The following is a 144,179-nucleotide window of genomic DNA, read 5'->3' on the forward strand; positions in this document are numbered from 1 at the left end:
GAGGAGGGAGCAAATGTTTCAGACAATTCAGGTTGGGATGGTTTCACAAATACATGACTTCACAGAATCTAAAAGGTCCTCAGGCATTCCAATGCCAAGCCTCACATAATGCAAGGTTCCCCTGCCCCCAAGACCTTTGAACATTCTTCAGTATCCTTTTTGTAAAGCTATGATGAGGAGTAGGAAATTATCTAGATTGCCCTCTTAGATCTTCTCTAATTCTCTGAGTCTCTAATTTTCAGTGAATTCCAATCCCATTCTTGGTTCATTTTTTGAATAGTAGGAAAATTAGGTGAACTATCCCTTTTGCTTTTTGCTTTTCTCCCTCCCCATCCCCCTACCCCACTTTGCCATGATGGTAAGATGTTAACTGTCACTATAACTTCATGGGGACTGTCTGAGATCCCTAGACTCATGTAGCATTTAACCCTCACTTATGAGATTGAGGACAGAGAGGAAGGTCCAAGGGAAGAGCCATCTGCTCTAGACCAGTGGCCTTCTTCAGGGTGATTCCCTTAAGACAACTACAGACTGTTGTTTAGTCTGCCCAGTGCCCCTCCCCCATCTCTACTGGTAAACAGACTCTGTTGTCCTGACTAGAGAGGGGGGGGGTCCTCAGGACCCAGGAGAGTCCATTGTATAGCTTAATACTTAATCATAGTTAAAGGGCCAACTAGCATCTTGGTCAGGGATTCTTTTAATGGGATGGAGCTGGGGGTGGGGAGATGCCCTCTCCACTCAGGTCATAAGCTATGAGAACATGAGCTTTACAGATGATCCCTTCCCTAGCTCATGACGGAGTGACTCTGAGAAAATGACAGCAAGCAGGATAAGAAAGAACGAGAGATTCCTAAAAGTGTTCTAATGTTCCTTATTCCTTTTATGAACAGATACATTTTCCTTTTGGGTTTAAGTTGGTTTAAGATGGAATTGCTGAGTCATTTAGATCATTTGTCCTAAATTAAATTTTTTTTTTCTAGACAGAAAAACAAAGATCAGAAATGATTAGTTTGAGTCCAACCTATCTGCCATGGCTTGGTTAAGAAACAGTAGACAGATAGGGTAGGAAATTACCCAGGTGAGAATTGGTGTCTGTTACTTTTGTTCCTTTTCTCATAAATCATAACCCTCCAACTCATATAGATTCAGGCCAACTCTTGAGGTCCCAGAGTGAGGACTTCTCTGTTTTGTGCACTAGCTATTCCAGACTGGCTGCTTTGACAGCCATAGGATAAGAATGAAAGAAAGAAGAAGGGAGGAGGAGGGAGCTAGAGAAGCCTGTCACAGTGCATGCCTGGTCATCCCAGCTACTCCTGGGAGGATGAAGTAAGGAGAATCACAGTTTGAGGACAGCTTAGGCAAAAAGTTATTAAGACTTCATCTCAACAAATAACCTGGATGTGGTGGTATGCACCTGTGATCCTGGTTATCCAAGAAGGATGGCTCAGGCAATAAAATTAAGACTCTATCTGAAAAATAAAAGAAAAAAGGCTGGATGTAAGGTTCAAGTGGTAGAATACCTGCTTGGAAAGCATAGGGTCCTGAGTTCAAGCTTCATTATTGCCAAACAAAAAAAAAACCAAAATAAAGAAAAGAAAAAGAAAAAAAATGTAAGGAGAAAGTAAGGAGAGTGGGAGAGGTATGACTTCATCAATAAACTGCTATTGAGTATTACCTATGTATAAGATGATGTTAGTTTCAACTTGTCATCCCAAAGCAGCAAGTAAAAACCTTATTTGTGATGGCAGACACTGAGATTAGGTGTGTCTGGCTTAAGACAAATGCACCCCCAGATAAGCAAGAAGAAAAGTCAATGGACAATTACTCTGGAAGCCTGTCAAAGAAGGAACAAGAATGAATGGCCCACATTTAAACTAGAAGTTAAGCTAAAACATCTGGAAGATTTTTTTTTATATGTTCATTTAAAGCTTGGAACCCTCACCACAAACAGGCCATGGCGTCTCTCTCAGAGCATGGCTGTTGAGAACAGTTTAGACTGCCTTCTGGTGACTTGGCTGAGCTTGATTATAAGCCTTTGCAACTCTGCCCGTCACATCTGCTTTTCAGTAACACATGGCGGGAGGCAAGTGTCTCCCTGGACCTTTCAGCTTAATCGGTCTATGGCTTTTGCATTTTTTCCTGGCAGAGTTTTTTCATGTTTGTTTCAAAAAGAAGACTCAGTCCCTCCTCCTCCTCCACTTCCTCCTATTCCTCCTCCTCCTCTCTCTCTCTCTCTCTGTGTCTGTGTCTGTCTCTCTGTCTCTTTGCAATAGGCTCTTGAAGAAAATGTACACAATTTCACTCCAACTTTTGGACACAGTGTTTATTTGTGCAGTTTTTAGCGAGTCAGGATGTATCTGAAAGGTCAGAAGACTGTCTGAACTTTTGACCATACTCTTGAGCTCATACTGTCGAGTTTGCATTGTTCTATCTTAAAATATGGAAAACCAGGAGCTATTCTTTAATCCTATCTTGCTCACAGAGCTTTTTCCCCTGCTCTTGTAGACTGTGCTACCACTTGAGAGCTTGCAAACACCCCCAGGAAACCACCTCATCACTGGGACAGAACTAATCGCCACTCACCACTTGGATTTCCTTCCTGGACGTCATGGACCAAAGCCCTGAGGTTCCCACGTTGTTTCTGCCATTGTCCCAAGGGGAGAGTAGTTCTTGATGTGAGCCTGGCCAGGACAGCTAGTCTCAGCACGAGCTCTTATGTAAGTGGTTGTGGGGAGAGTTGGCAATAAACAAACATTTTTTCCCCCAGCTTTTGTTTTTTCTGCAGCCTTGAAAAAAATATTTCTTTGGAGCTGCTGCTGAGCTCCAGCAACAGGATAGCAAATTCCCAGCTTTGAAATGCTTTGCACTGCGATTCTAGATTCTAAAATCAGAACAAAGTCTACTGAAATGCTCAAAGATGGGGAATTCTGCAGGGTTGTGTAGGTAGGTCTCTCTCCAAGAGGTTCTGCAACAGCCTTTCCAAAAGGTTTATGCATCCATGCTCTGGGTAACCACTGAAGAATTACAGTAACGGCTGGCCATGGATAAGAGGATCAGCAGATGACAAGATCTAACCTGAAATGAAGATCTCCTTGCACCAAAGGCAGACTCACAAATCACATAAACACAATGGGACCATTCATTTGTAGAATCTATTTTTGCCTTGGATTTCTCCATCTTGGAATTGCAAAGGAGGAACGATTTATAGGAGCAGCCTCGAAGCATTCTGCCCCTAACTCTCATGATTGGGTTTAGTAGAAATCCAACCACACTTCTTCCCATGTGGGCAAATAGTTCCTGGGGGAAGGGGGTCTCACAGAGATGCTAAGACAGAGTAGTCTCCTAGTTTAATAAGGGGTGAAAGGGGTGGGGGAGCTCCTGGGAGTCAAGCTGTCACTCCCATGGCAGCTGCCTGGGGGAGCCATCTGGCAGCCGCAGCAGCTTTTTCTGAAGCAGATGTCCCCTCTCCCTTCCTCTGTGAGACCCCACCAGAAAGGCCTTCAGCTCTCAGGACTCCTTCAGTGGCTGCAGTTCTGGGGGGTTCCCTGGGCTGAAGGCCACACTGAGTTCTCTACGCCTAAATAATACAAGTCAAGGAACTACTAAGTGAGCTTGTTATGGTAGAGGTGGGGACAGGAAGTACGTGCAGAGTTTCTTTTGATTGTCCATGAGTCCACCAAAACCCCCTAGAAGAAAATGATTGCCTATACCCTGGAAATACTGCTATATGCCCAAGAAGCCACCACTCTGCCTCTTGGCAAATCTGGGGGCTATGGCTCTATGAATCCTACCTTTTCTGCTCAGCTTTCAAAGGGCTTACTTCTTGTCACTGCACTGTGGAAATTCAACTTGAAATAAAACTACAGTCAGCATTGCGAGTTCATGGCCAGTACAGTTGCACTGGGCCTACACTGGTTTAATGTCTCCAAGTAATGGAATGAGGAGAGAGGAAGTAGTTGTCTGGGTTTACTTGGCTAGTCCTCTTGTTACATGTATCTAGGACTGCCTACATAATCTATGTGTCTGTATTAGTCAGCTTTCTGTTACTGTAGAAATAAAACAAAACAACAACAAAAAACAACCCTATGATGAGTGCTGTGGCTCACACTTGTGATCCTAGCTACTCAGGAAACTGATATCTTGGGATCATAGTTTGAAACCAGCCCAAGCAGCCAAATTCAAGAGTCTTTTATCTCCATTTAACCACCAAAAAGCTTTGAGTGGAGATGTGGCCCCGGTAGTAGAGTACTAGTCTTTGGCAAAGAAGCTCAAGGACAGCACCCAGGTCCTGAGTGCAAGTCCAAGCACTAAATAAATAAACAGATGGATAAATAACACTATGGATAAGCAGTTTAAAGAGAGGAAAGTTTTATTTTGGTTCACAGATTTAGAGGTTTCAGTGTGTAGTTCGTTGGTTCTGAGGCTTTAGACCTGTGACATCATATTGCAACAAGCAGCTCATGGCGTAGCAAGCTACTCACCTTGTGGTGGCTGGCCAAAAAGAAAGGAAAGTCCAGCCTCCCACAATCCTCTTTGAGGGTACAAAAGGCTCAGTGACTTAAAACTTCCTCTGAATCTCCATTTCCTAAAGGCTCACCACAGGCTGGGACCGTATATTTTAACACATGGGACTTTTATGGGAGGTGACAATGTAGAAAGAATCCAGTTTAAAGTAAAGATGAGGGACTTGTTGAAATATTAAGAATTCCCAGACAACAGCAGGTGGGTATGAAAGCAGTGTAAGACTCATGCCACTGTAAAGGTCACAGGCTTGTGATGTCTCCCAGACTGTAGCTTGTATTTAATGACAAGTTTTCAGAGTGGAGAGGTCAGAAGAGGTAAGTATTTGGAGATACCAGCTAATGACTGCTAGCAGGACATTCTTTGTAAGGAAGCAGCTCCTCCTGCATCACCGAACAACAGCTAACTATATAACAGCTAAGTATTTGCTATAGGTTGAATTGTTTCATATACTAGGTAAATAATTGGCATCCATTAAGTCATTAGTCTCACAGCAATCATACTAAATAAGGAAACTGAAGCACCACAAATCGCAGGGGGATAATTGACTTAGAGTTTGATTCTCAGCTGCTCTATTTTTCCAGTCTACTTGGAGCTTGTTAGATATTCAGAGTCTGAATCATGTTAAACTTACAGATAGTTGATGTATTGGCTATTAAAACAAATATATTCCTAGACCAGATAGGCACTACCATTCCAGTAACTGAGATGCTTAACTTCCAGTAATTTAGAGCATCTCTTTGGGGTATTGCAGTGTCTGCAATGACTAAAATAAGATTCAGGAGGTTGCTCAGTGAGCAGAGAATCAAAACAAAACTAATTGCAAAATCTCCAGGGAGATGTCGACTCCATTCAGGCAGACCCTGGGAATTCATGCCTCTGCTTCAGGCTCATCTTGCAGGTGGTCACTGAAGTCCTGGCTGCTGCACACAGGGTCTTTCTCCCATGCACAATCCTCCTTTGCAGATCTCCTCTGGCCACCTCATGTCAGCTAGTTACAGGACAACCGAGTAGGCTGTCCCTTTTCTTTATGTTGTTGCATCTTAGACTGGAATGCAATTCCAGACAACATCCAGACAACATCCTAGCAGTATCTTCTTTACAAAGCAGTTCTGAAAATGCTGCATCATCCATACCAGGATAGTTGATCTCCACTTGTTTCTACATCAGAACATAAACTGGATCCAGGCCCCTCCATACCCCCCAAATTTAGGCTTTACGGAGCTCCAAAAAGGAGCAGGGTGTTAATATCTTTAGAGGAAAGACACCAGGCTGGCCCCTTGGAGGTAAATTAATAGCCTATCTGGATGACGTTAAATCATTAAGCCAAGAGACTACACTGGAATAAGTGAGACTGAAGAAGCAGGAATCACATACATCTCCAGGGAATTGGTGCTTTGTTTTGTTTGTTAACCCTCCACTTGAAAGTTGTCATCTTGAAAGTTTGTCCAATTGATTCATAAAACCATCTTCTATTCATGATACACAGAGAAGCTGCCTGGGGAGATCCCAAAAGGCATCTTTTAGGAACCACTGTAGAGGTCAGCACAAAAGGATTACATGATAATGATGATAGCTAACACTAAATGTTTTTGCTAGGTAATTGGCAGGCATTATGCTAATTGGTTTAAAGTATTGTTTTTCACAACCCTACGAGATTATTTTCATTTTAGAAAGAGGAAATGGATTTGGACCTGCCCTGGTTGTACAAGTAAAAACAGTGATCATTAAACTCTTGGCTTCAGTCATGGAGAATTGGTTTACATTCACAAACATCTGATCCTGGTAATCCCAGCCACACACATACCCCTTTATATACTGTGGAAGACAGTAGTCTACCACTCATCCTCTAAGCACATGGAGTCTTCTTCCTTGGGAGGTGGTTTAATCATATCTATCTGTAAAAGGAGAAATGATGGCTCAGAGATATTTGGTAATTTTCACAGCTTGATGATACACAAGGACAGAATTCAGATCTCCCTGTCTCTTTCTGTGGTGTGGAATGTCTACCACTGGGACTCTAGGCAAACAGCAGGCCCACTGACAAGACAAACTCAGTCCTATTTTCAGTGAGCCTCTCACTGCCCTGCCAGAAACAACAGCTCTCCACCAGGGTCTAAGTCTCAGCTACACTGTCTCTTCTTGCTTATCTCCTTTCCTACTTAGAAAAGCAAGGATATGGTCTATAATTTATTTGTTTGTTTTGTTTTGTTTTGATTGTCTGTAGTACCAGGGCTTAAATTCAGTGCTTTGAACTGGCTAGGCAGGCATTCTACTACTCCAGCCACACCCTTAGTCTTTTTTTTTTTTTTGCTTTCATATAGAGTCTCATGCCCAGGGCTGGTCTTGTTCAATGATCTTACCACTTACCCCAGGGCTGGTCTCGTTCAGTGATCTTCCCACTTCCATCTCCTGTGTAACTGGAATTACAAGCATGCCATACCATGTCTGTCCCCCAACTATATTCACTTCCTTCACTCCCTGTTTTTGAGTAAGGATTCCACTAACAATTTTGCTGCAGCTGGCCAAAAAACTATGATCCTCTTATCTCTATCTCCTGTATAGCTGGGATTACAGGAATGTGAAACCTAACTTAGCCCCATTTGTCTACTTTTCATATTAAAATAAGCTACTTGAAAACATTAAAGGTCTTGGCATGGTGGCACATACCTGTAATCCTAGTTATGCTGCAGGTATAGGTAGGAAGATCATGATCCAGGCCAGCATTGAAAAAAAGAAGAGATCTGATCCAGAAAAATAACTAAGACAAAGAACAGCTTGTTGTGTGGCTCAAGTGGTAGAGCACCTGTCTAGAGCTCAAGTCACTGCGTTCAAACACCAGCTTCACGTACACAACAAGAAAAGTTCCAGGTGATAGTAGTAATTTTTTAAAATTCACTTCTCGTTGAGAATCAACTAGTGCTTCTATATAGCATCTGCTCTGTGTCAGAAACCATTTTAAATATGTGATGTTAATTTAGTTTATCCTGTATCTCCTTAAAGCAAAGGATGAAATATATGAGACAAAAGATGCTAGAATCTCAGTTTTCTGTTGTTACAATCTTTGAACTTTCCTAAATGAATTTTCATAAGGCCTGACCTAAATAGCATTTGAATCTTATAGGTAACTCCAAAAACAACTCCACTCTCAGGTCTGCAGGGAGAAAAGAATCAAGGGTCTGAGGCCCAAATTGGGTCCACTCAAACCTAGTCTCTTGGGTCTCTCTGAATCTGTGGCTCCTCTCCTGGATTCTCCCAGTTACTGTAACATCTTTTTTGTTTTTGTAATAGTGAAGACCAACATGCTAATTACTTTCTGAAGCCACACTCCTACCTCCCTTTGTTCTCTGGGGTGCAGGCCCCCATCTCCTGGGATCCTTATTCTCCATCACACATCCTGGAAGGGTGGAGGCCAGCTGCTTCGTGGTGCTAGCAGAGTGATGAGAGACACATGGGTGGGGGGGGGGGATTTGGCTCCCAGGAGCCAAAAACATGACCAAAATCCAAACTCTCCTTGGCAGATCTCCTCTGAAATCTCAGGTTTAACCACACATTATTTAGACTATCCAGTTTCACTTCCTTCTCCTCTCCCACCAGAGTCAAAGGCCTGTAGACTTAGGAGAGACATTGAGTCTGAATTAAACACTGTCATGAACCTGGTCATCTTTAAGTCTCTGGTTTCCCATGGGAAGCAGAAGTGGGGCTGGAGGGAGGCAAGGGAGGGATGAAAAGATACCTACAGGCAGGACGGATTTGCAGAGCAAACATGCCAAAACAGGAAAATCCCAATGAAAAACAACAAAACAAGGGCAGACCACTGCATGGTGATGGTGACATTATTGTCCATAATCATTTCTCTGAGTGGTACACTTACAGAAGTGCCGATAGGAAACACTTCGAGGGTTCCAGTAAAGAAAATAATGATAATAATAATGACAGCCTCAGAGAGTAGCTGCAGCAGCCCTCTGGGATTCGGCTCTGTCCCTCCCCTTGGCCTTGGCCATGAGTTTAAGGTGTTATTTGATCCCTTCAAATTTCCTTCCACCCAGTTCAATCAAGTACCTGCCTGTCTGTGGCCTTCTACAGACCCAGCACACAAACAAGCTTACACTGACAAAAGCAAACCCTGGTGTACTGTTCCCTGAGGCAGGGATTTCCTGGGAGTTGGGTTTGTTATGGTAGACAACCTGTTCTCCCCACCAAGGTGAGAGGAGCCAGGAAGGAGGTGGAAAAGCCATGAGTCAAGCCTGGAGAATTTCAGTTTCAACACCCTCTCTGCAAGGGGCTATTTAATAATGCCTTTTACCTACAATGAAAAAAGGTAACAACTCTGCAGTAAAGGATTCTTTGCTGGCTGCTTCACTTACTGTTCTGATTCTGATTCTTTTACATTTTTAAAAATTCCTAGGGAAACTGTGGTATGCTTTGTTTGTGCTTTATAAAATGGTCAACAGAGTCAATGGTCAATTGCTGGCTTCAGTGGGAAGGTATGTAAACAGTGTGGAAGACAAGACTCACTGGGCAGTAGAGAAACAATTTGTAGCTCAAATTCTGGCATAGGTGATTATCTACGTCAAAGGCTCATGGAATGAATGCGAATCAATGGAATAATCACTGTGGCCCGAGTGGGGTAGGAAGAAAAGAGGTCAGCACTGTGGCTCTAAAGAGAACATCTTGATCTGCTCAACGCTGTGACGATGTTCATGCCCTTCCAGCTTCCAGTTTGAGCCCTCAAACAGACTGACTCAGGAAGGTCATGTGGAACCTACTTAGGAGCTGCTTCCTGAGGACCTACCTTAGCTAAGAGACCTTCTCAGTCCCACCATACTTGTTGGCTATCTTCCTTTAGTGTTATGGCAAATGACTAAGAAGAGTTTGTCAAAATTGGTCTGCAACTCACCATAACTCAACCTCTTCATTATCCTGAAGAGAATAAAATATAAGAGATCAATTTGTGTGAGATTGTTTTGAGGAAGAATGGGAGGTCTGGAATACCAGTAGATAGAAGTGTCAAATGCATTCTGATAATTTCTTTTTTTTTTTTTTTTTTTTTTTAATTTTTTTTATTGTAGAGATACTATACAGAGGGTTACAGTTACATGAGTGAGGTAATGAGTACACTTCCACTTCCTCTTGAACATTGTTACCCCCTCCATTGTTTTCCCCCTACCATCCCCTCCCTCCCTCCCTTCCCCAAGGTTCTTTTTTTTTTTTTTTTTTTTTTTTGATCGTGATTAAGTGATTACTTAATTTCCGGAAATTCACAGTATTGTGGAATAATGATGCTCATTTAAAGTCACAAGTTCATTCTAACTTTCCTGGAGCAAATTGTCTATCACAGTCTGTAATATATAACGGTGCTCATATGTTATATACCATATATGTGATCAGCAGCATGGGGATATTTAGTAGTGGTTCAACCAGATGAGTGGGAGTTCTTTGTTTCTTAAGTCCTGTTAGTTTTGTCATATCACCTAACATTTTGGATTCATCATCCACTTATCAGGGAGACCATGTACTGTTTGTCTCTTCGTTCTTGGCTTACCTCGCTCAACATGATTCCTTCTAGCTCCATCCATTTCCCTGCAAATGCCATTATTTTGTCATTTCTAATGGCTGCATAATATTCCATTGTGTATAGATACCACAATTTTTGGATCCATTCATCTGTGGTGGGGCATCTAGGTTGTTTCCATATCCTAGCTATTGCGAACAGTGCTGCAATAAACATGGAGGTGCACGTGTCCTTGTATATTGGTTCCTGTTGTTCAGGGTAGATGCCTAGAAGTGGTATGACTGGGTCGTAAGGGAGGTCAATCTTTAGCTTTCTAAGGACCCTCCAGACTGCTTTCCAAAGTGGTTGTATGAGTGTACATTCCCACCAGCAGTGTAATAGCGTTCCTCGTTCTCCACATCCCCTCCAGCATTTGTCGTTGGCTGATTTGTGGATGTGGGACATTCTGACTGGGGTAAGGTGGTATCTCAGGGTTGTCTTTATTTGCATTTCCTTCACCACCAGGGATGATGAACATTTCCTCATGTGTTTCTTTGCCATTTTTATTTCTTCATTTGAGAAGTCCCTCTTTAGTTCCCTTGCCCATTTAGTAATTGGTGTGTTGGGTTTGGGAGGGATTAGTTTCTTGAGTTCCCTGTATATACAGGATGTTAACCCCTTGTCTGATATATTGCTGGTAAATATTTTTTCCCAATTAGTTGGTTGTCTTTCTAGCTTGGTTGCGATAGCTTTATCTGTGCAGAAGCTTTTTATTTTAAGGTAGTCCCATTTGTCGAGTCTCTCTCCAATTTGTTGTGACCCTGGGACTCTGTTCAGGAAGTTCCTTCCTGTGCCTATTAGTTCAAGTGTCTCTCCTACTCTGTCCTGCAGTAGTTTCAGAGATTCAGGTTTAATGTTAAGGTCTTTAATCCATTTTGAGTTGATGTTGGTGCATGGTGATAGGCTGGGGTCCACTTTTAGTTTTCTGCATGTGGCTGCCCAGTTTTCCCAGCACCAACGGTTGAAGAGGCTGTGTTTCTTCCATTGTATGTCTTTGGCTCCTTTGTCGAATATCAGCTGGCTGTAGGCCTGTGGATTTATTTCTGGATCTTCTATTCTGTTCCATTGGTCTTCGGGTCTGTTTTTGTGCCAGTACCATGCTGTCTTTGTTATTATAGCTCTGTAGTAGAGTTTGAAGTTCGGCATGGATAGCCCTCCCATATTGTCTTTATCCCCTAGAATTGTTTTGGCTATTCTAGGTCTTTTGTTGTTCCATATGAATTTTTGGACTGTTTTCTGTATTTCAGTGATGTACGTCATTGGGATTTTAATAGGAATTGCGTTGAATTTGTATATTAGTTTTGGAAGTATTACCATCTTTACTATATTAAGTCGGCCTATCCAGGAGCATGGGAGGTCTTTCCATTTCCTAGTGTCTTCTGCAATTTCTTTCTTTAACTTTTTATAGTTCTCATTAAATAGTTCTTTTACATCTTTGGTTAGGTTAATTCCTAAATATTTTATTTTTCGGGAGGTTATTGTGAATGGGGTTGCTCCCTTTATTTCCCTCTCTTCCTGTACATTATCAGTGTATAGGAAGGCAACTGATTTTTGTGGGTTTATTTTGTATCCTGCTATTTTGCCAAAGTGATTTATGATTTCTAAGAGTTTGGGGATGGAGTTTTTGGGATCGTGGAGGTATAGTATCATGTCGTCTGCAAAAAGGGATAGTTTAACTTCTTCTTTTCCTATGAGGATCCCTTTAATGTCTTTTTCTTGCCTTATTGCCCTGGCTAAGGGTTCTAGGACTATATTGAAGAGGAGTGGAGACAGTGGGCATCCTTGCCTTGTTCCTGATTTTAGGAGAATTGGTTGTAGCTTTTCCCCATTAAGTATAATATTGGCTATTGGTCTGTCATAAATGGCTTTTATTGTTTTTAGAAATGTTCCTTCTATTCCTATTTTCTCCAGAGCTTTTAGCATGAATGAATGTTGAATTTTGTCAAAGGCCTTTTCTGCATCTGTAGCGATAATCATGTGATTCTTGACCTTGGCTCTGTTGATATGTTGGATTACATTTATTGACTTACGTATGTTAAACCATCCCTGTGTCTCTGGGATGAAGCCTACCTGGTCATAGTGAATTATTTTTTTTATGTGTTTCTGGATTCTGTTAGCTAGAATCTTGTTAAGGATCTTTGCATCTGTGTTCATCAAGGAGATTGGCCTGTAATTCTCCTTTTTGGTTGGGTCTTTGCCTGGTTTGGGGATGAGTGTGATATTGGCTTCGTAGAATGAGTTTGGGATAGCTCCTTCCTTCTCTGTTTCTCTGAAGAGCTTGAGGAGTATGGGTATTAGTTCTTGTTTAAAGGTCTTATAGAATTCTGCTGTGAATCCATCTGGTCCTGGGCTTTTTTTTGTTGGAAGACTTTTGATAGCTTCCTGTATCTCATTATAGGATATTGGCTTATTTAATTGGTTAACTTCTTCTTTGCTCAGTTTGGGCAACTTGTATTTCTCTAAAAATGCATCCATTTCTGCCCGATTTTCTTCCTTTAGAGAGTATAGCTTTTGAAAGTAGTCTGTTAGAATTGTTTGGATATCTTGGGTACGTGTGGTGATGTTTCCCGTGGCATCCCTAATCTTATTAATATGGGTTTCCTCTCTTCTTTTTTTAATTAATCTAGCCAATGGGCCATCAATTTTGTTTATTTTTTCAAAGAACCAGCTTTTTGTTTGGTTTATTTTGGTTATGGTTTTCTGATTTTCTAATTGGTTAATCTCTGCTTTTAATTTGGTTATCTGGCTTCTTCTAGTAGCTTTAGGTTCCATTTTTTCCTGTTTTTCTAGCTGTTTTAATTGCAACATGAGATTATTTACTTGGTCTGTCTCCATTCTCTTGATGTGGGCACTGAGGGTAATAAATTTGCCCCTCAGGACTGCTTTTGCTGTGTCCCACAAGTTTCTTTGTGAGGTGTTTTCATTTTCATTGAGTTGTAGGAAATGCTTTATTTCTTCTCTGATCTCTTCTGTTATCCAGGCATTGTTAAGGAGTGTGCTGTTCAATTTCCATGTATTGGAGAAATTTCTGCTGTATGCTTTGTTATTGAGAGCTCATTCTGATAATTTCTTCATCTGCTTCTTAAGCATTTCTTTCTGTATGCAAGTCATTTAATAGCTAGTATAACACCTTTTATAGCCAGAAACAGCTCTCCATCAATAGAATGAAATACTCAAGACAGGAAAAAGAGGAAAAAGGAGCTAGGCACTTGTAGCTCACACCTGTACTGTAATCCTAGCTACTCAAGAGGCTGACATCTGAGGATCATAGTGCAAAGCCAGCCTGGGCAAGAAAGTCTGTGAGATTTAATTTCCAATTAATCACAGAAAAAGCTGCAAATGATAGAGTGGTAGTCTTGAGCAAAAGGAGCCTTAGGGACAGCATCCAGGTCCAGAGTTCAAACCTCAGGACCAGAAGAAAGAAAGGAAGGAAGAAAGGAAGAAAGGAAGGAAGAAAGGAAGAAAGGAAGGAAGAAAGAAAGAAAAAAGAAAAAAGAAAGGAAGAAAGAAAGGAAGAACAAAAGAAAGAAAGAAAGAAAGAAAGAAAGAAAGAAAGAAAGAAAGAAAGAGAGAAAGAAAAAAAGGAGAAAGAGAAAGAAAAAGAAGGAAAGAAAGAAATATTGTTTTGGCTCACTGATTTGGAGATTCTAGTCCATGATCAAGTGGCCCAGTTGCTCTGGGCCTGTAGCAAAGCAGCATATTATAGTGGAAACACATGTAGAGCAAAACTATGACCAAGAAGCAAAAGCTAATGAGAAGAAGGCAAAGCCACATCTCCAATAACCTAAAGAATTCCCATTAGATTCCACATCCTCAAGCTTTGACCATACTCTAATACCACCACCCTGGAGTAAAGATTCCAATTTAGGAGGCTTTGAGAGACATTGAAGATCCAAACTGTAGCAACACATCACCAGTACCTATATCCAGAATCCAACCTAGTCTCCTGGGGCCTGAAGCATACAAGTGTGGAAGCCTTATTTAGGAAAATTAAATATTTTTTAAAATGCCAACAAACGAAGATGGCGACGGGGCAGTAGGGAAACGCCACAGCTCTCTCCAACCAAAAAGAGAGTTCGAGTTCCAACGCTTAATCTCCCCAAGAGACCGACAACAACAAAAAGACGAACACTCAGAGAAAAACCAGAGGCGGAGAATAACAAAAAAGAAAGAGGAAAAGAATTTCAAAACAGAGAAAAGCGAAGACCCCTCCCCCAACCTTTACTGGCCGCGCGGCAGCGCGCCAAGCCGCCGGCCAGCCGGCCCGGCGCGGGGGCTGTGGGAGCCCCAGAGAAACAGCAGAGACACAGGGGGCCACTTTCAGAACATCAGGTACTGGTTTGCAGAACAGCAGATCGCCAGGAACAGAGAAACCTACCAGCCGGGAGTCTCCACGAGGATCCCACCCCCACCCCTCACTCTCCACCCGAGCAGAGAGGCTCCATCCCGCCAAATCCGCTCGGCATCAGCAGAGTGACAAAAGGACCTGCGGCAGACCACCCGGCCCGCCTGATCGCGATCGCAACGATCCAGCACTCTCCACCCGAGCAGAGAGGTTCCATCCCGCCAAAGCGGCTCGGCGCGACAAAGGGTCCTGTCTGCAGACCACCCGCCCGCCCGATCACGATCGCAACAACCCGGCGGGGTCACTTGGGCCCCAGAGGTACCGAGAAGAAGCTGCCTGAGCGTGGACACTCTTGACCCAACAGCTTCGACAGAGGCAGAGACAGAAAAGAATCACACAGAGCCACCACCGCCCAACCCAGCCCGGATTGCAACAACAACTGACGACCTACACCACACAGAAACAACCAGCTCCAGGGTGAGTACCCCATAGGGGAAGTGTATCCCTCAAGGGAGACCAGAGCTGGAGGGAATCCCCAGACCCTGACCTAGACTCCCTACCCCAGCACCCGGACCACAGGACCCACTAAAACTGGGAACTGTTTGAGAGCTCCACCAGCCCGTGGAGCACACTCAGCTGGCCAGGCTAGAGCAAGAGCACCCCTGGAAGGGAGCTTAAATGCCCAAGCCAGGAACAGCGCCCCTGGGTCAAGACTACCAACAATAGAAGAAATTTGAACTGTGTCCCCCAGGCTGTATAACCTAGGGGGTATACACATCAGCACAGGCCTAACAAGCGCGCTCCAGGCTGGGGCCGGAACCAAGCCCGGGGATCCGGCGCCTGAACAACACAACCAACTCCTCCCAATTGAAGTAAAAAGCTGAGCATACGCCTCAACAGAGGGGAGAAAACCAGGAAACAACACTCCCCCGGGAAGCACGCCTGTGACAACAAAAGACCTGGAGGCCCAGGACAAGAGAAGCCCAAACCCCACCAAAACTCCACCCATATACCCTAGATTGGGAATTGGGCAACACAGGCTGCCAGCACCTGATAGTAAGCAGGAGCTCAGACTGTTAAGGCGGCTCAGCAATAGAGTGATAGTCTTGGATGTATGAGGCCCTGCATCTGATTCCTCAGCATCACAAAAGCAAAAAGGGTCAGAAGTGGTGCTGTGGCTCAAACGGTAGGGTGCCAGCCTTGAGCTGAAAAAGCTGAGGGACAGCACCCAAACCTAGAGTTCAAGCCCACAACCAGCCCAAAACAAATAAACAAAAACACATCAGGAGCCCATAGCAGACTCCAGCATTTGGGAGAGTGCATCCAGAGCATCTGTTCTTCACAAGAGCACCCGTAGGAGCAAACACAAGCAGTCTAGGCTGCTCAACCCTTCCAAAGGCGGGAACTGTCAGCAATCTACAGCAGAGAGCTGAGAATCCTAAGTAAGTCAGAATAGCAGCTGGAAATAGGCTCCCAACAGAACCCAGATCAGGCACAGACTCTCTCTACCAATACAGAATCAGCAACCAAGCAAAGACAGACACACCAAAACAAAATTGAAGAGCAGTCTCCTGAACCTCCATGAGAAAATCACAGAGAAAAATCACAAGGTTTACTACCACCCAGGACAGCAAGCTCACCCCAAAAGCCAGCAGCCACACAGGGGAGAGCCCCAGTGGGAGCAAAGCAGGAATGGAAGACAAAGGCTACTTCCAAGGGTTGCTGGAGGCAATGACTCAAGAAATAAAGCGAGAAATTTATCAGAAATTGAAAGAGCACAAGGATGATCTATCCAAAGAGATACAGGGTATCAAACAAGAGATGCATGCAAAAATAGAAGCTGCACAAACCTCAATAAGAAGTGAGATAAACGCCAAATTAGAGGTAATGCATACCTCATTGAGAGGTGAGATCAGTACTCTGAGAACCAACATTGAATCCATAAAGGGATCCATTTCCTCCATGCAAACCACAATAGAAGCCACTGTCAACAGAGTGAATGAAATGGAAGGTCGAGTGTCAGATACAGAAGACAGAATACACCAACTGGACCAAAAAGTGACAGATATGGAAAAATTACTCAAATTAAACCAAAGGGATATTCAAGAGCAAGCAGATAATGCTAAAAAATTTAACCTTCGCATAATTGGAGTGGACGAAGGTGAGGAATTCCAGAGCAAGGGAATGCAACACCTATTTAACAAGATAATCAATGAAAATTTTCCCCACCTCAAAAACGACCATCTTAACTACATCACAAAAGCTTATCGAACACCCAACAAGCAAGACCCCAGGAGAAACACTTCTAGACACATTATAGTAAAAATGATAGATCTGAATAATAAGGAAACAATCCTGCATGCAGCAAAAATGAAGAAGGAGCTATACTACAATGGGAAAAAAATAAGAATTACTGCAGATCTCTCCACACAAACAATGAATGCAAGAAAAGCCTGGGAAAGCACCATACGAGCCCTGAGAGCCAATAACTGCCAACCCAGACTGATCTACCCGGCAAAGCTAGCATTCACATTTGATGGAGAACTGAAAACTTTTAATAGCAAAGAAAAACTAAATGAATTCATAAACATTAAGCCAGCATTACAAAGAATTCTAAGAGGGGGGACACAACCTGAAGAAAGCAGCCAGGAACTGGGGCCTGCCCCAAACAGGCATTACTCAAAGTCTAACTGAGCAAGCACAGGAGGAAAGGAAAAAAGAAAAACTTAGGAAAACGGAATGGCAGAGACAACAATGCATCTCTCTATACTTTCTCTTAATATAAATGGGCTGAATTCGCCAATTAAAAGAAAACGAACTGAGGACTGGATAAGAAAACAAGACCCATCCATCTGTTGCCTTCAGGAGACCCACCTCTCAGCCAAACATACAAACAAACTCAGAGTGAAGGGGTGGAAAAGGATCTACCAATCAAATGCCCCCAGTAAGAAAGCAGGTGTAGCTATCCTGATATCTGACAAAATAAACTTTTCATTAAAATCAGTACAGAAAGACAAGGACGGACACTACATATTAATAAAGGGAACAATCCAAGAGGAGGATATAACCATCATCAACTTATATGCCCCAAATATTGGTGCACCCAGATATGTCAAACAAATGCTCTCAAACTTACAGAATAAAATAGATCCCAATACGATAATACTAGGAGACTTTAACACACCACTCTCACCAAAGGACAGGTCTACCAACCAGAGGATTGGCAAAGAAGCTACCGAATTAAGAGAGGCCATACTGCAAGCGGAATTAACTGACATCTACCGAGTATTTCACCCTAAAACAACACAGTACACATTCTTCTCAGCAGCTCATGGAACTTTCTCCAAAATAGACCATATCATAGTTCATGCAAGGAACTTAAGCAAATACAAAGGGATCGACATAATCCCCTGTATCCTATCTGACCACAGTGGAATCAAGCTAGCTCTCAATAACAAAGCATACAGCAGAAATTTCTCCAATACATGGAAATTGAACAGCACACTCCTTAACAATGCCTGGATAACAGAAGAGATCAGAGAAGAAATAAAGCATTTCCTACAACTCAATGAAAATGAAAACACCTCACAAAGAAACTTGTGGGACACAGCAAAAGCAGTCCTGAGGGGCAAATTTATTGCCCTCAGTGCCCACATCAAGAGAATGGAGACAGACCAAGTAAATAATCTCATGTTGCAATTAAAACAGCTAGAAAAACAGGAAAAAATGGAACCTAAAGCTACTAGAAGAAGCCAGATAACCAAATTAAAAGCAGAGATTAACCAATTAGAAAATCAGAAAACCATAACCAAAATAAACCAAACAAAAAGCTGGTTCTTTGAAAAAATAAACAAAATTGATGGCCCATTGGCTAGATTAATTAAAAAAAGAAGAGAGGAAACCCATATTAATAGGATTAGGGATGCCACGGGAAACATCACCACACGTACCCAAGATATCCAAACAATTCTAACAGACTACTTTCAAAAGCTATACTCTCTAAAGGAAGAAAATCGGGCAGAAATGGATGCATTTTTAGAGAAATACAAGTTGCCCAAACTGAGCAAAGAAGAAGTTAACCAATTAAATAAGCCAATATCCTATAATGAGATACAGGAAGCTATCAAAAGTCTTCCAACAAAAAAAAGCCCAGGACCAGATGGATTCACAGCAGAATTCTATAAGACCTTTAAACAAGAACTAATACCCATACTCCTCAAGCTCTTCAGAAAATGCCAACAAACATCACAAGCATCACACACAAAATGTAAGAAAAGTAGGGGGACGGAAGGGATGGTAGGGGAAAACCAAAGGAGGGGGTAACAATGCTCGATAGGAAATGTACTCATTACCTTACTCATGTAACTGTAACCCCTCTGTACAGCATCTTTACAATAAAAAATATATTAAATGAAAAAAGAAAAGTAGCATATTCTTTTTGGTAACTATCTACCATACTTACAATACTGTTTTTCCCCCATACGTTTTTGACTACATACTCTTTGTGGCCTCTTTCTATGACAATAATTGTTCAGGAAAAGCAACAGAAAGATAATGCAGTCTTTCATCAACATGACAGACCCAATTTGTAAAAAAGTTTTGATGCATAAACTTTGTCTCATGGCAGGACATATTTTGCCTCTTATAAATTTAAAGAGACAAGTAGAATTTCCTTTCTCACTCGATGGCCAGAGGGATTGACATTTTCATTTAGAATTTTGCATAATGATGATTTCCACAGCCCACCCGACTGCCTTTATGTTCTCAAATCTTGATGATCTTCTATCTCCCACACATTTCCAGACTCAGATTCTGCACTGTACTTTTGCATCGTGGTAGACTTCTCTTTCTGTGCCTTCACGTCAGATGCTTCATATGTTGGCACTTGAATTGTAAGAGTATTTCTAGATGCAATTTCTACCCCATGACAAATAGTACTAACTTAATTATGCATAGCAGTAACTGTAAATCAATTACACTTATATCCATTAAACCCATTATACTAAATGTATATCCAACTCAAGTGCACCTCTGCCAAGTCCCCAAAATAATGTGGCAACTCCCAGCACAAGGTGATCACACATGCAGTGAAGGGGAAGTGAGAGTAGAAGAGAGTCTTTCTTCACCACAGTTGCTTTTGCAAAGTTTGCAAAGTTATGTGACCAGGGGCTTGGAGCTTGTACTTCATTAACTTCATAGCATATTTGCTCTCTTGCAGTGGTTCCTTGGAATCCTCCAGGGCATTGGTCCTAGGACTTTTTGTGAATATCCAAATCTAAGAATGCTCAACTCCTTTATATAAAATGCATTGCATAGACTTAAATTATCTCTAGATAACCTACTGAAGTAGGTAAGTAAGAGCCTATTGACGGGTCTAAGTAATATCATCTTGTTTTCACAAAGCCATCTTGGTGCCTAGTTGGGTGATGGGGGCTTTCCACCCAGCTTCAAAGGCCTAGAGGTGAGACAAGCCATCCTTTGAATTGCAGATGCTTAGTGCAAGGAGAATATGCAGATACATCATGCTGCTCTACCCCAGCAAAAGCCCTGCTCCTTTTGCTGTGTTTATGGTCTGCTTTTATTAACACTTAATCTAACCCTAAACATGTGGTTTTTGTCATTAAAAGCTTGGTTCACGCTCTGTACTGGGCTGCTGGTCTTTGAGACAGGAGTCTACCAATAGCCACTGGCTCTCCAATAAAGACTCCCAATCTGGCCTCTCAAAATATAGCGGCTTTGTTTTTTCATGTCTGAGATTTTCCTTGCAATACTATAATACTTATAATACCTAATACACTGCTTAGACATCACAAAAATTTTGGTATCCCAAAGATGAGTTGTTGCTAGAAGCAGCCACTTTCTTGAGGAAGACTCATTTCTCAGCCTCACTTGCATTTAAATGGAAGTCTTCTAACAAATGTCACTTCCAGGCCAAGACCTCAGTGGCGTGATTATATCTTATCAATACCCTCTCTTCCTTGTTTGGCTGCCTAGATGTGGATGATAATAAATTCTTTTGGCAATGTTTCTCAATCTTTGTACTATTAACACATTGGACGCTATTGACCATTGTCTCTATTGTTTTACAGAATGTCTAGCAACATCCCTAGCCTCAACCTAATAGATGGTTAAAGTACTTCTCAGTCTCAATCATCAAGAGCATCTTCAGTCAATGCCAAATGTCCTCCAGAAAGATAAAGTACTCCTAGGATGATGAAGCTATAAAACAGAAAAAAATGGGTTCCTGAAACACTGCAAGGAAGGCAGCCATCATTGGCTTCCTACGGAAACCCATTGTATACCTCATAAGTGATAAATCAGTGCTTGTTCTATTATGTTACTGACCTTTAGGGACTTATTTGTTACAGCAACTATGTTATTCTAAGTAGTCCAACACTATGAAAATTTCAAAGCTCAGCAAAACCTTAAAATTACAACCTTCTGGCCTCTTCAGTGCCACTAATTAGTTGTGTAATTCTAGGTAAAGCATTCTCTGAGCCTTCATGTTTTCTACTCTGAAACAAAGGCAATGTGTGGCCCCAGACTTTTAAGATTGCAAAGCACAGGAAGAAATGCATTGTGACTAAGGACATGTATTCACTTTACAGAACAATGACTAGTATTATTATAAGCATGTGAATCTGATGTCCACAGGATACAACACCTCCACTATACTTAAGGGTGTAAAGAATGGGAAAGAAAAATGGGAGAGCGATGAATTTTATTGTGTTGAAAAGCGAGAAATCTTAACTGAATTCTTTCTCATGGTAGTTACTTCGAACACTGTGCATGAAACTTCATTTTTGCTTAGAAATGTTTTCCTAATAAAAAGGAAACCTAATACTGCATTTTGAATCCAAAGAAAACTCAGGTCTGGCTTCCACAATGCATCTGACAGACTGTATAATCTATAAAAAGGAGTGAGAAGAAAATACATTGTTTCCATCAGGAATTCTATGGGGAAGAAAAGAATATTATTTGCAGCACTTTCCAAGGGCCCGTTCTTTATAAATATAGAGTATTATGCTACTTACCTTTCCAAATTAGAAAGAAAATATATTATGACACTTTTTTTTTAATAGGACTTTCAATCTGAGTGACTGGCTCCCATAGTATTCACCAGAACACACAGGACAAATTCTAAAAGTAATGTTTCCTGTCCCAAACTCATTTCTTTCCTGGGTAAAAGCCCATCCTAAATTTACAGGAGAGAAGGACTCTTGGCAGAGGTGCTAGAAGTGAAGGAACCTGTTAAAATGTCCTTGTTTCTGGAAACTTCAGTGGAAAGTTTCATGAAAAGTAAGATATAATAGAGCAAATAAGAAGGTAGAAGTGTACTCTTTGTGAAGACTCATTTTTTTTTCCTCCAGCTCTTCACAATTGCTTTCTTTCTGATAAAGTCTGATGGGGTTATATATTACTTTGCCATTTGGTGCCAGATATTGGTGAACAGTTTTGATATCGCTCCGAGGAGTTGTATTTTGTTGTTCACAGCATACACACCTCCCGAAGATAGCAATTTTCTGGATTTCAATTGCCTGTGAAATCTCTTTTGCAAAGGCTAAACCAAGTGTCAAGGGTACCATTACATTGCTTTTTTCTATTCAGGTACATTAGTGACTCACACCTTAGTGAGAAGAAAGAGAATTATGGGAAGCAAGAGAGGGAGAAGGGAGATCTGAAACTGATCTAAGGGGAAAGAAAGGGCTGCCTAGCAAAGGTGATGTGCAATAGGGTATTACTTGTTCCAGAAAGATAATGGAATGGAGCATCATCATTATCACCCTTCCTAGAATTCTCTTGCTGGTGATGATATTACAATAACAATAGCTGTAGTGAATATCTAATTATCTTTAAGTGCTCAACACCAAAGCAAGCACTTTGAGTATTATTTCATTTAATCTTCATAATAATCTAAGAGAAAAATGTTACTTATTATATTCATTTTGTAAAATAACTAAATAAATACGTAAGTAAGTTTAAAGAAGGCAAGTAACGGGGCTGGGAAGGTGGCTCAGTGGTAGAACGCTTGCCTTGCATGAATGAGGCCCTGGGTTCGATTCCTCAGTACCACATAAGCAGGAAAAAAAGCCAGAAGTGGCACTGTGGCTCAAGTGGTAGAGCGCTAGCCTTGAGCTGAAGAGCTGAGGGACAGCGCCCAGGCCCAGAGTTCAGACCCACGACTGGACCGCTCCTCCCACCTCCCCCCCCCCCAAAAAAAGAAGGTAAGTAACTTGTCTAAATGCTAGAGTAGAGAACTTGAACTTGTGTCAGAACCATATTCTAAGTCATTCTGGGCTGTCTGCTTGATGGCCACAAAGGGTTCTCACAGAAGTACCTGTGACATTCTAGAACAGGTAATGGGTAATGATGTTAATGTGCCAATGAATGGTGATGGGATCCACTTTGGCTGAAACCTTGGATTTTGAGAAATAATGCCTTTTTTCCACGTAAAATCTTACAGGGAAGGCTCTGTTACACTGTGAAGACATTTCTTTTTGCTTCCCTAAAATTTATTAGTTTATAATGTGTCTTAATGAACCATCTCTGGAAGTAAATCCACTTTGCTTGATCATAAATCATCTATGATGTGACCTAGATCTAGTCACAGTGCCAATTCTCAGACTTAAGCACCAAATCTGGCTGAGCCTATCAGAATTTAGTCACCTCTCCACCTGGAGGGAAAAGTGAATTAGATGAGCCAATAAATTATTTTGTTATTGTTTGTTGTTTGGGGTTGGCTTCAGTTACTTCAGGTTGTTCTTTTGAAAAAACAATACTGGGTAATGTAAATTGATCACTAATTCTTCTCCATTTTTCTTTTATTATAGATGCTAGAAATATACTTTAACTAGAGGAGAACTTTTGTTAGGTCTGCCTGGGAGAACAGCCCCCTCCCCCCACTTCTTCTTCAAGAAGGACAGCACATAGCCTTACCAGAAATAATTTGTAACTGTCAATCACCTGACTGGGAGTCAGCAAAGGACCACAGGCTCTGAGATCACTTCTGCATCCACTGTGGTCACACCTCCTCCCACCTTTCCTTATACAACCTCTCTGCCATTAGTTCTCACTCTCTGCCTGCCTCCGTTGCCCCTCCCCCCAATAAACTCTTCTGCCTGAACCATGTGACTGTCTCCTTTTGGCAAACCTTACAGTTTGGTACCGACAAATACCAAGATGTTTGTTTGAGAGTAAACTAAAATTGCAGTGAAGATGGACATGGTATGACTAAGAAACATCTTCAGTGTAACTGCTAGAGGACACTAGTTCAAAGGGAAACTCTAATCTTTCTTCTTAAAGTATTTGTTTAAATACAGGAAGAAACCTTCTCAAGTGGAGATGCTATAAAAGATGATGCCCTGCTTAAGTGGAGGAGAATCCTGAGGAATTTCTGCATCTCATCTCTACTGTCTTATGTGAAGTTTGAGGACTTAGGATACTTTGGGTTTTCTAAACTATTTCTCCTCTGGGCATTCCTGTTTGCATAAATTTTCTATATTGGGTATGCATGTTTTTTTTTTCCAGTGGATACTTTCTTCACTGTGTACATCTTTTTCCTCCCAGGGGACCTAGAAGGGGAAAAAAATCAACTTTTATTTTAATAAATGAAAGTTTGTGCTAAACACAAAAATCTAGCGACAAGTAAATTATGCTCTGATCTTGAGGGATAAAATAAACACAAAGCAATGCAGAGTTATGTTTTGCCCAAGCCAAATAGAACATGACGTTCAGAAGTTTCCAATTGAGTTCCAAAATTGGAATAAATCTTGGCAAAATGCATACTCACATCCCATTAGGAATCTTATCATTTGAACTATATTCTGACTATTTCCATGCCTTACTGATTCCAGTAGCTCCCAGGAGGCCTGAGGACCTTTCTCCATGTGTTTTTGGAGCTGTCCCAAGACTGCTGAGTTTTCCTTTGCTATTGGCAAGACTGTGCCCCAGTTAGGATGGAAATAGGACATCAAAACCTCAGTCAGTGATCTAAGGTTTAAAGGCCCATTTCCAGCCCTGTTTCTTCTAAGAAGCCCAGATGTTGCTGCTCTATTTGGGCATTGATAGTAATCATGGTAGTTTGATGTTACCTGTAACCCTTTTAGTAGCATTTGGGGTTAGTTGCTATGTCTAATCTCTTTTTGGTTAGTCTGGATTGAAGTCTGGATTACTGTGAAAGACAACCTGTACTATATATTCTTTAAACATCATTCATTTCCAGATTAGAAACCTTTTGGGATAGGTACTCTAGTTCCAGTGTAAATAAAGAAATGTCTATCAGGAAAGTTTTGTTTTGTTTTTTTCTTATGTGATACTAGGCAAGCACTCGACCGACCACTAAGCCACATTCCTAGTCCCAGAAAGTTTTTAAGAGCAGTTCTTTTACTGATTGCTAATTAGTCTGAAGCAAGAATAGGTAAAAAAAAAATTGCTGTGTTACCCATTTCAGGTACCAGGATATCAAACTGTATTAACAATAGGGACTTGAAGTGCATAGGGCTTCATTTTACCACATTTTACCTACATTTTCTCTATTCATGAATCAGAATGGAGACACTAAAGTCAATGTCTTAGTTGAACATTGTCTTAGTTCCTTAACATGTTCTATTCACTTTAGCTTCAAAGTTTTGGCTCCCTCATTTTACTTTTTCCTCTTGGAATGTTTCCCTTCCCTCTCTAAATTTTAGAGTATCCATGTCCACAGTTTGTTTTTCTTTTTTCCCAGTCTCTCCATTACAAAAATGACTACTTCATTAATATTAAAGCTCTTGAAGTTAGATCATATATTCCAGACTTTCTTGAGAGGTAGGCACTTGGCATTTATTTCAAGTTTAGTGTAACTTAACAAACCATGTACAAAATCTGTTTACTCAAATTTGGAGAAGTTTATTGAGATAAATTGAAGAGAACCTAAGTGGATCTTAAGTATTCTCATCTCACACATGTGCATACAACACATACACACATGCATACATACTCACACACATACCCATACATGCACAAGGGAACCATGTAAGGTTACAGATACATTCATTAACCTGATTGTGGCAGTAATTTTACAATGTATACACATGTCCAGATATCACATTGTTTATCCTGAGTATATAATATTTTTATTTGTCAACTGGGGAAAAAAGACAAAAGTATACTGCTAAATGCTATACTACAAAGGGTATCTTAGTAAGAGTGGGAAGAACAAAGAGTTTATAAAATGTATTAGACGTTATAAGGATTAATGTTGATTATCAACTTGATTGGATTGAAAAGTGCCTAGAATATTGGTAAAGTACACTTCTGGGTGCTGGTGTGAGGACTGTTCCCACAAGGAATTAAATGGGGAAGACCTGTCCTGAATATGGACAGCTCCACTCTATAGACTAGGGCTCCAGACAGGACACAAGGGAAGAAGGAGGAAGCCAGCTAGTATCAACACACATATTCTCCCTTTGCTTCCTGGAGACCCTAAAGTGAGAACTTGGTTCTACCATACTCTTCCACAATGACGTTTTGCCTCATCACATGTTCTGAAACCATGAGCAAGAATAAATTCTTCCTCCTTTCAGTTATTTTCCTCGGATGTTTCTCACAGCAAGAAGCAACTAACAAAAACACCTAGCCTAGAAGTTTGAACACCTAGCCACCAGAATGGCTAAGAGGAGAAAAGCATTCACTATCAAGTATCAAGTGTTGAGGAGGATTTAGACTATTTGGAACTCCTATTTACAAGGATATGCTAAATCTACCTAATAGGACCTACTAAAGCAGACCAGAGGTATGGCATCTGCATTGGGAAGGGCAAAGAGTTTATAAAATGTATTAGACGTTAGGACTAATGTTGATTGTCAACTTGATTGTATTCCCAGTGGAATATGTGAATACACACATTTACCAAAAGACATGGAGAAAGAAAATTCAAGGTACACTATGAATAATAACCAAAAGCAAAAGCAATCTCAATGTCCAACAACTGGGAAAATAAAAGAAATAGGTCTATACAATGAAATCCTTTCAGGGAAAGAATGAGTGTGGAATTGTTCCATGCAGCCATGTAGATGGATCTCTCAGACACATTGTTTCTTGAACAAAGAATGTCAGACACAAAGAGTACATTCTGTATCACTGCTTTTCTTTATAATCCCAAAAGAAGTACTCTCTGGTAACCTGAAAAGGGACATAGAAACTAAGAGGATCACCAGGAGGGTTTGAGTGGTGAAGACTGTCCTTCCTCTGGGTAGTGATTACAGCGTTTTTGGGTTTTATTTGTACAACCATATTGAATTTCATGTGAATGGTTAATGATTTTTTTCTGTATATAGGAAGTTTTATGTTTGAAAGGAAAATGTTGTGTCCCAGGAGGATGAACTGCACCCAGCAGGGACTTTTTCCTCTGCTTCACTCCTGCCGATAAGTTCAGCAGTGGAAAATGAGCGAAGCATGATTGACAAACAGACTAATAAATCAGATTTCAAACCTCATCTTGACCTTGAAAAGGCTTAAGCACTGGTCTGAGCTCCTCAGCACTTCCTGCTTCAATAAACTGACTCATAAAACCATTTTATAGATGTCACTTAGTTTTGCTTTCAACAAGAAAAGCATTTTTATTAATGACATTCCTGTCCTCATTTTCTCCCCATGGTAGCACTTCTCCTGGCTTAGCATTTCATAAATCTCGGGACTATAATCTTATTGAAATTTGCATCATAATTGGGTACATCTTCTTTTTATCCCAATATCTGCGCCTTCAAGACAACCCTGTGCTTCTTAGCTGAGAACACGAAAGAAGCTCAAGGCTAGATTTTAAAAGTTTAATTGGATCAATTTCAAGACTCAGACTGCCAAGCTAAGTGGGTATCTCTAGTTTTGAACAAAGTGACACTTGGTCTTTCCTTGGATTCTCCCCTCTGTGAGTGGGGATAGCAGCCCGCCCACCATTCCTACCATCACAGCGTTGAGGTGTTTTTGTGTAAAGCTGCAGCATCACAAGCTTGATTTACTAGATTTGTTTCTGGATAAGGGTATTCCAGCCAGAACATCCTAGAATGTTGAGGGCAAATCAATCTCCCTCCCCCCATATATATATATATATATATATATATATATATATATATATATATATATATATATATATATATATATATATATATATATATATATGAATATATAGTATATATTCTTTTTATATCTATTGTATGTATTTTACTAAAATAATGTTAGGATTGGACTTGTAGCTTACAAATCTTGAATTTAAAACACTTCTACTTGAGCACTTAATAATTTTGGCACTTTGATGGTATTAGGGGTGGGTAGGAACTGACCACTTTCCCTTTTCTCCTCCAGTGAGATATGGTACTGTCTCCTCTCAGGAGTGTTGGGAGGACTCACATGTGCATGCACTCATTCAGCTTTCAACATTTAATGTGTCTTTAGCATTTTGTTTGAATAGACCCTCGATCAGCTAAAGGAACTAACAAAAGCTCTACATAAAATTGGTAAGGAAAATCCACTCAGTATTTCTCAATCTTGGTTTTTTGTTTTTTTTACTATTGGCTCTTAGGGAGTTATTTTCTCTCTCCATAATTTTCCTCCCCACCCATGAAATTTTAATACTAAAGCCACACTGTATTTGCTTGTGTATTGATGCATATCTGTTCCTTATACCAAAGAGAACAAAAACAATTTTTCCGGTTTCCTTTTGCCAAGAGTCACTCCTGGCTCCTGTGGAGGAGATCTCTCCCACAGAGAGGGAGCAAAGTCAATGCTTACAGAGGAGGGCAGCCAGGTCAATAGGAAAAAGGTACAAAGTGCTAAGTTTGTTTCACCATGGGTGTAATACCTACAATGGCAAAGTTAGGAAAGACTTGGAGAGAAAAGCAGGATACAGATGGTCACAAGGGGTTGGTAGGAAGCATCTACCCCTTGTGGTGCAGCCACACAAGATCAAAAAGGTGTGATCTGAGAAGTAAACCTTAACCATAAAGCACAGGAATCAACGTTTTAAGAAAGGGACTGACTTGCTCAGATTGGTATATTTGCAAGTTCATTCAGGCCTCTCTGTGGGTGAGCAGGGAAATCTTGTCAGAGGTCCAGGCAGAAAGCATGACTTGAACAAGCACAGTTGACCTCTGAGGATGAGAAATGGAGAGAGTTTTTGGAATTGGATTAAGCAAAATGATGTATGGTCAACACCTGGCCTACAGTAGGCAATAGATGGCAATGCTTCTTATTAAGATTTGGGCATTGACAATGATTGATGCATTTTGCAAAGGCCACAGACTCTCTCAGGAACTGTCGTGACCTTTTGATATTTGTTCAATGCATATTTGTCTTTGAGATGAGGCTAAGCAGAACAGAGCAAAGCTGTCCAGTGAGTTCCAGGCCCCTCCACAGGCTGCTCCTTGGCTGCACCCAATCAATGTCGACTGACTCCACTGGTGATGCAGAAATTCAACAACAGGACAGAACAGGCTGTGGGCACTGTAAGACCTGTGCAGGGTCTTACTCTTGCCTCAGCTTCAGCCCAACATGTACCCCGATTCTATCAGTTATTGAACTTGTCATCTCTTCTACCCACTCTTCCAGCAGGACCACACTCTCCTGTTTACTGTAAATGAGATGCTCCCAACACCAGGTTATCCATTTCCTGTTTGCTGGAGGCTTTGAAGCTTCTGAAAAGACCCAGGAAAGCAGCAGTGATGTAATAGGCAGGGGAAAGAAGAAAGCTGGTTTCTATGCTGTGGATGGGAGGAGTCATCTTACCTTGTGGCAATAGGAGGATTGTTATCACTCCACTCCTGGAAGCTGGGAATGCAGGAGGTGTAGCTCCAGGGTTGGATGCTGCTGGTGCCTCTTCTCATGACGTTGGAGCTGGCAGCAGCCACTCCCTCATTCCCCAAGGCTTGGGAGTGTGCTGGGAGGCATCTGTCCATGGCCTGAGATCCTGTGATATAGGCTGACTCCTTTCCCTTTAGCATCTTCACTGGGTTTGGTTAAATGGCTTTGAAGTCAGGATGAAAACCTCTTGTGCCTATTGTGAATCAAATCCACCCACAGGTGGCCAATTTCTCAACTCTCATCAGCAGCATTTCCCTTTTGAGCTTCCAGAGCCCACCTTCATGGCAGAGGGGACCAAGAACTGGCAAAGCCTCCCTCTTGACTAACCCCATTTGAACTCCCTTCTCTGGCTTCCCCAGCTCCCTGTAGCTTCCCACAGGGGCTACCAGCTTTGCCTAATCTCAATTGGACCAGCAACTGGCTTAGACTGTTGACCTTGGCTCCACAATGGAGTGACTTTTAGTCCACTGATTTTGAAACTGCCTTTGAAGGATTTGCAATGAGACTTGGACATAGGCTCCTAGCCCTATGCCAGCCAGACTCAGTTGGATCCACAGAGCCTTCCAGAGTCTACTTACCTGTTAGATTTAGCAGATTAGCTCTATGTCCATAGGATTCTATCCAGCTAAAATGCTAGAGCTTAAGATCATTAACAAGCTTACAAGGGAGCCTCAAATGTTGCAGTGAAATTAGAACTCTGATTAATCTGAGTTTCATCCGAGTGAAAAATGTATTTAACTACAAGGGCATACCCAGAGACTACTGACTTCTACATTTCTATGTCGGGATAACGAGCTCAGTGCTGTGCCACCATGCCTAACATAGCCAATGTTTAAAAATTAACTGAGTTAAGGCTTTGGGATTATGGTAAATGACTTCAGAGAGGATACAGAGTAGATACCAGTGCAAACTCAGGATTTAGAGCAACTTCTAGAGGTGGAGCAATGACATAAGTAACCTCCAGGGAAGAGGGAGAAGAGTGAATGTTTCTCTGTTTTTTGTTTTTTAAACCATTAACTGTATCTGAGGAGAGGAGATGTGGATGCCATCAGCAGTCAGGACACACTTCAAGACTTAAGTTGAGACAAAACTCAAGATGTGATGCCTTATCTTTCACATATCTCAAAATGAGCATGGCAAAATTGTACTTTCCCACTGGTCCCAATTTCTGTTGGTTATAGAGGTGATCATCCATTGAGATTATGCTTTATATGGTCACTCCAAGATTATGTTTTATATGATCACTATCTGAGAATGTGTTCATCCTTGCAAGGATTTGTTTAGTAAATAAGAGCCACAGTGGTAGGGGAAAATCAAAGGAGGGGGTAACAATGCTTGATAGGAAATGTACTCATTACCTTACTCATGTAACTGTAACCCCTCTGTATAGTATCTTTACAATAAAAAACTATATATTAAAAAAATAAGAGTCACATCTTGTGCTAGATGCTGGAAACAGTAGGAATGGAGATTGACGTATGCCCGTCTTACCAGAGCTCATTCTATCAGGAGCGGTAGATATTAAATTAGTCAATGGAAAATTATTCCTCCATAGTCTCCACAGCATAATGACTGTATAAGATTCTAGACTGCACAGTGCAGGAAAGGCAGGCCTGGTGTGAGGAGAATTCCGGGGAAATTACTTAAAGCAGTGAATTTTGAGTTCATAAAAGTTTATATAGCTATTTTTTTCTGATGTGGTAACCACTAACCACAAAGCAGGTATTTAAATTTGAATTCGTTAAAATGGAAATGAAAAGTTGAGTTTCTCAGGTGCACTAGCCACATCCAAGTGCTCAAAGCCACCTGCATCAAGTGGCTACCATGTTACATCTCAGCATCCACCACTGCTGGCTGCACCACTACATAGTACTGTTAGGGAGGCTTCTGTCAGCTGTAAAGAAGCTCTTGTGAGGGAAGGAAGCTCCTTGAGCAAAAACAAAGCAAAAAGATGTTGCTTACTTTAGAAAAATAAAGTTGTTTGCCTGACAGTTGATGGTGACACTGGATGAAGGAATTTGGTGAAGTTCAAGAGGAAATGGAGAACATCCCCTGCTCCTGTTTTCTGGCTCAAGCTCTGGGCAGTTAACACTTAGACATTTGTTCAGAAATTATTCCCAGATGGACCCCTGATCTGAACTTCTGCTTAGGTTCCCAAGTATAGTTAGAGACTGAGACAGCATAACACAGAACAATGACGTCCAGCAAAATATAAAACGAGGGACAGAGAATAGAACAATTAACAATAAGTTTCTAATTATATGGTGAAAAAAATCATACATAGCTAAATATAGTCATCCCTCTGTATCCATGGGATTCTATCAAACACAGACAAAAAAAATTCAGAAAAAAAATATACTGACCATGTGTAGATATTGTATTTTGACATTAGTACTCAGTATAACACAGTATAACAACTACGTAGCAGCTGGGCTCCTATGGCTCAAGCTTATAGTCCTAGGTAGCTACTCAAAAGTCTGAGATCTGAGGAACTCAATTTGAAGGTAGCCCGGGCAGGAAAGTCTGAGTCTGGCCTGCCCCAGACTATTCCTTGAATGCCAACCATATAATCCTCCTAAATCTGATAATGTTCTTTTAATTCTTAATGCCCTTCAATACCTCCCCATGTTAGAGGGTCCAAGATGTTTGCAGATTTTTTTTTAAATTTGGCCCTTTTAATAACTCTACCCACTTCTCTTACTGTGGGATTCTTAGTTGGAAAAGGTGCTGAAAGACATAATTAGGATGTTGAGATTAAATCATTTTGGATCACCCAGTGGGTCCTAAATAAAAAGATAAGTGTCTGTATAAGAGTCATACAGAAAGTGGATGGACAAAAGGTGAAAGGATAAATGGAACCAATCAAGATAAATAATCTCTCACAGAAAGTCAAGAGATGCCAAGTGATGTCAGAAGCTGCAAGAGGTAAAGCATGACTCTTCCTATAAGGCAAAAGGAATGTGGTCCTACTGAGTCTTTGATTTTGGACTGCTATTTTTCAGAACTGTGAGACAATAAATTTCTGATGTTATGAGCCACCAAGCTTGTGGTAATTTACTTTACTTCTGTGATAACTCTGATCATACTTCATTAAAAATCTTTGTAAGGACAGGTACATGCATGTGTTACTTATAATTATGTCCCAATACTGGCTCAGTACCTACTACTGATTAAGCAATCATCAACTGTTTGACTTAAGAATGAAATACTATTGACTGATAAGCATAAGGTAAGTTTTATGGAGAAGGTGGACTTAAGCTAGTCTGATAAAATGGTAGCACTTGGGTAATATTAAGAAGAGTAACTATTTTCAACAACTGGAGGTTATATTAATGAGGACCTGGAAATGACAATGGGTATGATATGTAAACTCAAAAATATTAGCCTGATTACAGAAGGTCTGGAGTAATGTTGATTAGTACTAAAGTGAACTAAAGGTACTTTTTCCTGCAAGGCAGAATTTTTCTTACAGCTGTCCTGAGCAACATTTTTGTGAGGTCCTTATTTGTCATGACTTTTTTTTTCTTTCACATACCTAGCCCAGAATTGGAGCTTTACAGCCTCCCACTGTCACATACAAATATTACATATTCTTTATGTGTCATCGTTCAGAAAATACTACTGAGGTCAGGGGTCATGGAAGCTTCTTGAATTGAAAGGTGAATAGGAACAGCTATGTACTTATTGGTCCCACTACAAAATAAAAAGGTAGCTGGTAGTTAAAAACACATTAGGAATGTCGAAATGGAGTAATAGAGCATTAAGCCAAGCGAGGGGCCCTTCTAAGCAGGGATTCTGGGTGACTTCACAGGCCTCACACCCTGACCATGAACAAATATTTGCTAAAGATAGATATGACTTTGCCAAGTGTTGAATGGTTAGCATGAGGACAGGGTGGGAGGTGACTGCAAGAATCCATGGAGGAGGAAGAATCCAAGTGCAGAGTCTGGGATGAGATAGCTCTACGGGAGTGCCGTACAAAGGGAGGCTGAAGGACCCTAACTGGCCATATGTGCTTAGACTCGAGGATGCTGCTGACGCCTCCCAGACTCCTCAGCTGGGGAGGCATGTGGTAAGGAAGGCCCTGGAGGAATCCAGGCACACCAAGGTGTCATGGACATTTATCCACACCAGGCAGGAATGACTAGAATTCACCAGAGATGGGAGTGAGCACAGGCAGTTTGCTTCCCAAAGGCCCTCATGCCTAACAACTTTATGGGGTTGATGAGGGACACGGATGAACGGCAATGGAAAGAGCTCAGACCCTGGTAGCATGGGAATGTGTGAGGATGAAGACCACGACCAGCCCCTCTACCCCACCGAAGATGTCAACCATCACACAGCCTTAGCTTACCACAGCCGCGTGAGAATGCAAGTGCAGGGTGACCAAGGTCAGCTTTTAAGAAAGAAACTTCAGACCCAGAACTGTGAGATTGTTCCCAAATTTTTAGTGCTGAAAACTACATTAAAATAAAGAATTAAAAATAAATAAATACTCTGAGCCAAAGCAAACATGCTCATGGGCCAGTTCTGGCTTATGGCATCAGCTTGTAGATGGCATATACAGCATGCAGTGGATAGAGTTTGAGTTGGATTCAAATCCTGCCTCTGTCTCTTCCAGTTATGGTCCTGAGGCAGACCATCTTTCCAACCCTTATCTTTCTTCTAGTAGGAATAATAGTATCTACATGCCATGAAGAAGGTAGGGAATTTGATGGTGATCTTTAGATGGAATATGGATGCCAACTTTTGTCATATAAAAGCAAAGTGAATGTTGGCTAATTCTGTTCTTAAGCAGCTACTACTCACCAAGCTCTTCATAGTGTACTTCTTTTTCTATTCTATTTTATGTTCATAGCCACCCTGTCAGGTAGGCTTTATTACCATTTATAAGCCAGTTCCCAAAGGTAGCATAAAGTTCAAATCAGCCAAGAGTGTGTAAAAAATCATCCAGGCACTAGTGACTCATGCCTGTAATCCTAGCTACTCAGGAGACTGCAATTTGAGCGATTTGAGCATGGAAATTCAAAGCCAGCCTCAGCAGAAAAGGCTTTATGATTCTTATCTACAATTAACCACCCAAATGCTAGAAGTGAAGGTGTGGCATGTGTGGTGAAAGTACCAGTCTTGAGAAGAAAGCCAAGGCCCTGAGTTCAAGACCCAGTAAATGCCTTCTACCTCTTTCCCCAACAATTCAGTCTCATTCTGCCTCCAAAGACATTGTTTTAGAAACTTCTCTTACTTTGTACTGATCCAAGAATTTTCTTTAGGCTGTTTCTAGAAAGAATGTTCTAGTAAAGGGATATTTCCAGAGAAAACTTTAATAAAAATACCAACTTTAAATGAAAAATAAAAAGATTCCTCCCCCTCACATAGTCAAGATGCACACAGGTATACATGCAAATATCTGCTCAAAACCAATGTAATAAATGCACCAGTGTTATTTCGCCAACCAGTGAACTGTCAGACCATATTGTTTACACATATTATTCTTTTTGTTTTCCCCATTCCATGTGACAATTATTGTATTCCCATTCTACCTCCAAGGTGAAGAAGTTGGCAGTTTACTGACTGAGGGACTAAAGCAAGAGATTAACAGGGAGAACCCGAATGCTTTTTTCTTTTTGATCAGTTCCCTTGGATCCACTCAAGAACTGTGACAGGTGTCACAGCCAAGCATGGGGCCCCAGGGCCTCTGCGTCCTGAGAGACAATTAGGTATTTGCTCAGTAGTCGACACTTTGTGTGTATTCTGCAGTCTTGCAAATTGATCATTCCATCTCCCTCTTCTCCTGGGGGCTTTGGATAGGAGAGGTGTCTGCTGAACTTCCAGCAACCAGAATTTCCTTTCATTAACAAAAAGAAAAGGATACCGGATCCCCATAGCCCACACCTAAGTCTCAGGAAGCTGAGCTCTGAGGATCAAGGTTCAAAGCCAGCCTAGACAGGAAGGTCCGTGAGACTTTTCATCAAGTAACCAGCGAAAATCCAGAAGTGGAGGTATGGCTTAAGTAGTAGAGTGCCAATGTTGAGTAAAAAATTGCTAAGGGATCATGGCCAGACCCTGAATTTGAGCCCTAAGACTGGCACAAAAGAAAAGATCTGCAGTGCTGCTAAATTTGAAATTAGCAGGAATCTTAACTGTTCCTGGAACAAATTCTAGGGTATTTGAATTGTGAGTGGGATTAGAATGAGGGTTGGGGGAGGACCCAGCTGGGCAAGCCAGAATGATGGATTCATGGCAAACAGCTTTGTCTGAGTCTTTTGATATTGCCAAGCCAGTAGGGCTAAGAGCACGATGTTCTCAGTCACAGCCCTGACAATGACATGATTTGTTTCTCTCTTGAAGCTGAAAATGGCAACTCTGCCTGTCAAGAGACTGAGCAGGAACCTATGGGAGGGGAGGGTGATTTAGTCGTTCAGCCTAGAAACTGAAAGCATTAAGCAGAGCAGACTCCAATGGAAATGCCATCTGGCAATGACATTTGCCTAAACAATGCAAATTTTATTTTATTTTGGAGGAAATTTTCCTCTGTGTTGCTATGGGTTGGATTTCAGGTTCTGATGGTCCTCTTTACTAACTACCAGGTTGTAAGTAAATGAGCATCTCTTAAGTCCAAGGGCCACTAATATCTAAGCTGAAATAGGTCCTGAAGCTTGACCATACCTGCTAGATTTTAGGCCCTGGTCTTGTACCTGCCTACATAATTGATGGTAGTTTTTTGTTTTCACATTTTTCTGAATTCTCTCAGAGAATTAGGAGATATAAAGTCTCAGCTTCTCAATGGGAAAAGCTGAATGCTAATAAGACATTTAAACAATATATATGTTAATAGTGATCACAGGTGATTGCAAATCTCTGGCACTGCAAAAAAAATTGCTACAGACAGATGTGAGCATTCTATTGCTTTCTTGATTGATGTCAAGCATGGATGAAGCTCAGTTCTGGCTGAATCAGTACTGTAATGCTGTAGGGAAACAGAGTCACCAAAAAAGCATTATTCCTCCCTCTACTGTATTTGCAGTCTAGAGTAAGAGTAAAATGTCCAAAGGTGTATTCCTGTGCTCACAGCAAAAGACAGGCAGTCTCCAAGGTGTGCACATTCATTTATGCACATTCATTTCCATGACAAGGTTTCACATCTATGGTCCCCAAGATGTCCCCAATGATCCTTGCCTCTTGATATCCATACCTCTGTGTTATCCCCTCCCATATGAGGCCATAATTGGCTGGTGTGACCATCAACCATTCTATAGAAATGGAATGATACATCACTGAGTTACAAAAGACACTGAGGCCTCCATCTTAACACGTGCTATTTCTTTCTTTTTTAGATCACTTGCTTTGGAGGAAGCCATTTTCCATGTTGAGCAGCTGCTCTGTTGGCTGCCACACAGGACCAAGAGTTAGGAGAAGGCTTGACACCATAAAGAGAAAACTATAAAAGAAAAAAAAATCATCAATTACAAATATAAAAACTTGTTCTGTAGAGATTCTTTTAAGAGAAAGGAAAGAGAAGCCACACAATGGAAGAATGTATTTTCAAACCACATATCTGACAAAGGAATACTATCTGAATGGACAAACAGTTCTCAAAAAAGGAACAGTACAAAATCTAAACAGGCTAGTCAAAATGGACAAAAGATATAAAGAGGTGTTTCATCAAGGAAAATACAGAAATCACAATAACCCCTTGAACAAATGTGCACTATCTGTAGCCAGTAAGGATATATGGAAATTAAAGCCATACTAAGATAACAACTATGCACCTATCTGAATGACTGACATAATATTGTGATGAGAGCTTGGCACTGGTGGCTCAGGCTTCTAATCCTAGCCACTTAGAAGGCTGAGACTTGTGCCTCTAGACCCTGTTGCCTAGTCTGACCAGAACTTCCCAGTACTATCCTAAGAATACCATGATAGATGTTGTAGCTCCAGTCTTTCAAGCACATTCTACTAGCTGGACAGCTGGACAAGCAGGTAAGGGGTCTCCTCTAGAACTGCTATGCAAGTCAATGACTATTTTGTGCATTCTTGCCAGTGTAGGTCTATATGTCTGACAATGTACTAGGGTTTAGTTGAATATTTTTGAGGTCACAGGGGAGGGACTTAATAGAAGCTATTAAGAGTCACCTAAAGAATCTGATATTTTCTAGCAGACCAAATTTTTCCAAAATCACAAAGTAGTTTTTTCCATTTCTCCTTCAGACTATAATAAACTCCTTTAGCCAGCTGCTAGTGGCTCATACCTGTAATCCTAGCTACTCAGGAGGCTAAAGTCTGAGGATCACCGTTGAAAGCCAGCCAGGACAGGAAAATCCGTGAGACTCTTTTTGTTGATTTTTTGTGTGTGTGTTTTTTTGCTGGTCATGAGACCTGAACTCTGGGCCTGAGCCACTGTCTCTCAGCTCTTCAGCTCAAGGCTAGCACTCTACCACTCGAGCCAGAGTGACACTTCTAGCTTTTTCTGCTTATGTGGTGCTGAGGCAAGCACTCTACCACTGAGCCACCTTCCCGGCCCCCCGTGAGACTCTTAACTCCAATGAACCACCAGAAAACCAGAAGTGTAGCTATGGCTCAAAGCGATAGAGTACTAGACTTGAACAAAAGAAGCTCAGGGGTAGCACCAAGGCTTCAAGTTCAAGCCCCCCAACTGACAAAAAAATAAATACATGAATGAATAAATCAATAAATAAAATACATTTGAAAAGTAAGGACCAGGACATTTTGTTTAGCCTTTTTCAACTGACCAGTATAGAGTGTAATACTAAGTATAAGAAACATCAGTAAATAGAGGAAATAGATATGTTTAGTGAATGAGAATATGGGATTTGGTGTAAAACTTCTTGTGTTCAAATTCTGGATCTTCCATTCAGTGAAAGACCTCAGGGAAGCTGAATACATCAGTTTCCTCCTCTGTAAAATAGAGATAACACACTACCTTCTTCATAGGGTTCTTGTAGAAATTAAGTTATAGATATGAGGAAGTACTTGATCTAAGTAGGGACAAAACATTTGTTACATAAAATAATAATAAGTGTAGCTTGTGTAATAACACAAGAACTCTTTTCAGGCCAGATATTATTGTGCAATCACTTACCATAAATCTGCTGTAACTTCCAAGAAATATATTTCTGTCAACAAATTGTCCTGCACCTCATACTCAGCCATGCTTGGCAAGGGCAGAGGCCAGCCATACAACCAGACTATTTCTAGTCTCTGCTTCTGGGCACAAGACCTTTCCTAAGGGTATACCTGGGATCTAGTTTCAACTCATAGCTTCTACATTTTTCATACTGAGTGGACCCTTGTCAGGATATTAGTTATGATCTCCGATAGACATTCTTCTTTGTTCCTGTCCATCTCATTCATTATCTTACCTTCCTCCTTCTTTCCAACTTTGCTAAGTGATTTCTGGAAGGTAAGTTGGAATGAGAAGAGGGTACTTGTCAATTCTTGGGAAATAGGGGGCTTTTCCCTTCAGAGTTGAGTTTGGCGAGTGTTCTGTGGTTAGGCTGACATGTGTAGTGCTTTGGCTGTTTACAGTCTTATATGGATTTCCACATGCATGCCCAGAGGCACCAGCACATGCATACAGATCTACAGAAGGTGGTACATGCATTCCATTTGTGAGTGCATGCACTCATACACACATTCATGAGCACCTCCTCCTTTCTACAGGATTTCAAACTTAACCTGAAAACATCTGGCCTAAAGGAGGAGGTGAAGGAGGTGAAGAGTGGGGGAAGCAATTGCTTACATTCTCTCATCATGTTTGCCTCATACTTGCCTTGAAAGGTTGGGGTCCCTGCCCTGCTTTTCATTTTCTTCCTCTCACCCCATTTGGCTTCCACCCTATCCTTCTCCACTCCTGGGAAAGCTCTATTGTGAGGGCTCAGGTATGCCTTCCAAGTGATGATTTGCTTGGGCAGGCTTGCAACTCCACTGACACTCATAGCCCGTCCCACCAGCCTGAGGCTGCGGCAGTGACAAGAGTCACAGGAAAAGGATCATTCCAGGTTGAGGGCTGAGATTCTCTCTCCCTGGGACTTAACCTTTTACTTACTGTTTATCTCAGGAGACTCTACCCTTGAAATCTGAAAGAATTTAGAGGCTGCTGCTTCCCATTATCTTTGAGATGGTCCAATTCCCTGGGTTCAGTTCACACCAAACACTAACTGATAGGACATATCATGACACACAGAGCAAACAGGAAGAAGGGCCCATCTTTGCCCTTACATACAAAGGAAGTTATTTATAGTTAGTGTCTATTGTCACTTAGGTGTGTCTCTATAAATAGAACTTTCCAGCAAAACCTTCCTAGCAAATTTTGCTATCAGTCTGCTTCATGATGCTGACTGAGAAAGGTAAGGCTGTTTTAGCTTTCTACCAGGAAGTCAGAATTCTGGCTGAAAAGACAAGAGGTTTCTGAGGTTGAGAGGCAAACTCTCCACCAGAGAGCCACGAGGGGGTAAGATCTGTTTAAGACATGTGGACTCTTTCACCTGGCACCTGCATTTTCTCCCCACTAATTATTCACTGGCTTTCACAAAGAGAGTGGATAATGCCAGGAAGACATGTTTGTATTGTGGTTGCCCTGGAGACGGGGGATCTGTTTGCTTAAGCTCAAAGCACAGGCAAACTTAGTAAGCATATCCATCCTTTAAATTTCAGGATCTTTGCCAAACCAACGCTGAGTTCATTGATTTGTGGCATGTTTTCTTTTCTCTCTGTTTTTGTTATCTCAATCCCCTTCTTCACCTGTGAAACTGATCACATAAAATGAAATCCCAGTTTAAGGTCATGGAAGACCTTGCCCAATGTAGGCCTGTCCCAAGAATGACAGGCAAGAACCACTACGACCAGGCCCCCAGCACCTGCTTCTTGGAGTTGTAAGGAAAGCAGAGATTTCCTCAGCCCAGAGCATTGGCTGGGGGACCTGCGTGGGCAAATGTGGCCTGGGAAGGCTAGTAAACATTTTGGAACACAAGAGGCACACGCTTGACCTGAGGGCAACAAAGCAGAAGAATAGCTGTTGATCCTACCAGAATCCCATTGGAAAGTGTTGTTTGAATCTAAAGGTGACAAGTGTAGAATTCAGGCAAGGGAGGGGAGAAGACAAAATGAGGAAACATGTCAACAAGGTTTTAGAGCCAAACTCTGGCAGGATGGAAGGAAGTTACAGGACCAGTTGGGTGAATTCTGACAGCTGTTCTGATTTTCTTTTGAGGAGCCTATTTCCCTATAGGCAGTTGGTAAATCCTCACAGAACTACAATTGGACTGTGTGAGAATGTTCTCCACATTTCTTTAACCTGAGGCAAATGAGAGTGATAACACAGGACTGGATTTTGCTTGCTCACCTGTGTCTCTCCATAGCACCTCCATTCTTCTTCCACAGTCTGGACCCCATTTCTGATCTCTGAGAGCTCCAGGGCTGCGGCTCCTGATGCCCTGTGCTCAGTTCAGCAGGATGTAGAGAGCATCCAATTTCAGAAATATGCTCTTTTTGGGGTCCTAAAGATGTTCAGAAGAGAGAAGCTTAAGAGAGTTAAGTTTAAATTATATGTAACCTTTTCTCTTTAGGACATACCCCTCTACCTCCAAAATGGCTAGTCTGAGAGGAGTCCTACAAATGCCAGGCTTTCCCCTCCCTTTGTCTTTCTTCTCTAGATTGTAATCTTCCCGAGGAGATACAACTTTCCTTTCTGTCTGCTTGCTTTTAACCTATCCTCCATTATCGTTCACTAGGTAAGGAGGCAAAGGTCAAGGAAATACTATTTTGCAGATGCAGGGATCAATAAATACAGGTAAAGGTAGAGCAATCTGTATCAATTCAAAGGAGCAGATGAAGCATTAGATACAGAAATCTCCTGGGGCAGGTGAGTCAAGCTGGCCTAAGAGAGAGAGAGCCCAGGGGTAAGGACTGTAGGATTGGTAGAGGTGGGGAAACCAGTGTGTCTCCATAGCAACCCAGCCTCTCTCTCTCTCTCTCTCTCTCTCTCTCTCTCTCTCTCTCTCTCTCTCTCTCTCTCTCTCTCTCTCTCTCTCTCTCTCTCTAATTTGTGAGCTTCAGAGTTGGAAGCTTTAATCTGTATTCCCAGAACCCAGCTCAGTTCCAGGTGTTCAAAACACAGAAGAATGGCCTGGGGTGGAGGGAGGGGGGAATCTGGAAGCCACACAGGTCAATTGGGAGCCTGGAGCAGTAAACAAAATTGCTTGGTTTAAAGTGATATTCATGTGGAGGGAGACATCTTTGGCAACCGAGGGTGATAACCTGACAGCACTGGGTGTTTAGATTTGACTGCACTGTGAATCTGAAGTCCCAATCAGTCCTTCAGTGTAGGTCCAACCACAGTATTTGAGAATTTGTTCTGAGAAATTCTGTGTAGGCAAGGAGTGGGAGGGAGGAAAGAGGCCTTGGGCTGAGGGATTTACTAAGATGCTACAGTCATTCAGCCTCCCTGGAGTAGGAAGGGGCTGAAGGAACACTTGGGGTTGAAATAAAGGGGTGTTAAGGAAGTGAGCAAATAAGCAGAAATGAAGGCTGGAGTCTATGACAATGTTTTATTAGAGTGGATTCATTCATTTGTTTTTCTGTCTTTTTAATTCTTAAACTCATGTTTGCTTTAGAGGCAACACTGGGCAGAGCCTATGCACACATTAAGTGCTCTTCTCTATCATCTGCCAGATGGAAACTATATGAGACACCACTATCAGAGAGTGAGCATGCAGGAAATGTGGGCTCTAGATTTCTAGATTCCTTCAGTACTGGATTGTGGTGTGTGTGTGTGTGTGTGTGTGTGTGTGTGTGTGTGTGTGTGTGTGTGTGTGTGTGTGTGTGTGTAATACTGGCGCTTGAACTTAGGGTCTAGATGCTATCTCTTAAGCTTTTTCACTTTAGACTGGTCCTCTACCATTTGAGCCATACCTCTACTTTCAGCTTTTTGCTGATTAATTTCCTAGGTTGGCTTTGAACTACAATCCTCAGATCTGAGCCTCCTGAGTAGCTAGGGTTACAAGCTTGAGCCCTAGGCACCTGGCTTTGGGTCACGTGTTTTTGTTTTTGTTAAAACCTCACTGTTCTCATTGATAGTTATCTACCTGCTTGGTATATTTTGAGGACTGCATGAGATAACACAATATTATGATATTATATTAGGTATTATATAATAAGATATGTATCTAATAAGATTAGCCATTCTAGATAATATGATATAAATATTGAATTATCTATATGACCTATATTATCCAGTCCTCAAAATATACCAAGAAGGTGGATAATAATGTCTAAGCACAGTGCATCAAGCACTGTGATGGAGAATCAAGACAGTCAAGACCTCATTCAATCTTCTAGTACTCCAAAGACAATCTGGGAGCCAGGAGCAGGGGAGTTTGTAAACTAGGAGGTATAATCCAATGTGGTCAAAGATCTAATAGAAGGTTGATGTTAGCACCATGGAATTCAGATAAAAGAATTAAAAGGATTTGGGGAGTTCAGGGAAATGTCACAAAAGAAATGGTAATTGAACTGAGCTTTGAAATGAAGTAGAAATTTGGAAGGTAGAAAAGGAAGGAAAAATGACTTCAGACAAAAGGAAAGCACGCACACAGGATGAAGAGCTGTAACACAGCTCTCTCACAGTGTTCGGCTGGGGATGAACTGAGGCTCACAGACTGTTCCAGGAGTCAGCAAACGAGCATTCTCTCTCTCTTGGCTTCCAGTGATACCTTCCTTAGACCACAAGTAGTCAAATCAAGAAAATGGAAGAGAGCCTCATAAAAGATAAGGCAAGAGAAGAAGCAGGGCTTCTAAGACCCAGGTTTTCATAACCATGGGTTAATGAGTGAATGGAGAGAGAAAAGACAGCATCTGTAGAGGAGAAGGCTGGTGGAGGTCACTAAGGGCCACAAGGGCAGAGACAAGAGTTTTGGGGTTACATATAGTGAGGAAGAGAAGGTTTCCATATTAGTTGAACATCAGTGGCTCATGCCTGTAATCTTAAGTACCCAAGAGGCTGAGATCTGAGGATTGTGGTATAAAGCCAGCTCAAGAAGGAAAGTCTGTGAGGCTCTTATCTCCAACGAACCACCGAAAAAGCCAGAAGTAGAGGTATGGCTCAGGTGGTAGAGTACCAGCCTTGAGCAAAATAGCTCAAGGACAGTGCACAGGCCCTAAGTTCAAACCCCAGTACTGGCACACAAGTGAAAAAAAAAAACAATGTCTCAAGAATGAGTTTGGTCAGTCAAGTCAAATGTAATGAGATCACAAATAGAACATTGTTAGGGCTGCTTCCAGTGGCCTTGGCATTCTTCTCAGAGGTGTCCATGGTAACAGCAGTGGCTGTGGGGCAAGGTCTGGCTTCCCAATGACTACAGCAGCTCAGGCAGCATTTCTTCATCCCCTGGCATCTCATTTGTTCTTTGTGTCCCAGACAGCCAGCATCATGGTGATGGAAGGTCCCTGAGGTAGGGGGAAGGGGGCATGCAGCTCTACCCTTGAGCCATCTTTATAGATCTACAGACTCCTCTGGTCACACACACACACACACACACACACACACACACACACACACACACACACACACACACACACACACACACGAAGCTATTGATGGGTTGTAGCTTCAGCAGGTAGATTCCACTGTCATGCTGCTCACACTCAGCGTTTGGCCTCATAAAGGAATTTGGTAAGACACAAATAAAGCAAAAACAAAGTCTGGAGCTGGGATTGCCATTGTCACTACAATATCAGAACTGTGGTACAATTCTCCCAGGAAATGACCTTAAAGGACTCAGACCTCAAATATTTAATGACAAACACACTCAGTTGTTAGACTAAAGTCCTTCAAGATTAGGTCATTTCCAAATGCACAGGGAATTAGTGAGAACATATAAAGCCCTACGTTTTCTGTCTATTGTAGCCTCTGGTGAGATCCCCCAGGAGCATACAGTTTATATGTGCTCCAGTGCAACTAGACATGGGTTCTCTCTAATAGTTGTTTTATTTTTTTATTTTTTTGTTGGTACTGGGGATGGAACTTAGGGCCTCTTGGCTTGCTAGGCAGGCCCCTTACCAATTAGCCCTTTATGTACTGGTTATTTTTGAAGTAGTCTCACTTCATGGCTGGCTTAGCCTAGGCCATGGTTCTTCTGCATGTACATCCCCAGATGTACCTGCAGGTGACAGACAGGTGTTACTGTACCCAGCCATTGGGCTTCCTCCATAGCTGGGATAAGAGGTGTCTTACCACCCCACCCAAGACGTTGTCTTGAAAACTTTTATGCCTGGCTTGGTCTCTAACCATGATTCCTCCTCACCCCACCATGATCGCTTCTTCTCAAGTAACTAGGATTAGCTTGAAAGACTGTGCTCATTTCTCTCTACTGTATTAATTATAAATTGTGAAGATAAAAAAGATCTACCTGAAAGAACAGAAGACAAACATGGCAGGACATTGCTTTCTTTCTTTTTCCTTTTTAATAACAGTATTGAGGCGGTCACTCACCCTTCACTTTTTTTTGCTGAAGGTTAACAGGTTACCACTTAGGCCACAGCTCCACTTCTAGATTTTTGGTGGCTAATTGGAGATGAGTTTCACAGACTTTGCTGCCCAGCTGGCTTCAAATCTTGATCCTCAGATCTCAGCCTCCAGTGTAGCTAAGATTATAGGTATGAGCCAGAACCACTGGTGCTGGCTCTCCCCCCACTTTTTTTTTCATCTTTGCTTCCAAATTGCCTCATATTTTCTAAAGATGAAACAGTGCATCAAATCTGAAGAGCTATCCTAGACAGTGACCACATAAAGTAAGATGTTGATGCTCAATTCAGTTTTTGGTTTATGAGTATTTGAACATTTTGAATAAAATAGACTAAAACATACAACATGGATAGAGATCTTTATATTATTTTGATGAGGGGAAATATAGACAAAAGCAAGTAATTAAGGTAGAAGTAAGGTGTAAGAAAGACAAGATTTAGCTAAACTAACAAAAAGTAAAAAAAGGCTGAAAGCTGAGTGCCCATGAGAGAAAAATCTTGCTTTTTGTAGGGGTCTTGGTTATATTTTTCATTCTGGTTCTGAAAGCTTCCTCACTCCAAACTCAATAAAACTTACTAGTTGATCATTAAATACCAATTTGTCTATTGCAAACAGAACATTTAGCATTTAACGGTGTTATGTAGAATGCCACTGTATAAACTCTTTTCATCTTCACCTACCTCAGATACCCTTTCCTCACACCCGCACTCGGTGAGGGCACCACCAGAGCTTGTGTGACATCCCATGTGTCTCTATCAAAATGGTCATCAAGCTCTTGTGTTTACTCAGTTAATATCTAACTCCCCATAAAATTGCAGTGACCTTATGACTTGTACCTGGAATGTCTTGTACTGAACTCAGCTACAGAAGAGTAGCACAGAGAGAAAATTGTTTGGAACTTAAATGAGTGAAAGAAGGAAATGAATGAAAGAGCAACCAATGAGAGAAATCACACCCACTCCAGGCCACTGAGATGATGAATACATCTCACTTCCAGAACAGCAGTAAAAAGCAGGTGATTCAAATACCAACACACACTCCTCTCTCTCATTCCTTTTATCTTTTGCTTTAAAAAATATTTTCACATGCTTCACCCCTCTTACCGGTCCTTCATATTAAAACAACATCTTCAACAACACAGAAATACACGCTGAAGTTCTGCACCTTGGAGGAGTCGGAGGTGCCTGGGCCGGACTCAGAAACAAAGCCAGGTCCTCTGCTGTGTGGCATGAAGATTTTATGTAATAGGAACGTGCCAACTGGCCTAATCTAGGTCGTATTGTGGCTTCAGATTCAGACCAATTTTTCTTAGTTTTTGACGATGACAAAACAAGTCAAAAGGAAGGAGCCCAAATACTTTATGCTCTGTGCAAGGCAGGAAGAATGCCTTGTGGCCATACTGTTTAGAAAGAGACTCAGTAATTGCTGCACTGGAGAGCCGACATTTGCAGTACTCAATTGTGTGGCATCCGACTAAGTTAGCAAAATAAAGACAGATGGCAATGGATTAACTCCAACACACCCACCAGACAATGGCAGCCAACATGGAGAACTGTGGTGCGCTCTCAAAGCTTGAAGTGCCTCGATTGAACGCCACCTAGTGGTGCACCAAAACATTGCAACTTGCACCACCATGTTACATTTCGGTTAGGACATGACCTATGAAGACTGTGCCAAGGATTCTTTTGCTGTTATTTGAAAAAGAAAAGGAAACACAGTGGATCACGGAGGAGTTGGAAATTTATACCTTGTTATAGTTGGCTATTTAGTTCACTGAGAAATAATAGTTCATTTCTGTAACCTGTGTGGTAGGCAGGATACCAATACTACTAGTTTTTTTTCTTTCTTTTTCTTTTAAAAAAATGGTGCTAGGATTTCATCCTAGGACTTGTATGGGCTAAGAAAAAAAATGAGAAAAAAAACTATAAGAAGGAATAAAAATCTTGAGAGAACAGGCAACCATTTTTTTCATTAGGAAATGGGAATACATGACTCAGAGGGAGATAAAAGATTTGACATTGTTTACGCATTTTGGTCCCAGTTTTATAGTAAATATTTTCTTTTTGAAGTACCAGCTCCACCTGTAAGCTCTCTAGAAGATAACATTGTGAGATTGACCCCCAAACTGAAACTCTGTGGTCATTGAAGGCTGTCAGTCATGGCTGTGGGAGAAGGCAGAGGCAGGATGTATTGGACGTGTATCAAGTATGAAATCTCCTAGCTTGTTTAATGAGTACTTAAGCAAAGACATCTATATTTCTCCAAGGGAGGGAGAAACATGGTTCCCTCATGTCTCTATTGACCTTGTGGAGGGCACTGTTTAATTGGCAACTTGCACCACTATCATATGTAGTTTATGACTCAGAGCCAAGAACTTGGCGATGCGTTCTGAGTTATTCTATAAATGGAACTCTAGACAATCGCAGTCACTGGCCCAGCGTGCCAAGGTAAGAAAAGGATCAACTCTTCCACCAGTACCTTCTACACAAAATTATCATGGTTGCTCTTGTTTTCCTGTATACATCACCCAGTGCCTTAGTTAACTCGCTGCTGTTGTAACAAAATACTGAAAAAGATAATCAACTTAAAGGGGGGGGGGGAAGGTTTCTTTGTCCTAGAAGTTTCAGTCCAATGTTGGTTAGTCACATTGCTTTGGACCTGTAGTAAGCATACTATGGAATAAAGCTATTTATCTCATAAGGAAGGAGGGAGAGAGAGACAGACAGAGAGGCAGAGACAGAGACAAAGACAGAAGAGTGGACTCCTTCAAGGGCATATCACCAATGATCCTAACTTCCTTCTACTAGTTCCCCCTCTTAGAGGTTCTATCCCCTTCCAATAGCACAAAGGCTGGTGACAAAGAATGAATACATGTACTTTTGGGAGATATTTATTCAAACTATACCTTCTCAGTGTTTCTAGTCAAAAGAGAGTTTCTCTTCTCTTTTGACCCTTAACATCTTTAGTGATCATCAAACAATGCCAACAAAGATCTGAGTCCAGAGATTCTGGTAGTAGTGTGATTAGTGGTTAATTCTACCATCGTTTGTTAAGGTGAACTTGATCCCAGCTGCTCCATTTCTGCTTTCTCCACAGACACTCTTAAGAGCCCTATGACTTTTTAGTCCTGTTTATTTCAGGGCAGAAATCTGTGCAAACACACAGCAAACTGTTTCTGGGTTTTAGTTGACCTTGACGTGTGTTAATAAACTCAGCGTTCACCACCTGCCAGGTACTGTGGGTGACTATGAGTCAAGACCCAAGGATTTCACAGGGGTCTTGCTTCTGCACAGGGTTCCAATCCTCCCTGGGTGGGGTGACTCTTCTTCTTCCTCTCTCCTTAATTGAACCACAATACTGAACTAAAGCTAACCTGAATTACTTTTCATTTCATTCTCAAGTTTGATGGCTTTACTATGAGAGTATATGAGACTATGAGGCACTGGTTACTTAAAGCTTGATTATTTCATTACTTCTCTATTTAGGAATAGTTTTGAGAGTACCCCAATATATCAGAAGCTAGTCTTGTGCAGTAACCAAGACAAAATCCCTGACCTTGCAGAAATCATAGTCTCTGGAGTGGGGAGGGAGGATGACTCACACAATACACTAAATAAACAAAAAATGAATACTAAAAAAAAAGTTAGCTGATAAGCGTTATGAAGACATGAAACAGAGGAAGAGGAAGAGGAGAGGAGGGAGATCTGAAGACGATAGGAGGGAAGAGCTGCCTGAAATTTAGGACACAGTACCGGGGAGGGGCAGCTGCAGTGGGCTGGCTCTGGGGAGAGAGTGAGATCCCCATACTTTAGCAAGGAAGCCCCTTAGATAAATAGTTCATTCATCATCATCAATAGCCAGCACAGATGAGAAGCCTGGAAGGGCAGCCCCACGGACCCTGCAGATGACAAATGTCTCTTGTGACCTAGGCCCTAACCTAAGGTGAGGGGACACAGAGTTAGGAAGGGACATTACTTCTGAGGGGAAAGTGCACATGATTATGAGCAGCCAGAGTCACACATATGAAAGACTCATATTACGCAAGAGGTCCTGGGACTAGAGTTATGGCTGAAGGCCACGAAGAGTTCAACAGGAAAGGTGATGCTTCAGCTAGATCTTGCAGGGTAAGGAAGCCTTGGACTTCCTAAAGATGAGGTAGCAATATTTGTGAGGGCAAGGCCACATGAACCTGCCAACTGAGAGGTAACAAGACCCAGGTTAGAAAGCACAGGTCAATAAGAAGTCATTCAACAAAACCACGAAGGCCTTTGAGTATCTTCTGCTTTGACATGAACCTCACTGTTTAGATCTTACCTTGAAGGTCAGTGACTTCAGCATTCATGTTCGAAGACACCCTTTAAAAATGTATTTTTATTATCTTTAGTTGTACAAAGGACTTACCATTCAACAAAGCAATTTATTAATACAAGGCATCTTGATCAATATCACCTCTTTTTTTTAAATTTTTTTTTTTTGGGTCCGGTTGTGGGGCCTGAACTCTGGGCCTGGGTGCTGTCCCTCAGCTCTTCAGCTCAAGTCTAGCGCTCTACCATTTGAGCCACAGCACCACTCTGGCTTTTTCTGCTTAGGTGGTGCTGAGGAATTTAACCCAGGGCCTCATGCATGCAAGGCAAGCGCTCTACCACTGAGCCACCTTCCCAGCCCCTCAATGTCACCTCTTTCATCATTTCCAGGACTTCCTTGTGAGGCTTCCTTTCTTATGGATCACATACTTTCACTGATTTCTTTTTAATTCCCCCAGAATTGAAATTCTTAAGAAGTAACTAATTTGTTACCCTTTTGATCTCCATAACTTTTCATCAGAGCCATGGGTAAGCATGAGATGTGGCCCATTACCTCATTAGAATAAAACTTGACACCTTCCCCAATCTGACTGCACAGGGGGTTATAGCTACATAGTGGAATAGGTAAATAGCTGTTATCCACTATGTGTCTCTTTCTCATGGCATAAATGTGCAGTTTCACCCCTGGATTCTTAGAGTTCAGGAAGTCTCCAATTAGAACTATCACTCTCACAGAGGAATGGCGGGCTCAGTCTATTACTCAGAAAGATCCACCAGTTGCTGTCTCAGAAGGGACAGGACTGAATCGACAGGAGGAAGAGAGGCCAGCAGGGAGGTTCCAACTGCTCCAGATAACAGAGGACAGGGGCTTGGTTCAAAGCAAGGAGAGAGGGAGAGAGCTGGGATTGGGTTCTGACAGCAACCTGGGGTTAAAAATCCCTTCGTGTGTTGGGTACCAGCTGTTAGTGTGAAGCAGCTGGAGGTACTGAAGTTGGTTCTTGAATCCTAGGCTGGATGAGTCAAAGGTCCTATGATGGTAAGGGGATGAGTTAGAGAGCAAGGTAGGATGGGGCAGGCAGGATCCTCTTTCATGAGGTTGCAGGTATAATGGTCACCAGTCATCTTTTCTTTTCTGACATAATAACTTGCCCAACACCCCTCCCATCCCCCAATCTGAGAAAATACCAGATCTGAGTGAGAGCCATGCAAACTCAAAAGCCCATCTTGCTGCTGCTGTTGCTCCTCTTCCTCCCCTTCCTCCTCCTCCCCTCCCTCCACCTCCTTCTCCTCCTCCTCTTCCTCCTCCTCCTTCTATTCCTCCTCCTTCTCTTCCTCCTTTTTTCTTTCTTCTTCATTGTATGTGCTATACTGGGGCTTGAACTCTGGGCCCCAGGCTCTGGATTAAGTGTTTCTCTTAAGGCTGGCACTCTACCATTTGAGCCATACCTCCACTTCTGGCTTTTTGTTACGGTTAATTGCTAATAAAAATGTCTCAAATTTGTCTGCTCAGGCTGGCTTCAAACCGGTATCCTCAGTTCTCAGCCTCCTGAGTATCTAGGATTACAGGTGTGAGCCACCAGTGCTGGGTGCACTCATTTTCTTTTATTGGGTATTTTCTCCCTTTCAACTCTTCTCAGTAGTACTTACCATGCTGATTTATACCAAGCATTACAGCAACCCCCTTGATCAGTCTGGGGGATATGTTGATCAAATGTATCCTTCTTGTGTAGTGCCTGTTAGGAAATTTGACTTGTCCTATCTCCCAGTAGACAGCAACCTTACCTGTGAAGAGACTACCCTTCTTGGAAGCTGTCAGCTGAGCAGAAGCAGATGCTGTCCCACTGCTTTTAGTAACAGGGCTACACTCTTGGACAAAGCCAGCCTACTGTAGACATCAAAACCTCAATTGCAAAAACCAAGTATGTTGTCCTGCTTGAACCACCTCTCTCTCTCTGTCTCTCTCTCTCTCTCTCAGCAGGATCTGCATGATAAATTTTCTTTGAACTTTATGAAGTCAATAAAAAAATAAGTAACTTAGAAGTGAAACCACACTTAGAAACAAACTTTGGTTTACTCAAAGTCTATTCTTCTTATTCAATATGATACATTATGAGTAACATACATTAAGCCACAGTTTAGGACCTTTATAAGGTCCTAAATAAGGATATTGGGTCTAAGTAACAATGCCTTGTTCTCACTGCCGTAAGTGGTGGGGACTTTAGAGGTAAGACAGGCCAGATGTCATGCTGTTTAGCCCCCTGGAAAGCTTTGCTGTAGAGAATACTCACCCTTGGTTATTTCCCTAGATAGTTTGATTTTCTCACCCCTGATTATTTCTCTTTATGGTTTGCTTTGCTTGCCCCTGAATATTCCCCTATAGGGTCTGCCCAAATGTGTGGGCTTTGACTTCTAAAAGCTTTGTGCTAACAGCATTCTGGCCGGCATGTCTTTGGAGCAGGAGTCCACTTGCAGTGGCTGGCTTTCTAATAAAGACTCCCAATTCAACCTCTCAAAATATGGCTTCTCTGTGTCTTATGATTGAATTCCCATATAAAAATAATGTATGGTGGAAGGAACAGAGGTAGTTGTGTGTAGGGAAAGTTTGGGACTTGGATTCTAATTCTGTTAGATCTTCTAGAGTTTTACTATCCTGATCTGCAAGTCAGTGATCATAGAGGCAAATGGCAGTGCTGTTCTGACACTAGACCCAATTTATGCAGAGCACAGTCCTTGCACAGAAAGAGAATCCAAGTCTACAAAAGTCAGCACAGAGATTGCTGTTCCATGCCCTTACTTTCAGTTTATAGTGCCCTAACCCAAAACATTCCTGCCTTCTTTCTTACCTAGTTCCCTTTACTCATTGCCATTGTGATCTGGTGTGGTTAACCAACTCAACCATGCCTCCCCTCCAACCATGACAGCTCATCACTTCTTAGGCCTAGTACCAATTACATAGGTCGACATAATTTGTTTGCTCAGAGTTGAACTTAACCAGGTATGGTAGTGCATGCCTGTGGTCCCAGCTATTTGCAAGGCTGAGCTAGAAGGATTACAGTTCAAATACAGCTGGGGCAAAGTTAGCATGAAACTGTATCTGAAACACTAATAGGGCTGGAAAGTGAGAGGTTTTTAGTAAGTATGAGGTTCTGAGTTCAATCTCCAGTATTACACACACACACACACACACACACACACACACACACACACACACACACACACACACACACACACACACACACACACACACACACACACACACACACACACACCTAAGTACAGTCTGCAGGCTTCTGTGGTCTTCTTTACATCAGGCTGAGTTAGTTTCCATTTCCTGCTCAATGAGACTGTGCAAATACTGGTGGAAGGACTTGCTTTCAGGTATTCCAAGGCTCCCTTGGAATACTGTGTTAGTAGAGGAGGAAAAACCAGCTCCTTCTACTCGGCAAATCTCTGCCTTTCAGCAGGAGAAGGCATTTCAGCTTAAAATGATCATGCTGCTCAGAGTTAAATTACTGTAGGAATCCAACTTACCATTAATTATTCACGCTAGCTGCAGAAGCTAGTGTTAAAATGCGGACAATTGTTTCCTTTCCAAACATTTGCTGTTCAACCATTCCCTTTATAACTGGAGTGCCTAGCAGTGGCTAGAAGTGGCTATATATACTGTGGGCAGTACAGAAGATCCTAGGAACATATTTGATATATGCAAAGCTGCTCTACAAAACCTTGCCAGGAAAGGATCTGTGGGACTATGCCGAATGAAAGAAATAAGCAAAAATATCAAAAGACATGCTTCTCTACTTGGGCCTGCCTAGTGACCTGATATCCTTAGGGTATCTTAACTTGTCAGCTTCTATTTCTCCCTGGAAGAAACTAAATGTCACCAAGTTAATGTGAAGATAGTCTAGGTGAAAAATATGGGGAAAGTTATATGTTGAGTGAGGCAGTATGGTGGGAAGGAGGCTAGAATAGGAAAGAAGTATATGGTGAGGAATGAAAGGAGTAGGAAGCAGGCTTCCATGGTCTGAATTGTGCCTCCTCCCATCCCATTCCTGTTTTGAAGCTCAAGTCCCTGATATCTCAGAATGTGATAGGGCTTTAAAAGCTTTGAAGAGGTAATTGAGTTAAAATGAAGTCATTAGGTAATTCTAATACTATATGACTGATGTTTTTGTAAAACAAGGTTAGGACACAGCCACATATAGCAAGAAGACCATTTAATGACACAGGAAAAAAGGGATCAGCTACAAGTCAAGGAGGGAGACCTAAGAAGAAAACCCAGGCCATTACCTTGATCTCAATTCCAACCTCCAGCATAGTGTGTGTGTGTGTGGGGGGGGGGTGAATTCCAAGTCTTGTTGCTTAAGGTATCCTGTGTGGAATATTTTGTAATGGCAGCTACAGAAAACCAATCCATACATCTTGGTAGATAATAACAGAAACAAAGTTAATAAATACTGGGAAGATGATTATGGTATCTAGAAAGTCTCCTGTATAGCTATGTTGGTATTTTACATACATTTGAAAGTACCCTGTTATTTTAATGAAATAGAGAATCCAGTTTAACTGCTCAGAATCTTGGGATCCATTTCACCCAAAACACACTGAAGAGCCTCTTTTTGGAGAGAAGAAATACTGCATGTGTAATACTTAAGTTCTTATGGACAATCCAATTACTTAAAGTAATTGTATCTCCATAAAACCCATTTAAAGAAAAGTCAGGCTACTTCAGACTCCTTTTCCAGGTGAGTTCACTACTGCCCCTCTCCTTTTGTACTTGCTTTTAGGAATGCCAGGAAAGAAGAGCTTGAATGTTGTCCATCTGGTTCCAGTCCCCATCCTTTCAGTTATCACAGTTCTGATAGTTTGTTATATGTCCATGGCCTTTGGTATATTTTCCTCTGCTGGACAACAAACATTGTCTTATATCTTGATCTGTTGATCTTCAGTAAATACTCTTGCAATCTGCTGTGGCACATCAAGGATCCACCCAATCAGCCAAGGACAGGCTTGTGCCCATCCAAGGCTGGTCTGGGTTTTATTTGTGCATCAAGCTTCATGTTCCTGCCCGTCTGCCAAACTTGCGACCCAGATTCCATTCTAAGCCTATTTGCTTGGTCCAACTGTAAACATCATTCCTGCACTGACCCAGATTACTGTCTCTACTTGCTCCAGCTTACCAGGGTCTCTTGTTTTGGCTTCATCTAGGAAACCTGATGTGTGTCCAAGCAACACTGGGGAAGAGCCAGACGGGACAGACTGCCACTGCTGAGCTCCAGGGTGACATCTGATTCTTCTACATGTTTCCAGAGTAGTGTTCCCAGTGCCATGAAGAGCAGGCATTTAGAAGAGGGCAGGATCAAATGTCTGATGGACTCCCCACAGCAAGTCTCCAAACAGGAAGCAGTTACAGGTACGGGTAAAAGTAGAATGCAGATGGGCTGATCATGCTGTTTGCTGTTCTTCTGTCAGTATCCTGTCTTAGGGGGATGAATGAGACTGGACTAAGTGTTCAAGGAAAAGAAGAAAAAAGGTGTAGGTAGATGTAAATGAGGTAAAGGGATGCATTCTATATAGACTTGATTAGGGTATTGTCATTCCTAATAGTGGGTTCAATAGTTGGTCCCAAATGATACAACCATGTCCTAATTTCCTGGTAATTGAAAGTGTAGATCTATCTGGAAATGATACCTTTGCAGATATAATTAAGTTGAGGTGAAAGTATCCAGAATTTAAAGTACATCCTAAGCCTGACAGGAATCCTTATAAGAATAAAGGCAAAGGAAGATTTGGGATAGAGGAACACAGAGGGAAGACAAAACCCAGACCCTAGAGTTATACTAGTAAAAGGCAAAGAACACCTAGAGTAATCAGGAACACTAAGTGGCAAGGGAAGATTCTCTCTGAGATCCTTCAGAGGGACATAGCCATAAGGACACTTTTTTATTGTTGTTGTTGTATAGTCTTTTTTGGTCAAGGTGCTATACAGAGGGTAATAAGTACATTTCTTTTCTAACTTGTTACCCCTTCCCTCATTTTCCTCCTACATTCCTTCTCCCAATCCCCTAACCCCAAGTTGTACAGATCATTTCCAACGTATTGTCTTGTGCATATAACTGTTGCATTGGTTCCCCCTTGTCCATAAGGACACTTTGATTTCAGTCTTCATGTCCCAGACTGTGACAGAGTGCATTTCTGTTGTTTAAAGCCATCAAGTTTATGTGACTCTGTCATGGTAGCTCCAGAAAACCAGTGCACTTCTCCTTTGCTCATCGACCAGAGAAATTGGTGTACAATGGAATGTTTTGATCCACAAAGAAGGTGTACTTATCCTGAGGAGAAAGAAAAAGAAAAGACTGGCCCAGAACTACACAGAAATAGTTATTGTCTTCCAAACTTGTCATCAGAGACAAAAATATCCATAGAAAGGCTTAAGTCCACCTCAAGAAAGAATCTTGCTTAAACTAGAGAAATAAAAGTGTTAGAAATAATAAGAAAACAATTTAAATATTTCATGTATAAGATGCTGTTCCAAGAAATTCCACATAGGTCTATTTTCTTATCAAGATAATCTAGGCTCAGAATGATCCAGGATACCTATATGAACTGCTTAGTAATATGCCATGCCCTGTACTAAGAACTTTACAATTATTATCTCATTAATCTTCATAAAGCCCTGTGGAACAGGAATTATAATCTCTACCTCACAGATGAGAAAACTCAGGCACAGACAGATTCTTTGCTATACCTAATATTACACAGCCAGGAAATAGGGGTGCTGGGATTCAAGTCCAGGAAGTTTTGCCTGGAAGATTTTGCTCTTGATCTCTCCCCTCTCCCCCCGCCCCCCACCACAGGCTTTTGGTTGAAGAATAAGTCTGTGAATGCAGGTAGATCTGATCTCAAACCCTATGTTCATTTTGTAAGCTGCACTCAAGTAAATAAGGAATGACTCATGCTGTGAACATCAGTTCTGCTTCCATGATGGTTCCTTCCAGTCCTGGCTCTTCTGGGAGCCAGGGCTTCAAGGCTTTTCTGCCAGCAGGCCTGATCCCTCCCCTTTGCCTACAGTCATGAGTATGATATCCAATGAAGGGGGAGGCTTGGCCTCAGCTTCTGGTAGAGACTAATATTGATTTTGTTGTATTGCAAGGGAATCTCATGTACCTTCTTCCCTTGCCCCTTTCCTACGTCATTCCACCCATGTTTGCTTAGTTATGTCACTAAAGTTTTTATTGTTGTCAACACATATTTGTGAAGCATCTATTGTATACTCCTTGGTGTGCCAATAAAAAGCCAGTCTCAGGCAGAAGGTGTGTGGTGTCCAAGTCAGAATGACAGGTGCTCTCACAGAAGAGTAATAGAATAGCTGCTGTCTTCAGAGTGTTGGTTATGTCCCAGCCGTTACATAATCTTCCCAACACCTGCTGCAGCTCTGGGAGAAGACAGGAGAACCATTGCTTTGGTTTGTCTATGGTATGTCCCCACAAAAACTCATGTTGAAATTTGATTCCCTGTGCAACATCCTAAGAGCTGATGGGACCTTTAAGAGCTAATTATGTCATGGCTCCACTTCATCAGCAGATGAATGTCTCCCTTAAGAGACAAAGTCAGGTCTTCTGAGAGTGGATGAGGCCCTTACCAGAAGCAAAGCGAATGCTGATACTGTGCTTTGAACTTCCTTGCCTTCAGAACTGTGGGACAAAACAATACCAATAACCATGTTTCTCCACCCAGTGTTTTCCTCAATGGAAATACTAATTTTTTATTTGTATTTTTTGTCAGTTGTGGGGCTTGAACTCAGAGCCTGGGTGCTGTCCCTGAACTCTTTTGCTCAAAGATAGCACTCTACCACTTGAGCCATAGCACCACTTCTAGTTTTCTGGTGGTTAATTGGAGATAAGAGTCTCAGAGACTTTCCTGCCCAGACTGTCTCTGAACTGTGATCCTCAGATCTCAGCCTCCTGAGTAGCTTGGATTACAGGCGTGAGCCACCAGCACTTAGATAAGAAATGCTAATATTTTTAATGGCACAACTTCCAACTGCACAATGAATTCATGAATTCAGTAATAACCATTGCTAATTGTTCCTAAAGGATAAACCACAATATCATAAACTCTGTTATTAAACTTAGAATATAAGATTATTTGGTTATCCAATATTCTGATAAGTAACTGTTGTCACTTTTCTATACCTGCTTTACCATTTTTTAATGAATCCTAAAGTAGTAAAATATATTTAACATGAAAAGTCTGACACATACAATTTAATCCTATTTTTAGTGATTCCAAAGACATGTGGCATTGAGTGATTATCTGTGCCTTATAAATATGTAGAGATAACAGTTACTAGAGAATGATAGATAAAGCCAGTTTTAATTTGGCTGTATTTATGATTATGATGTACATGAATATCCATATTTGCATACATTAATCTTATTGCATATAAATATGAGGACTGTTATATAATTGGTAATGAGAGTATAGTTGCTCATGGGTACAGTAGGGAACCCATTGATTAGAAGGGGATTAGATAGTTAGACATTTAAATGAAGATAAAACTTATATTGCATTAAATACATGATAGGGTAGATATTGAAAACTGTATATCCCTGTGTAAGTAGTGTATTGCTGAATATGTAGAACATTGGGAAAACAGAAACTCTATTTCTGCCTTTCCAGGATCAAGCACAGCTTCAGGGTAGAGCTTCTGGGCTGCTGGAGTGGGGGATGGGGTCCATCTATGGCCATTGCTTCTAGCAACTGCCCTACTGAGGTTCATTGCTCCTTTCCTCTCCAACATTTGCATCAGTTTGGAGGTAATTTCTTCCATTGTGCTAGATAAAGGGTATTTCCATCTTTTTCTTCTAGTGGTTTGCTGTTGCTTTACTAGTTTCAAAGAAACCTTTCTCACAATCAGCTTGCAAAGAGCTCCCACCAGAAGCTCTGCTTCACCTTTGGGCATCTCTTCCTAGCACAGTCCCAGGTCATGTGATTTGTGTTTGCAGATGGAAACCATGAAGCAAAATGAAGTTCAGTGGTTTTCTAGGTAACAAGGCTGACACCAACACAGTTACGTAACCCAGTTTATCTTATGGGTTTGAGGAGATTTTGTCCTCCAGTAGGAGAGTGAGTATGGTGAGCTTGCAAAAGTGATCTTTGCTATTCTTAAACTTCTCCATTGTTCCAACCCTGCTGGAGAGTCCCCTGTAGTCCAGGTGAGGAAGTGAAGGTGGAGAGTAAGACCATACAGCAGGAAGGGACCTGGCAGAATTGTAAGAGGCAGCTTAGGTCTCAGTGATGTGTTCTGCGATTAGAAGCAGGGAAGAAAGCAAAAAGCCAAAGGGAATCAAAACATTGTCCAAACAGTAATATTCAAACATCTTATGATTTTACTTCCACATTTCTTGCAGTTTCTTCTAAGTTTTAGTAACTTCAAAGTTTAATTGATTGTAGATTGACATTATGAATCTATAAAGGATCACACAGTAAATATTTTAGGGGATGTATGTGAGGTAGTTTCTATAGTAGCTCTTTAACTCTGCTGTTGGTGTGAAAACAGCCATGGGCAGTCAACAGATGAATGTGTTTTATGTTTTAATAAAAGTTAATTTACAGAAGCAGGTAGCAAGCCATCCTTGCCAATCCTTGATCAAAGTTCATGCTTTATTTATCAGTATCTATCAATTTTTATTATTTTTCTTTCTTTTTTGCGGGGGAGGTAAGGGAAGAACAGTTCTGGGATTTGAACGCAAGCCTGCTAGGTGCTCTGACAATTGAGGGACACCCCTAACTTTTTTTAAAATGGCTGTTGCTTTGTTTTTTAGCTATTTTTCAGATAGGATCTTATACTTTGTTGCCAGAACTGGCCTTGAACTGATATCTTCCCAATCACTGACTCCTGAGTACCTGGAATAATAAGTATGCACCTCCATGTCAACCCTTACCACCTAATATCCTTTTTTTTTTTTTAAATTGGCAGTGCTGGTGTTTGAACTCAGGATCTTGCACTGTCTCAATTTGCTTGCTTGCTTACAGCTGAGGCTCTTGAGCAATTCCTCTAGATTCTTGCTGGGTGTTTTAGAGATAGAGTTTCATGGACTTCCTGGGCTAACTTCAAATCATGATCTCACATCTCAGCTTCCTGAGTAGCTAGGATTACAGGCATGAGCCACTGGTGTCTGGCTCTAAATCTTAATGATATTTGCTAATTACATCATTATTGTTTGCTGGTTGAGTTTGGTAACCTTTCTTGTGTATTTGCTTCCTTTAGATCCTAGCTGTTTAGATAAAGGATATTATTAGAATCAAAGTCACATGTTAGTTGATCCAAAAGAGATTATTAGACAAATTAGTAAATAAGTGAGTGATCTCTACCCTCCTAGGACCAACTAGCAGAAAATTTACATTACCTGGGTCTAACTTCTGGGACTCAGGGGATTTTCAGGTTACTCTGAAGGTAACTCTGAACATGTGAACCAGGAGCTCAGATTGGCAAGATAAAATCTCTTCAGAGGGGGAGGAAGTCGTATGGGCCAAGCCAACACTCTATTGATGGAACATGAAAAGATGGGAAGGGTGACAAAATCTGGCACTATAAACTTGTGAAACACAGCTTACTTAAAGCCTTCCATAAAACACTACCTTAATTTCTCAGTGAAAATAGAAGTATAAATTGAGGGATTGGAGGCATGGCTCAGTTGGCAGAGCACTAGCAAATAAGAAAAGCATATCAGGTACAGAGTTTGAGTCCCAATTTCAGACCTAGCTTTCCACCCCTCCCCCACCCCACTCCTTTTCTCCCCTTTATCTTTTTGGGGAGATAACTATGGGCTTTATGTTTAGTCAAACCATACCCCAAGCTCTTTTTCACTTTTGTTATTAAAAAAAATAGGGTCTTATGTTTATGTTTAGGCTTTCTTGGATGGAGAACTTCCAATTTAGGCTTCTCATGCAGGTTGGATGATTGGCATGTACCACCATGACCAACTTTTATTTGTTCGGTTTGAAGTGGAGGTCTCATGAGCATTTTGCCCAGGCCACTCTTGAATCATGATCCTCCTGATCACTGCCTCTCAACAAATTAGGAATACAGATTTATGTCAACCCAGAGATTGGCATTTTAAATTAAATGGATTTTTTTTCAGTATCAAAAGGATAAGAATGCAAAAGTTATAAAGAAAACATTCACTCTTCTGGGAAATCTCCCCATTTTCCTTCCAAACATTGCAAAGTGAGCTGATAGGCTTTGCTGAAATAGCAACCTTTACTTATTAAGGGAAATATATAATTAGAGGTTAGGAAAATTACACCAAAGAGTTTCCCTCCTGCTCCCCCCCCCTTGCTTTCAACAGTAGGAGGTGTAGCCCAGTGTGGTAAACTTGGTGAAAGGAATTATGTGGCTGGCTTTGTTCCTGCCCTCCTTCTTCAGACAGAGTCAGGAGATTGGGTAGTGGTAAGTAGTCCCACTCTCCAGCTGTTCTCATTGGCTGGCTCACAATTCACTTCATTTCCTCAGCATGACTGTGCTATGGGATTTGACAGTTGCAACATCTAATCCGCCTCTCACTTCTAGGGAGTTCCACTGTACCTCCCTTAGCTTGGTGTTAACATCTAACCACCAGTTTGATTACTAGTCTACTCCAGTGAGCCAGGGAGACAGTCTCCCACACCATGACTCCTTCAGCAATGAATGAACAACCCAGTTCTTTATGGCTAGCTCCCCAAACAAGTGTCAAATCCCCAAGCATGAGTAAAACACTACGTGTATCATACAACACAATCCGGGCCTGGCCCCAGTCCTTATGCAATATTCTACACTCACCCGAAGCTGAGTAAAACTTTCTCTGGAACTTTCTGACTCATCAGAGCCTCTTCTTAATATCCGTAGACAATCAGGGGTTCTGTTTGGCTGTACTTGTGGAAGAGGCAGCATCAGAGTTGCTTAGCAGCAGAAAGTAGTTTATTACAAACAACTTTCTGTAAAGAAGGCACTCCTTGTTTTCCTAACAATTCATGTCTTCTGATTGATTGACTTGTTAACTGAGTTACACAGACTTTTTCCTTATACCCATGGGAGGAACAAGGGTACAAAGTGACAGGAAAATACTTGGTGTTAAAGAGTGGATGAGACATCTTTTTAAGCAACTGGGGGATCATGTTTCTGCTGTCCAGGGTTCTGTGATTAGAAAATGGGAGGCTCAGCTGTGCGTTTGTGCTTATAATCCTAGCTGCTCAGGAAGCCAGGATCCAGAGGGTATTAGTTTGAAGCTATCCTGGGCAGAATAGTCTATGAGATTTTTGTCTCTAAAACAATCAGCACTAAGCAGGACTGGAATCACAGCTCAAGTGATAGAGTACCAACTGTGAGCAAGCAAACTGAGCAATCACAGGGCTCTGAGTTCAAACCCAATACTACAAGAAGGAAAAAAGAAGGAAGGAAGGAAGGAAGGAAAGAAAGAAAGAAAGAAAGAAAGAAAGAAAGAAAGAAAGAAAGAAAGAAAGAAAGAAAGAAAGAAAGAAAGAAAGGAAGGAAGGAAGAAAGCAAGCAAGCAAGAAAGAAAGAAAAAAAGAAAAAAAGAGAGAGGAAGGAAGGAAGGAAGGAAGGAAGGGAGGGAGGGAGGGAGGGAGGGAGAAAGGAAGGAAAGAAAGAAAGGAAGAAAGAGACAGAGGAAGGGAGAGAGGGAAAGAAGAAGGAAAGGAAAGGAAGAAAGAAAAAGAAAGAAAGAAAGAAAGAAAGAAAGAAAGAAAGAAAGAAAGAAAGAAAGAAAGAAAGAGAAAGAAAGAAAGAAAGAAAAGAAAAGAAAGAAAGAAAGAAAAAGAAAGAAAGAGAAAGAAAGAAAGAAAGAAAGAAAGAAAAAAAGAAAGAAAGAAAGAAAGAAAGAAAGAAAGAAAGAAAGAAAGAAAAAAAAGAAAGAAAGAAAGAAAGAAAGAAAGAAAAAGAGATAGGCTTTGCTTGGCTTGGCTGTGTGTCATTTGTCCTCCTGTCAGGTTTCGTGATGGTCACCCAATAGGATGAGAGAGTAGCCCAGGGAAAATATCGGAACATGTGTCAGGCTGGGGATACAGGACAATCAACTCAGGAAAAAATGTAGACTTGAGCTATTGCTCAAGGGGTCTAATCAGCTCAGGAAAGGATGCTGACTTGAGCTATTAGTGACTCGACGTATCACAGTTGCCAAATTCATTTAGTTCAACTATCTCAACTAGAAGTTATGTTACATAAGAAAAATAGCAAAGCTACCTATGTTAGAAGGGGAGCGGCAGACATTGACATTTTTAAATGATTGTTATGAGCTCATCACTCTTTCAAAGCAATTTTTACATATAAAAACTGATAGTATGAATTTAACACTGGCTATAAAGATGAGAAACTAAGGAGAGATTAAGTTAATGAATACTGTTACCTATAAGTAGCAGGGATTGTATTTAAACCCCAGCCACCAACACACCCATCCATTTTATTACCAACCAAGGCCTTACAACCCACATCACTATATCCATGGAGAATTATGGTCTATGTTGGCTTAAGCTCTTCCATTATTTAAAGAAAACTAAATTTTGTTGTGTGGTGTGGTGTGGTGTGTGTGTGTGTGTGTGTGTGTGTGTATGTGTGTGTGTGTGTGTGTGCACGTGTGTGCGAGCGAGCATGTGTATGTGTATGTATGTTCATACCAGGACTAGAACTCATGGCCTCATATTCTCACTTGAGTCTTCACTCACAGTTGGCACTTTACCACTTGAGCTACACCACCAGTCCAAGTTCAGCTAAATTTTCAACTGGAAATTTTGAGTTATTACATTGTTGTCAATATCTTTAATTTTTTTAAAAGTCACTTGAGGTCAACAATTGCATCTGTTGCATTTAATGATTAAATCATTGCTTAATGTGGCTTTTCTGCTCTTTAGCTCACCTAGGTACTAGAAGATCCTCCCCTCAGGTTTTCCCACTTTATTCATGGACATTTTTTTTCCATTAAAGACAAATCACACCATTTCATTCATCCATTCATTGCAGTTTTTTTTCCTGATCCCCAAGCTCACATAGCAATTTGGTACTATTTTGATCTCAATCATGATTTGTTGTTACTTGCTTGCATGACCAATTTGACTCAGCCTTTCTGCATTGAAAGTCTTGTGTCCCAGGAACAAACCAAGTTTGAGTCTAAACAAACCAGGATGGGTGTTACCTATGGCTTAGCACAGGTAGGGTTTACCTAGCACAGGTAAAATGAAAGGCCCTTCTTCATCTGGGTTGTTCATGTTGAAACGAGAGAGGTAAGATACCCTTGGCTTCATGTGGGTAGGTATGTGTGGTGGTAAGAACAGGGAATTATCTCCAGGAGTAAATGTAAGGTCATTTCCTGAAAGGAAGCAGAGCGACTATAAGAGGACTGTCCATTCAAAGAATCCTAGTTCCCTTCCTGACACATTCCTCTAAAACAACTGGATAACCTACATTAGGTGTGTAAATCTTTGCGTGAATATAATGTCATTTTTGGCCATGAAAATGAATACAACTATAAAGTGAAGTATAGATAGATAGATAGATAGATAGATAGATAGATAGATAGATAGATAGATAGATAGATAGATTTCAGAACTAAAAGGCAAATTCTAAAGTTATAAACTACTGAATTGAGGCTTTCTGATCCCTTTGGAATTCCCATTCCTATAACCACCCTTCTTTAATAGCCATTTGCCCTCAATCATCTACGATTCCCCTATTCCCTACATCTTAAATAAAATTCCTAGCTCAAGTGATATTCACTCAGATATGGGGAAATGTGGAAGGAGGGAAGCAAAGAGGGTCAATTATCTATCTATCTATCTATCTATCTATCTATCTATCTATCTATCTACCTCCCTACCTAGATAACTATATATCATCTGCCAATTGATTGTTTAACCATTAAATCAATTTATATACAAATATCTAGAAATATGAGGGCATTGGCTTATATAATGATGGAGGCTGAGAAGTCCCACAGTGTATTGTCTGAAAGCTGGTGAACCAAGGAAATAATGCCATAATTTAAGCCGAAAACAAGGGTTGAGAAGCTAAGGGTAGGGGTGGGGCAGTGGTTGGTATAAACCCTAGAGTCTAAAGGCCTTAATACTGGAGTGATGATGTCCAGTAGAAGGTGAAGTTCCAGTTTCAGAATTTGGATTGAGCTATGAAGCTCAAAGACCCACTGGAGAAGGTACAAGGCCAAGCTATAAGAAGAATTAAGGACAGGTGAGCGAAAATTGACAAGTAGACACATGAATAATCTTCTTGCCTCTGTGCCTGCATGTGCAAAAAGAAGGGATGAACCCAAAGGTTCTTTGTACATTCTCAAATTCTAGTTCTTTTTGAGGGAGAATCATTTCTAGAAATAGCATTGATAATCTTAGAAGTATTGATATCCAGAGCTAAGTAACTGGCTAGAAGTCTCCACAAAAAAATTAGGATTATATCTAACATAAAATAAAACCTATAGAACTGAGAACCAGGCATCATGAAGATTTTTGACATCTGAAGCAAAATTCTCACTGCATGCCTTTATAATTTATAAAACATTGTTACATAGAACAACAGCTTGCAGATTAAGAGGTTTTTTTTCCCCCTTGGTACTGACATAATCTTGAAGGACAGGAAGTGTGTCTTCCATTCTCCTTGTTTTATGGACAAGGGAACTGAGTGTTGAAGCAGTTAAGATCACAGAAGTGAGTCTTGGACTTTACTTTCAAAATCTCCCTGTAGGGGCTGGGAAGGTGGCTCAGTGGTAGAGCGCTTGCCTTGCATGCCTGAGGCCCTGGGTTCGATTCCTCAGCACCACATAAGCAAAAAGAAAAAAGCTGGAAGTGGCACTGTGACTCAAGTGGTAGAGCACTAGCCTTGAGCTGAAGAGCTGAGGGACAGCGCCCAGGCCCAGATTTCAGGCCCCACTACCAGACCCCCCTCCCCCCAAAAAAATCTCCCTGTAACTTCTCTTTGAAGGCCCTCACAGAGCAGCCACGCCCAAAGTAGAAGGAAGTCTTGGGTGGGGAGCATTAGGGAACCCATGGAGTATAGTGCATCCTCACCAGGTTGGAGCAGAGGCCTACAGTTGTATTCCCTGTTTGCCTTCTCTGGGGAAGGCTTTCTTAGCTACACCAAGGAGTTATCACTGCATTTGGAAGTGGCTTGATCATGTTGACTCCACTGGGTTGTATACTAAATCAAGTCTCTTCCTAAAAAGTTCCAACACCAGGCTTTGGTGCAGTGGGAGGCTATGGATGGGAATAAACAAAAAATCTAGAAGAACTCATTTCTCTCAAGTATTAGATGAAGCTGGATGCTATTGTTTTATTATTATTATTATTGTTTTGTTGCTGTTATTTAGTGGTATTTGTCCCCTACACATTATTAATTCCAAAAATAAACCTGCAATATATTCTTGTACATTTGAGTTTAATTATCTTTTCATGGACACAAATGTAGTTTTATGGTTTTGGCCTGCACAGGCCAGACAAGGATGCTTGAATACAGACTTTTAAATGCAGGCCAATTTCTCAGATGTATTTAATGTTGTAGCCAAAAGGATCTGGCTCTAAAATGATTTTGACATGCTATCCGTGACCACTCTTTGATCCCTAGGGAACATATGGGATTCCACAGGAGCAACTGTTCCTAGGAGTCACAATGTCTCCTCTGTCCTCATTAGGAACCTAATAGGTTTCAAAATGATCGTACTGGCAGTATTCTAAGGGCTGTTTAGCATCACTTCAACCTTTCGTGATTGTTTAATACCTTGGAGGGCTGATGGCTGGACTGAGTCTTCTATACCATGGCCCATTCTTGATATATGTCTCCTGTTGAGCGTCTGTGGAACACCATGGGCTCCACTTCTTGTGTGTCCCATCCACAAGACTAAGATTAAAAGATCATATGCTCTTTTGTCCTGTACTATTTCTGTTTAGCAACACCTTATTATTAGAAGTGTCCAGAAAGGGGCTAGGAAGGTGGCTCAGTGGTAGAGTGCTTACCTTGCATGCATGAGGCCCTGGGTTCAATTCCTCAGCACCACATAAGCAAAAAGAAAAAAGCTAGAAGTGGCACTGTGGCTCATGTGGTAGAGTTCTAGCCATGAGCTGAAGAGCTGAGGGACAGCGCCCAGGCCCAGAATTCAGGCTCCACAACCGGATCCCCCCCTAAAAAAAAGAAGTGTCTAGAAAACAAGAGAAGGGTCAGGATCACTAACAATTGTTACCAAAAGCATATCCAATGTCCTTTGCTCTCCACATTGGGATTGTAAGCCCACACATTCTGGGAAATAAGAATCTGTATTCTTGAATCTGTATTCTTAGCTGCAGATTCAGATTTAAGAATCCAACCCAGATGACATAATCTTTTTAGTACATATCATAATAAAGAGAAAAAAGAATCTGTCTCTTTGGAGTCTGGAGCTCATTCCATTTGAGGTGGCAAGTTGGGACACTATATAATGGGATGCAACAGCATCCATCCATCCATCCATCCATCCATCCATCCATCCATCCATCCATTCACACATCCATTCTTCCCTCCAGTTTTCTTCCTTCATGTAGTTCTTGAGAGCTAGCTGCATGCTGTATGCTAAGATGACTACTGGGCATCCAATGGTGAACATGGTGTTAAGGAGAAGAACATGCTTACTGGACTATTCTTTGGTGTAGTTATTTCATTCTTTAAGGTTTAACAGAGCAACTCTAGAAATTTCAGCTGTGTTGGCCTAGGTAGGTAGTTATGTCCAAGAGCCTGTGGGTGTTCAAGGGCTTCATTGAAGTTTGGGAAGCTCTAGCTCTTCTGCTCTTTGGGGACGGCCTTTGGTTGGTGTTAAATGAGGAGCAAAGTCTACTGTCAGCCTTCTCCAGGGTACTACGCCTGGGAGGGGCTCAGGGATGGGGCCTCCTGAATGCAGTGACGTCCTTCACTCCAGACACAAAAATTTCACCATGGAGGATGAGCTGAGCTGTGAGCATGTTGCTAGGCAGTGGCTATTTATTTTTATAAATGAGCCTGATGCTTAATTTAGAATTCTGCTTTTGCTTTTTTTTTCTTTCTTCTTTCCAGCATCATCTGTCTGTCTGGCACCATCAAAGAATTACATTTTCTGACCCAACAAGAGCTGGTGGGTGGATGGGGGTAGAAAAGAGGTTGGGGAAAGGATGGATGCTAGCCAGGTTGCCTTATGGGGAGGTGAAAACATGTGGTCATGCCATTAACGTCCTGCTTGGCTTCTGTGTGCTTCATCTGTGACACCTACAGAGCCCCTGCTTGGAACAGCAGGACAAAAAGCAGTCCTGGTGTGTGTGCGTCTTCTGATGAGCCATGCACAAAATATAGCAGAACAGAAGGCAAAGCCACACAAAAGAGAACTGAAGTCAGGTGCCCCAGGCAGGTGACATCTCTACTTTCTATTCATCAGGGGCAGTTATTTTAATAGAGCTACTTTACTGCAGCTACTTAGACATGTAGATATTTTGATTTGGCCCCCAAACTTAGCTGAGGATCTTCAGCCATGAAACCGTGAGTGATGACTCACACCTATAATCCTAGCTATTTGGGAGGCTGAGATTGGCAGGATTATAATCTGGGCAGCTCATAAGACCCCTTCCCCACAAAGAGTTAAAGCACATGGTGGCATGTGCCTTTTATATTAGTTATAATAGGAAGTCTAATATAGGCAGATTGTGCCTAGGTGTATGCATGTCCAGGCAGAAAGTGTGACCCTATCTCATGATCTCAAAAGAGCCATTAAATAAATGGAATTGGAGGCATGACTCAGTAAGCATGATGTTGAATTCAACCCCAGTACCCCAGAATATATATATATATATATAATATATATATATATAATGTGTATATATATATACACATATATATGTGTGTATGCATATATATATATATTAGACATTTAATATCCCATCAAAAGCCTCATATATAGGCATCAAAAATGAGGAAACAAGGATAGTCACTTAATGAGGTAATCATCAGAATTGGGAGCAGTCAGGAGTACAAGAGCTTTGGGGACCTCTAAAGTAAAAAATAAGAGGGAAGTCAATCAAATTCATCAACTGGGCAAGAGTCAGTGATGGAATGAGAGATGTGAAATTGGTTATACCAACACAGTATTTCTTTAAGCTCACCTGGCTTGAGTCTGCTGTATCCAAACCGCTGCATGACATTTAGGGGCAAGAAAACAAATTCAGAATCTAGAGCAGCTCAGTTTGGCTCTCCATTGACCCACAGTAGTGTCTGACTCATTCATGACTATATATTTTGCTCTAGGGCTTGTTGTGCCTCAGTTTCCTGATAAAATCCAGATGCCGCTGCTCCCCACCTTTTATTCTTCCTCCAAGTGACATGATGAAGAATGAGCCAGCAGCTTGTAAACTGCTCCGGGCCACCTGGAGAAAGGTGCTTGCATCAATGGTGGGTGTGATAACAGATGAGTCCCTCCATGAGTCAAGGAGTGGAGCAAGTGTGGCTGTGCCAGCCTGGTGACTCATGTGGACATACAAAGTGGTGCCCTCGGCTGGGGCTGATGATGTGTGTGAGGACCTTGTTCCAGCAACATCAGAAAAGTGAGTGTTGGTTTTACAACTGTTCTAGAGTGAGGCGCATGCGCTGGGGGGATGAGACTGGAAACATGGAAAGAGACCCATCACTTCAGTCTGTCCTGTGAGAGCCTCACTGTACTGAGTGGCCACAGAATGTTTGTACTGTATCTACTCAACTGCACCCCTTTGCCAGTGAAGAAACCTAGCAACACTCTGCTGCCATTTCTCAGACTTGCCAAAGTACCCTGGAGGCGGTTTCGGTGTAATTAAAGGTAGAAGGGAAAACATATTCTCTCTACCAGTTTTCACAATGATCTAGTGGATTGTTCTTAAGAGGGGAGCTTTTGCCTTGCAAGAGGAAGCCATGCTGATTTGGATGTGGTGTTCTTCTAATATTCATGCAAAGAAGCAGTAGGCCTGGGGCCTTAGCTTAAGGTCAAGGCCCATCCTGGGGCCACCAGACAGCCGGACATAGACCTTCCTTTAAGCCCTCAGAGTGCAGGCACAGACCACATGACCTAGACTACTTCTGACTTTGCTTGTGCCAATTTTAAGAGCCTAAAAGCCATCTTTGTGTCTGCCACGCATCCCTTTCTAAGCGCCAACTACTAAGCACCAAGAACAACTCAGTTCCAGCAAAAGGCTAGTGTTTGGATTGAGCGAGAGGCCTTTGGCTCAAAGGGAGGCCCTGGCCAGTGGCAACAGCTTCTCACCCTTAGTGGCCTTTGAATTTACCTGGGAATTTGCTTTGGGAACCATTTAGCATCCTCCTGGAGCTGCCACCTACTCCTCACTTCTGTCCCAGAGAATCACTCTGCTTCCTTTGTGTCTAACTGGATGAGGATGGTGGCATTTCATTCTGAGCCAGGGTAGAAATACACAGCAACCCTCCTCCACCATTGCTCCCCGAAGACCTTGGCTGGGCCCCCAGAGGACATCATAGTGAGTGTTGTCGCCGTTATGATGGATAGACTTGAGTATCTTCCACAATATCTCATTGTGCTGTGCCATCAACTCTGAGTCTTCTTTCAGAATGAGTATTTGTTTTTTTCAACTCTTCTGTGTAGAGTTTACCCTTCAGCTCTCCAAAGTAACCATCAGCCCACATAGCTACAGTATACTGGGGAGGAAGGGACCAGCCAGAGCTTGCTTCTCTGTTGACATCACATAGGGCTTAATGACACATAGTTGGTGCCCTCAATAGTCTCTACTAATATGTGGGGTAAGGTGCATTTCCTCACTCACCACCACTTTGGTTTGTGATTCAGCAATGTATTGCTTAACAAAGAGCAAAGGAAGAGGCTAGGGGAGACAGCACGCCCCAGGCAGCAAGCCAGCCTGTTCCAGGTGAGAGAGGACTCCCTGTGTGTCTCCAGGAGTGGCCTTGTATCTGCTGGACCAAAGGCCAGCCTGTGTCTCAGAGTAAGATGATGGATGCGCTATAACACTTCTTCCAAATACTGGCAGGGACCAGGGAGGGTACGAACCTGTGGTCAGAGGAAAGGAGTTTGAGGGATGAGCCAAAAGGACCTCTGTTTTATGGCCACAAACCGCTATAGTTAGACCAAGGCTGAGCAGGATAAGGTTTTCCAAGGGACGTTGTTTATGGTGGATCTGCTTTCTGTGTATTAATTGGCTCCTCTAAGTCTTCCTACAACTTGGAGGTAAATAGGGCAGATGTTATAAAAATCAATGGGGAAGGTTTAGTTCCAGAAAGTTTAGTGTTTTGGGTGTCAGCTAAGTAACTTATTGGTGGGCTTGAGACGAAAAAAAATCACCAAACCCTCAGCTCTTGGCATCTCTTCCAGTGTTTTCCATTACCCTACATAACGCTTTTTTTTTTTTTTTTTTTTTTTTTTTTACCCTACATTACTCTTAAGCCCAACAGCCAGCACAAGCCCAAGCTGGGTGGAGTTACAAAAGAACCGTTGCATATTTCCACTTGGCTGGGCTATTTCCACTTGCTTGTACACCAATGAAGGCAAGTCTGAGTAGCTCAGCAGGGCAGAAACTGCTTGGAAGCCCATTGTTTGTGAGGTCGCAAATGAAGGGGTGGTAGGACAGGATTTGAGTGTGTACACTTACACTTGACATACGAATTGGGGGTCAGGAGTTGTGGTTGCCTTAATGCCTATCACAGATGGACAGAGCAGGTCTCCTGGGAGGTCATCTACAGCTTTAAGGACACATCATGTCTTCTTTTGTGGTGTGTGTGTGTGTGTGTGTGTGTGTGTGTGTGTGTGTGTGTGTGTGTGTGTGTGTGTGTGTGTGTGTGTGTGTGTGTGTGTGTGTGTGTGCATGCACGCCAGTCCTAGGGCTTGAACTCAGGACCCCAGCAATGTCCCTGAGCTGGTTTTTGCTCAAGGCTACCTAGCAGTCTACTACTTGAGCCATTCCTCCACTACTGGCTTTTTGGTGGTTTATTGAACATGAGAGTCTCATGGACTTTCCTGCCTGGACTGGCTTTGAATGGTGATCTTTAGGATCTCATCCTCCTGAGTAAGCCAGGCTTGCAGACAAAAGCCATTGGTGCCTAGCCATACCTTGGCTTCTTATCTCAAACTTCTACATTTCAGTCTAGTGATTCTCTCTGCCAACAGGCATTTCTTGAGCCTTTGCAAGGAAGAAGGCAGGAGGCAACCCAGTTAAAGGGGCAGAAGCAACTCTTAACCACTGAGGGAAGAAGTTCATGAAAATGATTTCACCTTTCCTGCCTATCAGTAAGACACCAGGTACACTGGACTAAGTCATCTAACATGTATCCAGCTTCTCATCTTAGGAATCAAAGCGAAGGCAAATGGTCCAGTTTCTGCCTCTGGAAGTACCTTTTATAAAATGGGTTTTTAATATAGTCAGGTTCCTGCTCAGACTGACAGAATGTCTTTCCAGGTCGAGCACTGCCCACATTGGTCAGGAAAACAATGGGCCTGGTAGAAACCACTTAACATTTTTCAGGTGGGAAGAATCTCACCTCTTGAAGAGCAACCTGGGTAAGGAATAGAGGTTGAGAAACTAGCATCTTTATCAATAATGCCAAGATCAAAGCCAGCTTGGATCTTTCACGCCAGCTGCTGAGTGGGCATAGATTGAGCCCTGACTTTGAGAGCTCACTTGCATCAGGCCTGTCTCCCAATGTCTGTTGGTGCAGCCACAGCACAGGACTGAGGAGGTAGCGCTCCTGAATGCTGCGCTCCTCTCAGTTCTCCTGGGTCTCAGCCGCCTGCAGATTGGACTCACCACAGGCAGACACATGAAAGCAAACGTGCGCTTCTAACATTTCATAACCCACCTCCCACAAACCAGAAGGCACCCTTCCCCTCGCCTTCTTCCCTGCCTTGTTCTTGACATTTTTAATGTGGTGTGTATACAGCCGACTTTGCTTTTACATTTCTGACACCTCCCACTTGAATTGGCTCTTAGTCCCTCTGGGCCTGAGATTCTCAGTCACGTGTGCTGCCCAGAGAATAAGTCAGTTCCCTCTCCAGCCAGGCCTCACTCCTGCTTTCACGGTTAGCCTGCTGTTGCTTTTTCCTCTTCTGCTCCAATAAATCAATGTCAGTCAGGATTCTCTGCCTGCTGGGCATGACTCGGGGAGACTGAGGAAGGGTAAAAAGCCAACACTGCCTTTCTACTTCCAGTCCCTGGTTTTTGCCTCAGTATAGAAGAAACCCCAGTAGGAGTCCAGGCCTTTTATGAGACCTGCATGAATCAGAGTGTATGACTGGTTTTCCTTGCTCAAACCAGAAAAGACAAGGGTGTCTCTGTGCAGGGTTCTTTCTTGCTCCTGGCTGGTTCAGCAATCTTATCCCATAGGGTCTGGTGTGGGATGGAGAGTCGCCAGCTTGAAGAGCACAGAGGCTGGGCCAATTCTGTCTCTCCAATTCTGCTCCTCCACTCCCTGCTACACTCTGTATGTGGGAGTTGGTCTAGGCAGGGAGCAGAGAGGAAGCAAAGCCTTCTAGAGCCAGGTGGCAGCCGTTGAGCAGTGTCCAATGCTGTGTTTGTAAAGGAGGGCAAAGTCAATAGAAAGAGGGCAAGGGGAAAGGGAGGGAGAGATAGCAAATGGAGCGAGGGAAAAGGGGACAGAGGAAAATGCATGCAGAGAGGAGAAGTAGAGAGAAATGGCTGAGTGCCACCTGCAACTCTGAGAGGCACTGACTCTATTCACCACCCACCCCTGCTATGAATTGGTATCAGGGGCTGGTAAATGTATTTTATAGGATCCAATGAAGACACACAGCTATGCTTTTGTCCTCTTGAATAGAAACAAGCACGACCTACTTACTGTATCAGGAGAGATCGTGACCGAAGGGTTTTTTATAACAAATAGATCATTCGTGTAAATATGAGATGGCATTTTCCTCCTATTCACCCTAAGATTCCAATACACATTACTAGCATGACCTCCAAGAGTAGCTTTCTGAGGCTAGTTTAGCAGCTTCTTAAGGAAGTCAACTGTGGCAGTTGGGTTGAACATCACAGCAGACAAGTAGTAGGTGCTCAATAAATGTCTGAAACTGAATAAGTGAATGAATATGAGACAGATATAAAGAAAGACATTTTAATACAAAAACACTAACAATGACTTTAAAATGTTATGCTGGGCCAGGTGCAGGTGGCTCAAGCCTTTAATCCTAGCTACTCAAGAGGCTGAGATCTGAGGATCATGGTTGAAAGCCAGCCCGGTCAGGAAAATCTGTGAGACTCTTATCTCCAATTAACCACCAGAAAACTAGAAGTGGTCCTGTAGATCGAAGTAGTATTGAGCTAGCATTGAGCGAAAGAGCTCAGGGACAATGCCCAGGCCATGAGTTCAAACCCCAAGACTGAAAAAAAAGGGCCAGTATAGAGGATTGAGTTTTATGGACTTGTCTATAATTCAGGGCAAAACCTTCCTGGCCGGCTGGCTGGCTGGCTGGATACATGCATGCATGCATACGTGCACAGATGTGTAAGTGGATAGATGGATGGCTAGATAGATGTGTGGGTAGGTGGATAGGTGGATGGATGTTCAGAATCCTACAAAAGCCTTTGAGCCTCATTGTTCTCTAAGAAGATGAAATTTATCTATTTATTTTACATTAATTTTACCTTACGTATCCTGTCTTAAAAAATCTCTCACAGGTGCAGAACTCAGAAGAAATTCAGCCTAAAGAGACAAGCTTGAAGCACCCCAAGAGCATAGGGAGAATGCCAATCAGCACTGAGTGGGAAGCTGGGCCATCAGAGGCTGGAGGACAGGGAGGAGTTGGGGTGGGGGGTGGGAAGGCTCTGCACACCCTCAGGCCTCGCCCTGCAGTGTATGCCAAAGCAGGTTCTCCTGCTGGATCTGTGCACACTGCTACTGCAGAATGCCCAGGGAGCAGAAAGGTTTGATAAAGCTTAAACCAGAGGAGATAAAAGGCAATTATGTCTCTTGCATCCTGGGTTCCTGTTACCCTGTGGCTCCCTGTGTCATTTTCGTGTTTCTCTCACAGGGGCTTAGAGAGAGAAAAACAGCCACTCAACATCTAATAAATTATCAGATAGGTCACCGCTTCTGCTGACCTCATTCTGACACTTCTCCCTTCCTGACTGCAGACAGTAATTGTCCTGTAATTGTGCAGACATCTTGCTTAGGGAGCTACTGCCACAACGAAAAGCTGTCTTGTGTTATTGTTTGTTCTGAATGCTGATTTGAGTGGAATTATCCCTTAGTTGTATGCATGACTACCGTATGCAGAGCAGCGTCCTCCCATAGTCTACCCCCACAAGGAGGCCAGAGTCTTTGGAGGCCTGGGAAGGGGCATCACAGCAGGTTCTTTGCTTCTTTCTTGGACTGAAGGTTGCACTGGGGTGGTCAATAGCCAGTCCCTCTCCAAAACAGAGCCAGAGACAGTGGTCCTCAGGCATGGATCTTTGAGCTACCTACCAGCAGGTGACTGTGGATGGAGGTGACTGCAGGAGGGGGTCCATCACTGTACAGTGGATTTCCCTGGGATCCAGATCAACCTTCACCCTAGGCGCTATTATCTCTTCTTCCAACACATAGACCTGAATGTTAGGTAAGTCATCATAGGTCCTCAACATACTTGAATGGTACTTATTGCATATCCTGTATTCATTGTTTAGTGCTAAATGCTACATGGTCTATGAGAAAACCATATAGCATGTGGGCTGATTTGATGTGCAAGGCACATATGTAGGTAGTATTATGAGGCAGTGGTATAGAACTTACTAATGAATATAGATTAATTTAGATAACATAATATGGAGAACAAGGTAGAACAATATTTTAGAGTGAGTGGGAGGCCAGGATGGATATAAAAGTCTCAACAGATTGCTTGTTTTAGTTAACTGTTTATTACTAAATGACAAGTGCCAAACCAAGCACTAATATATAATAATAAAAAAAAGAACAAGTCATGGTGTTGAAGTGATGGTGAGAACTGAAGTCTGAGCATTCAGCAAATAGAATGCAATGCTTCTGTAGAATAGTATTGAGAAAATTGAATAACTCATCCTGAGGAGATAGTGCCAGGCTTGAACTGCCTGGAAGGGCTGATGAACTTTGTAACATTTTGGGGAGCCATTTAGGTCTAAAACTGGAAGGGCATTGAGCAGTTAAAAGGGTATTAAATAATTCTTTTTGATAAGTATACATATGGAAGAAGACATAGTAAGAGGAGATGACTGCAAAGAGGGTAGGTTTTCTTCTGGAAGGTTCTGCATGTGTTCTGAATGATGTAGGCTTTATTTCTTGCTTCTCTTTCTTCAGTGCCTTTTAGTTTGTATATTGAAATTTTTTTAATTTTTTCATATTTGTTCTTTGTCTGTTGGACTCTGAGTTCCGTCTTCTCTCATATATCAGATTGTGCAGCCTTTTTTGTTTGTTTGCTTGTTTCTGTGGTTGGAGATGCAGGGTGCCAGGTTAACTTCCATCAGTGGAAGGGTCTTATCACAGGCTACACTCAACCCAAAGTCCCTCCTTTATGAGCTCCACTGATGCTTTCTCTCTGCAAGTTTAGATTCTCACCTGAAGTTGGAGTGATTTGTCTGGAGACTTGGATCTCTCTACTTTCTCCATAAGGGTATTAATAATCCAGAGGTTGAGGGTCAGGCTGCCCATGAGCCAGATTTACTAAATATCTGTATCTCCACATCATGTCATGTTCTAGGTTCTATCTGAGTCTAGATTCTAAGTGTCAGCACAAGTCCATTTTGCCCCACCCACTGCTAACAAAATTTGCATAGGACAATCTGCCTACATGCTGTTGTGAAAATGAATCTCTCAAAATGCTTGTAAAGCATGACATGCATCTGTCTTCTAAGCTCCCAGCAACCTATGGATGGACTAAAACAAGAGAAGGGCTTTTCTCTGGAATGTTTTCCGTGTAATAAATCTCCAGCCACTCTGACAAAGTTGCCACTCCCTGGGAGATTGTAAATGCATTTGCTCTGAGCAAACATATTTACATTTCCTTAAGCCTGTTTTCCATTTCTCAAAGATAATGAAACATATTCTGGAGAAAGATAGGTTGATTCAGCACCTCCCACAGATGTAATTCTGTGTTAAGTATCATCCTGGAGACTTGATAGTCACAGAAACCAAGACTTAACCTCTGACCTTAAGGGACTTATCTTCTACTGGGGATGCATCAAGTTGGATTTAGTGCCTTTAGAAGCCCTAGCCTGAGAAAAGTATTGTCCTTTCCACACATACACAGACCACAATGAAGAACATAGAACCAATCTGTATGTAAAAGTTACAAACCCTCCAATTTCAAAATTCTGGATATGTTTATTGAATTGAAGATGACCTTTTTTTCATCTTTTACTGCCCTTGTTTTGTTGATACTTTAAGTATGGGCTTTGTCTATCTTCAGAGATACCACAAAGGAGGACAGTATAAACTGAGAGCCTTGTGTCATTCAGGGTCCCCCAGAGAAACAGAATCAGGAGGAGGTATCTAAGTCAGTGTCTATATTTATAGATAGATTATATCTATATTTATATTTGTATCTATATCTGTCCTTACATAGATAGATATAGCTATATTTATATCCATTTTACATAGATACATACATATACATATATAGACTGAAGTTTCAAGAGACACAGACACTAACACAGATTTATTTCAAGAACTGGTGTAAGTGATGGTGAATTGTGCGGGTGGCTGTAGATCTGAAATGAGAAGTCAGGCTGGCAGGCTGGCAACTCACAGGCCAGAGCTGAAGTTTTACAGCAGAGGTAGAATTTCTTCTCCCTCAGAGGAACCTAGATTCTGCTTCTAAGGCTTTTCACTGATTGCATGGGGTCCACCAAAATTATTGAGAATAATCTTGCTTAAAGTCAAATCATATCTTCACAGTAATGCTTAGATTAGTATTTGATTAGAAAACCAGCCATAGCCTAGTCAAGTTGACACATAAAACTTACCATCCCAACCCCTAATAAAGATGTAGATAGTCAGAAGTAAGAATCTTAGGATGATATTGTTGGAAAGGAATATAAAGATCACCAAGTTCAATGTCCTGTATCCAATGGGCCTGCAGTAGCTTGGGCTATCCAAGTACAAAGAGCTATTTTCCCCAGCCCAATGGCTTGTTCTGGGTGAGTGATTCAAAAAGATTTTCATAGCAGAAGGGGGTCTGGATTCTGTTTTGATCAAGGCTGGATGAATCAGAATCTACATAAAAGGTGTCTAAGCAATGTTTTTTTAATTGGATTCCATGGATAGTAGCTCTCAGCATAAGGCTGAGTCCTTTTTTGGGGGGTCTGGTCGTGGGGCCTGAAATGGGCCTGGGTGCTGTCCTTCAGCTCTTCAGCTCAAGCCTAGCGCTCTACCACTTGAGCCACAGTGCCACTTCCAGCTTTTTTCTTTTTGCTTATGTGGTGGTAAGGAATCGAACCCAGGGCCTCAGGCATGCAAGGCAAGCACTCTACCACTAAGCCACCTTCCCAACCCCGGCTGAGTCCTTTTTATTGAGCACCAGGTCAAAACCTATCTGTTGATTGGTCCTGGGTCCTAACCTAGTCATTGCATATCACAGGTGCTCAAAACCACTGGTGGAATTCAATAAATAAACAAATGCATGGGATTCAGGCCCAGCAGATTGGAATGTTGTGATTCTACCATAAGAATATAGGTGCAGAAAGGAAATATCCAAAGCAGGAAGTATGGAGTTAGTTCTGAGTTTCTTTGTCCATCCAATGTTTCAAACTAAACAAGGCATAATCAAGGGCATATATGAGCAAATACACTGCGTACCTATTTAAAATTTATCACGGGGGCCGGGAAGGTGGCTCAGTGGTAGAGTGCTTGCCTTGCATGCATGAGGTCCTGGGTTTGATTCTTTAGCACCACATAAGCAGAAAAAAAGCCAGAAGTGGCACTGTGGCCCAAGTGGTATAGAGTTCTAGCCTTGAGCTGAAGAGCTGAGGGACAGTGACCAGGCCCAGAGTTTAGGCCCCACGACCAGCAAAGTAACTACATACATACATACATTCATACATACATAAATATAAAATTTAGCACAACATGTTGCATATAGTAAGTCCTCAATGAATGGTAGCAATTGTTGCAATAAACATTCTTTTTACTATCCAACTTGAGAGATGCTGTCATACCATGCCCAGGCCACATCCCCTAGTTCTGGATGTTGAGTGCTGACAGCTCACAGCTGTCTACTCTGCCAGAGATCTTGCTGAAATTAGATTGAGTTCCCTAGAAGGTTATGGCTCCTGCCTCCAAGATAGCTCACATCTATTAACTGAGCATGTGCAGAGATGATGAGCCAACATCATTGACTGAAGGCTTCTGCCTTGTCATGTCTCTAACTAGAGGAAGAAACTCACCCTGAATCTGCAACTGCACTGGGCACATGGCCCATCCAAAACAGGACTCTGTCATCAGAGAAGTTGGGGCACTGAGGCTGTACCACATGTTACCTCACTCTGCCTGGCCAAGCCCATTCCACTAGTACAACCTGTTCTAAAAAGCAAATAATCACACTCTCAACTACTAAAGCCTGGCATTCCAAGGAAAACATTCACTCATTCTTTCATTCATTCAATCATCCATATCCAATAGATACCGACAGCAGTGCTTATGAGAGGTGCTTGGGATATGGCTATAAAGAGCTAAGATCCTATACCACCCTCGAGAAACTCATAGTTTGGAGGGAGAAAGGCATGAGTTAATAGGCAATTGCAATAGAGTTTGTGATCCACGCTGTAAAACGAAGCTGTTGAGAAAAAGAGCAGCTGCCTTTAAATCAAGATGGAAGTCAAAATGGATTGTTCTTCATTGTGCTTTATCTAAACAGAAATAGAATAGCTATCCACCCCCCCCCCATACACAGGGTACTGCAAACCAGAGTTGTTACTTCAAAGAATCAGGTATAACAATGTACAAAGATGTGTAGGTTTAAGCACAAAGATCGTTGCCTAGTGATGAGCAGAATAGAGAGATATAAATGCAAAGACTGTGCCTGCTGTGTTATTACTGCTGCAGCTTTTCTCCCACTCCAGCACTTACTTCCTGGGAGCCCAAAGAAAAGAACAGCTGAATTCAGCGGTTGTTGGGCTCAGGACTTGGCTAGTTTAGTGGCAATCAAAATCATTTTCTCTGTCTTTTCACTCCATAGCATGGTGATGGCCCACCAAGAGGGTCAGGATTGCAACAGGCTCATGGAGCACTGCCTTATTGTTGCTTAAGCTTCCCATGCTGTCCATCTCTCCACTCCTGCAATACCCGGAGAGATTTAGGGTCTAACTATAAGTTTAGGAATGCTAATTGTTCTTTGTTCATATTAGTGGAGTTGGTGCTAATGGGAAAATAATTATTACTCTGTGCCTTTATGGATATTTTCATTGCCCTCTTGTGGTTATGTAGTCACTTGGCTATACTCTGTAATGATTTATTACAAGGGCTATTATTGTTTCCATTGTACAACTGGGAGGAGTGGGAAAAGGAGCAAGTGTTTGAGAGTGGCAGAATCTGTAAATCTCTCTCTCCTTTCCTTTCTTCCTTCCTACCTTCCTTCCTTCCTTCCTTCCTTCCTTTCCTTTCTTCCTTCCTTCCTTCCTTCCTACCTTTCTTTTTCTTTTTGTACTGGTTCTGACTAAAACTCAGGACCTTGGCACTATCTTACCTTAGCTTTTGCTCAAAGCTGACACTCTACCACTTGAATCACAATTCCACTTCTAGGCTTTTGGGTGGTTAATTGGAGGTAAGAATCTCATGGACTTTTCTGCCTGAGCTGGCTTGGAACTGTGTTCCTCACATCTTAGCTAAGATTACAGGTATGAGCCACCAGCACCTAAGCAATAGTTTGTTTTTCTTGAGATTTATTTTCTCCTTGCACAGGGTTCTCTTGGGCTTCAGAAATGTAAAATGTAAAATCCTAAGTAGCAGTGGTTTAGTGATTCAAGAAACCTAAGTTCGGTTGGCAATTGTGTGTTGGAGTCTGAAAGACAAGGCATGTTCTTGTTTTCTCCACATGCCACATGCCACCTGCTACCTTGAATAGGAGGCCTTGGGGCCAATGGAAATCTCCTCACCTCCATTATGCTCCCGGGTCTACCTCCATGCACTCTTGGTACCCATCAACATCGCCTCTGAGCCTCTCTGTTTTCCTTCCTTTCAATCTGGGCTCAGTGCATGCTATCTCCCACTGTACTACTGGTAAGGTAATCACTACCTTTCATCTCAGACCAGTCCAAACCCTCAATGCTATCAGGTTTTTGGGATTTTTTTTTTTTTGGTTGGTTGTGGGGCTTGAACTCTGGGGCTGGGCACTGTCCCTGAGTTCTTTAGCTCAAGGCGAATGCTCGACCACATGAGCCACAATGCCACTACCAGTTTTCTGGTAGTTTATTGGAGATAAGAGTCTCACAGACTTTCTTGCCCGGGCTGGTTTTGAACCATAATCTTCAGATTGCAGCCTCTTTAGTAACTAGGATGACAAGTGTGAACCCCCAGCGCCCGGCTTGCTATCCGTTCTTGATTCAAAACTCTCCCATAACTCCCCATTGACTGCAGAAAAAACAACATAACTTCTTCTCCAGACACTTCTCCATTGAACCTTTTAAACTGAATCTCCTTACAAATCCCCTTCTCCTTCCCAATAGGTCCATGGATGTCACTTGTTACTCTTCCCCCAGGACATCAGCCACTGTAGGATAATAAATATCACACTGCCTTATCTGCTGCTTGACAAGACTTGAAGCTGCTGGTAGCTCAGGAGGTTTGCTTTTCAGTTTCCAGGACCTGGCTCCATGTCAGGCACATGACATCAATTTAACATGTGGTGAAAAGATGAATAAAGTGGGTTTCCCCCTCATGTGCCAGGATCTTGTAAATTAATTTGATACATCAACTGCATTTTATGAGGATCACAGGCAGTGGTTTTCAATCAACATAGAGTCACAGTTTTATAATCACTGCTGCTAAGTCCAGTCCCCTTCTTTTCAATGTGCTCACATAAGATGACCCCTCCTCTTTTGTAACACTCTTCCTTCCTCTTCATATAATTCCAATTTATGTGGATGTGTATAATCCTTGAAGAAGCTCAATAAGAGCTTCCACTTACTTATCCCAATTATCATTAGAAAGCATTTTCTAGTGATATATAATACATGTTATATATTATATGTTACATATTATTGATAGGTAATTGTTACATACATAATATGTAACATTGACATATTAATAATGTATTCTATATATCATTAGGATATATATGTGTATATACATATATAGATATAGATAGATAGATGATGAGATAACTGTTTCACTAGTAAATGAAGGCAATGGCTATCTTATTTGTCACTTCCAGGCCTGTTACATCAACTATCTAATGTCAAGCACACAATAAATATTCAAATTCAGGAATTGCAAAAGTCCTCAAAGCAAGACATCCTTTCAACATCTACATAACCACACAGATAAAAAGATTACATAACTACATGTCTTTCAAGAGATAGGCAGAAAGGGTGTGTGTGTTTTGGTATAAGATTTCTGGACAATACCTTGAAGCTTTGCCCATTGAGATTAAAAAAATAGGAGAGAAGAGAGAGCTTTTCAATTTTTTGAAGTCTATTTCAATTTTGGACTTTAATTTAATTGAACATGTGCTGAGCTCATGCCATGCGTCAGAAACTGTCCTCATCTCAACACTGGCTAAATGAATGTGAACATGATATGATCTCCAACTTTGAGAGGCTTGAGAAATGCTGTTTTGCAAACTTAATAAACCTATATTCACTCTAAATACAACTTGTTTCTGTAAATCATATGGTCATTTCTGCTTGGATCTGCCTAGAACTTCCTTCCTGCCTTGATCATTTAGTTAATTATTACTTAGCTTTCCCACATCAAACCTTCTCTAGCTAAAACCACACCCCTCCTTCCCTTCTTTTCTTCCTCCTTTCCTTCTCTTCACACTCCTCTTCTTCCTCTGAGTCCCTCCCTCTAAACTGCTTATTACTCATCTCACTCCTTTACCCCTGGTCATGAGCGCCTTCATGAAGCCATCATTTTATGCTGTATTTAGTATGGTTACTGGCATAGGAGATACCCATTGGTTTTGGTTGCTGTTACAACAAATGAGTAAATACATCAGTTTTTAACTAGAGGCCTTGTAGGACTTTCTAATGGATTGTTTACATATGGGATACTTGTGCTGGAAACCTAGGCCTCAGAAATTCCTTAGCTCCCTCCTACCAATAGACTAAGTTAAATACCACCCATAGACTAATTAAATGTATGTTTATTGATGTCAGGATTTGATTATGTTCAGCCATGTGAAATTACCATTTTTGTGTATGGAAAATGGTTGAATATTAACACCTACGGTTCAACCCAATGCTCAGCAAATCTGCTACTGATGGTGATGCCAAATTCAAGTGCTCCAGGCTCCAGATGACACAACTCGCTTCTTTATTTCATTCTGGATCTCCCTAGCTTATGTCTCTATAGTTTCCAAGAAGGGTCTACTAAACCTACTGCTTTTCTCATGCTTCCTACTAGACCCTTAAATACTTGAACTGCTGGGAAGAAATAATACTTTTTGTGGTCAAGTAGAAAGATTGGCATTTATGGCCAATTAGTAAAGGCCCAGCACACAGTATATAGATAGTAAAGACTTGAATACAAAGCAGGACCACAGCTGTAATTCATGCCATAAAGATAATATACAGCAGGCTGAATAGAGGGGGTAGTAGTTACATAAAATCCCTTTTTTTTCTGCAAAGAAGGTCACACTGCTCATCCCTGGGCCTTCAGTTTGCTGTCCTGCTCTTTTCCCATGAGGCCAACACTTCAGGATCAAGCTCTTGTGAATTGCCAAATCTATAACCTATGCCAGAGGCTTTGCTCCATATCCAGAGCAAATATTATCTCTGGCTTCCAGCCTCTTGTCTCACCTCCTGCCTAGTTCTGCATTTCTCACTCAATAAATCTGACAATCAGGACTTCTCTACTGCACAATCATCTATGTTTTTCATCCATATGGAAACTGTGTTTTCTCCAGTCTCTCAAAGTATCATTTTAGGCTGTGGGGAGAGCATTTAAGAGCCCCATCACTACTCTTATTTGTCTGCCTTTCTTTGCGTTTACCCCACCCCATCCCCATCTGCCAAACTGTTCTGGTTCAAAAACAGCAGAAACACGGGAACACAGGAACACAGGACTGTCTTCCATAGGCTTTTCCTTGTGCCAACAGTCATCTTCAAATATCATGAAATTCAGTCTTTATTCAGCTCATAGTCCTCATATCCCAGGCCTATGGAGAAAGATGAAGAAATAGAAGGCAGAAAGGGAGAATCAAATTTAAGACCCTGGGTATACTTCTCAGGCAATGGTGAGGACTGCTATTGGTATAGTCTCCGCAGCTACAGACCTCCTTAGCAGGTGTGCTAACCTGGCTCTCAGAAGAATTGCTTCCAACTTTCTCCTCTAGGTATTGCCTTTTTCCTTGCCTTGAGGAAATAGATCCCCATGCACATTTTACATGGCTTAACTTCTGTTTTAGGTCCTTGATCTTTGCTTGTCTTCTAGCTCTAACTCCCTCCCAACCTTTCTTCTTTCATATTCTGTGACACCTCTGGCATAAAGGGATCATAGCCACTGTGCTCCTTGTGACTATGAGGTAAGTGGATATTATCTTTCTCGGAAAGTCTTTAAAATTATCCTGAGGAGGTAAGACATGCATCTGTTGGTAGCTGTCTGTGTGGTCAGATAAGATGACTGCAACATTCCATTTTAGCACTGTCATTCAATCACTCTCCAGTAAGTGCATGGTTCCATGGAGCCACTGAGGGAGTGACATTCCTGAGCTCTTAGCTAAAATGGAATTCCAAACATAGCATCCACAACTAGTGTTTCTAATAATCTGTGTCTATCAAGCCTTTCCTTCCTTCCTTTCTTCCTTCCTTCCTTCCTTCCTTTCTCTCTCTCTTTCTTTTTTCTTTCTTTCTTTTTTTCTTTCTTTCTTCTTTCTTTCCTCTTTCTTGTCCCTATCAGTATTGGGCTTTGGACTCTGGTTTGTGCTTGCTAGACAGGCCTTCTTAACCTTGCCCCTAATCATTGATCTTTTCTGGTTACTTTTCAGATAGGGTCTTACTCCCTGCCCAAATGTGTGCCTTGGCTTGATACACCTATGTTAGACTTCCCATGTAACTAGTATAACAGACATATTCTACGGTGCCAGCTCTTTATTGAAAAAGGTGTCTTGCAACTTTTTTGTCCAGTCTCGACTTGAATTGAGGTCCTCCCCATCTCAGGCCCCCCCCCCTGCAATTAGCTAGGATTATAGGCATTAGCCATGGGTGCCTAGCCCTCTAATGTGTGTGTGTGTGTGTGTGTGTGTGTGTGTGTGTGTGTGTGTGTGTGTGTGTGTGTGTGTGTATGTATTTGTGCATGCACACACTTTTACTGAGATTTGAACTGAGGGCTGTTTGCTCTTACTTGATTTGTTTGCTCATGGTTGATACTCTATCATCTGAATCACACCTCTAGTCTGGCATTTTGCTGGTTAATTGGGGATAGAATCTTGCAAACTTTTCTGCCTAGGATGGTTTCGAATCAAAATCCTCCAAGTTTTAGTCTTCTGAGTAGCTAGGATTGCAGGCATGAGCCACCAACATGTAGTTATATTATTATTATTTAAACATTTTCATCTACAGTCTTTGGGAATTTTTTCAAAAGCAGAAGCATCTTATAGATGGCAATACAGGCATTATTACCAAAGAGAGCTCTTACACAAAACACATATTTTGCTATGGTTTATAGCACAGATATTAAATGTGTGTGGCTTTATCAGCCTAGATAGAAAGATCAGCTCTCGAACTTTTTAGCTGTCTTAATTTACCTAAGTTATTTAACCTTTCTAAACCACAGTTTTCCCATCAGTTAAATGAGCTTTACGTAATAGGATGCATTTCACACTAAATCACATTAAATCACTTGGAAGTAGCATAAAGAACCTCACTAAATGCTGTTTGAGGCAAAGGGGAAATGCAAAGGGAATGCAATGAGGAGGTGAATTTGATTAACATACACTGTATGCATCTATCAACTTATCATAATGAAACCCCCTTGTACAGTAGTACGAATGAATGCTAACTTAAAAAGTTCATGTCGGGGGCTGGGAAGGTGGCTCAGTGGTAGAGAGCTTGCCTTGCATGCATGAGGCCCTGGGTTCAATTCCTCAGCACCACATAAGCAAAAAGAAAAAAGCCGGAAGTGGTGCTGTGGCTCAAGTAGTAGAGCGATAGCCTTGAGCTGAGGGACAGCGCCCAGGCCCAGAGTTCAGGCCCCACAACCGGACCCAAAAATAAATAAATAAAATAAAAAGTTCATATCCATTTACCCACTTTTTAAAAAAATTCAAAAGTACTGCGATTACATCCTAATTTGGTACAATTTCTATCTGAATATAGGTTATTCTTAAATAGAAAATAAAAAAGGCTAACAAATGCTTGACAGAATCACCCTATGTCCTGGATAGTAGTAATAGTAGTGAAAACCATGCGTTTTTGGAGTGTCTTCCTATGTGAGAATTCACCAAATCCCTTGAATACATTCCCAGTCCCTGGAAGTTTCGGGACCTCTGAGAGTCACTAGTTGAGCAGAAAGCTTGGAAGTGCTTGGAAGATCTAACAATGTTTGCAGCTGTACACAGGTATTCATGGCCAGCGAGGACAGCAGCCCAGCCCTTAAGCAGGTTCCTCTGTTCATTTATGACTTCTTCACACCAGTTCTGCAAAGTGACTGCTATTATCTCCACCTCACAGATGAGGAAATAAACAGAACGGCGGGCATGAATTAATGCTATGGAGCAACAACTAAACATTTTGAGTCTATCTGGTGCCACTATTAAAACACTCTTAAAATCCCAGCACGTGGTTCCTGTTAGGTTTTTAAAAAGAGGTAGCCGAGTAAGAACAGCACCACACACGTGGTATTCAGGTAAGGGGTAGGTTTATTTAGTAGACCTGCTGGGCCTAGGCAAGGTTGGCACTCCACGTGGCTGGGAAAGGCCTAAGAAAGAGAGAGAGCTGGGAAAGAGAGGAAAGAGAGAAAAGAGCTTGAGAAGAGCTAGACAAGAGCAGAGAGAGAGGTAGCCGAGTAAGAACAGCAGCACTCACGTGGTATTCAGGTAAGGGGTAGGTTTATTCGGTAGACCTGCTGGGACTAGGCAAGGTTGGCACTCCACGAGGCTGGGAAAGGCCTAGGAAAGAGAGAGAGCTGGGAAAGAGAGGAAAGAGAGAGGAAAGAGCTAGAAAAGAGCAGAGAGAGCAGAGAGAGAACAGAGAGCTAGAAAAGAGCAGGGAGAGAGAGCCTCTGGGCCTGGGCTCGGCCTTATCTAGGGTATGGGCGGAGAAAGGTGTGGCCACATCAAATTCAGATGTGACCTCAGTGATGCAGATGTGACCTCTTCCAGGTGTGCCAGTTGCCTAGGTAACTCAGGTACTGGGTGGAGACTTTGCTGCGAGGAGGGTGGAGTCTGCTGGCCATCTAGGAGCAGACCTTACAGTTCCATAGAGTCATTAACTCCTTTGACTCTTCTCCTGCAGGTAAAACTGGCATCTTCCTGTCTGTCCCCTTAATAGGGTGGGCCTCCCGTAAGCAAGGGTCATTGCAAGTCCGCTGTGGGTTGCAGAGGGACACACATGCAATAGCAAGCGAAGCCCAGCCAGGAGGAGACCAGGGAAACCCTGGCAAACCTGCCTCCCAGACCCACTAAGGAGGTTGGGGGTGAAGAGGGGGAGAAAGGAGGAGGAGGAGGGGTTCAGCTGAGTGGCAGGCACATTGGTGAACAGGACTGCGGGAGGCAGCAGGGGTGAGGCTTCCTCTGGGCCTTCCTCTGGTGCAGCTATGCCCAAGGAGTCAAGGGAGCGGTGGCTAATGCTTCTGGCCTGCATGTCATTAGATCCCACAGTGCTAGTGGTGAGCTCAGAGATGCCTGGCCTTGGTCCAAGTAGCCTGGCGAAATCTCGGTTTGTGAAGACAGCAGGATAGCCACGTGGTGGCAATTTCCTTGTCCCTTTTGGCTTCAGCCAGGCCCTGGGGCTCTGGAATCCCAACATTGGGACAATTACTGCCTGTGACAAAGACACTAGGGACCAGGCCTTCTGTTTCCTTTCTCATTCCTGGCTGGTACTGGGGGAGGACAGGGCTAGCAACAGAGGAAGGCTTGGGAAGGAGCAGGGAAGGGTTTTCCTACAGAAAATATATTAGCTAGCTTCCTAGAAAGAGAAATCTAGACACCCAGATTTGGGAAAGAATGACACTGCAATTCTCACATCTAGATAGGCTCCTGCTACTTGCTTTATCACCATGCAATTAATTGGAGTTCCAACTCAATGAAATCCTTCTCCTTGTCCTTGCCTGAGCTGTCCCTCAGCATTTTCGTTCAAGGTTGGTGCTGTACCACTTGAACCACCCTCCACTTTCAGTTTTTTGCTGGTTAACAGGAGATAATTATCTAACAGACTTTCCTGCCTGGGCTGGCTTGAAATCTTGATCCTCAGATCTCTTGAATAGTTAGGATTATAGGCATGAGCTACTGTGTCCCTCCTCTTTCTTGTCAGACCACTAAGGCAACATTCAAGTACAAGTCTAATCACACACTTAAGATGCTTATGAGATCTCCTGTCACCTCAGGCTAAAGGCCTGAAACTGAGCTTGGCTTTCAAGTCAATGACAAGGAGGTTCTGGCCTCCTGGTTACAGTTTCATCCTCATGTTCATATATTTTCTACTTGATTTCCCCTATTCAGGCTTGTGAGATTAACAGATCCATGAAGAAGTTATTTCTAGCATCACCAGGAGTATTGCCTGAATAGAAGAAATTCTCTACAATGTCAACAATAAAGAAAATCTGTTGTGCTCAGAAAATCAATTGCTCAGTCCTCTCTCTCTTTGGAAGGAGAAGACAAGTTTACCCTGGGATTCAGGGAACCTGAAGTTCAATCTTTGCTTAGTCACTGATTTTCACTGAGTAATCTTCCATGTATTACTCATATTTTAATAGGATTCTTCTGTTTCTGTCTCCAAACAGGGACAGTGGTTATTTTCTCTTCTCATAGTTTTACATTTTCCAGAGGCTTGAAAGATAAATCCAACATTACATTTTGCAAATTCCTAGCACTTTACAAATTCAAAGCATCAGTAAGTCTCTTAAGCCAAGATGCACATCACAAATTTATATTTAAAGGGGGCCATGTAGAACCTGCATTTTATATGCAATGCATGATACATAAGGTTAATCTCATCAGGTGTAGATTTAAAGTCCTGCATAAATGCACTCTGTGGATCTGACCTATAGGGCTGGTTTGAACCCTTGTCCACTTCTGTTTTTTTTTTTTTTTTTTTTTTTTCCAAATAGAGAGGTGAAGGACCTAGAGATAGGTAAGAAAAGGTTATCAGTTAAGGATCCCAGACGCCATAAAATAAAGATGGCTCTGTCTTTAAGAAAGCCTTGAAAATTAATCCCACAGAGGAATTTGAATGTCTTGTAAAATATTAGAATGAGAGGTTGTAGGATGCTGTAGGTTCCTGCTCATAACATGTTTTTCCTGCTATGTTAGTTACCTAATTTTCTTTCTCAATCTGGGGTGCTTCTCTTCCATTCTGTCCCAGCCTTTAACGTGTGTGTGTGTGTGTGTGTGTGTGTGTGTGTGTGTGTGTATGTGTGTGTGAAGCTAGACGTGTTCTTCATTGGATTAGTACAACACACTTATGAAGCAAAATTAGGCCGCCATTCATGATCCCGTTTTCCAAATGATCAAACTGACGTTTAGAAAGTTGAGGGACTTAGTTCAAGACACTATTACAGAGTGTCAGAACTGACCCTTGCATTTTAGAATTTTTTCCCCCTTAACATCCAAACTCTTGAAGGGAAGAAAGACTTAATTACCAGGTTTTAGACAGAGAACAAGTTGTCTTTGAGAAAAGAATATTTACACGCCTGTCTCCTTTATCTCCTCTTTCTCCAGGCAAGCGATTTCAGAGGCAAGCCAATTGTACAGACAGTTCTGGAAAGTGGTACTTGCTAAGAAGATAGTCAAGGAGAATGAGATTTCTGCCACTTTCATATAGTCTTCTAAGGAAACGGTCAGCACAGTTCTGTACTTATGAAAGGAACTTGTTTCTATGGGCAGGAAAGGAACTGAATGAGGAAATTTACAAAAAGATGATAGAGCCATTTCTCAGAATCATTTCTCCAAATACATGGAACAACCCAAAGGGAATGGCCAATTCAATAACCACGGCACAAAGGTGGGTGAGCTCTGAGAAGTAGAACAACTAGATAAATGAGAAATTCAGACAGGCAAAGAATTCCCTTGAGTTCTTGAGTGTGGCCTTTCATGGCTAGCTCTATCTCTTATTTACCCATACGGACAAGGAAACTTAGACTGTCCAGGTTTTTGAATCTAGGCTCTATCACTAACTAGCTCTGTGGTGATTTTTTATAATATTTCCTGAAATAGCAATAATAAGACCTCCCAGGTAGGTTGTGATTAAAATTAAATGTATCCTATTATGGAAATTTGTCTGGATCAGTGGCTGGTACTAAATGTTAAGTCTGCATGGCCACTACAGTTGCTTCTTGGTTATTGAAGTGGAACATATATTTTTATGTCAATAACTTTCAAATCCATTTTTAAGAAGGAAGAGAGTGGACAGATGTCTTGAGGTGCCTTTATGTACTTCCTAGATTCCTCTTCATCTCCTATCCTGGCCTTCTGGAAATTAAGTTTCTGTAGGTGAAATTAAGTTTCTGTAGGGGTGAAACATGGCATGTGGGTTTTGAAAGATCAGCTCTGAAGTACTTCCTTCATCCTATCCCTAATTCTAACAGATCAAAGTAACTGCAATTTTCAATGGTTTCTCTGGAAACTAGCAGGAATTTTTACTTCCATGAGGATTCCCAGGGCAGTAGAATCTTGGGCAGGATATGTACACACAAAGTCCTTCTCATCTCTACAGAGTTGTGATGTGAAACCAACCCAATTTATGGCACCCACTTCCTTTCCTTCTACATTATAGCTATACTTTTATGGTGACACTCTTTCTGGAGCCACTAAGGCCTAGTAATTAAAGATTTGACTATACAGTATTGCATGCATTTCTTACAATTGATTTTTTTTCACTTACTAATCTGTAGGGTCAGTTTATTAAGTGAAAAAAATGTAAATCTCTCTGTGCTAGTACTCAGGTTTGAACTTTGGGTCTGGGTGTTGTCCCTTAGCTTTTCACTCAAAGCTGGCCTTTTAACACTTGAGCCACACCTCCACGTCTGGCTCTTTGTTGGTTGCTTGGAGGTAAGAATCTCATGGTCTTTCCTGCCCAGGTTGGTTTTGAACCATGATCCTCAGATCTCGGCCTCCTCAGTAGCTAGGATTACAGGTGTGAGCCATTGGTGCCTGGAGCAACTCAGGTTTGTTTGTTTGTTTGTTTGTTGTTTTGTTTTGTTTTGTTGGTCATGGGCCTGAACTCTGGGCCTGGGTGCTGTCCCTTGGCTCTTTAGCTCAAGGCTAGCGCTCTACCACTTAAGCCACAGTGCCACTTCTGGCTTTTTTTGCTTATGTGGTGCTGAGGAATGGAACCCAGGGCCTCATGCATGCAAGGCAAGCCCTCTACCACTGAGCCACCTTCCCAGCCCCGCAATTCAGTTTTATAACTGCATATCATCCCATAACATACACATTCCACACTTTCTTTAAACATTGCTTATTACTGCAAATACAGATTTTTTTTAAAAAGTACACTATTTTGCAATGAATATCTTTGCAAATAGTTCTTATATGCTAGAATTTTTTTTCCTTTCTTCTTAGGATAGAAGCATTCAAGTGTAATGGTTGGATCACAAGGTGAGCACATTGGTCATTTTAGAAAACATTGCCAAAGATGCTGCAACAATCTACCGTGCCCTCTTCACCCGCTTTCCCTGGGCACATTATGTAACTGTGAAAAGGGGACAGGCTGACCTAGAACACCTTCAAGTGCATCTCTGAGTACAACAAGCTTATGATTCATAGTTTATAGTTCAGCTGAAACCTTATTAAATAACATGCTGTCTGCCCTTTTCTTCACATAACTCTGTCCATCATGTGGCTAAATTAACCACCCATCATTGTCCACCAATCTTCCTTCCACCCCTACTCTTTGCTCTGTATAGAGGGAGTGGGTGGAAACAGATGTTAAAACCTGAAGGGTTAGGTAAAGGGAATTGTGGTGTAGGAACTAATGTCATCTGTACCCAGAGACTGCAGGATAGGTGTCTGCAGTAGGATTGAACACATTTCCTTGTTTTCCTGCTGGCTCTTTCTGCTCATAGCCATTTTTGACTTAATAGCTGTTGACTTCCATAACACTCTCTTTTAATCTGTTGCAAATCCAACGGTCTCTGTGTTGTCATGCTTCATCAACTGTGTTATAATTCCTAGTAACTGGCACACAAAAGATGTCCTATCCCTGCAAAGCTGGTACCCCCCAAATGGCTTCAGAGGGCTTAATGATAAATCAGAGGCGTTCTGAATGGATTATGAAAGTATTCTGAGTCGGGACAAATCCTCAGTGGAATCCAATTTAGTTGCTTCATTACCACTTCTATCTCCTGCATGCAGGAAGATGATAAACAGCATTGTAAAAATGTAGATGAGACTGGCTTTTGTGACCTGGTGTTTCCGTGGAGAGAGAAGTACATTTTTAAAGCAAGAAGATGCAGGCAACTCACTGGCAACAGAATATTACAAGCTTCATCTTGAACAGGAATCATTTATGGTTTTATTACCTCTGAGACAGAGCACTGGCTGCCGCTGCATTTTATAGTGGTTTAATAAACCTTTGTGCACAGAAAATTGTGCATCTCGTCTAGGAACTAAAAGCCATTTTAAGAAAAAGAGAAAGTCATCTGTTTTTCTTTATTGAATAGAGACTAAGATGCGACATTCACCTAAGCAGAGTGGAAAAGCAATTTCCAGGGCCTAACTCTGCAGGACAAATTCCAGCTAGTGACTTGATCTCTCCAGGGCTCAGTTTCTTCCCTGGGAAAATGGGCTAGAAATAGTTTGTATCCTATATTTTAAAGTGGTAATAGTAAATCAAGAAATAACTGAATGTCAGAGGGCATGTGAGCAAAGAGGGAAAGTTTAAGAAGTGAATCTTAATCATTGAGAATCGTTGGGTTCAACTATCATTTTAGGTTAATGAAGCTTGAGTTAGACCTGGTCTTAAATCCTCTGTCTGTCTCTTAATGTCTGTGCACCTCAATTTCTCCATTCATTGGAATAAAACAGGAAGCACACAGTATACCCAATACACAGCAAATGTATAACATATGGCAGTTATGATCATGGCTACACCTAACCTATCAACTGCTATCTATTGACCCCTATTTCCTATTTCTACTGAAACTACTGTAACTTTGATACCTTAAAAAACCAAAATAAAACCACAAATGTACAAATATTTCCAGAAGCCAGAAATTGGAACTCCAATGATCAATAGAACCATATTTGCTGCAGAGCCTGGGCGGCTGATCAGTTCCTTTCCTCTTCTAGCTTCTGGAGGCTACTAGAATTCTTTGGCATTTCTTGGCTTGCCTCCCTCCCATCTCTGCCTTTGTCTTCATGTTGTCTTCTTCTGTGTCTGTATAATCCATCTCTGTCATTCTCTTATAAGGATTCTTTTGGTGGTTATTTAGGGCCCAACCAGATCACTCAGGATGATCTTATCTTGAGGTCTTTAATTTAGTCACCTCTCTAAAATTTCTAGGGTTTTAGAACCAATGTCTCTGGGAACACCAGTCAGCAGCCCACCACATCCTTTATGAGATGACAGATGACTCTGGACTCCTAAGGATATTTGTCTCTCTTTCCTGATTGAAAAAGGGAGAAATGGAAAGAGAAGCCAGCCTGATTTTATTAAACAAAAATTCTGGGAGGCCTAGGGAGCATTTGGCAATAGAAAACAAAATAACGATCTGTGTCTATGCTGCTGGGCCGTCTGCAAGCGTAAATGATGATCCTGCACAGACGATGGAGCAGAGAGGCACAAACTGTGGGCACAGCCAGAGGGCCTGTGTCAATAAGCTTAGATTAGATGTAACCCTGGGAACTTTGCTTAATGTATCTATGCTTGGGTTTTTCAATCTATAAAATGAGCTATGGTACAACCTAAGCAGGTATCTATGAAGAGCCAATGAGAAGAAGCTTTCAAAAACTCTAATGAATGTGTAAGCTGCTATCATACATTTCTTAGCCCCCCCCACTCTTTAAAACTTATTACTAAGTAGTTGTACAAAGAGGTTACAATTCTATGTCAGGTCATTTCTCAGTGAAGTGCTAGAGAGATTAAGGAATCTGTCAGAATATGTACCATCTTTCTGAAATAGAAATCCCTGCTAACTTGCTTTCTTTCTTCTAATCTTATTACTTGCTTCTAAGGACATCATGCAGAGAACATTTTGGTTTGTTAAGAATTATGGTTATGAAGAAACCCACAAATTGAGCGCTTCTATATAATTATGTGCACAAAGAACCTGTGCATACAACTATGTGAAAATGAAATGTACATAGTATGAGGGTCCTTTTGATGAAAAGGAACACAAAATCATAAGTGTAATATTAGGTAGTACATTGATCTGTTTTCATTGCTGTACCACTATATGAAGGGAAGAGGTTACTTAACTCACAGTTCTAGAGGTTCAAGAGCATGTTACAAGTCTCTGTGGGGCTCTGGTGAGGCATCACAGTACTCTGAACACACACAGCAAGGCAGAAAGCCACAGAATAGGGCAGGACCCGTCTTGGTCTTTTAAAAGCAGCCCATTCTTCAGAGGATGTTATAACCAGGGTCTTAGGAGAACTCAATTCCTTTAAGAGCAATATCCCAAATAGCCAATCAGCTCCTACCAAGCTCCTCTTACAAGTTCCACCCCCTCCCACCATCATCATACCAAGGACTAAGCTCCCAACTCAAGAACCCTTAGGGGACAAACCACAGCAGGTAGAAAAGCCAGTATTTAATAAGAAAGAAAAGAGGAAACACAACAAATCACTCATTCAAGCTGATCATAGAAGGCAAATGAAATGCAGATTCCTGGGACCAGCCTGTGCATGTGGCCATGGGGTAAGTGGTCAGGAGCAGCATCACCCAAAGTGGTCTTGACAAGGAAGATGAGTTGATTGACCGTTTTCTACTGAACCAGGACCACTGAAGCTACTCCACTAATTAGTAAGGATTTATTCTGTATAAACCAAAGCAATTTTTCTTTAAGACTGTACAGGTAAAGAAATGTACAGATATGTTTGAAACTACATTCTAATTTGGGATCAGGAAAATATAGTACTGTCTTTCTTTTGAAGTCTCTAAGTCTCATCTAGAAGATTTTTCCTCAGATCCTAGGTCTTCCTCAGATGAAGGACAGAGTCTAGCAGTGAGGGCTGGGGGCACTGGGCCAAGACTACAGAGCCTTTGTTGTCCAGTACACTCTGCCCTGATCTCCTTTCCTGGTTCTTCAGTCTTCAGGGGTTGTATGGCTAGGAGAGAAAGTATTAGTTAAAAAATATGTGTGGTGCTAGATCTCAATGGCTCACACCTGTAATTCTAGCTTTTCAAGAGGCTGAGACCTGAGATTCATGTTTCGAAGCCAGCCCAGGCAGGAAAATCCATGAGATTTTATCTCCAATTAGCCACCTCAAAGCCAGAAATAGAGTTGTGACTCAAGTGGTAGAGTGCTGCTACCCTTAAGCAAAAAAAAGCTCAGGGATAGAGCCCAGGCCCTGAGATCAAGCCCTGTGACCATCACACACATACTCACAAATGTGACACAAACAATAAATAGGTAACTCTATGAGATGATGGATGTATTAATTTCTTTCAGTATAGTAATCTTATGCATACATCTCCAAGTCGCCAAAGAAAAGGAATATGTGTGGTAAGTCCGGACCCTCAGCTTCTCCATGCTATCTGGGCACCCTTGAAAGAGCTGAGGCATTATTTCTAGAAGGTGTTATTTTGCAAAAGGAACCACAGCAGGTAGAAATCCTAGCTGTGTCTTCCTTCCATTTCTTTTTGTCTCTGTCCTTATCACCTATCTCCTCTAGCTCCATTTCCCGAAGCCATACATAGATACCAAATTAAGAAAGTATTCACTACCTGGAATCTCAGAAAAACCCAAGGTCATGATTACATAACGATGGCAGAATTTTGGACACCGTGTCAGGAAATAGGAAGTTCAACGTGGGAACTGTGGGGTCAGTAAGCATCCCAGAATCTTCCCAGTGACTCAGAGGCCACACCTGCCCACCCAGCCTACTCAGCTTGTGGCTGGTGGGGATATGTGACTTACATATCAATCAGAATAGCTGGAACCACTCTGCCAAGCTCAGGGATGACATATCCATGTCAGTACAGACATCCTAGGACTAATGCTTCTGATTGAAGCCATTTAAATGGCTTCATCTAAATGGGTCATGGAGACGTAAAAAGTGGGCAGCTATCTAAAACTGCTGTTAGCTCCTTGATAATAGTGAAATAGACATTTATTCAAGTATTTATTCAACAAAGTCTCCCCACCCCCCATGTGTGTGTGTGCTGGTACTGGGGCTAGAATTCCATGTGTTATGTTTTTACTAGACTTTTTTTCTTTTTTGGTGCACTTCACTTCCAACCATGCCAGGCACTTTTTACTTGTATAAAGCTTGCAAGCACGCTTACAAAAGCACATATCAGAAATAGTAAAATACAACATGATAATGCAAAGATAGAAGATAAAAAGAACTTCAGGGACCCAAGAAGTAGGAATGACTACGTACATGTGCATTCCTAGCACAGGTGCCATCTTTGAGTCATCAAAGCATGACTAGATTTCAGAGGCTTGAGATGGAATTGTGGGAGGACGTGAATTGAAAATGGAAAAAGAAGGGACATCTAGGCTTTTATTAACTTCTAATGGGAAACTTTCAATTTATTTCAGCTATGAATGTAAGCAACAAATCACAGAAGACTCAGCAGTATCCCCTTGGAAAAGAAAATGTTTTAATATCACATTACATCATTTGAGATATCTTCCAATATTGTGAATACTATCATAACTTTGAAGTTATGTTAATTATTGGCCTATGTTGAGAACTGGCTATGGACTATATCACATATTTAATTTTGTTTTCATTTTCACAATTTGAATAACTATATTTTATATGCTCAATTTTCTCTGATCTCCTTTGTATTTTGTTCAACACTTTTTTTGTTTTGTTTTGTTTTTGTTATTGGAGCTTGAACACAGGTCATCTTGCTCTCTCGCTGTTTTTGCTTAAGGTTGGTGTTCTATCCCTTAAGCCACAGCTCCACTTCTGACTTTTTGGTGATTAACTGGAGGTAAGAGTCTCAAAGACTTTCCTCCCCAGGCTGGCCTTAAACTCTGATCTCAGCCTCCTGGGTAGCTAGGATTACAGGTGCAAGCCACAGGTGCCTGGCTTTGTTGAACACATTAGACCAGTATTCTGAGAAGACGATTCTACAAGGGGATCCATGGCATAGAAGACTACGAGCCACCGGGATGGAGGCAGCCTGTTTAGAGTGTGTGTGTGTGTGTGTGTGTGTGTGTGTGTGTGTGTGTGTGTGTGTGTGTGATGTATAGAGGAGAAAAGAGGGTTACCCCCTTCACCAATGCATCAATTTCTTAAATCATCAGAGGTGAGAAATCTATAAGTTGCCTTCTATAAGGAGCATTGGGAGTCACAAGAAACAAGTGAAGGGGCATCTTCAAAACAACATTTCCCAGTAAGCCAGCATGCACGTGAATCAGCTCTTCCAAGTACTCTAGAGACTAAGGACGTCAAAATGCAAAGGTATTAATAGAATCCCTCCCACCTCAAGGCTGCAGTTCCTCCCACGGCCTTCCTGGTCACGTGTCAGGCCTCCTGTGAGGCCCTGTGGGAGGCCAGTTGGAAACAGCCTCAGCTCAGTCAGGAGCCACACGTGTTCGTGTTCCTCAGCTTTGACAGCACTCAGTGTTCTGAGTACTGAGCTGGTGGGGATGGCAACTCTCTTGAATTCCCTTTTCTGGAAAATGTGAGCCGTATCACCTGCCACAGTTTGAAGTCAATCATGCCAATTTATTAGATGGTACATCCTTGGAGTATCACCTTGTCATTCATTGAGAAGTTGTTAAGCTTTACTAAAGGCAGAGAGTAAAATGAACCAGCTGTTTCTGGAATCGCATAGACCCAAATTCTTTACCCATACATTCATCAATCTTATTTATTTTTCACTGACTAGTGATTTAGTATGATGTATTCAATGGCCTCTAATTGACTTATTCAGCATCTTTGTTTTCCAAGCAAGAAAATAAATTTTTAACGTTATTTTTTGTTCCCTGTAGCCATGAAAATTTATAAGTCCTTGATTTTCACTTTTACACTTGGTGTAGCATTTAACGGAAATAGGTCTATGATAACCAAATAAGTTGTCAATTGTTCATACCAGGTCTCAATGGAAAGTGACCCAAATGTCCAGAATGAATTAAATAATTTGCCATACCTTCTTACAAGGATCAATGTACAAGGATTTTCTTGCACAGCAAGAATATGTACAAACAGGAGACTTGAAAAGAACTCAGATAGGTGAAAAAAAAAAAAAGCTCCCATTGAGTGGTTCCACGTATGAAGAGTTCACCAGAGGCAAAGCTGTATCTACCTGTGGCTGGAGGAAGACAGGAAAGAGTTCTCAAGTGCTACCTATGTTTCTCTTTCTTCACTTGGATGCTACTTATTTGAGTATATTCGTATTGTGAAATTACACAGTGCTATAAACTTAGAATTTGTGCACTTTTTTTTTGGTCAGGCATGGGGCTTGAACTCTGGGCTTGCACGGTCTCTCGGCTCTTCAGCTCAAGGAGAACACTCTGCCGCTTGAGCCACAGTGCCACTTCCTTTTGTGCACTTTTCTACATGTATGTTATACTTAAACAAAACTTTGCAATTAAAAGTAGGACAGGAACACGGTACCAAAATGTTACGTGTGGTTTTTGTTTTTATTTTTCAAACACGCCCTTTTTCAGAGTACATAATGTTCTTGGGGAACTAGTGATATTTGAAAACAATGTTAGGACATCAGAAATGCTTAATTGGGACTTTGGTAATATGCAAGTCACCAGAAAATAACCTAAGCTGTCTTCCTTCTCTTTCTGGATTATAATCCTTTTGATTGACATCTTTGTTAATTTTACATAGCAGATGTCCTAAAACCAAGCAGGATCTGTTCTAATGACTTGTTAAAGTGACCTTAAATAAAAGGAGCTGTGCCGAGCCCTACCCCTCCTCTTTTGGAATGGTGATGGTATAGCTTGGCTCTGACAGGGTACCCTGCCAAGCCAGCAAAGGGGTGGGGGTGGGGCCAGAAACTTCCTCTTCTCAGCTACCCTACCATGCAGTCAGCTTAAGAAGGGAAGGCCTTTTTCTTAATTGGTGGTCCCAAATTGCAGGCCATTTTCTAAGCAGGGATATTTCTGTCGCTTTACACAGAGTCCTTCTGTTTATCACTTCCCTTGCTAGGTCTCAGTTAAAGTAGAGGGCTGTCTCCTCCCCCATCCCTCCATGCGTGTCTATTCTCACTTTTATAAAGGTGGCTTCTGAACACCAATCATATTTTCTTGTACTCCTTTTCTGCCTATTCATATACTAGAGCAGAAGCCAGCCATTTGTGTTTGGGGGATAAAGGATTATTAACAAACATAATAACAAATGGATATTTGATTGGTTTGAGACTCTCTCTCTCTCTCTTTCTAACAAATCTGATTTTTATAAGATATTAAAATACTAAGCTAACAGTTTTGAAGGCCAGACAAAATGGAAAATGTCAAAAGTAGCAAAGAAAATAGAGATCTTGACTAGCCCAATAATTTTTAAAGAGATTCAAGTACAACCAGTCATTTCTGTTCTCAGAACATAATCGGCCTAAATTGGCTTTCAGGTAAGTTCTGTGCAGTTCTTTAGCAACAATAATTTCCAAAAGAGACAAAGGGCACTGCCAAGCTCATTTAATGATGCTGACACACTCAAATGAACACTGTATTTTCAAAGAAAAAAATATAACCTCCTTTCTCTTATGCAAGTCAATGAAAAAATATCTGTTAAAATATTGGCTAATTGAATCCAACAGTATGGTATAAAATTATTTAACTTGATTAGTGAATGATTCATCTTTAAGGATTCTGCCAACGGAATTCAGAACATTAGTAAATTAATTTTTTTAAAACTCATAATACTTCCAATTGATGCAGAAAAAGATCTGATACATTCTTTGTTTTTAAATTTTTTTAAAACACACTTAGCAAATGAAAGAAGAAAAAGATTCTTTAATTCTCTTAAATGGATGATGGCTGTATTCTAACCCCCACAGTAAACATATTTAATGGAGAATCTTTAAGTGCATTCTTGTTAAGTAGGAAATAGATCAAGTGTTCTCACTGTTAGAAGCCACTGTAAATCACAGCTAATACTTCAGTGTTAGGAATCCTAGCCCATGTGGAAGAAAAGAAAGAGAAATAAGAAACAAATGATCAGATTTTGTAGTTAATAAGCCTAAGTTCTGAGAACAAAAATTTCCACAGGTAAACTATAAGGGTTTGGTTTAGAGATGGTCAAATTATAAAAGTCTTTTGAACAGCAAACAACTTGTAAAATGTTATGCAAAAGCAAGATATCACTAGTAATAGCAATAGTTTCTACCTTGGAAAAATTTAGAGACAGGCTAAATAAAGCCTTAAAGTCCTTTGAGCCCAAGAGTTCATGGAAGAGTTTTAATGATGGGCTTGCAGGTCTCCTGCCTCTGCTGCTTGGGGTTCACAATATTAATTCTGAACTACATCACACCCCCTCCAAGCACCTGGGAAGATCCAAACTGTACTAGCCACATAACAGATGGGAGAAAGTGAGCCAACTTTTCCATCTGGCTCTATTCAGGTGACCCTGTGACCCAGCAGCTATCTATTAGAATGTTCTCTTTGAGATCCATTTGGAAGGAGGTTGAGAAGAAAGAAAAACAAGCTATGGCACCCACACATTGGGCAAGACAAGTAGCAGTAACACTTGTTTTCTTTCTCTAAAATAGCTTGTATGTAGAGTATTCCACCCACATGATAAAGGATTCCTGTTTTCGGCAGGAGTATGACCTGATGCCTTCTCTTCAGGTTCATTTGAAATATATGCATCTCTTTGAAGTAATTATATAGGGAATATTTTAGAAGGTTTTTGAAAAGAAATTTAGTCTCAGATTTACCATGAAGAAACATTTGATTTTTACTGAGCAGCGAGTACATCTTCATCCTATAAATGTGCAGCTTGTTTTCATACTGAAGAGCTAGAAAGGTAAAATTTTCACACCTTAGATTTTGTAGCTGTGGTCTGGACTTGAGACTCCAATACTCTCTAAAGGAGGTGCCAGAGAAGAGACAAACATGGCATCCAATGTAGATTCTATAGAGTCTCCTCAGCCAACCCCTTCATGACTCCATGTTTTCTTACTATTCAAGGGGATGATCCAGGTCCTCAAATCACAGGGACTATGACGGAAGTATACCTGGATAATGTCTATGGCTTTGAGTGAAGTGTGAATCAATTTGTAAGCTCAATCTTTCGTGCTCAATGACTTGGAAGAACATAGACTAACAACGGCGAGTCTGACTAATAGCAAAGAATCCAACTTGCCAGACTCTGTCCCCTCTCTCTGCCCTTCCCAATTCTTACCTCTGGACCATCTCCAGAACAGCAGGGAATTCAGCCCTGCCATGCACATTGCAAGTCAATGGGAAAAGACCAGAGCTCAAATGTGTTGATTCTAATACTGCAAGGAACCAAGCATCTTCTGATAAACAACACTTGAGATTATTTTTTTAATGGAGGCATTAAACTGATCTTCTTTTGAAATGGGCTAGACAGGATAAACAAGGAAAGATCTTGTTTTCCCTTCATCTTGGAAAAATAACATTTCTTGCTTTCTAGCTCAGTATAGTTAACTGAATTGGAAAGGAATCTATTTTCTCTGGAAAGATTTATTTGCCCAACAGTTGTGTGTGTGTGTGTGTGTGTGTGTGTGTGTGTGTGTGTGTGTGTGTGTGTGTGTGTGTGTGTTGGCAGGAATGGATAGATTTTTTTTTCCCCCAGAACAAGGGTCGTCTTGTTCACATTTAAAGGGGCCTAAGAGTTGAAGAGGGAATTTAATGTTGGAGAAGTCTTTTTCAGATCCTTTAACATTTGTAAAAACTCTGAAATACCTTGAGTTTTCCAGATATTAAGACAGGAACTTTATGGTAACACACCACTCACCAGCAAGCAGATGCAAACATGTCTACCTAATTCACTTTTCTGAATGTACTCTCAGCATGTATGCTACTCACAATCTGTTAGGGAACACCTGAGTTTCTAATCTCCACATAGAGAAATTGTTTCCCCAAAAGCTAAGAGTAGAATGCCCTCCTTTACCTACAACCACGTTTCCCACTTGGAGACACAGTTTTGGTATCAAGGGAAGGACAATGTATAAATTCCTTTCTTGCTGAATTAGGGAGGAAAAAAAAAAGCCTGACCAAAACTTAGAGAAAGTCTTAGGCTGCCTGATTTCCTGCTTCCCTCTCTAGTCAGCTTCACAAAGAACTGGCATCCCCTTGGAAATTTTAGAGCAAATATTTCCTACTTGATGGAGAATGTTTTTTTTTACTACTTTCTGTTTTCTCCCATTGTGAGCCAGGCATTAATATGAAATAGAGTGCATGCTTTAGGATATTTACTTCAGAACATTTCTTTGCAGGTGGATGACCTACTTCCTGTCAGTTCAAAAACTAAAATAAAACCAAACAAGAAAAAACATACACACATCAATCTGTCTGTTCTAACCCCAGAAACAAAGATATCTTCAACAAGGTTTCTTTCCTCCTTTCTGTTTCCAAGTCACTACTTGCTAAACTGGACAGCTTGCCTGGCTTCGGCACAAATGACTTGTCACTCAGCTGGTCTTGGCCTTGCCAGGCATGTCTGGCCAATGTAAAGGAAAGGTATCTTTCTTTCTAGCATGCACATTAAAACTTTTACCACATTTTCCATTGCCCAGTGTCTGTTTTCAAGGAAGCATGGACTGGCAGAAAACAGAGGAGCCTGGGATTTCTCCTTTGTAGATGTTGGCTCTCAGCCTTTTAGTGCATTTAACTTAGCAAAAACCCACATAATTAAATGAGGGGGGAAATGTAATTTTTCTTTGATGACAGCCTGCTTTCCATGAGGAGAGCCTGGCTCATGATGTCTCCTCTAAAGTGTCACTGGAAGACTTGACAGTGACCAGTTACCCGCTTCAAGCACAGGCTCTTTACATTCCCGGGCCAGGCTGTACTGGGGCCCAACTCTTTCCTTTTTTGTAAATGTATACTTTCTTAAGGCATTTCAATCTCTCCAAATTCATGAATTTTGCTGTAGCTGGAGATTTCACTAACTCTTCTTGTGTTCTGTGTCTCCTCAGTTGGAAGCTAGTTGGACTAAGTGGGGCTCACACTTGCTTTTAAGTTACCCAGTAGGGCAGTTCTAGGAGAACTCAGCACCTCCAGGAAAGAGCCTCAAGGTCTCTAGGGAAGTGTTCAAGCTTCCCAGTCTATTCTTTTTTTTTAGAGTATTCTGAGGATTAAATCTAGTACTTTGTGTATGGTAAACATAAGCTCTGCCACTAAGCTACAACCCCAGATCTTTTTCAGTCTCTTCTCCAAATACCTATCCCATCCTTAATGTTAAATAAGTATCAGTTGGATATTGTTGTTAAAGAATATCAATTAGAAATGTTGATCATAAGGGCTGGGAAGGTGGCTCAGTGGTAGACCACTTGCCTTGCATGCATGAGGCCCTGGATTCGATTCCTCAGCACCACATAAGTAGGAAAAAAATAAAAGCCAGAAGTGATGCTATGGCTCAAGTGGTAGCGTGCTAGCCTTGAGCTGAAGAGCTGAGGGACAGTGCCCAGGCCCAGAGTTCAGGCCCCATCACTGGACCCCCCCCTCCAAAAAAAGAGAAAGAAATGTTGATCATAAGGTAAATGAATAAAGGAGAGGAGATAAAAATAGCAGCTTGTCGTACAACAGCAAAGAATCAAACAAGGATGGTTTTCCAGTAGTCCTGACATATTATTTTTTTTCTTGTGCCTGTCTTGGGGCTTGAACTCAGAGCCTGAACACTGTTCCTGAGGTGTGTGTGTGTGTGTGTGTGTGTGTGTGTGTGTGTGTGTGTGTGTGTGTGTGTGTGTGTGTGTGTGTGTGTGTGTGTGTGTGTGTGTGTGTGTGTGTGTGTGTGTTTGGTTTGGTTTGGTTTGGGTGGTTAATTGGAGATAAGAGTCTCATAGACTTTCCTGCTTGGGCTGACTTCAAACCTTGATCCTCAGATCTCAGTCTCCTGAGTAGCTGGAATTACAGGTGTGAGGCACCAGTGCCTGGCTTAAAAGGTATAGCCTCATCCTCCTTATTGCCAGTGTGTGCCACCATGGCTGGCCTAACTTTTAATTTTCAGTAAATCTCTAAGTTATTCTTGAAGGACTCCCAGTCTAGCAGAGCTCCAAGTCTTTCTCTGGCACAATACTTTCTCTGATTTACCTCCAGCAGTGACATCTAAGTTCTGCCCATTTGTCCCTCCACCACGTCCATTCTTTTCCACCCCCATGGTGCTGAGAGCCTTCCCAGGTAACCACTCCTACCTCACTTCCGACTGCTTCTTTCAGACTATGGCCTCCAGTGAAGGGAAATTAAAACCACCTTCCTCACTATGAAGTAGGCAAGCCCTGGGACAAAAAGGCAGTAAAAGATTAATGAATCCTTCACACAGCTTGTGAATAAAATAAAAGCTGTAAGAGGGAGAAGCAAGGTGGGCTGTTAGAAGTTGTTACTGAGTGTCAAGGTTGCCTGTTCACAGAGATGCATTATTCATTTGACTTGGAGGCAATGTTCTTTTTTCTTTTTGTGCTTTACTGGGGCTTGAACTCAGGGCCTCACATTTGCTTGGCTTGCTTGTTCCGCTTGTGGGACAATCTGAATGCAATACAATGAGATGAATAACCTGAGTACTTTGCTTCAGAATTTTTCCTACCTTGATATGAGAAGTAGAGTAGGAAGGCCTTAGGAAAGGAAGGAAAACTTTGAGGAAGAAGAAGTAGGCTCTCTAGGAATGAAGGACAACTCATTTGAGACTCACAGATTTATTTTATTTTGTTTATTTTTTCTCTGAAACCTTGTTTAAATTAAAAGGAGATTCATTAAAGTGGTGTAAGGTGATTGGATAAGGTGATCCGTTTCAATCTGGTATTTATTATCTGGGAAGAGACCAAACCAAAAGAAGTTTTAAAATGTCTTGGGTTTTGATTCTATTGAAAGAGATCTTTTCTTTAATGAAAATTTACAAATCAAAAATTGATATAAGAAATCATCCAAAATGCCATAGAACAAATAAGTCCATCCTCAAGAACTATGGACTTGATGCTATTTGCATCTAAGTGTCCTTATGAAAGTTTCCTCACCTGTTTGTACATCAGCTTTCTCTTCTGCAAATGGGGATCGTCAGAGTTCAGTGTTCTTTAAGTCCATGAGAATATCTGGTTACTGTGCAGAAAGCACTTATGTGAGCTGTTGCATATTTGGAATCTGAATTATTACTATGTTGTATCACTATAGGAAACTGGGAAGGGGACTGTCCACTAGGAAATCTGTATACATCATCCTCCCAACAATTAATTTTAATTAGTTGATTTGTGCACAGCATTCCCACCAATTAATTTTCAAAACAGTGGGGGCACTTATTCAACCTATTTTCTCAACTGAAGAGCAAAGAAAATAATTAAATTGCCTTAGGTCACACAACTGGCTGGAAGCAGATGCCTATGTGGGTCATTGGTTATGTAAGTTTACATAACAAAATTGTAAGTACTGGTTAGAGCTCACACCGGGAATAATGTAATGTCTTAGGCAGCACTGAAGTAGAAATGGAAAACCAAACAGGAAATAGCTCTGTGGAGTCCATTAGCTCCGTCACACAGCTCGTTTTACATGGGAAAGTGTGAGATGAAATGAAACGGTTCTTGTTTGTCTCTGAGAAGAAAGAACATTCGGAAAATGGTATGGGATCATGTGTGCCAAAAGCCCACATGTCACCATTTTGACTCTTACCATTTGATTTTTCTAAAACAATTCTAAAAGTGAATCTAATCACTATCTAAAATATTAAATATATTCACATTAGTTGAAAGAGAAATTATTTTTCTTCTTAAAGCTAGGTCTAAGTTGAGGGTTCTTATTACTCCTAAGGAGTTTGGCAAGCCTGGTTTATTAGAAGTGAGCTCTCATGAACCCTTTGCAGCTTGGAGTCTCTTATTGGTCACTGTTCTGGGATGGACTGAGAGGTAGGAGAAACTGATTCTTCATCGATGGCCTCCATCATCCCTTTCAATCCCCAAAACCCACTTTCTGAGGGTGATATTCATATCTTATTTTGGAGATCGGGAAACTGGAGCACAGAGAAGTTAATTGACTTGCTGATATGTTCCTCTCTGCCAAGTAGGACACCAACCTTCAAGACGGATTCCAAAGTCCATTTTTCTATTGGATACTTGAAGAAAGACCTAGATTAAATCAAATTCCACATCATGGTGAGTTGTTAGAAGACTCCAATCATTTATTTACAGGTTTTTGTTTTTTTAAAGGTTGGAGTTCAGGTATGTTCAAATCATTGCCAGACAGACAAACAAATGGCTCTTAGGCCTGAACAACTAACCAGGGCCTGCAATAAAATAGTTTTTGTTGATTCACTGAATGCACTGTGGTAGTAATATTCAAAGAAAGTCACAGGCCAGGCCTTCATCTCTTAAGACAATGTTTTGTTTTGTTTTTTCTTCTCACATGTGAAATGAAAGGCTTGCTTTGTTCTAATGCATGACACACTCCCTGGGGTGTACTCACGGCCATGATAAATTGGCTACATCTGAACTTGCTTCTCTCCCACTTTAAAAGGCCTCTCAGAATGCATCTGGGTTCTGGGAGGTTATTAAGAGTCATAACTTTGAATCCTTACTCATTGGTATAAAATTGTATATTATTATTTGCTAACGTTGTGCTGTTATTTAGAAAAAAACTGTTTTTAAAACATGGAAAAACTGTTGGTCCTATGTGTTGAAAACCTATACGAAACAGGCGTGGTATGTATACAGTTCCACACACTTATTTTCCTCCTTCATTTCGCGGTGACCCTTCCTATCCTCCACTCCCTCTGTAGAACAAAGGCATCTTGAGTTCTCCAGGCTCTGCTTCTCCTCTCTGGGCCAGAGTAGGACTTCCCTCACAACCTCACCATTTCTCATGCTGCCTTTTGTCCATCCTTTAGCTGTCCTTATTTTCTTCCTAGATGATTATCTAGCAACCTGGTCCATGTGCCAAGTCTGTTAATGACCCTAATTTCTATTATTATCTTATTATCATCTCTAAATTCTCTTGTCTCTTACCCCCCTTTCAAACCACACAAACACTAAATTATCCACATCTTTCTTATTTTATAATGGAGTTACATCCTGATATGTCCACCCTAAATTGCCAGAGAGGATTTGATTGCAAATCCCTAGCTCAGGAAAAGATTAGATTCAAGATTCACAGTATGATTTTTTTCTTCTGAATATGTATTGTTTTCACACAATCATAAAGTTAAAAAAAAGTTAATCCAGACCTTTATCAGCTGGAAACTAATTTTTTTGGCAACTGGAAATGCGGATGCTCTGTAGTTCCAACATGATCTCTTTTGGAAACTGATCATCTTATGATGTAATTGATGATGATGATGATGATGATGATGATGATGATGATGACAATGATGAATGAGAAGGAGCATGAAGAGGAAGGAAAGATAGCTAGAGAGCTTTGTGGAGGGGCTGGGAATGTGGCTTAGTGGTAGCATGCTTGCCTAGCATGCATGAAGCCCTGAGTTCAATTCCTTAGTACTGGAATTGGTGCTGTGGCTCAAGTGGTAGAATGCTAGGCTTGAGCCAAAACAGCTCAAGGACAGTGCCCAGGCCCTGAGTTCAAGCTCCAGGACTAGGGGAAAAAAGAGAGCTTTGTAGATTTTCTAGTTATCCTGCTAGAATGTTTTCCTGAAATCTCCTCAAATTTCAGTTTCATAAACATTTATTAACGAACTATTTTTGTGACATGTGATTTTGGGCACAAGTTGTATTTACCAGTCCAGATCTGAACTACATTCCTACCTTTCCCATGCTGTCAGCAGGAATTACTTTTGTCTTAATATCCAAAACAAAAGGCATCCCTAAGCCTTCCCACTCTTAGAATATTTTTTTTTTTGGTTCCAGTCGTGGGGCCTGAACTCTGGGCCTGGGCACTGTCCCTCAGCTCTTCAGCTCAAGGCTAGCGCTCTACCATTTGAGCCACAGCACCACTTCCGGCTTTTTCCTTATGTGGTGCTGAGGAATTGAACCCAGGGCCTCAGGCATGCAAGGCAAGCACTCTACCACTGAGCCACCTTCCCAGCCCCCCACTCTTAGAATATTATCCAGTCTTCTTTCAGTCTTATGTTGAAGACTACTCTTCAGTTAATTACTTGAAAGTATCCTTCTCCTTCTATCTCTGAGCTATAATATAATATGTGTGGGGATAGAGTGCATGCAGGACTATCGAAGATTTATTGGATTACCCTATGTAATATAGTATTAATAGGGTAATAAATCCAATATATTATGTACTAAACCCAGAGGGTTTCGAGGCAGAAAGCCTTATTCTGCCATCCACATAAGGAATGTGCTAAGCCTCATGATTAAATCTTCAAATATCTGACAATTGCTATCCTACTTCTAATAAGTCTTCTTTAGAAAGATTTAGTTCTTTGGAGACAAAGAATATGTATGGAGAGGAGGGGGTTTGGTTAAAGATCTTTTTTGGAAAATATGAAGGGGTGGGATTAAAAGGAGTATATTTAGAAGGAAGACTCATTTATTTATTTAAGATTGAGAGGATAATGTGACAGTTCATTATTACAGGGATAGGAGAAGTTCCCATGAAAGCATCTGGAATATATCAATCATTAGCTGGATTCTGGCACAGATGGTACAGAAATAGACTTACATTTGGTCTCATAGGCTAATGATGTGAAGTAGACTCCATTGTGAGTAGAATGGCTTGGCAAGTGGACCTGAGAAACCCAGCAATGTCTTACTTTCCCTTCTGCCTTTGTCCTCATTCTCTCTCCTAGATTATGCAGGAACTTCCTAGCGAAAATTCTTTATATATCTATATATCTCTCTCTATATTTCTATATACCTATATATCTTTCTAAAGAAGACTTATTAGAAGTAGGATAGCAATTGTCAGATATTTGAAGATTTAATCACGAGGCTTAGCACATTCCTTATGTGGGTGGGAGAATAAGGCTTTCTGCCTCGAAACCCTCTGGGTTTAGTACATTACATATTGGATTTATTACCCTATTAATACTATATTACATAGGGTAATCCAATAAATCTTCCATAGTCCTGCATGCATGCTATCCCCACCATATTATAGGGTGTATCTATATATGTGTATCGATGTGTGTGTGTACACTACATAGATGTAGTAGCACTTATGACATATTCTTTAAATCTCTTCTCCACCTCCAACATAATCTTACATTTTCATCCTTAATGCTTACCATATTTCTTTGTATCCAGTGTGTGTTTAACATCGTATATGGGAAATAGGATGAAGTCTAGCCTCCCTGGTGGTCCAGGCCTTCTATAATCTTCCTACCTCACCTCTCTTTCTCAAGTAAGCATTTCTATGGCCACTATTGTCGTGTAAAGCACACAGCAAACCTTTCCCTTTTCACCTCAGTGACTTCCCAGCCTGTGGCTTCCTCTGGAAGCCAAGTCCCTTCTATCTACTGGTTGAAATCATATTCATTTCTCAAGAGATAGTCCAGGTCCCTTCTCTAAGAAGCCTGTCCGTGCTCTAGTTATACCTTGTTAGTCTTTCTCTGACAGTCTTGATGAGATACACACTTCACAACTTTATTTAATTTTTATTTCCACCATAGCTTTTGGAATGGGAACTTACCCACCCCCACCCCACAATGTGCTTGGAAAATTTTGTAGGGTGAAAAATAACACAGTTCCATGCCTTACTATTAGAGAACTCGAATGACTACTGAGATCACAATGCCATTCCAGTTAGTGGGTCTGCACCCAAGCAAGTGCTAGAAAACGGAAAATAATGGGGCTGAGAATGTGGCTCAGTGGTAGAGCTCTGGCCTCACATGCATGAAGTCCTGGGTTCGATTCCTCAACACCACATACATAGAAAAAGCTGGAAGTGGCTCTGTGGCTCAAGTGGTAGAATGCTAGCTTTGAGCACAAGAAGCTCAAGGACAGTACCCAGGCCCTGAGTACAAGCCCAGGACTGGCAAAAAAAAAAAAAAAAGAAAGAAAGAAAGAAAGAAAAAGAAAAAAAGAGAGAAAGAAAATGGGAAATAATGGGCCACTGAGGGAGTGGTGCAAATGTGATCAAACCAGTCTTTTCCTCTTCTGTTTTCCTCTGAGGGACAGGTCACAGGTATAAGGAGAGCAACATTCCTTCTCCCTTCAGAGTGGCTGAACCTGGCTCAAATCCCAGGTGCCAGTTTCCTCTGGCCATTATTCAGGTATTTCTTCCAGATGTAAAAAGAGGATCCTGTTATGGAAACTGTTGGGGAGCACTGATATTAGCCAAATTGGGGGTAATTCCATAAACATGAGCACACACACACACTGATATAGGAAATGGTTCCATTTGAATCTGACAATCTGTCTATGGATACAGCAGGGAAAATCTAGGAACCTGGAGTCAGGATCTGTGTCCTAAACCATCCTTCACATCTGTGTGGCTCAGGACCAATCACCTAAACCTTTTGTTTTTGTTTGGCTTCATTTGGGGTTCAGTGATTTGAGGTTTCCAGGCCCTTCCCCCACTTAGGCTGGGGTAGCTCTCTTCATCTTCTTTTTGTACACTTGAGAGAGTAGAGGCCTCTCCTGGGAGAGAACTCCACTGCTGTCAAGTGTCTGGAAAACATTTGAGAGTCACTGGACCAAGTGATTTCCATGTTCTCCTTCTGAGCTCATAGCCTCCAACTCCATGGAAAACCATTTCTTGTCATTCTGTGTAAGTCAATTACTATACCTTCACCATTTTCTTTTTAAATATAGACTTTCTGGCCTGATAACTTGATCATTTGATTTTCTGAGGAAGTAGAAGTTCTGGGTAAGGTAAAAATCTTTACAGAATGTAGGTATCAGATTCATCCAGTCAAAAGTAAATACCACAGCAAAACAGGAAAAGAAACACAAATATCTTGAGGGACATGAAATGTCATAGACTTCCTCTGCAGGTGGCTTATTTCTTGCCCTCCTAATTAAAATTATATGATTATGGACTAATTTTAGCAAAACACGATCTGTAGGGTTTGTGCTGTTCATGTTGTAAATGTGGTTGCCATGACATGGTTTATTCACAAATGGTTCAGTTTAGACTTTTTATGGATGAAGTGATTTCTAGTAATGACATCTCACTCCCCTTTTCATGCTGATGGGAGGGGCACCTTCTCTCCAGCCACACACGCAGCTTCTCCAGGCTGGCTTCCTATAGATTCATCATAGAAGAATGATCTAGCTTGTGCAAACAAAGAACCAAACCGAAACTCCTGAAAATTCTTTCTGAAGCTGGTTAATTGGAATTCCTGCTTTCACCTCTGTTTCTGTGTAAATTTGGTTGCTAACAATCTAGTTATCTACAGGAAGATTTTTGTCGTTAGTGTAGACATCCCCACCACTGTAGAATCCTGATGGCCGAGTCAAAGGCCAGAGCTGAGACAATGGTGAACTAAAAAAAAGATGTCTTGTTGGCTCTAAGATACCTCCTTTGCCATTCATTATTATGATCTACTCAATTGTTGCACACAATGCACAGAAATGTAAAGAAGGGTCATGCTTATATTATAAGGTGCTTATAAAATAAATCCATCCCTACAAGGCCTCCTGCTCTCAATGGGAAGAACTCCTTGACATGCAGCATTTAAATACCTGCTTGTGTCATACCATCTCCATTTATAGCCTGTGTGCTCCCTTCCCTTATTCTGATATAGTCATGTTTCTTTCTTCACTTAAAAGCCTGAATGGGTCTCTGGACCATTTTCTCTTCTCTGTTAATCTGTAGCTAGAGCATGGTGAGGTTGTGTGTAAATACAACCTCTTACAAAGTCTTCATTGGCTTCCTCCAACCAACCTCCCACCCATACCCTGTAGAAATGATTCTCCTTCGTCTTAGCACCAATGACATTTATCCATGGTCTCTCTCTTGCAGTTATCATATTTTATATTGTAATATAGTAATTGCTATAAAGAATTTTGCAATCCTATTACATTATAAGGCAAAAAACCCTTCAGCAATTTGAAGTGTTCTAAAGTCTGAGATGTTCTGAGTTATCAGCATTAAAAAATATATAGTGGGAAATTTCACACCATAAAACTGTTTCAGAGCTGGAGATGTGGCTCAAATGGTAAATTTCCTGCCTAATAAGCACAAAGCCCTGAGTTCATACCTCAGTACCATCAAAAAAAATTATAAGTAAAACTTCCTGTTTTATGTACAAAACTATAAAAATTGTATAAAATCACCTTTTGACTATGTGCATAAGGAATATATGACACATAAATAAATTTTGTGTTTAAACCTGTGTCCCATCCTCACCTTAGCATTTCTATGAAATATTCAAAACTCCAGAAAAAAATGTGAAATATGATCTCAAACATTTCGGACAAGGGCTACTCAACATGCATTACTTTAACTCCTGGAGGGCAAGATCACTCCTCCTACCTCAACAGAACAGGTAGGACTAGCGTCAGGCCACATACCCTAAATGTAAGAGAATCCCCAAATAAAATAATAATTCAATGTGAAACTTTATAATACAAAAATCTATGAGGAAAAAAATGTAAAGACTTCAAATAAAGATAAGATAACTATCTTTCCCTTTTCCTTTACTTATTCCTTTCAATTCTTTTCCTTTATTTTTTTTGTCTCAGGTTCCAATATGGCCTAACCTGCTTCTGATACTACTTCTGTTATTAGAAAATTTGAACCTTTTTTCATCACAGATTTTCAAAACTTTCAATGTACTATGGTTTCTTAGCATGTAATAATTGTACAAATCCATCCTGGATGTTTTGCATTAATTGTGATTTCTTAAAATATTGCATTGAGGGGTTATCCTACTTTCTGTGTGTTTTCTGTGTCCCCTGGGAGAAGTATCTCACCCTAAGCCTGGCTCTGATCACCATGGTAACCAGCATAAGACTTGTTCATTAATAGGCACTTGATTAATTCTTCCTTAATGGATAAAAGAACAGCAGCAGAGGTTTAAGCATTTTTTTCCTAACAGAGAGCCCAGTACCTGCCATGATATTTAGAGAAGTTTCAGTGGTCTTTGGTGATGGTCTGTGGTACCCATTGGCACTGTGTCTGCTACTTAAAATAAGTGGTCTTGGGTCTCTGTCACTGTCATAGGCCATCACCTCCATCTCCAGTCTTGCTTTATGTTTTAAACAAATATTTCTCAACAGAACCATCATTCCCTATCTTCTACTGAATTGTAATCCATAGACAATGAAAACAACCTCTTGGGGAAAAAGACTTGAAGGTCAGGATTTTGTTTATGGGTTCCTGCAGGGAGCCTCAGAGCTTTGAGAGGCAGAAAGATGGCAAATGTCTGGAAGGACAAGCCTGGTACAATCCATAACAACACTACCCAGCATCATTGACAGTGCATTTTTTATTGCCTGCACATTAGCAAAGACACATAGGAGTGGTTCCTATTTCTCAGCTCAAAAAACAAAGAAACGTTCAATCTGAGACTCATGCATTCCCTGAAGATTATAACTGATTCCTCAGTGTACTTATAAACATTTGTCTTCCAAAGACAAAATTGGCCATTTATAAAAGGCTCTCACAACACTGAGCACAATGGTATACACCTGTAATCCCAGCATTTGGGAATATCAGCAAGATGGTGAGTTTAAAACTAGCCTGGGCTCACAGGGAGACACTTTCTCAAAAAAAACAAAATAAATAAATAAATAAAACTCTCTTACAAAATCCTTACCAGAAAATTGAGCCTGTAATAACAAAATTATTTTTATGCCTTGGTAAAGGGCCCATAAAAATAGTTTTTGATTTAGTTACAGGAATTCTATTCAGCAAATAATCCTGTCAACATGTTTTCTCTGGGTTCTATCCACATAATAGTCACTGTCCTGAGGGAAGAAGAGAGATTTTATTTTGTTATCACTACTGTGATTTATGACTTTTTGTCCGGCTACCAAATGATTGTTCACCTTTATCTCTTCTTTTTTTGCTCCCTTTAATTTTTTTTGGGGGGGGGTCCAGTCATGGGGCCTGATCTCTGGGTCTGGGCGCTATCCCTCAGCTCTTCAGCTCAAGGCTAGTGCTCTACCACTTGAGCCACAGCACCACTTCCGGCTTTTTTTCTTTTTGCTTATGTGGTACTGGAGAATCGAACCCAGGGCCTCATGTATGCAAGGCAAGCACTCTACCACTGAGCCACCTTCCCAGCCCCTGCTCCCTTTAATTTTAAATAGCTTAACTTTCCAAAATTTAGCTAAGTTAACTTTATTTTATTTTATTTTATTTTATTGTCAGTTGTGGGGCTTGAACTCTGGGCTTGGGCACTGTCCCTGCACTCTTCAGCTCAAAGCGAGCGTTCTACCGCTTGAGCCACAGCGCCACTTCCAGCTAAGTTAACTTTAAAAGACAGAAGATTCAAAATAGTTCACTCCCCAAGCCTCAAATCTAGAGAAAAAAACAATGATTCTTAGAGACTGTCTCCTTGTGTCTCTAAATATCTTCAAATCACTGGTGTTCCAGTTACTTGCTTTGTTGTGACTCTGTGAAGTGATAGAAAATGTGTTTCTCTTACATAACTAGAGATTTGGGGGTATGATTTAGCTGTGTGCTTGTATTAATGGTTTGTCTTACAGGAAAAATAGATCCTACCAGGGTGTTCTTAAGTCATCCCTGATAATGTGTCAGGTCTAGATTCCACATTTGGTGAGCACGAACCATGTATTGAGCACCTGCAACCTTCCCATGGGGTCTCCTTTAACCCTTAGAAGAGTCAGGATGGAGGGCAAGTACAGTCAGACTCATTTCTAAGAAACAAGAGAAGACTCAAAGAGTTGTAATGTGCTCAGTGTCACACAACTAGTCAGAGTGAAACCAAAGCTAGCCCAGGTATTGTATTGTACCACCATTGCTGATCTCTTGTCACATGATAAACAACCATCTGAGTGTTGCCACAGCCTGCTAGCATCTTAGAAAGAAAATTCTGCACTGCTCTTGCTCCAAGAGATGCGTAGGATAGATTGGTCCAATTTATCATGTGATATGGTTAATTTTCATAGCAAAATAAAATCACTTCAAAGAGTTTTCGGGCATTACTTCATCTTACTTGAAGACAGAAGTACCATCTGTCAAGCAATCCAAACCCTGTGTATTCCTTCCCCTGAAATCCCATATTTATCAAGGACACTGTCTTCTTCTCAAAAACTCTCCTTAATTTCCAAAATAGCCTGGTTCTAGAGCAACTTTGAGGCACTGATATGAGAAGGAGAATAATTTGATCTCATGAAAAGCAAAACACACCGAAGTTCACATGTCTGAATTCAGTATGCATAGTTGTGGTAGAAATTAAATGATTCTGAAAAATATGTTCTAGCTAAGCAGGACCATAATATTAACAAGCATGCACATAAATATTGATGGCTAAAACTACAGTAGATAAAACCATAACTAAAATTTGAAAACAATATAAGGAAGTAAATTAGAAAGCACAGCATACTCAATAAACATGCAGTCATCAACTTGAAGTCAGCTTACAGTCCAGTTGTTCTCCTGACTAGTTGTGAGTTATTTTATAGGTTGGTCAATTAAAAGCAAGCAGCCTTGTGTGTGTGCTCTGTATTCCTATCTAGAAAGCGGACACAATAAAAGTAAGTATAAATAAGCATGTTGAGCATTAAATGAAAAAGCTCATATGAAGGGTCTGACATTTCAAAGAGGTGTGCTATCAAAAGAAGAAAATGTCCATAGCATTTTTGAACTATTTGTAATAAACTCTTTCTCAGGTTCAAGAAGTTGGAAAAGAGTTAATTATGACAGAATTGTCACCAAGTTTGGAGATAGAGTAAATCATTGTATATCTGGAAGTCAGTATGTTTCAAACAAATCAGGACAGGCCTGCAAAGCAGGAGGATAGCATCATGACATTAAATAGTAATCATCATATATTGTTGACAGCTGAGCTCTCTGAGCATCTTTTTGTCTTTAACAATTAGTAAGCTGATGATACAAGCTCCAGTGAAACTAGCAAAAACCAGCTGATGCCTCTTACAGGAAATTTAACTGAAGAAGAAAGGCCTACAAATAGCTTTCCTCTATGCTCCTCACTTCAAGATGAGAGTCCAGGCACTCTGTAACTCTCATAGGCCAGGAGGTTGGGGTGGGAACAGCCAGATGATGAGGGTCTCCTTGGATCCATATGCCAAGAGAAACTGGGGCTATGTCACTTGATAATAACTTGCCAAACTCACAGAACTCTTTCGGACTGGCACAATTCTGGATCACAAATCAGTTGAGGAGCTACAGATCTCAGAGTCTGTTATGGTATGAATGTAAAGTATTGATTGCAGGCTCATGAGTTGAATGCTGAATCCCCAGTTGGTGACAATATTTTGGAATATTCTAGAAACTTGAGAAGGAAGGGCCTAGTTGGAAAGGAAATGTCACTAGAAGAATGGCTTTGGAAGTTATACTTGGTTCCTGGTCCCTCTTCCTCTTCTTTGCTTCTTATCCACCAAGAGATAAATAGCTCCCCTCTCTTATCATAGTGATCCATCATGTGACACCATGATGTTTTACTCGAGAGCATGTGCTACACAAATATAGACTGAACCCTCTGAAACCAAGAACTGAAATAAATCTTTCCTCTTTTGTTTTTGTTTTTGAAAGTTATTTCATCACAGGATGGAAAAAGTAACACAGGGTTTTTAATCTATAAAGTCAAAGACTGCACCATCTCAATTGAAATACTTTTGTATCAGCTTTTGGCCATAATTACTTAGTGACCAGCCCCTTGGAATTAAGAAATGAAGCCCTCCCTTTCCATGTCCCCAGGCATTAATAATGGCTCCACTTGTTGACACAGGAAGACAAAACATAAAGTATACCCTAGCCTGTCATATTTTCTTCCAAATGTGGAAAATCCTAAATTTCTGTAGGTGGTAGGCAGTACCACAGGGTGCCAAGGAGATGGTGCTTGTCTCAGAATGGTTGCCTGGTTTCAATATTCCACCACAGGGGAAATTCCTTGATTTCCTCTACCTCTCAGTTTCCTTATTCACAAAAAGGGAATAATAACAGTGTCTACCTCAAAGGGTGTCTATGCGTGGCACATTGTAGGTGTTAAATAATAGTTCTAAGGTCCTTCCTCAGTCATTCACCTCTCTATTTTGAAAAAGATGTCAATTATCAACAAAGTGCACATTTCTTATAAAAATCTATTATACTTTACACATTGCAGGGACTTTATTCATAATTATTATGTTTCTTGGGTAACTATTAGATTTCTGATTGCTTTGTTAAGAGGCAGTCTGTTATAACTTTCTCCTGAAAATCTCCTTGCTTAACTTCATTGTTTTAAGGTTACCTTGCCTTTGCTAAGTACTTTTGGGGTTCAGTCAAAACACATTACCAGAGACTCCAGATTGATGGATAATACGAGGGGTTCCTCTTTCATGGCATTCACATTCTGGAGCTATGACAAAGTTTGAGAAGTATGAGGAGCAGAAACTTCGAGTGTCACAGGAGCTCCAGAATTTGGAGCTCTCCATAGAGTGGGAAGGAAAACATCCCTAAGGAAGTAAAGTTGAAGCTGAAAACTAAAGGCTTCTGAGAGTTACCTATAATCCAGAAAGTGCCCCAGGGTGATAGAATGGGTTCTCAGAACAAGAACAAGGAAAAGACTGGAGCTGTGAGGACAAAGGCAGCCCAGGATGAGGTGAAGAGAAGGTGGCCACCAGGTATAATCCAGACTTGGAGAGTGCATCAAAGGATGATGGGAAATCACTGAAGGCATCCAAGTTGTGGAGTAAAGGGAGCCAGAATGGCATTAGAACACATTGTTCTGGTATCTTTGTGAAGGACCTGGTAGGAAGCTGGGGCCTGGACACAGACATTCATGCATAGCCCCCTAATGATTTTGACCCAGCCCTGGGTGGTTAGGAGGCAAGAAGTAGATAGATTTGAGAGATCTTGAAATATTTGACTTAAAGCTGATGGTAGTATTCCTCACTTCCTAAAGGAGGATAGATGGAAATAGAAATCTGTAGTCTGCCCTGATATGTGTGTGTGTGTGTGTGTGTGTGTGTGTGTGTGTGTGTGTGTGTGTGTTTGCATACATTGCATGTATATTTAGTTTGGAAAAGGAAGAGAAGTGATATCTAAAGAGAAGTGTGTGGGTTGTGTACTTATCTCGGTTATCAGCACTAATCTCCTCTCCTTTCACCCTAATTAAGCTTGTCATCGTAAGGCCCTAAAGTATCCAAGAATAGCTCCACACCAGTCCCTCAAGTAACTTTAGGGGGTGTCCAGCCCAACTTTATGGCCCTTTCATTGCACCAAGGGCATTTGCCTCCGTTGCCTAAAGTACCAGCCCAGGACTACTTGTTAGCTGACCTGCTAGAACCAACTATAATTCATCTATTCATTGCAGAGCAAAGGTAACTTAGGGTACAAAAGTTGACAGATACTTCCCAGGAGACCATCAGTACTGGAAATGAGGGCACTGGGTTTTAACTGGAAATGTTCCCATTGGCATGGATTCAAGATGATGAAGTGTGTCCAGCTAGAGGTCATGCCCTGAGGATGTGAGGAGCACAGCACATATTAAAGAGCTGAGCTCTTTAGAGCTGAGTGTATCAAGTCATAGCATCGGGTTGGAGGTATGGTTCAAGTAGTAGAGTGCCAGCTGTGAGCAAGCAAGCTGACCAAGTGCCAGGCCCTGAGTTCAAGGCCTGGTACTGTTGAGGAAGAAAAGAAGAAAGAAGAAAGAAGAAGAGACAGAAAAAGAGGAGGAGAAGAAAGAAGAGGAGAAGGAGAACAAGATATGCCATTATTACACAATTTAGAGACTACGAATTATCATTCACATGCACTTGTGATGTACAACTTGGATATTCCTTCCTCTCTCAGAAGAAGTGAGATTAAGAACAGCAGTCCTATAATATTAACATTGGTATCATTTATTAGCAGGGTGTTCTAATCTGAAAGCAGTGTCCTCCAGGTTAGACATTCTCTCTAGTCCCACAGCCACAACCCATATTATCTAGGACATAGAGAAAATTAAATAGTGAGGTCTTGCTCTCTCCACCCCCCAAGATTCTGCTTTAGTTGATCTAGGTGGGGACCCAGGCCCTGGAAGTTTACGACTTTCCTTAGAACTCATCATAGCTTTCATCATGACAGCAACTTGCAAGGTAGGGAATTTTATCTTCCTTGCTTGTATGAGGAAAACAGAGCCCAGAGAGAACAAACAACTTGGGTAAGAGCAAGATCAAGGACTTTAACCTTCAGCCTGTCTGGGCACCAATCCCTGCCCTCATTGTTGCTTCACATACTGTGTAGTGGGTTCTTGGGTAAAAGGTAAACAGGGAGCACACAAAGGGAACAAAGAGAGCCTAGGACAGAAGCTCTCCGCAGAAGCCTGCAACTGTGTGTGCAGGAGGTTCCAGCTCTGCCCTTGGCCAACTGTGCAGGGTGGAGGTGACCTGTGGGTAAGGGTTTGCTAAGAAGGATACCTCAAGTGGGCAAAATAACAGACTTCATTGTTTGCAGCAGATCCTGGCTTCCATCCAAGCCCTGGCGGGATACCACAGATGAGTCCTTAGCAGATTGAACAGGGCATGGCCAGGCAAGGCAAAGCAGCCCCATCCATGCACACTCTATTACCTTTTGCGTTGTTGAATCTCTGTGGGGAGTAGACGTCTGTTCTTGGTATCTATCTTCTCAGCATTATCAGCTCAGGGCTGACACAAGTTTCTCAGACTTCCTCCAAGTTATTCTCCTGACAGATGGGTTAACTCAACATCAACCAGGTTAATGTTCTGTGGAATGTGGAGGAAGCATTCTCAGGTCCTTGTTTCTCTAACCATGAGCACCCTTAGTCACTATTGCCTGAAATACCTATCAAGTGAAATTCTGAAGTAGTTCTGCCTTCCTGCTTCTGGGAACCTGGGACACAGGGTCATGGGCTGTCAGCCCCCTAGAGAGAAAACCAATCTCCTCCTCCGAAGTCTGCTATCACTGGTGTGAATGACGGGGAAAGGATTAATGTCTGAGAGGTGAAGGCAAGGTGCGGGGGGTGTGACATGTTTCTAGAACCAGAAGTAGAACTTGTCTGGTCCTCTCTAGATTCCAGATGGAAATTCTACATTTACACTCCCCATGAAGGTGTGGGCTCTCCATCTTCATTTATGTATTTACCCTACACTAAGAATTTTGTAGCACTGGAATTTCTTAGAGGCATAAGATTGCTTCTGAGCATTGATAACTCATAGGAAATCACCTTGAGGGTAAGCATTGTAAATGAAGAAGGCACTGGGGCCGTAGAATCACAGGGAGAACCCTGGACCCATCAGAAAATGGGAGGGCAGGTTACCAAGAGGGGCAATTCCTGACACAAGATTTACCCAATGCCCAGCAGGAGTTGGAGAGGTAGAGAATAGGAAGGGGTGTGTGTGTGTTTGTGTGTGTGTGTGTGTGTGTGTGTGTGTGTGTGGTCAGTCCTGGGCACTGTCCCTGGGCATTTTTTGCTCACGGCTTACACTCTACCACTTGAGCCACAATTCCACTTTTGGCTTTTTTGTTGGATAATTGGAGATAAGAGTCTCACTTTCCTGCCTGGGCTGGCTTCAAACCACGCTCCTTAGATCTCAGCCTCCTGAGTAGTTAGGATTAAAGACATGAACTTCGGACCACCCAGCTTCAGAAGGTTTTCTAAATGAAATGACGGTTTTCTAAAGCAGGGACTCTGTCCCTTGCCACTATAGAAGGGGCGGGGGAGTGTTCTAGGGTGAAAGGTCACCCTGGCTAAGTTCTAGAGACTCCAGATTTCTAGATTTCAACTTCCTTGTCCACATTCATGCTGAAGTCTGATTGTAACTTAATTCCTAACTCAGATTTTTTTTTCCTTCAACAGAATCATGCAATTCTGAAGGCCTGCCTGGTGTGCCAAAGAGCTTTTCCCCACAAAGACAAGAGCCAGTGAAGGAAGCTGCAGAGTAAGAGAGAGGCATTTGAACCAGACAACAAAAGTTAAATAAAGCCAACGTTGAACAAAGTACAGCAGTGGCTAAAGGTGTCTTTTTCCCCTCAGTGGGACACAGCTGGATTTCAGCCCTGGTTATTGAGCTACTTACTATAGATCTCTGCATTTCAGAGATTTATACACATATAACATGATTAAGGACATCCCATAATCCACTTTGGTGATGACAATTAGGTGAGATAATAGAGAAGCACTTAGGAACAGATTGGGTTTCAGCAAATGGTGGCTGAGAGGCTTTCTTGAGAGCTAATATTGAGTCTGAAGAGAGTGATATCAGAGCTAAGGCTCCCAAGTGGGTCAGTTAATAAATAACTGGGACCCTCCCCCACTCTTTCCAGAAAGATTGTGTTGACCATCAATACTGGGGCAGACCACAGAGTAAGTCAACATAAATCCATTACCACTAATCAAAAAAAAAAAAAGAGCTCAAATCTCACGCTATACTGAGAATCACTCAAGTAACATAATCAATTCCAAAATATGATACCAGTTGGGGATCTAGGTAATACCATCTCTCCCTTGGCAATTTACACGAAGCACAAAAATCCCCAAGAAGAAAGGAAGCGTTAAATATATCAGCAGACTCCATTATGTAGCTCCTCTCTTTTTTTCTGGAATTTTCTTGACTATGGGGATTTCCTTACTTCCCCCTTATCTTTACATAGTTGTCTACAACCATGAAAATCTGGCTTGTAGTCACCTACCATTCCATCTGCTCCACCTCTTAATTTTTTCACCATACCAAACCAATTTTTGAGGAACTTCTAAAAATAGTTCTGGTCAAGGCTGGGAAGTTGGCTCAGAGGTAGAGTGCTTGCCTTGCATGCATGAGGCTCTGGGTTCAATTCCTCAGCACCACAGAAGCAGAAAAAGCTGGAAGTGGTGCTGTGGCTCAAGTGGTAGAGTGCTGGCCTTGAACTGAAGAGCTGAGGGACAGCACCCAGGCCCAGAGTTCAAGCCCAGGACTGGCAAAAAATAATAGTTCTGGTCAGGTGTTCAAAGATCCCTTTCCTTCTACCAGCAAAATGTACTGATTGACAGGAATGTAAATCACTGAGATCTTAGAGGAAAACATCTCCCTCTAGGACACAGAAAGTGCTGCACTTGCTCTATTAGCATTCCAAGGTATTGAAGAGCACAAGTCATAATCAGCCCTGTGGTCTTCTTCAATGTCCTTGTTCATACCTGTGTCTCTCTAGGGAAGGGAAGGATGTTGGGGTGTTAGCATCCTTTGCTGTTACCCACAAACTAGATGACTTTGAAATATGTTGTCTCATATTAAGATACCACCTCACTCCAGTTAGAATGGCTAAAATCAAGAACTCTAATAACAACAGATGCTGGAGGAGATGTGGACAGAAGGGAACCTTACTGCATTGTTGGTGGGAGTATAAACTTGCTCAACCACTTTGGAAAGTAGTATGGAGGTTCCACATAGAGCTCCCCTATGACCCAGCAATTCCACTTTGGGGCATTTACCCAAATGTTTACAAACAAGACCACACTAAAGCTACCAGCATGACTATGTTTATTGCAGCATTATTTACTATAGCTAAGATATGGAACCAACCCAGATGCCCCTCAGTAGATGAATGGATCAAGAAAATGTGGCATATATACACAATGGAATTCTATGCCTCCATCAGAAAGAATGACATTGCCCCATTTGTTAAGAAATGGAAAGGCTTGGAAAAAATTATATTAAGTGAAGTAAGCCAGGCCCAAAGAAACATAGGTCCCATGGTTTCCCTTATTTGCAATATCTAGTATACGTCTAAGTCAAGCAGAAAAAGTCAGATAAGGTGATGTTAGGGAAATGAACCCTAAGATATGTATTCAAATGTTTTTTTTTCTTTCATGGGATTGTTTCTAACATATTTATAAGATTATTTCTCTGTTGCTTTGTATGTCCCTCCCCCACAGTATAACCCCTGCTTTCCCTGTATTTGATGTCAGTATAATTTGTGGAGGGGAAGAGGAAAACAAATCATTTAAATAGGGATACAGGTGGACCCATTGCAACTATGAGATGTATAAGTCGTTATGTCGAAACAAACTTCACAACTTTGGTGGGGGGGGCGCGGGGAGGATTGGGGGTGCGAGGGGAGGTTGGGAAGGGATGGGAAGGGGAAACAAAGGAGGAGGCTACAATGCTTGATAAGAAATGTACTCATTATCTTGCCCATGTAATTGTAACCCCTCTGTACAGTATTTTCACAATAAAAAAAATTAATTGAGAAAAAAAAGAAATATGTTGTCTCATAGTTTGGAAGGCTAGAAGTCCAAATATCAAGGTGTCAGCTAGGCTATGCTCTGTCTGAAGACTGTGGGGGGGAAGATACAAGCTGTTTCTTTTCAACTTCCATTAGTTCTTCTATGTCCCTTGGCTTATAGATGCACAGCTCCAACCTCTGATTCCATTTTCATGTGACTTCTTAGGTTCCCATCTGCCTGAATTTCTTTTCACAATGACACCAGTCATTAGACTACTATTCCTCATCATCCAACAGGATTGCATCTGAATGAGGTTACCTCTACTAATCAAAATAAAGTCTCATATTCCACAGGAGCCTCTTGTTAAGAGTTTCAGTGTGTTATTTGAGGGGACACAACTCAAACTATCCTATTGTTTCTCTCCCAATGCACCCCTTCCTGCCTTAAAGAAATGGACAGAGAGCAGGGGATCTGTGTCCCCATGACCCTCTTTCCTGTCTCTGGTAAGCCAAAGGAAAAGCTTGCTATCTAATCTGTTTCTAAGAAAGCATAAGGAATAGAGCTTTCCAGAAACAAACCTTTGGGGAGGAGGACTCCAATGGAAACTGCCTGCACTTTTCAAGTGATCCTCCTATTTCCAGCCCTCTCACCAGTCTCTAAACCTAGGAATCTGCTCACTCTCATAAATGCCTACCTTTCTCCAAAAGTAGGTAAACTTCCTTTGGGCCTACCTGTCTCTCAAAGTAGGTGAACTTCCTTTGGATCAGTTAGACTTTTTTGCTACTGTGACAAACACTTGAGAGAAAGAATATAAAAGGAAGACATCTTTAGTTTGGCTCATGGGTTCAGAGTTTCAGCCCCTGGCCAATGGGACCGGTGGCTTTGTGCCCAAGGCTAGGCAGAACACCACAGTGGAGAGGGTAAGATGGAACAAAACTTTCCTCCTCATGGTAGCCAGGAAGTTGAAAGAGATTGAAAGGAAAAGGCAGAGGACAAGACACACCCTCAGTGACTTCCAACCAGGCCCCACCTCCTAACATTTCCTTAACTTCCAAAAATGCTATCAAATTATGAATCCATAAAATGATAATCCACTGAGGACGTCAGCTTTATGATCTAGTCATCTCTCAAAAGTCCCCCCTCTATGGCTGTATGGGGAACCCTCAATGCAAATGAGTCTTTGGGGAGATACCTCATATGTGTATGACCACAGGGTCCTTTTCTGTGCCAGAAATGTCCCAGTTGTAGCTTTTCAGTTAGAGGCACATGGACATATGTTTAGTTTATACTGCAGGTAGGGTGAAAGGCTATGGCTGTTTTGTAAGGGAAGGTCAAGGGGACAGGTCTTCCAGAACCATTGTTGTCTTTGCTTCTACACAGAGAGTCATACCTGGCACTGTGACTATGTCCCTAGATATCTGTATGATTGTGACCTTTAATTCACCCATTTGAACACTAAGTCATACTAACAAATTTGCCTCTTTCTGCCTTTATTGGGCTTGTTTATTGAACAAGAGAAATCACACTGGATGTCATAGTTATACTCTTCTGAGTGTAACAGCACCAGTTTTTATGTTCTGTTACATTCTTGACAGTTAATTTTATTATAATCTGGGGTTCTCTTCAATAGTGATGGAAGGGGTATGAATAGGTTTTTCAATTAAATCCCTTACAATGGTTTGAAAATACACCTCCAGAATGAAGCCCCTTATTATATTCTTTTAAAATAGATTTTTTTAATGCTCATCAAGTTTAAGAAAAAGATTTGCGCACATATGAACTGTGTACTGCTATACAATGGTGTTAAGAGTCCAGGAGAGGCAGAGGTCACAGAAATATTGTAGAAGACAGAGCATGAACACAAATCTATCTGCTGCTGCCATTTAGTAAGGCTTATGAGCTCACACCAGAACAGCTATAAAGATTCCAGTCTTGTACCATAGCTTCTAGCCTTTTCTCCTACAGACTGTGCTGCTCAAGTATCTCTGTTAGCAGGTGACATGCCAATTCAAAGTTTCCTACTAGCTCATCACTGATGGAAGACAAAGTCCATCTTCCTCCACCAGACATTCAATGGTGCCTTACTCATCAGACTCCTAACCTTTCAGACTGGCTTATTCACTGTCTCACTGTCCAGTGAGAGTCCTGACATATCTTTATTTTGTGGCTGCTGAATTCCTGCTCTTAATAATCAGTCCTTTCTACCTTGATAGCTGTCCAAATTTTCAGCCTTGCCTTCTTTCTAATGTAGATGGAAATGTAGTCTCTGCTTAGCTGTGTACCTGTCTATCTATCCTGCTGAGTAATCATTTTGTGCTCCATTTCTCTTTTCCTGTAAGTGTGCAGGATTAATAAAGTATCCCTTGGCAAGATGATGCATCGTGCTTACATTTCCTATTACTTTTCCTTGGCAGCTTCCAAATCAACCAGCTGTTCTACTCCAGCAATCTTTTAGTTCTCTTTCTTCTCTTAGCACTGAGGTACTGTTCCCTTTTCAATGGACCATTTTTACATAGTTTTGTCTCCCACGTTGTACACCTACCCTCCAAACAACTTTCCTTAGCAGGAAAGGGAATCTCTGATGTTTTCTGCATATCTACTAGGAATCTTACATAGACACCTTTGGATATATTTAACTTTGTAAGTTTTTCAGTAAGTGTCTGACACACATTTTAAAGGAGGGAACTGAAGTTCAGAAAGCATTAATGACTTTACTTGAGACAGTCTGCTACTAGATAAGGTGCCAAAGAGAAAAAGAAAATTATGTGAGGTAGCTTATTGCAATTGGCTTGACAGATGCAGTGGCCATGAGCAGACTTTTGCTGGGTGGGCAGTAAGAAAGAGCATGGAGCAGAGCAACATCACATAGATTTCACACTCAGTGTGACAATGTGAGCATTTATAGCTTCCAGAGAGTGTCCTTGATTTCCCTTAAGAATCTAGTGTTAAAGTTAATTGCCTACTTTGATCATACAAATACTGCAATATGCTAGACTGGTCCAAAGTTCAGGGGTAAGTGAACTATATGCCAGCAAGGTAAGAACAGAATAAACACTGACCAAGATGCAGAGACTTTGTGTTTTAACTGGAGGTCAAAAGAGGACTCAACACTAGGTAGCTGAACCTGGGCAAGCACACAATCCCACCCAGATGGTTTCACATAGGGGGATAAAAGTGAATGAGTCAATGTGGGTTCATTGATGGTAATAAATGTACCACTGGTATGAGAACCTTCAATAAGTTCTGCTCAGTTTTTCTGTGTATCTACAACTGCTCTAAAATGTAAAGTATAATTAAAAACGAAATGAAATAAAACTTAACAAATGTATCCAGGTATCAGTACAGTTGGCTCACTATATAAGAATTATGTATGCTATATAATAAATGGCCTGAGGGAAATGAGGCCTTGCTTCTCTTCTGGGTGCTAGAGCCCGGCCCAGCCAATGTGCCTCCTTGTCTTTAATTTTCCAGTTCACTTCCTTATAAAATGCATATGAGTACTGAAGACCTCAAAAAGGCATGGAACATGCAAAGAAGGAGGAAAAAGAAACAGGAAAATAGGAACTGAGGGATACTGGAATGGCATGCATCTTGAAAAATTAAAAGCTGGGTGCATGAACAGTTTGCAAAAGCATATGGGTTGATGTCACAGGACATTAAGTATATGGTGTCCTTGAGAATTGCTTACTTCTCTTATTTCTGTTATATCTTCTCTAAAATTGGGGCAGTGATACATATTACATATAGTGGAGGTAAGGGTTAGGGTAAGGATTAGTTTACAAAATGCTCAGATGAAGAATTTATATTCATTCATTAAAAACATTTATTGAATGCCAGATGCCAAGGACACAATGGTGAATCAACTAGTACCCTGCTGGCTCACAGAGCTCACAATCTGGGAGAGATTAGGAAGAAAGTATAGCCAGGCTCCAGTGGCTCATGCCTGTAATCCTAGCTACTTGGGAGGCTCTGAGATCTGAGGATCAGAGTTCAAAACCAGCTGGGGCAGGAAAGTTCCTGTGAGATGCCTATCTCCAATAAACTACTCAGAAAAAGCTGGAAATAGCGCTATGGCTCAAATGGTAGAACATTATCCTTGAGCACGAAGAGGCTCAGGGATAGTTTCCAGGTCCCAAGTTCAAACTCCAGGACTGGCAAAAAAGAAAAAAGAAAAGCATAAAAGAAATGAAAAAAAAATGTAATTAAGGAAAAAAAACTCAGAGTGTTAACAAGGCCTCTGAGTAAATAAGCAGTACATATTCAAAATCAGACATGTATCTGCAATTATGACCAATTATTTATCTGAAATCTTCCAGTGAAGAACAATTAGAAAAATAGATAACATATTTTTAAAAATAAATCAGAAAGAACACATTAGCTACCAAGGCAATCTTTGTAAGCAGAAGATAGCTACAAAGAGGTAAGGCCAAAATGAATTTCTACTTTCTCCTTAAAGCATTTGTACTTGAAGCTTATGAGTGGTAGAAGATAGTTTTAAGCCTTCATGGGACAATACTGTAGTCACTCGACTGATAAGAACACTAGGCATCCAACTTGGACCCCTAGGGGACAACATTGTAAACATTTAAGTACACAAGGCATAGATCAGCTCTCATAAAAACAAAAACAATGCTACTCATATGTCTCATGCAAGAGTTTCTCATTTTCTAGGCCAGCCCAGGCAAGTTAGCAAAATTGCATCTCAAAAAATAGAATTTTACTCATCTCTTAGAGTAAGAAAATAGAAAGACTTGGGGAAAAATGATATTAAGTGAAGTAAGCCAAACCCAGAGGAAAAAAGGTTACATAGGTTCCCTCATTTGTGGTAGCTAGAATGTGCCTACAAATCTATAAGTAAGTATATTAGGCGATTCTCAAGTGATTGCAAATTCATTAACTGAAGTATACTAGACTCCATGAAAAGCTCAAATAATAGAATTTTTTAGAAAGACTAGATCAAAGCCTAACAAGAGCAATACCAGGAAATGAGTACATCCAAGAGGGGATGTGGGACCCAGGGGAGAAAGGAGAATGAAGGGAGAAAGAGGGCAGAAAGAAAAAAAGAATTCATTGAATATATCACAAAATTAAGAACAAATAAAGATGCAATGTATTTATAGGCTGCTTTGTTACATGACACCTTTTTGTATAACTATCTAAGGATAATTTAAAAAATAAATAAGTAATAAAAAATAAAGACTACAATCCATGGTTCTCTTTTAGGATGTGGTTCAACATTAATTAATAATAAAAAAAGGAAAACAAACAAAGCCAGGCACTAGTGGCTCACACCTGTGAGCTTAGCTATTGAGGAGGCTGAGATCTGAGGAGCAAGGCTCGAAGCCAGTTGGGGCAGAAAAGTCATTTGAGACTCTTATCTCCAATTATCCAGGAAAACAAAGCTATGGCTCAAGTGGTGGAGTGCTAGTCTTGAGTGGAAAAAGCTAAAGCACAGTGCATAGGCCCTGAATTCAAGCACGGGTACTGTGGCAAAACAACAACAAATGAAAAGAATAGGGCTTGGGAATATAGATTACCTAACATGAGAGAAACTCTGAGTTCAATCTCCAGTACCACAACTATAAGCAAACAAACAAATACAGCTCAAATTCAGTTAAGGTGTTTATGTGGCTTTACTATATGGCATTATCCTTTATGAAGAAATATCTGTCGCTAGCCTCAAATAAGCTCTAGTTTTTCATAGAACAAAGTCTAACATTCAATGAAAAAAATAACTTACAAGAAGTGTCAGATGACCAAATATCACTTAAAACAATAGAAATTGATCTATAGAAGATACAGATAATATGTAAGTACCAGAGGTGTCAAACACATAGCTTAGCTACTGTGTTAAAAATATCAAAGTTGGGCTGGGAAGGTGGCTCAGTGGTAGAGCGCTTGCCTTGCATGCCTGAGGCCCTGGGTTCAATTCCTCAGCACCACATAAGCAAAAAGAAAAAAAGCCGGAAGTGGCGCTGTGACTCAAGTGGTAGAAGACTAGCCTTGAGCTGAAAAGCTGAAGGACAGTGCCCAGGCCCAGAGTTCAGGCCCCACGACTGGACCAAAAAAAAAAAAAAATCAAAGTTAATAATAAAATGAAAACATTCAACAGAAAAGTGTTATCAGTAAAAAACAATATGAAGAAAATTCTAGAACTAAAATACACAACAAGTGACATTAAAAATTCAATAAATGAATGAGGAACAGATTGCTGACAGTTGAAGAAAGAAATAATGAACTGGGTCAATAAAAATAACCAGAACTTACAAGAAAGTTACGGAAAATAAGAGAAAAATGATGAAAATAAAGATAGGAAGTATTTGGGCTGCTACAAATCCCAATTGTTTCAATGGAATATTGAAGATGAAACCAAAGTGTTCCAATGTCTTTTCGTGGTATAAGAATTAGGAACAGTTGGGATTGGGGGGGAGCGGGGAGGCTGGGAAGGGATGTGAAGGGTAAACCAAAGGAGGAGGGTGCAATGCTTGGTAAGAAATGTACGCATTATCCTGCCCATGTAATTGTAACCCCTCTGTACAGTATGTTCACAAATAAAATAAAATTAAAAAATTTTGAAAAAAAATGAATTAGGAACAGTATATAATCAATGTTACATGAGCTTGAACTCAGGGACTGGGCACTGTCCCTAAGCTCTTTTGCTCAAGGCTAGTGCTCTACAACTTTGAGTCACAGCACCACTTCCAGTTTTCTGGTGGTTAATTGGGCGTTTCAGCCCAGGCTGGCTTCAAACTGAGATCCTCAGATCTCAGCCTCCTGAGTAACTAGGATTATAGGCATGAGCCACTGGCACTCAGCTAAACCTCTCTTGGTTGATTTCTATCAGGGGTGTGTGTGTGTGTGTGTGTGTGTGTGTGTGTGTGTGTGTGTGTGTGTGTGTGTGTGTGTGTGTGTGTGTGTGTGTGTGTGTGTGTGTGTGTGTGTGTGTGTGTGTGTGTGTGTGTGTGTGTGTGTGTGTGTGTGTGTGTGACAGCAATGTGGATTATCACAACAACCTAGAAGTTTTTTACTGGTATCTAGAGATGAGAAAAATGTTGATGGTGAAACTGAAAGGATTCAAATTTAAGTAGTTTAAACATTAAGATATTTTGAATCTCAGGACATGGAGAAAGATATGACTGACGGGAAGGAAGTCAGCATAGATGTCTTTTTGGTTCCTTATTTGTGCAAATGGGTCTGACTGTGATATTATTCTCTGAGATCAGAAATCCATAGCAGACCTTGGAAGCAAAATCAGTTTTAGGCATCATTTTTTTTTTTGGGGGGGTGGTCCAATTGTGGGGCCTGAACTCTGAGCCTGGGCGCTGTCCCTCAGCTTTTCAGCTCAAGGCTAGTCTTCTACCATTTGAGCCACAGCGCCACTTCCAGCTTTTTTCTTTTTGCTTATGCGGTGCTGAGGAATCGAACCCAGGGCCTCAGGCATGCAAGGCAAGCGCTCTACCACTGAGCCACCTGCCCAGCCCCTGGTTTTAGGCATCTTGAATGGAGGATTTTTTCTGTTAGAGACTGTTATGTGGTACATCTTTGTCAAGGCCCTTTATTGATTTTTCTACTGTGGTATTTGGTTAGTTCTCTTTGTTTTTTTACCGTTCAAATCCTAACATTTTGAAAAATGCAATTACAAGCTCTGTCTGTGACTATTTATTGTATCATCACATCAAAATATTGATGCCTGCCTAATTTGAGCCTTCCTAGGGAGTAATGCAAACAAGAGAGAAGATGGAAAGTTTGCTTCAGGATGCTGAGAACCCTGAGCCCAGTCAAAGTCTAAATGTGTCAGGAATCTTTCCTGGCACTGGTTGTCAAAGGCCACTTGAGGTGGCAGGATTGCTTCTCTGGAAGATGCTGAGCAAGGATGGGCTGCCAAGTCCAGGAAAATTGGCCCAAAAATATAGCCCATTTCAGAGAAGCACTAATGAACTCTCCCTTTATTGAAAATTCAATCTGTCAAGGATGTGAACCAGGTGTTATAGGAAAATAGAGGCCGTTCCACTCTTCCAAGGCAATTTCCTGTTAAAACTTCTGGAAGGGAGATACTATTTCCCCTACTCTAGGGTAGTTAAGTTCCTATTGGCAGGTAATTTTGAAAATCTTTTCAGGAGACAGAGCACAGTAAGGATGACAGCCAGTCATCTAGAGAGAGAGGAACAAGTGTATGTTCATGGCTGTTTCTCTGTATTGGGAGTTACTGACCAATAACCTTATGAGGATGTATGTAGCTCCCTGTTGAACATGTTTTTCCCCTCACATTCTGCACCATATGCACTTTTATTCTATTAGGGTTTTGACTTAAGAAACTGGATTTCTTTTTTTGTTTGTTTGTTTGTTTTATTTTTATTTTTTTAATTTAATTTTATTTGTGAACATACTGTACAGAGGAGTTACAATTACGTGGGCAGGATAATGCGTACATTTCTTACCAAGCATTGCAGCCTCCTCCTTTGTTTACCCTTCACATCCCTTCCCAGCCTTCCCCCTCCTCCCCAATCCCAATCCTTCTCCTTCCCCCCCCCTTCCCCCCCCCCCCACCGACGTTGTAAAGCTAGTTTTGGACATGACAACTTGTACTTCTCATTGTTGCAACAGGTCCACCTGTATCCTTAAACAACTGGTTTTTCCCCATCTCCTCCACAAGTTATACTGACATCAAATATAGTGAAAGCAGGGGTTATACTGTGGGGGAGGGATATACAAAGCAACAAAGAGATAATCTTATAAATGCATTAGAAACATATGCATGAAAGAAAAAAACATTAAAATACATATCTAAGGGTTCATTTTCCTGACATCACATTATCTGACCTTTTCCGCTTGACTCATACATATACTAGATATTACAAATAAGGGAAACCATGGGACCTATGTTTCTTTGGGCCTGGCTTACTTCACTTAATATAATTTTTTCCAAGTCTTTCCATTTCCTAACAAATGGGGCAATGTCATTCTTTCTGATGGAGGCATAGAATTCCATTGTGTATATATACCACATTTTCTTGATCCATTCATCTACTGAGGGGCATCTGGGTTGGTTCCAGATCTTAGCTATGGTAAATAATGCTGCAATAAACATAGTTGTGCTGGTAGCTTTAGTGTGGTCTTGTTTGTAAACATTTGGGTAAATGCCCAAAAGTGGGATTGCTGGGTCATAGGGGAGTTCTATGTGAAGTCTTTTGAGGAACCTCCATACTGCTTTCCAAAGTGGTTGAACAAGTTTACATTCCCACCAACAATGAAGTAAGGTTCCTTTCTGTCCACATCCCCTCCAGCATCTGTTGTTGTTAGAGTTCTTGATTTTTGCCGTTCTAACTGGAGTGAGGTGATATCTCAATGTTGTTTTGATTTGCATTTCTTTTATGGCTAGGGATGTTGAACATTTCTTCATGTATCTATTGGCCATCCTTCTTTCTTCTTCAGAGAAGTTTCTCTTTAAGTCTTTTGCCCACTTATTTATAAGAAACTGGATTTCTATGTATTAAAATCTGATAAGAAATTTGGGTATGGTATCTTGTCTGAATGAGGATTATACGATTACATGTGCTTTATACTATGTTTTTTTTAAGGGAGTTGAAGGTTTTTGTTGGTTTTTTTTTTCCCTTTCAACACTACTCAGGGCCTCACACTTGCTATGTAGGTACTCTAACACTTGAGCCATTCTGTCAGCCCTTTTGATAATTGTTATGTTTTTAAACTAGGATCTTCTTTTATGCCCAGCCATCTTGGACTTTGATCCTTCTATATGTGCTTCTCCGTATCACTGGGGTGACAGATACAGACTACTGTGTCTAGCCACTGGTCTAGATGCTAGCCAGCTTAGCTAGCATGGATTGTGCTTGAACCATTCCTTCTCCATCCAAGTAGCTAGGCTTATAAGCTTAAGAGAATTTTATGACTTTTTCCTCAAGTGAGTCTGCCTAAAGTTTCAACAGTTGGAGAACCAAAGAGATCAATTTCCCTATTGGGACAGAATCCTGAGTTTTGTGACTATATGAGATGACAGAAAGACACAAATGATTTATAGCTGTTTCGTATGTCATTAACCATACTTCTACTGTCAAAGGAGGGAAGGTGGCAGATGTTCTAGAACTCAGTCTTTTGTACTTTTTCTAAAGATTATTATGCTAGAAATTTAGAAAATGAAAGGATATATATTTATATTTAACCTGTCATGCATTGGGTCATAAAGCCTGACTTACCAATGCTGTTTAATATGAAAGCACTACTGCATTTTGCTATGGGTTGCCACTAACTACATAGTCCCAGCTCACAGTAGGGCTAGTGACTGGGGACTCTAACCTGTTAGTCCTCCTACCTCATTACTTATAAAGAAACAAAGACTCAGAGGTGTTCTGCTAAAAATCACATCATTTGTAACACAGAAGTCATCTTCTTATGAGTTTTCCCCCTTAGAGGAAAAATCCAAGACAATGAGCAAGTCTTTACTTTAACTGAATGATTTGGTATGTTGCAAAAAGAAAGTCTCAGATGATAATGCTGGGAAGAACCGTCCTGTGTGACTTCTTCTGCAGGGGGCTGTGGCCTTTGGATGTGCTCGGGCCACATTTATATCTGTTTCGGAGTCCTGTAGACCCCTGTCAGGAGGAAGCCATCAGGTTCTTGGCTAATTGTGATCTAGAATTATGGGAAATACAGGAAGGAAGCATCACCGAAGATTCTGAACTTCCTCCTTGGTTTGATGCCTTCCTGCTCACTGATAACTTGAGCATTGAACAATTAAGCTGATAATGTAAGTCTTAGATTTGAACATGTTGATAGGCTTTGTTGTTTGTTTCTATTCCTCTAAGAGAATACTGGTTTATTCTTCTGTGTGGCCTCAAAGCACACTTTGACAAATATGGCCCAAGTCTGCTTTTGAATAATTCATCATATTGTTGCTTGTTCTAGATGTGAAGGATGGAACAAGTAGCCTAGAACTTGTGATTAATAGAACCTATCTCCACTTCAACTCCAACTCATTAACTAAGGATTTTACCAGTGTTTCGCACACTAACAAATATGCCAGAAGCCTTAATTTAAAGTTGGAATCCACTCAGTGAGCTATTTCAATATTCTAATTCCTTTGATGCCATCGGTTGATAAAGCCGCCTGTTATTTTTGGTCCATGGAAAACTTCAATGGTAATACTGGTCTTATGAAAATGGCTTTAAGCAAATTGCTAAAGGCTGTGACACATGACTTAATATTATTATTTTATAATGGCGATTTTTTGCCCACCTATCAGCAGATGATGGCATTGAGGGTTAATTTTTTTTTTTTTTTTTTGTTAATGGTTTCTAAAAACTCCAGCTCTGCAGGAAGCTTCAGACATCATTACTGTATCACATTTTGCTTTTGGTTAATGGATAGCTATATTTCACTGTCATTTTCATGGATAGTAAGAGAGCACAGATGAACAATTTTAACAAATATAGGACAGTAGGACACATAGTCTAAGTTCTGTTATATATTATTAATTGGATGATCAAATTCAGCCTTATTAGAGCCAAGATTTTCTTGGATACAGCTGATAAGCCTTCTAACTTCTCACCAATGCCTTCAGTGTATCACACCATTCAGAAGCAAGGTCCAGGAAACATTGTACTTAGCCTTTTTATAGTTAATGTAAAGGATCATATTTAAAAATCCAAACCGTCACTCACTTGCTTTCTGTATAATTTAGAAGAAAAAGGTCATGGTAGAAAGGGGCCTACTGAGTGAGTTTGAAGTGAGACCTTGTCTGAAAAAACTAAAAATAAATTAATTTTTTAAAAAATCAAACCAGGGGGAGACAAAGGGGTGTGTGTGGGGGAGATGGGAAGGGACAGGAAGGGGAAACAAAGGAGGAGGCAACAATGCTTGATAAGAAATGTACTCATTGTCTTGCCCATGTATTTGTAGCTCCTCTGTACAGTATTTTCACAATAAAAAAATGGAGAGAAAAAAAATTAAACCAACCCAAATCAAATGATAAAAACTGCCACTATAGAATTTCAAACAGAGGAGCTTCTATTTACTTGCGTCCAACCTATTTAATCAATTTATATAAAGAAGCCTTTGGATATCATCAAAGATGTCTTTTCTTCCTAGTTTTTTTTTTAAATCATTGTTTGACAACTCTTAGAAACAAAGTCACCTGCTTCCCCATAATCTAGACTAATAAGTCAAGCTCAAGACTAATTGCACCTATAAATACTCATTGATCATAGCTGTGTTAATTCCCATTGAAAGTTGGAAATAGGAGGCTGGGAATGTGGCTCAGTGGTAGAGTGCTTGCCTCATACACATGAGGCCCTGGGTTCGATTCCTCAACACCACATAAACAGAAAAAGCCAAAGTGGTGCTGTGGCTCAAGTGGTAGAGTGCTAGCCTTGAGCAAAAAAGCAGTTCAGGGACAGTGCCCAGGCCCTGAGTTCAAGCCCCAGGACCAGCAAAAAAAGAAAGACAGAAAGAAAGACAAAGAAGGAAAGAAGGAAAGAAAGAAAGAAAGAAAGTTAAAAATATTTGTTAGTTGAAAAGGTATCTAAAATATTGTTAGTTGAAAATGTATCCGAATATTGAGGCAAAGCAGTAATGCAGGGTACAGAGTCTACAGTTTACCTTCATTATCACATAGCTACCTAGTTGTGATGACTTGTTATTGTTACCAAGAATTCCAAGATACTAGCCTATTGCTTATTGGTAGCCCAGAAAAGGATTAAAATTCAAAGTATTGTTTCTACTTTGTACATATCACTTGTACACAATCACAAGGTCCAAAAAACTGTAAATTAAACCTGGGTAAGTCTAGCATTGTCTGTATATAGGAGCAAAATTATGCTAACCCTTAATGTTAAAAACGTTGTAAATGGAAGCCATTTCAGTCTGTCTAAATTGCAAGACCCCATCCTACATCTCAGGCTTATAATTGTCCACTTCCTAATGTACTATCTACAGCAAAAATGTACCTCAGTTTATATCTAAAGGTGCTAATGATCAGTAAGAACAGGATATAAAGGGTTGTCTTGTTTTATAGTTGATGCAAACTTCCAAGTTTGACTGATATATTTTCAAAAGGATGAAGAATGTCAACAGTTGTCTGTGATCATTACATAATCAGTAGATGTAGAAGGTGAAGAAAGGAGATGCATAGTGTCTTGTATATAGCCATTACTTAATGAATTGTGTATTTTATTTTGTTATCTTCTGAACTCACTGAATTTTCCTTTGCACAAAGCCAAACTTTTTCAACAAAGACTTTCATTTTATTTATTTTCTATCTAATTACAGATGGCAGTACATTTTTCCTAATCAGCAGGTTCCTTCGTTGTGTGGAACCAAGTCAGCAGGAATAGGGACATCAGGAGTCTTGTTCTCATCTTCTCTGATTTTCCATGCCTTCCCTTTGTTGTGTGGTTTTTAGGTAATTTGATGCCAGGAAACAGCTCTGGACACATCATATTTTCCACCCATTAATCAATTCTGAACCAGAGAAGTATTTTGTACACTAAGATATAGATAGGAAAGTTTTCTTGCCTTCACTCACAAAACAAGCTAGTGTTTATACTTGGATTCTGTTTTAGACAAATAAGAAACAAACCAGAACACTCTCTCCATTAGGCATCATGAAAATCTGGTTATAAAAACTCACATTGTGGGCTGGGAAGGTGGCTCAGTGGTAGAGTGTTTGCCTTGCATGCATGAGGCCCTGGGTTCAATTCCTCAGCACCACATAATCAGAAAAAGCCGAAGTGGTGCTGTGGCTCAAGTGGTAGAGCACTAACCTTGAGCTGAAGAGCTGAGGGACAGTGCCCAGAGTTTAGACTCCATGACCAGCAAAAAAAAAAAAAAAAAAAGAAACAAAACTCACATTGTTTTTTCAGAGTCAGTAAGTGGATATTGTAGTACTTGTTCTATATATTCTGGAAGTGCTATCTCAAAGGTGTTTCATGGAATAGGAGCTCCTGGAGGTACTTGAGAGAGAAGATTCTGAAGTTCAATAAGTTGGTAGTATTTTTCATACAAGATATTCATGTTTGAGGCTCACAATGAAGAAGAACACAACTTTGACCACTCCAAATGCTAAAACTCAAAATCATAGCAATACTATTTTATTTGTGTAACTCAGCCTTTTAAAAAGTCATTTAATCAGAGGTTACTTTTTTCTTTTACCAATAGTTGAAAGTAGCAAGTACAATAAGTGACCTAGGAATGACAATTTGGGAGATGAGAGTTTTTGATTAACAAATATGGTCTCTAGTCTGAGTAGTATATCACAAACCATCAACATATCATCACATCATGCTACAATCCACTAGGCATCAATTGCTTTTGTTTTTTAAACAAAAACAATCATACAAGTGAAATGATTTTAGTCTTTGTGATGTATTAGACACTATAGTAGTTACTTCCCCATCCCACCCCACCCTATGTGCTAGTACTAGGGCTTGAACTCAGAGCCTTATGCTTGTGCTTATTTTAAGGCTGGCATTCTGTCACTTGACCTACACCTCCACTTCTGGGCTAATTGGAGATAAGAGGTTATTGGACATGTCTAGCCAGACTGGCTTCAAACCTCGATACTCAACTTTCAACCTTCTGAGTAGCGAGGATTTCAGACATGAGCCTAGCACCTGACTTATGGAAATTGCTTATATCATTGGTTCCTTTATACTTGTGATGGTTTTTAATAAAATTAATTAGTGCTATACTCTTTACAAAAACAAAACAAAATATACATAAATAAAATGCCTTAAATTTAGGGATACAGCTATCTAGATCTTAGCCTGCACATTTCTATAAGTGTGTCCTTGCAAAATTATATTGTACATACAGTTTTATAACTAGCTTTTCTCATATAATTTGTGTTTTGAAGGTATTTCTATATTAATTCATATACATCTGACACATATTCTTTCATGATTTCATTAGTCTATGTTATATGTATATTATAAAAGTTTTGTTAGTATTTAGCTTATTTTTATTTTCCTCAGCTTATTTTCAATGTTTTTCATCAATAGGTATGAATTCTATATTTCTGTTTCTGGCAGTATGGTTTATAGATAATTTCAAATGATGCCTTAATTGAAGTAATCAGAATTCTCGAGAAAACACAATCCAGCAACAGGTGCACAAGGAAAGAATCCTCATTGGTCAATCCAAGGGAAAAGACCTGGTTTTGTGTACACAGGAGACATGGGGAGAAAGATTATGGTTTGGTTTTAAGCCAGCCCTGTGCAAAAATTCAAAGCTCTATATTACAAAGTAACTGAAAGCAAAAAGTGCTAGAGGCATGCGTGTCAAGCCGCAGTATTGAAAAAAAAAGAAAGCCAAGGCCTTGAGAAATAGGAGATTGTCATGCCTTCATTCTTTATTCTTCTGAGATTTTCTGCTGAGCCTGGGAAATTTGAGCTAATATTTGTGAGATGCAGTATTCAAGAAGTAAATATTAAATTCTATAATGAACTGTAGCCAATTGAAAATATTCAACATAAAGCTGGCATCAAAGAGCCACACTTTCAATATAACAATTACAAAACAATCATCCAAAAGAGACAACAAAGACATTTGCCTGGCATTTCTAGGGTGCTGAGCAGAGACACAGATTATCTATTCTGAGAATTCAAAACCCCAAAACTGACTTAGTTGTGTCTTCAATCTGATTCACAATGATTTTGTGTGTCAAAAATATCACATATATTGGATCAAAGTATATCCAACAAGATGAAGTAAGAATGTTGAAAGGAGTGATGTTGATCAAGATATATTGCATTCATAAACTGCTTCATTAAATGGCAACTCCTTTGTACAACTACTTAAAAATAATTTAAAAAATTAAAAAGCATATCTAGGGGCTGGGAAAGTGGCTCAGTGGTTGGTGCTTGTCTTGCAGGCATGAGGCCCTGGGTTTGATTCCTCAGAACCACAGAAGCAAAAAAAGCTGGAAGTGTTGCTGTGGCTCAAGTGGTAGAGGATAGCTTGAGCTGAAGAGCTGAGGGACAGCGCCCATGCCCAGAGTTTAGGCCCCACAACACACACACACACACACACACACACACACACACAGAGCATATCTAATAAAGAATATACAGCCAGACAGAGGTAGCTTAAGAATCTGTAAATCTCCACTAATAATATCGAAGAAAAACCATCATCCAATGATCAAAAATCCACAGCTACAGACATCTGACTTTTTTTTTGAGAAAGAAGCCAAAAAGCATATATTAGAGTGAAGATACCCTCTTCAACATATGGTGTGGAGAAAACTGGTTATCTACATGTAAAAGATTGAAACTCGACCTCTGTCTCATTCTATACAAAAATCAACTGAAACTGGATCAAGGATCTAAATGTAGGACCAAGGATCTAAAACTTTCAAAGTACTAGGAGAAAAAAAAATAGGAAAAACACAGGAAGTTGGGCAAAAGTTTCCAGAATTGTCTCCCTGATGCATGTGTTGAGTGCTCAGTGGATCAGAGTACTGTCACTCAAGTCTGAGCCCTGTCACTCTCCAAATCATTTAATACCCATAGCCTCCTCCCTCACAGACGACCTGAAAGCACTGAGGCCAGTTCCCAGGGGAACTATATCCCATGTGTGTTTGTTCATAGCCAGGACTGACCGCCTCAAGCCTCCATCCTGTGAGTTATGAAACTTCACCAGCCTCACTCTCCCCACAGGGGGATTGGCAGCTGGATGAGGGTCTGTGAACACTGAGACCAGCAAGCAGAGGAACTAGGTTCCTCAGTTCTCCCCTAGACAGTGAGAACCCAGTGTTGTTTGCTTTCCCACTCTGTGACGCACTTGGGGGTCACCCCACTGTTGGAGGCTTGAAGAACCTATGACACGGGGGGAGCAGGGGAGCATATGTGGGATATAGGCTATACAAGCAACAGCAGCTTCCTTTACACTAAGAAGGGAAGATGACAGTGAAAGCAGCCCAGAAGTAGACAGCCAGCACAGGGGCAGCACCCGGGCTTTGAGTTCAAAACATATGACAGACAAACAAACAAACAAAAAAAGAGTCTCCAGCTAGTTTAACTCAATCAGATCATGTGGGCAAATATTTGGTTTCAGAGAATATTGTATTATCTGAGGATGGATTGACATATAACTGCTATGGCTAGGCCTCTTCAAATAAAGGTGATATCCATGTACCTTCATAATTTGAATTTTCTGTTCCGGATATAGGCTTCATTACCCAATTTAATTAAATCAAGTGTATTCAGGAAGTCATGGAGGAGCAGTAGATATTGGCCTCATGTTTAAACCCAGTAAATAGAGAACAGTTGTATTTTAAAATAGAAACTTTTTCAATTAAACCAACTCCCTCCTGTTCCATCTAACTCAAAATTTGATGGCAGCACTTCCCAACTGTAATAGCCGCAAATAAATAGTCTAATTTGTAATGCCAGCAACATGAAGTGTAATTAAACTAGTGTGACTTTCATTATAATATTTGTCACATTCTGTGTCTAGGTTATTAAAACGGCCATTGTTTAGAAGAGACAGAGGCTACTTTCTGCTGCTTTTTTTATACCTGTATTCTAAAGCAAGAATCTACCTTCTATGTAGAGAAATTAAAACTTAAAAATAATTAATAATATATATCAATCCTGTAATGCTATGTTATAGGATTGGGGAGTTATACATGAAGGAAGTTTGACTAGCATGTCGGGCCAGGTTCCCCTTGTGAAATCTACTATCCATGCATTGGGCTGTTTGCATAAATCCTTTATTGGGAGAGTATTTCTGTATTTTCAGCTGTAAAATAAGAATAGGAAAATTGATTCTTATCTAAATGAAGCACATTAGGATTAAAGCAATACTATTTAGTAGTCTTGCTTATAGAAAAAAACATTTTTAAAAATTGGAACGACTAGATCCATTTGAACTAATGTTGGAAGATGGTACTTCATACTGAGATTTTTCTTTTTCTTTCAGATCAGTGTATCTCTAGAAGAATAGTCAAGTAACAAAAATACTTTTAGAAGAACGGTGACATTAATGGGATATGAAAACTTGTATTACTGGACATCAAAGCATTAAGATGCTTTGGGGATTGAGTTTGAGAACTTCATTCTAATTCTCACACTGAGTTGCAATCAGTGACAAATTTACAAATATAAAGACAATGGGATTGTCAACAGGCCTGTTTTTAAAAATGCTAATTGATTATCTTGCCCATGTAATTGTAAATAAAAAATAAAAATGCTAATTGAGATAAACAGTTCTAGATTTCATTTCTTTGCTGAAGTTATGTTTGAGGTAAAATAATTGCAAGCCAGTACAAATCATTTACGTCTGTCATATTATCTCCTAGTTAAATATTAAGGACCATTAGAATGTCAACAGAAAGAGCACTCTAAGGAACTACAATAGGCCCCTGCATGGGGTATCCCTTCAAATGTTTTGAAGATTCATTTCTATCATATGTATATTAATTGTTTTATGATACAAATTTATGTTCTGTTATGTTTCAATGTGATAGAGATGAAAAGATGAAATGTAGGGAAAATAAGTTAAAATTTAACAATGCATATTTCCATTTGCTCTCACTATAAGAACTCTTATTGACTATATTTCTGTACAGCCTTTGCTGTATAGCAAAGTACCATAAGATGTAGTGATTTCATACAACTACCATTTGCAGTTTATAATTCTGTGCCAGAAACTTGGGTTAGGCTAGGCCGCACACAGCTCATATGCTGTTCATTCATGTGATTCCAATTAACTGGCAGCTTAGCTGGGCTGCATAGTCTAGGATGGTGTAAGGTAGAAAGTGGCAACCTGCATATCTTTCTCTCTACAAAGCTAACTTGGATTCATTCACACAGTCTCCAGACTACCAGCATTAAGAGAGGCAAATACAAATGTATGATCAACTGAAAAAGCTAACAGATTTTAATTTTTCCCCATTTTTTATTAGCATCAGTTAGTTGACAATGTCCATAAATGCATACAATAAACAGACTTACCTCCTCCATCTGTTTCTCTCATCCCTGCTCCCTCCTTTGCAAGTTATACAGTATTTTTAAGTTTGTCAAAAAGATTGGTCAGAAAGCATAGTTCCTAAATAACCACTCTCTATTCACCCTGATCTCCATAGTTTTCCCTAGATGAGCCCCTCACATTAGTACTACAGGTTTGTTATAGTTCATAAACCAATTTTAATATATTATCATTAACAAAAGCCCATCATTTACATTGTAGTTCTCCCTGGATTTGTAGTTCTATGGGGTTTGGCTATATCTTCACCATAATGGTATTACACACAGTAGGTCCACTGTCCCAAACATAACTTGGCCTACTCATCCTTCACCTACTCATCCCTCTCTCCCTCCTCCAGCATCTTAAACAATCACCAATCTAAATATTGCTTCTATAGGTTTGCCTTTCCCAGAATTTCATGTAGAATCATATAATATTTTAGACATTTTTAGACTGGTTTCTTTTACTTGCCATCCTATTCAAGGTCCTTCTATATTTTTCATCACTTAAAAAAATATTTTTTAACAGCAAAAGAACATTCCACTGTATGATGGGCCATAGTTTGTTTACCCATTCACCTACTGAAGTAAACTTGAGATTTCTTTTTAAATTTTATTGTCAAGATTGAAAGAGGATCCCACACATCCATCCCAGGGTACCACATAGAGCCAGGCAGGCACAGGAAAAAGATTATTACAAGGTTTATTAGAGGAGCCATATTTTCCCCGGAGAGGGAGCACATGGCACCTATCCCTATTCAGGTAGCAGGAGGGTCTGGGGGATAGGAAGTGAGGTAGATGGGAGTTCAGGTGGGTCTGGGCGGAGACAGGGAGGGGCCAGCTGTATGGAGGGAACTCCAGGAATGGGAGGGGGCCCAGGTCCGGGTGGAGCTGAGGACCAAAGGTGAGGATAACATTAACATTCCCCTCTCTGTTGTTTAATAAAAATAGGGGGTACCAGGCACGGGGGGGGGGACGGTAATGGGTGGAAGTTATTTCTTCTGGAGCCACTTCTTACTGTTAAGGGGCGAAGTAGTCAGGGGTCTCTGTTTTGTTGCTGGGCTGGGTACTGTCCATGAAGCATCTGTTTGACAGTTTGGTTGGTAAAGGTCCTCCTTTTTCCATGGCAATAGTTTTCTAAAATGTAAGACACGATTAATAAAAGGCAAAAATTGATGTTAGTACCCCAAGAGAGGAATGTGCCATGGAGGGATTGATTTCCAGAAAGAGCTATCAAAGACCTGAAATTATCTTTTTGGTCTCAGATTGGAGACATATCATGGTACCAGACTCCTGGCATCCTGGAGGAGGAGGAGAAGGAGAAGGAGGAGGAGGAGGAAGAGGGGGAGGGGAGGAGGGGGAGAAGGAGGGGGAGGAGGGGGAGGAAGAGCAAGACTTTTCCTGCATTAGGTTCACAGTAGCCTGAGGAGGAGGTAGCAGAGATATATAAAGGTACCAGAGCCAACAGGTGTCTTGGGCTCTTTTGGCTACTTCCTGCTGGACTAGGAGCATCAAGGAATCCCTGGAGAGGGGATCTTTAGGATCTCTAGGTCTATGCTGGGCAAGGCAGGGCAGTGTAAGTGATGTCTCTGGTTGCCTGTAGGAACAGGATGGCCTTGACTTATTCCCAAGTGCTATCCTGGGCAGGAGATGTTATCCTGTTGAAAGAGACTTTTGGAAAGATCAGGCGAAAAGCTGACAAAACAAGCAAAAAGCTGACAAGGTGACAAGGTCAGTTAACATGAATGCCATAGGAGAACACACATTGGCCAGAAATGTTCCATTTGGAGTATAAGCCCAGTTGTAGCCCATTACAGGGAAGGTGGAATAACTGTACTCGGGGCAGGAAGGCAGGAAGGGGGTGTCTAGGGTCTTCTGAGTAACTGGGTAGCATAATGGACTGGTTGGGAGTACCAGTCAGAAGCTACTATAAATATAAATATCAGGCAACAAAGGCAAGACTGCTAACTTTTTGTCCAGTTAGAAGGTAGACAGGTATGGACATTAGGTGGGCAAGCAACTATTTCTCTTGATCTCCCAGCTCTGATTAATTTTGAAAGGGCGAGCATAAAGTGTCTCCATTTAGGATGTCATCTCCTCTTACTCCTCTCCATGGTTTTCCATTGTCAGGACTGACTTTGTCTTGGTGGGTGTCTCAGCATCTGTTGCTGGGATAGGTTGTCCTAGTTGGCATTTACAGTTGGGACTCAAGGCCTGGGCACTGTCCCTGGGCACTTCTGCTCAAGGCTAGTGCTCTACCACTTAAGAGTCACAATGCCACTTTCAGCCTTCATCTGGATACTTAGACTTAAGTCTCGAGCCATGCCTCCAGCCTG

The 144,179-nt window shown here is 41.1% G+C and overlaps 2 long non-coding RNA genes across 2 annotated transcripts; both read left to right on the forward strand.

The window, feature by feature from the left end:
• The first annotated feature begins 54,314 nt into the window (after positions 1 to 54,314).
• LOC138831316 (uncharacterized) lies at positions 54,315 to 120,644 on the forward strand. The gene is made up of 3 exons (XR_011373236.1): positions 54,315 to 54,513; positions 68,395 to 68,690; positions 120,521 to 120,644. It is a non-coding gene; the product is annotated as an uncharacterized lncRNA (long non-coding RNA).
• On the forward strand, positions 69,926 to 74,054 carry LOC138831315 (uncharacterized). The gene is made up of 3 exons (XR_011373235.1): positions 69,926 to 70,013; positions 71,267 to 71,398; positions 73,791 to 74,054. It is a non-coding gene; the product is annotated as an uncharacterized lncRNA (long non-coding RNA).
• Positions 120,645 to 144,179: the final 23,535 nt, after the last annotated feature.

The sequence above is a fragment of the Dipodomys merriami genome, unplaced genomic scaffold (genome assembly GCF_024711535.1).
Source record: "Dipodomys merriami isolate MVZ:Mamm:240054 unplaced genomic scaffold, mDipMer1.0.p SCAF_192, whole genome shotgun sequence".
NCBI lineage: Eukaryota > Metazoa > Chordata > Mammalia > Rodentia > Heteromyidae > Dipodomys > Dipodomys merriami.